General features: G+C 41.6%; 2 protein-coding genes and 1 pseudogene across 11 annotated transcripts; 1 reads left to right on the plus strand and 2 right to left on the minus strand.

The window, feature by feature from the left end:
* Positions 1-9,331: 9,331 nt before the first annotated feature.
* LOC111155120 lies at positions 9,332-10,160 on the minus strand (annotated as a pseudogene).
* A 12,697-nt stretch (positions 10,161-22,857) lies between these two features.
* Positions 22,858-30,468, minus strand: LOC111155019 (anaphase promoting complex subunit 13). 6 transcript variants are annotated; one of them, XM_022515027.1, is made up of 4 exons: positions 30,405-30,464; positions 28,625-28,760; positions 27,693-27,818; positions 22,858-23,489 (listed from the first exon to the last, which is right to left on the minus strand). In XM_022515027.1, exons 3-4 carry the CDS (start codon positions 27,789-27,791, stop codon positions 23,364-23,366), a joined length of 225 nt encoding a protein of 74 aa, XP_022370735.1. In that variant the 5' UTR covers positions 27,792-27,818; positions 28,625-28,760; positions 30,405-30,464; the 3' UTR covers positions 22,858-23,363. The 6 variants fall into 6 exon arrangements, with proteins under 6 accessions (XP_022370735.1, XP_022370733.1, XP_022370734.1 ...); XM_022515025.1 differs by lacking the exon at positions 30,405-30,464 and adding an exon at positions 30,326-30,383; XM_022515026.1 differs by lacking the exon at positions 30,405-30,464 and adding an exon at positions 29,736-29,895.
* LOC111155018 (centrosomal protein 63) lies at positions 30,410-88,861 on the plus strand. 5 transcript variants are annotated; one of them, XM_022515018.1, is made up of 15 exons: positions 30,410-30,566; positions 39,642-39,710; positions 40,848-41,025; positions 48,685-48,780; positions 49,838-49,960; positions 54,337-54,450; positions 71,656-71,889; positions 73,924-74,063; positions 74,898-75,035; positions 77,947-78,061; positions 78,937-79,134; positions 81,399-81,485; positions 85,166-85,371; positions 86,180-86,456; positions 88,466-88,861. In XM_022515018.1, the coding sequence occupies exons 1-15, from the start codon at positions 30,415-30,417 to the stop codon at positions 88,622-88,624; spliced, it is 2,286 nt and encodes a 761-aa protein (XP_022370726.1). In that variant the 5' UTR covers positions 30,410-30,414; the 3' UTR covers positions 88,625-88,861. The 5 variants fall into 5 exon arrangements, with proteins under 5 accessions (XP_022370726.1, XP_022370729.1, XP_022370728.1 ...); XM_022515021.1 differs by lacking the exon at positions 85,166-85,371 and having other exon boundaries at positions 88,466-88,486; XM_022515020.1 differs by lacking the exons at positions 85,166-85,371; positions 86,180-86,456.
* Positions 88,862-111,967: the final 23,106 nt, after the last annotated feature.

The raw sequence follows: 111,967 nt of genomic DNA on the forward strand, positions 1-111,967 counted from the left end.
TGTGTTCAATAGGGGCCACAGGGTCTGATAATTTCTGCCGAAGGCAGGACTCCTTTAATAGCTGATCTTTGTTCTAGAGCTCCCAGTTGGGTTGCCAAGTTTTTCTTGGTGCTGAACAGCTCCGAGGATCTTCCTGTTTAATTCTCCTTCTACCTTTCTTTCAGAACTGCACCAGGGTCTGAAGGGTCTCCCTACCAACTCCCACTCATTCCTCCCTGTCGTCCTTCGTAATCATCTCCCCATGTAATCTCTTGCACTGCTAACTCCATCTTGTCGTCTGCTTCCTGGAGGACCTGAACTGATGTAACCTGTAAGAAAGTCTGTGTTGGGGCACCTGGGTGGCTATGTGTGTTAAAGCTCTGCCTTCGGCTCAGGTCATGATCCCAGGGTCCTGGGATCGAGCCCTGCATCAGGTTCTCTGCTCAGCGGGGAGACTGCTTCCTCCCCTCTCTCTCTGCCTGCCTCTCTGCCTGCTTGTGATCTCTCTCTCTCTCTGTCAAAAAAAAAAAAAAAAAAAAGTCTGTGTTAAGAAAAATTATGTGTGGCTTTTTAGCTGTTGGCAGAGAGGGTAAAAAATTGGGTTAGGGTGAGCCAACGGTGGCCTTCTAGAGTCACTTGCCTAAAAGAGCATGGTTTGAGCCAAAAATGAAAGGGAAGAAAGGTATGGACCTCTTGGTTTCTGTGCTTTCTTGGATCTAGCCTCTTTTCTGTACAGAGTATAGGAAGTTTGGAATCCAGGTCTGGTGCTCACCTCCTTCCTTTGCCATCCTCCCCACCACTTGCAGGGGCTGTCAACAGGTAGGCTGGAACAGGAAAGAATCTGTTACTGAGGCCCTCTTTTCTTTTGGCCAACTTCCTTACATATAAATTTATATCTGTTTTTAATTACTTGTGCAAATATCTCTTAAACGCCTGTCTTCCTCTCTAGAATGTAAGTCTTACGAACAAAGGGACCCTGTCATTTTCAGTATTGATTTCCTAAAACCAAAAATAGTATCTGAAACATAATAACTATTCAATAATGCTGGTTGATGAATACATGAGTGAAGAGTAGAGGGTAGACCATATTGTTGTGCTTCCAGCAGCTAAAAGAACAAAAGCAAGAAATAAAAGGTTTCTCAACATTTAGTATTCTAGCCAAAAATTAGACCGACCATGGCCACCATTCTAATGGATACGGTCCCTGGGATGTATCTACTCACTCCCTCACTCCATCACTGAGCAATCCCTCTCTCCCAGATGGTGGCCCCAGTGCTGGAGATGCCACTTCTATATTCCAGATGCTTTTTAAAAAATTCCTTTTGGGAGGCCTATTTCCCCACCCCCTGTACCCAGAGTTGCCCAGTATGCTAAAGCCTCTATCTGTGTTGGCCAGTACATTTAGGGTGCCCTGCAATTGCTCCCAACTCAGGAAAGCCTGTGAGATGACATTCCAAAGGGTACTCCTCCCATCTTCTTTCATTTAAATAATTACAGGTCTCTTCCTCCTGAAAGAAGTTCCCCATGGGGCAAAGTCCTTCGGAAGGTGATCCAAGCCTGGCTCTGCTAAGGTGCACTCAGACTTTAAGAGCCATCCTCTATCAAGTATCTCAGGCACAGGACACACTAGCAAGTAATTATTTGTCTCTACCAAGGGGAAAAACAATAGCCACACTCAAGAGTTGAGTTTGACTCAAGATTTACTGGCTTTCACAGAGTGGAGCAGGGAGGGCTCTGTCTATGCTCATCTTCACCAAGGACCAAAAGAGAGGCAGTGGGTTGAAAAGACAGTAAGTCTCAATGGCTGGTTGCTGCTGAGCAGTGGCTCCTTTAAAAAATAAGGTCAGCTTACTCTTATAGAGTATATTAGATGTGCTCACTGAGGAGGTGGTGCTCTGGATAAAGTCCTGTGTTCCCTTCCTCCTTGGCACCTCAGGACACTAAGCCAATTAAAGAGCAAGTTGCCATACCAGAGACAAGTTCTTTCAACAAAAGAGTATCCTTCTACCTCAGTCACTCACTTGCTCTGTCTTCCAGAAAACATTATATAGAAGGAAATCTCTCCAAGATCAAATTGGCAAAGAGTAGGTTTACTCAACCATTTATTCATTCATCAAACTTTCATGACATATGAACCATGTGTTCGCAATTGTTTTAAGAGCTGAGGATATGTCAATGAACAAAACAGAGAAGGTCCCTGTTCTCATAGAGCTTATGCTTTAATGGAGAGGAAAGACTATAAACAAGAAAATCAATAAGAAAGACAATTTCCAATAGTATTGAGTTCCAGGAGGACAATGAAAGGGATGATGAGATATAGAGGATGGGTTCTCTTTGGGTAGGGCTATGTGCTGGGGATAGGTTCGCTCATTTGGATTAGTGGTCATGAAAGAACTCACCAAGGATTTGCCATTTTTGCTAATACTTGACCAACCCTGTGAAGTCAGCCCTAAATGTAGAGCTTTCTGGGTAGATGGAAGAACAAGAGCCAAGGTTCTAAGATGGGATGAACTAGGTGTGTTGGAGGAATCAAAAGAAAGTCCATGTGGCTGAAGTGTAATATACTGGAGGAAGAGGTAGAGGTCAGAGGGGTAGGCTAAGTGGTGAAAATAACCAACCTGCCCTACTAATGCTAACTTCAGCAGTCTGTGCCCATTTCAGTCTCTGGGCACCTGACACTAGGTATGTGTTGGTACAGGGATCATGGATTGGTCATAGGATGTGGGCCCTGAGCTGACTTCAGTCACTTCCACAGTCACACATACACCCAGGTGTATCCAGAATCCCTCATTCTCACCAAACTTCTAGATGACCTCTTCCATGTTTTGCTCTTATCTTAGCCAAATCAACAGAAGTGGCTTTGCAAACTCAGCATTCCCAACCAATGGCAGAATTCCTATTTAAAAAATTTTTGTTTTATGAGAGGGAAGTGTTCAGTTCTCAGTGCTTTCCAGTGCTTTCTCTGACTTCCGCATTAATTCTGTTGCTTTGCAGCATTGGGCTACAGACCAAATCCAATTCAGAGTATTAGCACCAGAGCTTCTCACTGATCAAGCCAGGGCTCTGCAGAGTTTTACAGCACCTCCTCTCATGTTCCCAAGTGATTGTTCTGACTCCTAATTTCTGTTGACTTTTAGAGTTACAAGAGTCCTTGAGATTCACACTTTCCTCCCAGTGAAGGAATCTCAACACCAATATTCTTGTTGGGCAGTCACCCTTCCTTGACTGGATTGTTCCTCTAATGGAGGGTTTACCTCCATCTCTAGCAGTTGGTTCCTTTGTTGGGCAACTTTAGTTATTTGAAAGTCCCTCTACCTATTGAGTGGAAATTTACCTTCTGGTAATATTTATGTAGGGGATATTGGAAGAGTTACCTTGTAGTCTTAGAGTCTTCTTTTTTCAGAATTACATAACCAATTCCTCATCTTTCTCTCTGATGAAGTCTCTAGATTGTTCTAAGCCCTCAGATCTACTCATATCAGGACTTCTTTCATAACAAATGGCTGCAAATTCACATCAAATTGATTTAAGCCAAAAAGATAATTTGTTGGCTCATGTAACTAAAAAATCCAAGAAAACCTCCAGGACCATCTTGGTCCAGCATCTGTTTTTCCCCTGTCTAGAACACAGGCTCAGCTTTCCTTTGTGCTGGGGTCATTCTAGCACTCCATGGAGTAGCCCTTGGAATTCCAGGTTCACAGCAGTTCACGAGTGATACCCTGGTTGGCTGGTCCTGGTTGCATTCCCACTGGTAAGGCAGGCAGGGGATGTGAGTCAGAGGCACAGAACAAATGTGCTGAGAATGAGGAGAGATGTTCCCCCAGAAGGGAAGTGCAGTGTAACTACCTAGGGAAAAAAAGAGAATAGATGCCTGGGGGCAGAACAATAGTATTCCCATTGAACCACGGATTTGTCCACTGGCGTGTTCTGCCCCCGTAGAGATCCAGAAGTGTATAATTCTAATCTCAGGATGATTTCATGGGTGATCAGAGTTCTTTGGTAGGTAATCAGCTCACTTTAGGGGACTGGTTGAAACAGCACCTCTTACTTCTTTGCCATCTTGTCTCCTCCCCCTGAACCATGGATTTGAAAGTAACCAATATGTCCCACTTTATCCGCTTGGGGTTCAATTAAGGTCACATCTCTTTTTGCAGTATTCAAGTTAAAGACCTTAAGCCTCCAATCTCAACTCATCTTTTCCCTCCTACCAAGGTCTTCCCTTCCAGGATAAACAGAGAAGGGTCCCAGTTGTTAATTTGTGTTTACTTGTAATGTTGTCCTGCCTCATGGTGGGAGTGGAACTCAGACCATCAGAAATCAGACATCACAGCTGATGTCTCTGAGGTTCCTAGAGACTTCTGCTCTGCTGCTGCTGTCCCCCTTACTGCACAGGGTGTCACCCTACTGGTCACAGGTGGAATCTGGGACCGCTGGGACTGAGTCTCCCATTCAAGTGTTGCTCCGGCAAAGGGCAGGGTGCCCTTAGGTTGGGAAGGAGGCCGACTTCCTACGCCACTCCCTTCCCGTGCTCTGGGCCATAGGCTCAGCCAACAGTGTCCTCAACAAGTATGGCCTGGGTTCCAAGCATGTACATAAACAATTTTTAATGTTTGAGGACTTTTGAAGATGGAAGAGAATCAGTACTCCTATGTTTCGTTTAATGGTTCATTTATCAAAGTTCCAAATTTCTCAAATGACTAACATTCCATCAACTTTAAATGTTCTGTATTTCTCTACATAGCCACACAACACTTACACAATTATACATCAAAACTAATTGACTCACAAATTAAATTTCTCCAGTCATTTTGCCCTTGATGACTTAAGTTTCTAAACATTTGTCATATTCTAAAACAAATCCATATATCAGACTTTCTTAAATGCTTCCAATACTTGAAGAAATAAAAATGGAATGTAGTCATTTTACAACTGGTTATTAGACTTTTATTAAAACAATTTATAAAAGTGCTAGTATCTGGATTTATTTATTATTTCTATTCTTATCCTCATTCTTACTTTTATCCTAATATTTCATGGAAGCTCTCTTCCTAAGAACATAAAAGCCACCAATGTTCCTAGCTTTCTCTTTGTAGACTGCTTGAAACAAAGGATGCTTCTAGAAAATTTAGCTTAAACACAGTGAAGTCTGATTTATTTCACAATGTTAATATAGGTTGCACCTAGGGAGTGGCAGCAGGAGGGAAAAAAAAAGAGGAGAAACTTTAATTTTTCGTGTATATACTTGTATATTGTTGGAGTATTTTGTTATCAAGCATCTAGGACCTTTGTGGTGATAAATACAGTTTTAAGAGCTCTGAGTAACAAAAACTAAATCACCCATGGCTAGCACTTTTAATATTTTTTCTACTCCCTTTGAGTTTCCCCACCCCCAAGGCACCTCTATTTCTTTTTACAAAATAAGAACCACAACCCACATTTGTTTTTCCTCCTGTCACAAGTACTTTCTCATGTTCTCAAATATTCTCTGGAACCATGGACCTCTAACAGCTGCATGACACTCTATCATGGGGACGCACCACAATTCACTGAGTCATCTTGCTTCAAATCTGGGAAGTCCACGAAAGATCATTTAGTTTGAGTTTCTTGTTTTCCAGCTGAGAAAGCCACATTCCCTGAAGCTAGCAATTTTTTCGAGTGTGGCCAGCTGGTCAAAGCCTCGGCTGGGACCAGGCACTCCCAGACCCTGGCCTCCACTCTTGCTGGCGTCACACTGCCTCCTGGGCTTCTGTAAGGCATTTTTTGGAAACTAACTGTAGGGCACTGCCTACATTCTTTCTAAATTACATTTTGCAATTTGGGGCCCATTATTCCTGCCTGTCGAGATCATTTTTTATCTTCTGTCATATAACCATTAGCTAATGGGGGACCCTGTAGCCAACATCAGAAATTGTGGCTTTCCTCTATCGTGATGGGCCTCCTAAGTCATCTTGGTGCCCATAAAGGGGAAATAATGTCATAGCTTTTATCAGATAATTCCAATAGTCACCAGCAATTATAGGGAAGGGTGTTAATTAGCATACTCTGGTCCATGTTTCTCAGGGATCCCTTGGGTTCTGACATTCTGGATCAGCATTCCAGCAGATGCCTGGGCTCTGCCCAAGTGCCAGTGCTCACAGGATGGAATAGGGATAATTATTGGGTGGGGAAAGCAAGGAGAGAAGAGAACTAACATTGATGACCAACTCCGGACCCAGCTCTGAGTCCTGGGGTGTGGATGACAGAAACATTATGGGAGGGGGAGCCTGGAGGATGAGATTCTACGGTTTTGGATGAAAAAAGGTGGATTAGGGTATTTCCCTTTTTACTCAGTATCTTATTCTGAGACTGTGTCATTAAACTCTACATGGAGGAAGTCACCATGGTAGAGGACGTCACTCTTGGAGGGCTGGGGCTTATTCTACTTTTTCCTTTACGTGTTATGAGGCCCATTCTATCCAATCTTTACAAATGCATCTTTGATATCAGGACCGGCCTTCCCAAGAATCACTTTTGGCTCATGTAATATGGATTCTTCCAGAATGCCATGTTCATTCTAACCTAAGTTATTTGAGATACAGCCCCTTCAAAATCTGTCTTTGGAAATGTTGTGGTGTGGGTTAACATTTTTCGTGTATTGCTTTCAGAAAATACTCAATTCGTACAAATGCGATTGGTAGGCCCCACAGGATGTGATGGTTTCTATTTATGGTTAATGTTAATCCATTGACCATATGGTAGTTTAAATTTCTGGTACAAATTCCTTTTGTATGGTGTTATAGCTCATTCCTGGACTGCTATAATTGTGTAATTTATTAATGTGAAAAAATGGACTTTGAAATGTAATAGTCCAGAGCTAATACGGAGAGCTGCAAGGGAATTTAGTGTGCTTAGGGAAGAGCTGTTTCCATGGAAACTAATTCCTTTGAGTGACATCCAGGGTCCCCAGGCTGCAGGGTGGTTGTGTGTCCAGATGATGCAACTGGAATCCCAGGCTCAGCCCTGACACGAATCTCCAGGTGCCAAGGGCAAGTCCCAATCTCTTTGTTACTTAACCTTCTCATTGGTGACTTGAAAAAGTCAACCTAGTTCAGTGTTTACTAGGCCTTGGAATGTTAGTGACCACTTCTATATTTATTTAAAGTTTTTATTTTGGAATGATTTTAGATCCACCCAGAAGTTGCAAAGAGAGTACAGAGAGTTGCCATATACCTTTTACCCAGCTCTGATGTTAACCCCTTACATAACCACAGCACATTGTCCAAATTATGAAATGGACATTGGTGTAATACTATGCACTAAGCTACAGACTTCCTTTGGATTTCCCTAGTTTTTCCACTGATCTCTTTTTTCTTTCCCAGATATCCAATCCAGGACACGACATTGCGTTTAGTTTTCATGTCTCCTTAGACTCCTCCAGTTTGTGACCATTTCAAAGTCTTTGTTGATCATGACCTTGTCACTTTAATTTCTTTTTATTTTTTTTAAGATTTTATGTATTTATTTGACAGACAGAGATCACAAGTAGGCAGAGAGAGAGGGGGGAAGCAGGCTCCCTGATGAGCAGAGAGTCCGATTCGGGGCTTGATCCCAGGACTCTGGGATCATGACCTGAGCCGAAGCCAGAGGCTTTAACCCACTAAGCCACCCAGGCGCCCCGATGATCTTGTCACTTTTAAACAATATTGGCCACATATATTGTAGACTGTCTCAACTAGTAATGTTTTTAAAAAGTAGAACACAATTAGAAGATTAGGATTAGAAAAATTAAACAAGTGAGGTGTATGAATGGAGTCTGTGTGTTGTGAGTGACAGAAAACTCACCCTGAATTGTCCTGTCAAACAGGGAATTTATTGGCTCATAAAACTAAAAAGGCCAAGGGCATTTGTAGCTTCAGAATGCCATTTTGTATCCAGTTCCACCTGTCTCTTGGCTTGGTTCTTCTCTCCTCTGAATATTCAGGTCGTTCTCAGATACACACTCACCACAGACTTAGTTACAAGATGGGTTCCAGCAGCAGCTCACACGGTTATTTCCACCCAGTGTGCGTGTGTGTCTGTGTCTGTGATACTCACCTCTCCTCCACGTTCACAGCTAAGCTCTCCGAAGCTGATTCTACCATCTCTGATTCTACCATCTGCCCATCCCAGAACCAGTGGGAAAAGATAATCACTTTCTGCTTCTGATGTGAGGACGTGTTGCCCAGAGTTGTGGCCACCATCTTGTTACCATGAAGGGAGCAAGCTGACAGCTGAGGAGGACACGAGAGCCTTAAGGATGGATAAGAACCTGGGTTCTGGATGATATCATTTACTTGTGGAATTAATCAGCCCTGGATTTGGGTTGGTTATATGGGGCAATCAATTTCCTGGTTGCTTAAGCTTCTGCTAGTTGAGTTCCACTTTTCTTGCCACCCAAAGCATCCTAAGTAATGCAATGAAATTGCATATTTCCTTGTTAGATACAGGATATTACCTGGATATAAGTTTGCTTGTTGGGCTTCGCTATTTGACAGCACAATACAAACTGGACTTCAGTGCTTTCTGGCTGATAGTTTTCATTAGAATTACTGTTGGAAAATCCAGCTTCACTGAGGCATTTTGGCAAAAACAGAAGTGATCCTTGTCAATTTCACACACTGTAAAGTATTCGAGTAATAGCTCCCATGTTTCTGGTTTAACTTCTTCCCATGAAGGCAAGAAGCAAGCCATGGGACAGGCCAGGGAGGGGGCAGGAAGGGTCCAGGGTGCTCCTCACTCAACACAGCTAGTACATGGGCTTCTACTCATCCAGTGGGCATAGTCTGCTATTGGTCAGAAAGGGATGTTTTGCCTGGAGAACACTTTCTCATGACAAACATTTGGGCACCTGGGCTGAGAAGATCTCCTCAAAGGCCTTTCAACTCAGGCTAGCAGTGTGTGATGTAGTGGTGCGGAGACTCCCATGCCAACAGCAAGGGGTCCTTTCTTTCAGTGTACTAATCCCTGAAAGAATGAACACTTCAATAAAAAAGGTTTTTAAATAAAGATTTTTATAAAAGTATAAAGGTTTTTTTTAAAATAAACGGATAAAAGTGATTTTTAAAAAGGTTTAAAATAGTTTTTCGAAGTCACTGAAATTAAAAAAAAAATGATGTAATTACTGAGAGAACAAACAGGAGCCCATCGTTTCCCATTAAAGAGTAATGTTTTAAAGAGCTAAAGGAATGGCAATTTGGAAATGCATTGGTTTCTCCCATCATTATGCCCTATACACACTCTCTTCTTCTTCTTCTCCTCCTCCTTCTCCTTCTCCTTCTTTTTTGAAAAACAACTTTCAATCACTTTTATGTACAGAAAACTCAACAGTGTACACTTAGCCCAGTTTTGTGGCCAGTTCTTTAGTCTTTGCCTTTTTCAGCTTGGTGAAGTGAACCACCCACTTTAGACCCAGATATTGCCTCCCCCCGTGATGGCGGATCTCATATCTGTCACTGTCATTGGTCCTGACAGCTTCCTGTAGTCAAGGAAGAAAACTTCCTTCCAGGAAGTGTTGATAGTTCCTGCTTAGCCAGAACTCCTTTGTTTTCCGAGTTAACCTGTGTGAAGGCGACAGTGGTGCAGGTCTTCCCAGGGACCAGATGCTCCAGCCTGGCCTTCCCCCGGATGATGCAGTAGGGAACCCCCATGTTACAATGCAGGGCAGTTGGGAGGACAACCAGCTCAGTGGGATCCACGTCGTGTGCAATCACCACCAGCTGAGGCTTCTTATTTTCTGCCAAGGTGGTGACAGTATTAACCCCTGCTTGAAGGACAGGAGGCCTTAGTGGGGACATCCCCTTTGCCAGCAGCTTTCTTCTCTGCCTGAAGAATCTCTGCTTCTTCTCTTGCTGTGTCTCTGGTCTGTATTTGTGGGCCATGTAAGCAGCTGAGTGGCTGGTGGCCCAAGGCCTGGGTGAATTGGTTAATGGAAGGAGACATTTTGAAACATTTATAGAGAATAGCCCTTTGCTGCCACAGCCCCATGTAACGGGGCCATTTGACAAAGCAGATGAGGTCCCTTTTGGTTGGATGTCCTGTCCGCTGCCAAAATTCTTGGGCTTTTCTCAAATGGGGGGGATCAATTGCCTTCTTGGCTTCCCGCTTCTTCACGACAGGGGACCCAGGGCCACCTTCTTCCCCTTTGCCTTCTTGCCTTTCTGCATGGTGGACGGCTGGAGGAAAGAACTACACTAATTTCTTTAATGATGCATATGAATAGTTGTTGCTTGTCCCTCTAGCTTTTTAAAATGAAAACAATTTCTACTCCTTCCTTCCCTCCCACACACACTTTCTCACGAGCAGATACATATTTAGCATGAGTACGCTCAGACGTCCTGTGGATCCGCATACTTTGGGCATGTACATAAAGCCATTTATAAGGGTTTAATCCATGAATCATAAACATAAGATTCTCATTAGGAATGAGCAGTGGCCTCTTGAAGCTTGCCTAGTGCTTATAGCATTTGAAGGTGGACGACGCTCAACATTTTCTAAGAGGCTCATAGATTCACAATGGACCTTGCATTTGAATAGTAAAAACTCACAAATGGCAGGAAGCCCAAGCAAGAGGCAGGAAGAATCCGATATGATGGCAGCGCTGTGCTCAGGGGCTGGCGTAGACCAGTTGTCAAAAACATTTGCTGAGAAAAAAGGACAGCTTCTCCCCCATTTTTAATGTCCGAATAAGAGAAATAGAGGTTTTTCCCAATAAAAAGTTACAAAGCAGAGCTTTAGGGAGAATCGGTGACTTCAGGACTCACAGGAGATATTCCTGGGTTAAGTGCTGAAACCGTTTGTAAATTACTAGGTAAACTTCAACAGGGCTGTGGACAGCCTGGAGCGGATTTGTTATTTTCCAGGGAATGACACTTCTTTTTTTAAAAAGTGTGAAACTGGCTCTGTTTCTTGAGCTCATTTTTTGGGGACTGCCGTTGTGCTCAGCAGCCCAGATCCAGCGCTGGGGCTTATACTTTCCCTCTTGCTCTCAAATTCCTTTTACTGAAATCCTATCTTTATGTGGGTCAGGGCTTCCTTTTTCCTTAAAACTTTTTTTTTTTTCACTTTAAAAACAAACAAACAAAAAAACACTTTCCTATTTCCAGAACTTCCTTGCACTGTTTATTTCCTGTTGGCTTATTCAGAGGCATTTTTTGCTCATGAAGTTTCAGGATGGTTTCTTGAAACCGTTAAAAAGTTATGTAATTCTGCTGATTTAAAACTATCTTCTTTGCTAAATTCTTAACTGTTGGGGGTCTCTTTCTCCTTTCAGAGCAGAGGCTCCTTCCTACCTAACGACGGTCTTAACAGCAACGCTAAAGTGGGCCGGACACCGCGTGGCTCTCAGTTTTGCAGAATGCCAATCCGTTATGCATATTCCTCCTCTCCACCCACCCCAGTCTGATCCCAGAAGTAACCATCCTCTGTCCTGTACCAATTCTTATTACCTCCTGTTTTAATCCTCCTGATTGTCACTGTTTTACCTAATCCCCCCACTGTTTCACCTAACTGCTGCTGGCTTGTCTGGGAGCTCCTGGGATGTGCTGTCAAGAAGAGAACCTTGTACTGGACATGGGGCTCAGTCCCCAAATCTGCCTTGGTTTCCCCCTCTGCAAAGCAAGAAGCCTGCATTGGATGTTTTATAGTTCCCTTACTCTCAGGCCCTGATATGTCCAGGCATGATGCCAGCCCCTCTATTTCTAAAGACCTCAGAGAAGAAAATTCTAGAGGTTGTGGTTCTTTAATTCTTCAGCCCAGTAACCGGAAAAACTTCTTCCTCCCATCGTATAAATCTTTGCCCACTCAGTCAAGGCCCACCTCTGCAGCTACATGGATGAATGGCTCTTATCTGCCCACCGAGAGGTCTAGGACTCGTTCCTTCTCTTCTTCATAAACGCTGACTACCACAGTTATTCATTTGTTTCCAGAATGAAGATTACAGGTACAATGGCATGGTGCAAGGACGATGGGCTTGGGCTGGGGCAGAAAATCCTTCTGTTTCTGGGTGATCTTGGCTCTCTGAATTTCGTTTCCCCATCTGGAAGGTAGGGGTCTGGCCACCCTGGCTGCAGGGCTGTTTTAGAGGCTGTGTTGAGAGGATGCACTGAAATGCCCGCAGAGAGTAGCTGTCCTCAAGGTATGTGATCACGCTGGTGTGAGGACAGGGATCTGGCTGGGCACTGAGACCCCTCAGAGAGGCTGTTACCTCACGGAATCTTCAGTGGAAGGGGCGGGGGTGATAAATGAAAGGAAGAAAGTGGAAATAGAGCCCCAGAGAGAGGCTGGCTCTCTTTGACTCCACTGGGGTCCTGTAGGGAGGATTTATTTGGAACACTGTGACTCCCTCCTGTGCCTTCCTCATCCTTGGGTTAAAAACAAAAAAACTTCCCCGAACTTTCCCATTCTTCCGTGGCCTGGCTGCGAATGCTGAAATTCCATCCCGTGTTTGTTGTCACCCGCGGGCCTGTTGTCATGGTTACCCAGATTCCAGGCCCTGGCCCAGGGCCCACCACAACCCATCTCTCAAAGTCTCCTTGGCAGAGTAGAAACATTCCTCCACACTGTGAACTCCGGAGCTGAGAAAGGCGCACTCCATCTCTCCACGGCCTGTCCCAGCCCCATTCCTGTGTGATGGGCATGTTCTAGGTGGTTCTGCTCAGCGTCAGTTTGGGGGGGGGCAAGCACAACATAATGATTTCCTCCATTTCTCTTTACCTCATTTAAGCTGAGGAATTACTTTCTTGTACCAAACATAATACCCTTGACAAACACTCCAGATGGTTCTCATTAAAATTCCAGTTCCTTTTTTTGCAATTCTTTTTTTTCTCCATTCTCCTTACACTGTTTGTCAAAAATAAATACCAGGATGAGGACTGAATGAAGGGTCTTGGGGATAGCAGCTCAAGTGAATGGAATCCTTGCAGAGCCCCCTGGCGTTGCTGTGAAGGAGCCCCCAGGTCTCCTTCTTACCAATGGCCACCTCACGTTCTTGGGGTTTCAGAGATATGAACTTGTGGGAGGGCATATTTGATAGTCAAGGTGCCCTTGGCCATGAACTTTCTATAGGAAGAGGGGCAGAGGGCCAGCTGGGTCCCCGGCCCTGACCGTGCCTGCAGAGTGCTGGGGCAGGAGCGTGCTGTCAATCCCAGTTAGTGCACAGAGGCCTCCAAACATTCCTGAGGACCCTGGCTTCCAGACTGGGGCGCACTTGCCCTAAGAAGTAAGTGGGAAGGACTGCCGATGTTGTTTTGCTTTTTTAGCAGCTTTGCAAGCCACAGGTTTTGCCCCCACCTCTGAAAATATCTGCATGCACAGGAAAAGCATGTGTCTCCGAGGATGTGTATTTGGTGTGTTTTTATTCGCAACTTTTTATTATGAAAAGAGTTTTAATATACGGAAAAGTCGAAAGCACAGTGCAATGAATACTCATATGTATCTTTCCACCTAGATTCAATATGCGTTAATTTTGTCATATTTGCTTTCCCCCTTTCTAGACAAATAGATAGACAGATAGACGACAGACAGATCAATCAATCTCTATATATCTTTTGCTGAGGCATTTGAAAATTGGAATCTTGCCCCTACAGTGTTTTATAACTTTTAATGTATGCATTAATATAATTACATAATATACGACATTCTAATATACATTCTCATTGAAAATGTTCAAACCTTCAGAGAATACAGATGAGAGGGTAGAAGCAACAGACCTGCCCAAGGTGCTACTCTGCCCACTGCCCCCCCACACTCCACAAAGGGTAGTTTGGCTTCTGTCCCTCCTGACCTTTGTCTTTGTTTACCCAGATACATGAGCATGTCAATAGAAATGTGTTTTGTTACGTGTGTTTTTAAGCACAAATGAGATCACACTATATATGCTATTTTGTCATTTATTTTTCACTTGGAAATACGTCTGAGATCTTTCCATATTAGTGCTGGGAGCTCTGCCTCATTCCTTAACGACTGCTGAGTATTCCAAAAAATGGTTGTACCATAATTTTCTTAACTATTCCCTCTTGATGGACAATTCAGCTATGTATTGTTATTTTTCCATTACTGACAATGATGCAGTTAGTATCTGTGGAAAATGTTTTTTTCAGGACCCGGAGCAGTATTTCTCTTTGACTGATGCCTGGAGGCAGAATGTTGGGTTTGATATGATGCACATTTTATATTTGGGTAGATTCTGTCAAAATGTTCTTCAAAATGGTTGCATTGGGGTGCCTGGGTGGCTCAGTGGGTTAAAGCCTCTGCCTTCAGCTCAGGTCATGATCCCAGGGTCCTGGGATCGAGCCCCACATCGGGCTCTCTGCTCAGCGGGGAGCCTGCTTCCTCCTCTCTCTCTGCCTGTCTCTCTACCTACTTGTGATCTCTGTCTGTCAAATGAATAAATAAAAAAATCTTAAAAAAAAAAAAAAATGGTTGCATTGACTTATACACCCTCCAAAAGGGGGCCCATTTTCCCTTACCCTCAGCAACACTGAATTTGAGCCATCTTTTTGTGTTCACATTCTGATGAAAGAAATCATTTCCTTGTTGGTTTAATTTGCCTTTCTTTAATTTTTAATAAGGCTGACCATGGTGTCAGAGTTCAGCTACAGATGACAAAAGCCACTCTGCTTAGTTTGCATAGAAAAATAGGTAGAAAGAGAGTAGCGGAATGGCTTGTTTAAAATAGGGAATTGGGTGCAGAAAATTTTGTTAGGTCAGGTGAAAAAGTAGGACTGACTCCCAGAACTCCAGCTCAGAACCAGCCTGCCAAAGGAACCGCAACTCCTTCCATGACAATGAAACTGGAGATTTGGGAGCCTGTGCCCAACTGCTGACTTGGGAATCGGGGAACCAGGAAGCCTCCGACACACCTAGCATCCACCTAGCACACCACCTCAACTGCATTCTAGACATCCTCCATCTTGTCTACAGCACCCGCGAAGCTGGAGAGACTGCATCTAGACTGCTGATTGCTGTTAACGTTGATGCAGGGAAAAAACAACAAAAAAATAAGGATTCCCCTACCCCTGCCCCCCCACCTTCTGCTACCAGAGTCAGTAGAGCTCTTGAGGGTACATCTGCCCAGGGGAAGCCAGGATACATGCCAAAGCTCAGCTCTAAGGAAGCCTGGGAATTGTTAGGCATTAGCTTTTTAGGCTCCAACATGCCACAAGACAAGCTACAATGTAGTAGGCATGGAGTTGAGTGAATCAATCTGAAATATCTGCCATAATCCCATTTTCATGTTTTATATCTTTTTTTCTATGAATTGCCTGATTAGAACTATTGCCCATTTTTCATTTTGGGCAGCTCTTTTTTCTTATTAATTTATAGAAGCTTTGTAGTTTATCTGGAAAACAATCTTTTGTCTCTTATATATGTTACAACCAGCATCTATTTTTTTTTTTAATTGACTTATTTGACAGAGAGAGAAAGAGAGAGCATGCACAACAGGGGAACAGCAGGCAGAGAGAGAAAGGGAGGAGCAGGCTCCCTGCTCCGCAGACTCGATCCCAGGACTGGGATCACTATCTGTGCTGAAGGTAGACACTTAACCCACTGAGCCACCCAAGTGCCCCCAGCTTCTATTCTTTTAACTTATTTTGTTATATAAAAAAATCTTACCTATTTTTGTACTTCATGGTTCTTCAGTTTTGTAGCTTACTTAGGAAGGCCTCCTAAAGTATTCAACTATGTTTTTCTCCTAACATCTTTAAAATTTTTTTAGGTTTAATTCTTTAAACCATCTTGACTATGTGGTTTGAGGTAGGTAGATGGATTGAATGTAATTTTTGTTTGTTTGTTTATCCAGAAAGAAAGCCAATTGTCTCCGCATAATTTGTTGAGTGAATTTATTTTTTTGAATCCTTTACATTTGGACGCTTTTAAAAATATAGAATGACTTACCTTTCTGTGGTGCAGGACAAGAGTAAAGCTTTAAACAAAATTAACTTATCACTTCACATTTTGGTTCTTTTTAAAATAGGGATTTGGCGTTTCCTAAAGCACAGATATGACAAGATCATTCCTCTAGTCAAAGACCCTGACTGTGTTCCCTTTTCCTTGAGACCAAGGTCTAACCTCTGTTGAGTAGTTCTCTGTTCAGCAACCCACATGGGCCGTTCTAATATGACTTCCCTGCTTCTTCCTTAGAAAGGAGATCACATGATTTGAATTGGGGGACAAAAGCAGAAAAGATGTGTAGATATCTTTGTCAGCACTTTCTTTGTAACATTGTAATAATCTATTCACAATACTTCTCTCACCTACTGGTATTTCTCAATGTGGTCTCTATGGGTAATTTGGACAGAACAATTCTTTTTTGCAATATAGTTAAGAGCCTGGCCAACAGACTACTAAAAGCTGCAGTGTTCTCTGATGCCCTCTTTTCCATCATCCTAGTAATTGTGACCACCAAAAAAAATTCCCACCTGTTTCCAAATGTACCGGTTCTACTCTTAGTTGGAAGGAAGGGAGAGAGGGAGGGAAACATTAGGATTAAATGGGAAATGACAGGATATCATCACCGAAAGTCCCTTTGCCAACACTGCTTCTCATCTCTAGATGTATAAATCTAGCCTTTCAAAGGCTGTCTTTTTCCATAAAGCTTTCCTAAATCCCCTCGGCTGTAGATTATTCCTCTTCTTTTTATTTATTTATTTATTTATTTATTTATTTATTTATTTATTTATTTATTGTTTACTTTTTTCGATGTAATGTCTGCTCCCAATGTGGGGCTCAAACTCATGACCCTGAGATCAAGAGTCACAGGTTCTACCAACTGAGCCAGCCAGGCGCCCAGATGACTCCTCTTCTGATTCCCCTCTTCCATGGCATTATTTCTCTCTCCATCTGTTTAGCCGTCCATCCACCTGTCCATCCATCCATTTGTCCATCTATCCAGTAAGTACTTAGTGAGCACTTATAGTGCACCAGGCACCCTGAGCACTTTCTTCTTAGATTATTGCCCTTGGCACAAGTGTTTTCTCTTCCTCAAGAAGTCCCGCAGGTAGACCATGTGCCAGAGTGAGCACTGGTCTCTGCCCAGGGTGGTGGGCTCAGGAACACTGAGATGCAGACGACACATGGGGAGGAAGCATGGGCAATGATGCCAGGAGAGTGGAGGCATGATCATGGCGTGGGTGGAGGAAAACCCCCTCTGCCCTTGGGTGGTGGCCCCACGATAAACGGGATCTGAGTCACCAGGGAAGGCAGGCAGTAACTAGGATGGGTTTATACATCAACCTCCCTCACTTCCTTTGGAGTCACTTGGTTGTTTTCAAATTCTCCACCCTTTGCCGGCCCCCGCCTCCCCTCATCACATCCAGCGTGTGTGTTGTGTGTGTGTATGCGTGGACATGAGCAGTTGGCTCTAGGTAAGAAGAAAATTAGCTAAAAACAGGAAATTGTGCCATTTTTGACCTATAAAAACAGCTTTTCATATGGTTCAGCACATTGAGTAAATGGAAATAAAAACCCAGGCTGCAACTCTTCATGAGCTAATGTGTTGACCATGGTTCTCAGCTCTGTAATTGTGCTCTCGTATCTTATTTCAATCAGAGGCTCTATTCTGAGACAGTCACGTTGCTGTAGTGTTAGCGCAAGAGAGCGTGAGTTCATATAGCACTTGCCTAAAAGACAGATGAAATTTAGGCACAGACCTGCCCTGGGATTGGGTGATAACCTTGTTTTAGTTCTCTCAACTGTCCACAAACCCTGTTTTGTTGCACTTCTAGTGTTTCTCTATCTACCCTCTCACTGTGGGTAGGATGGGCTAGCTTTCAGGTGGTGACAATGACAGAGGACTGGATCAAGCTCAGGAAACAATTTCAGCAATGGGTCTGTAGGATTTCATGAGGAACGGGAAGAGCTTTCAGGATGCCTGCTGGTCTGCCAGGCCTTTTTCCTGCCCCTTCTCCTGGATGTGCCTGCATTTTGGATATCCCAAAGCTAGACACTTGGTGGCTTGAATTCTCATTCCCAGTTGAAGGCATTTGCTGGATCCATGTGGTCACCATCCGACATGGAACTCCTACAGATGGTTGCCATAGTTTTAAGGACCAGCTATATAATTTATGGGGTCCCTTGTTCAAAGATTGTTAAGAATTTCAAGATAGCCTCAGCAGGTTCTTCTGACTCGGAGTCCTGTGTGGCTACACAGGCTGCATATCCATGGAATGGGTCCCAGTTGGCTCAAGGGCAGAGGCCAAGTCCACTATCAGGGCCCAGAAGGTCACAAGATGTGAAGTCTACTCAAGAGACCATCCAGGTGGGCCTGGGTGGCTCAGTGGGTTAAAGCTTCTGCCTTCGGCTCAGGTCATGATCTCAGGGTCCTGAGATTGAGCCCCGCATCAGGCTCTCCATTCAGTAGGGAGCCTGCCCCACCCCCAGCCTGCCTCTCTGCCTACTTGTAATCTCTGTCAAATAAATAAATAAAATCTTTAAAAAAAAGAGAGAGAGAGAGACCACCCAGATACCTTTCTATGGCAGCCCCTTCCCCTTGTCCACTACTTTCCATACGATCTCACAGACGGGGTGCAGCATGGCAAGGAAGTGGGGAACAAATATAACTGTGGGTAAAACAGGGCCAGATCAGGACAGGAGAAACTGTCTTTGTAGAGCCTAATAGATCGTTCCAGGATAATGCCAAAATTCTCCAAATAACTTAACACAGACAGCTGGGAAATAGCTTAATGAGAGAGTCCCCAGGCATGATCATGAATATTGGTTGGGGCCAGAGTCTGTCACAATTGCTGTTTCTGGCTGTCTTTCTCTGTAATCAAAGTTCTGAACTGCCTCACCTTCCATGTGCCCTCACTTGGGCCCCTCACAAAGCACAAGCGAGGAGCCCACTAAGTGAGCCCACGAAAGGCGGCCAGCCAGAATCCCAGGGATTCACACGAACCCCTACCCTGCACTTTGGGCAACGCAGATCTGCAGAATCACTTCCAAGCCAAACACCACATTTATTCAGCATCCTGTTTAGTTTATCAAAAGGGCTGCATGTGATTGAGACTTTCTCAAAGGAATAGAGCGCCCCCTGCTGGGTAAATGGCATCGCCGTTAAGCTGTCCGTTACCAATGCACCAAAATCTGAAAATACACCTTTAGTGAATTAACATCGTATAAGACCCAGAATCAACAGTATGACTCATAGTGATAAAGTTGTCAGTTATAGGAATTATATATGGATTTGGTGATAAGTTGATTTTTTACATGTTTCATGACTCCTGAGTTCCTAACAATATTTTTTAGATCTTTATCTCAATTATGGAAACAAGGAAAACATTTTGAAGTACTCAATGTTCCAGTAGGATTTCCCACTCTTCAGAGAAGAGTGGTCACAGAAGATCTCACAGGGGAGGAGGCTGCATGGTCCAAGGAGAGGACATGGGTTTGGAGATCAGCCAGACTAGGTGGCTAGAGTGGTTTCAGCTTGGAACAAATTGTCCGATTTTGAGTTACCATCTTGTGATCACGAGGACAATAATATCCACCTTCAAAAGTGTATGTGAGGGCTAGAGATACTGTGCCTGAAGCACTCAGAAGTGCTCAGTTAACTGTGGGTGTCATTGTTACTGTTACTCTATTATTATGAAGTGGGTCTAATTGGGCTTCAAGGGATCTGCCGCTTCCAGACACAGAGCCTACCTTCCCAGGGGGCAGGGGCTCCATCTGGCTCAGAGAATTTGCCCCTGGGTCACAAGGGCAGTACTCACAATGGGCACTCCACTTTCTTTTGAACCCCACAACCACACTTTGGGCGCTGGCTTTGTGATATACACCTCTCACTGGGCCCATCTGGACAATTCTCCTTGTAAGAGATCCCTCCAGTCCCTCTAATTCCACATCTGTCTTGTCAGCTCAAGCCACCTTCATCTCTCTCTTGAGCCAGTGCAAAAGCTCTTCTGTCATTCCATCTCTGCTCTTAGCTGCTCAAACTCAGAGTAACTTCTGTTTGATAAAATGAGATCCAGTTGGGGCCACTCCCCTAGCTCCCCCAGCTTACCTGCCTGCCTTGCTTGTAATGCCAGTCTCACCCCTGGGCTTTATGCAATTTGCTCTCCCTGCCATCAATCCTCAGCCCCCAGATTCCTCCCCTGGCTACTCCTTCCCATCCTCCAGGTTTTGGCTCAGACACTCAAGGTGGGTACGAGAAATAGCACACTTTCTTATTTTCTTCAAAGCAAATTGAAATTTTTTGGCCTCATTCTGCTGTGCTGCAGCAGAAATTAAATCTGTGGTGGCCACTAGGAGGTTTCTTCCTTTTAGGGTCTCACAGTTGTTTGGGATGTTCATGAGTGACCTCAAAAGTGGGCGAGGACTTCTATTCTTCAGCTCATCTGGGTCACGGCTGCTATCCTCAAGGCCAATTCTGAGGGGCTCCGGAAGGAGGGGGCTCCAATGCTTGGGAGTCCTTGCCTACGCTGGAAAACACCCCCAAAACACGAGCCTCTGAAGCTCATCTCACTGGGTACCACCAGCAACTGGGGCACAGCTTTCCACTAATTTGAAGCTCCTCTCTCCTTTCCTCCCCTGCTTCCCATGCAAGGGTTAGGGTTGTTTTTTAATTCATCTGTTCCCTATTGGGAACAAGAAGCTCAAAGGACCTAACCACTTACTTGGAGGAGGAAAAATTTCATAAACAAAATTACTATTTGAAGTTACGTGCTAGAAGTCTTGTTATAACATCTCACCATGATCATCCAGTCTAAGTCAGGTCTCCCAGACCCACTCTCTATACCCTGTGGTATAGGGCCGCACTGCTCGGGCCCAGTCTGGTCTGTCCATACACCCATCCTCTGACTACTGGCTCTGTGTTGGCTACCAAGAGTATGGTCACACTGTCCTCCAGGTAGCCTTGAACCCCGGCAATGCCTGCGGTATTTCTTCCCAGGGGACAGCGGGAGGGGAAGAACCAACGACTGGGCATTGCACACTGGATACAAAGGTCTAGCCACTTGCCTCCAGCTGGGGAAATGTGGTGACCTCACATTCCTAGCACCCATGGAACCTGGCTCTTGACTTCAGCTTGGTGCTCTTTGTTCAGCCTCCTCCTCTGCTCTAGCCTGTTTCCCTCACAGGCTCTTCCTGAGAGCGCAACCTCAATAAATCCCTTACACACGAGACTCTGCCTCAGGCTTTGCTTTCAGGTACCCAACCTAAGTGACAGCCTATTATTTCCCTTCCCCACACATGTCACAATTTAAAATCATAGATGTGAAGAACTATTGGCTTGATGTTTGTTTCCCCCACTAAACAAAGGCAGATGTACTTCTGTTCACTGCTATACTCCCAGCACCAGGGGAGATGGCTTTTACGAAAGGCAATGCATTGAACTGGACACTGCACGAACACAGCCTCTCAAACCTCGCTCTGCAGACTTCCCTCTTGGGTGCTGTGCGACATTTGCTTGAAAAGCCGCCTAGCATCTCTTGGGGCCATCATCCTCAAGCCAGTCCTAGATTCCCAAGCTGCAATGGACAGTGTGGCCCAGGTTTGGTCACCTCATTCCTGACACAGTGAGCTGTGGTTTGGGCACCACATCACAGGTCAAACTTGGCGTGGGGGAACTGTTCTTTGATGAGGGTGTAAGCCAAGCAGATACATCAACAGTTCTCTATCTTTACAGGCATCATACTGTGATTCAGTGAAAATCAAGACAGCTTTCACATTTTACTGGTCTACCTATATCCCTGGGAAAGGCTGGATTCATATGAACATGCCCTAGATTCCTTGATGTCAGCGTCTTAGCTGTTACATACAAGACTAGTTATAGTAAAACCCTTATTTAATTAGAATGTGTAGGAACCATGGCATTCTAGGTACTTTCAGTTTTTGAAAAACTGTTTTCTCTTAATATACATTTTTCCTGAACATTAGACCCCTCTTTTCTACTGGGTTGTCTGTCTTTTGTTATTGAGGGACTGGTGACTTGGGGTCTTTATTCTGAGATGACTGACTTGTAGCCAAGACATGATGCACAGGGAGATCAGCCTGCACGTGTCTGGATTACAGGAGTTGCTACAACCCCATTTCCGATCGAAAACCTAACATCAGCCCATTTGTGATATACTTCTTCCTAAAAGCTAGGTAAACAAAAAGACCCCTAAAAAAGAAGAGGGGTGCCTGGGTTCAGTCAGTTGGGCGTTTGCCTTTGACTCCTGTCATGATGCCAGGGTCCTGGGATGGAGCCCTGTGTTAGACTTCCTGCTCAGCAGGGAGCTCACTTCTCCCTCTTCCTCTGCCCAACCCCCTTCATGTGCACATGCTCTCTCAAATAAAATCCTAAAAAACAAAACAAAACAAAATGCAGAAGAGACACTTCAGCGATTCAGTCTTTCTAGTTTTTGAATGAGGGATACAGAAATATAAGTCAGGGCCTCTTCCCACAGTTCACAACCTAGGTAAGAAAACGTTGAGATGCCACTTAACAGAGGCAAATGATTCCAGGAGATAAATGTCCATGTTTTCAAAATAGGAGTTTTTTTTTTTTTTAAGATTTATTTTTGAGAGAGAGCGGGAGAGAGAGTGAGTGGGGGGAAGGGCAGAGGGCAAGAGAAATCTCAAGCAGGTTCCCTGCTGAGCATGGAGCCTGACCTGGGGCTCCATCCCAGGACCCTGAGATCATAACCTGAGCTGAAATCAAGAGTCAGATGCTGAACCGACTGAGCCACCCAGGTGCCCCTCAAAATACAAGTTCTTATATAAATGTATAACTGAACATGGGCTTCATGGTGTTTCCGTTGTATCTGAAAGGGCTGTGAAAACACAAAATCTTGTTACTGAATAAAACTAGTGGTCCAGATAGCTAAAGGTCCTTTCCAATGGCACCTAATTAACTTGTACAGAGCAGAAGTACCTGTCAGATAACCTTTAATCTATGAATTTATCCAAATTTTGAAAATGCCACAGGGGATCTGAGGAATCCCAACAATCCCAGATATCCATCCTACAGTGAGGGGCTCTACACTGCTGTTCAGAGGGAGGCATGTGAGAAGTTAACAGTCCCCTCACACCTGGCTCCTCTGTCTTTGCCCGGCCCTCTCATCTCTTCAGTCACCTATGTCACGGGACACAACTCTGACAGTAAAGCAAAATCAGAGTGAAAGGCAAATGTTGAACCAGTCATGTTCAAACACAAGCTAGTGAATGAAGAACTTTTGGTTCAAAGGGCCAAATATTCTGCATTCCTGAGAAATCTCAACCGGTTTCTCATTCTGGTGTTTTCACACTGCATTTTGTTGTCACAAAAACTAGTTGGGTGTATATTTTTTAGTGTAGATTTATCATGTTAAGATCTGAATGAGGAGACAGAAAGAAAACATTTTGTATCTATGTATTTTTCAAAAATCTGTCCATGAGAAAGGAGCCAGGTGTTAGTTTCCTACAGGGGGAACATTCTCATGGAGATACTGTAAGGCCAAGTCGGTCCACTTCATTTCTTGTTCTTTAACAGATTCTGTGGTGCCACCATTGTCCTGTTCAGGTTCAGGAAGCTCATTCTGCAAAGGTACAATAGACATTCAGAATGCTGGTACACTCTGCATTAAGAAACCCCTTAAAACTCAAGAGCACTTAGAAATCAAACCTCTGAGTTCTTAGAAACAGGCAGTATAACTGACAGAAATCTATCCTAAAGAAAGAACTAGGATGAACGGACCTTTTATCTCCTCTTGGGCAATCAGAGGAAAGAGTAGCCATCACCTCAGAGGACAGCTGTGAAACTAAATGGGGTAACTGAGATGGAGTGCTCACCCCTGCAGGCAGCCATCTGATGCTCAAGGAACGGCTGCTCTTATTACTAGAGGCTGGGCTCACCGACAAGACCCAATACTAAGTCCTTTTTTGGGAGGCTGCTTTCATTGAATACCACATTTGCTGGAATATTCCTTAAGTATAAGAAATGTATTTTAACAAACTATCCCGTGCCCATCATGCCTATGTTCTTACGGAGGTGGGTGGTGAGGGCTGAAAATGTTAACATACTAGGTGAGGTGTCGCCCTAGTGCTGGAGCACAGCAACACAAATCCTGGCAAATGACCGGTTCCTCCCCTGCTAGCATCTGTCTTAGAATGGTAAGCCATGGACCACACTTACTAGGGAATGTGACATATAGTGTTTTTTTCAGCTTGAGCTTTAATTTACATAGAACACTGTGTGAGTTTAAGGTGTACCACACGATGATTTGACACATACATACTATGAAGTGATTATCACGATAGGGCTAGTTAACACACCTGTCACCTCATATAGTTAACTATGTTTTTAATGTGTGTGGTAAGAACTTTTGGTAGTTTCCGTATATTTTAAATTTAAATTTCTTATTACCAGGAGTCTGCTTTATACTGGAGTTTACTGACACCAATATATCTCTTTTCAATTATTTCAATTTATACTTTTTTGGGGGGCAACAAACTGTTATTCAATATTGAGACTTTCAATTTCCCACTGATTCCAATTTGCAGCACATGAATGTTTTTCTCTTTCAAAAATATGCTCAATATATATAAAGTGACTTACAATATGTACAAATGTATCTGAACACATGTTGTTCTGAGCACATATGTTGTTTTATAAACATAATATTGAGACTCAAACATATTTGTATGAATTACAAAGAACTATCATTTACTGTAGAGCAATCATACATTCAAACCTAAAGAGTAAGTTTGGTTCCAATAATTATTTATAGCTCACAAAGCACAAACAAGTCCTTGGTTTGTGAATTATTTAACTGACAGACGAGTAACTTAATTTCATCTCATCTGTGGTATGTGTTCTTTTTTTTTTTTTTTTTTTTAAGATTTTATTTATTTTGAGAGAGAGTTAAGGCTAGGGTTAAGGTTAGAGAGAGAGAGAGAGAGAGAGAGAGCATGTGTGTGTGTGTGCGCCCAAGCAGACTCTGAGTGCACTAAGCCCAGAGCCCAATGCTGGACTCGATCCCAGGACCAAAAGATAACGACCTAAGCTAAAACCAAGGGTTAGATACTCAACCAACTGAGCCACCCAGGCGCCCCTCTGTGGTATAACTTCTAAAACAGTATCTTTCATTTGGTCACTACTGTCTCTTACACTGAATGCCAAGATGAAAAAATGCGTACGTGCTTTGAAACCAACACAAAGTATAATAAACTATCATAAACACAACTATCAATTATGGCTTATTGCAAATTGGCCTCAATTCTTGGCAGCTACTCCCATGAAAAGGCAGAGTCTTATTTCCCCAATTTCAGATTGGGACTGACTGAGTGACTTGCCTTGGCTAGCAGAGAGCAGCCACAGTGTCCTTGGGCCCATTCTTGGATAAGCTCCATGAAGCCTCACAGTCCTTCTCTTGCTGTTCTTGGAACCCTGAGATGGCCAGGTGCAGTCTAGGCTAGTCTGCTGGATAATGAGGCTTTGACCTCATCATCCCAGCTGACCTGCTACCTACCAGATGTGTGAAAAGTCTCCTCATCCCCCAGCCTCCAGCTGGCCTGCCGACTGACTGCAGAACACCAGCAAGTCCAGCAGGGATCAGCCGAGCTGGAAAGACTGGAAGACCCTCTCAGCTGAGTCACAAAATCATGAGATAAACAGCTATTGTTTGAAGTCACTCTGTTTGGGGGAGATCTGTTAGGCAGCAACAAAAGCTAACCAGTGCACATTCCCCGAGAGTCATGAAACAGGAAAAGACACAGAATAACAAGAAGGCCAGGCTACACCCTGGAAACTTCCTTCTCCCTCAACCCCTTCCACAGAAGTGGTCCCCAAATCCTGCCATATGCCTGCAAAATTCAGCAGTTCCCCTCCACCTACCTGCCTTTGTTCAGGTTCTCCTCCCCATACTACTGCGATCACTTCCTCACTGGTCCCTCTGCCCTATCACTCGCCCCTTTCTCCATGGCACACATTCCCTAACAATTCCCTTCTGAACTAACATTCTAAAACTCAAATTTGAGTGTGGCAGATTTCTAATTTGAAAACCACTCATTCCTGGTTATCCTCAGAATGAAGTCTAAGCATGGCGTCATATACTTGTCTCAAAATCTGGTCCAAGCCCATCTTTTCTGCCTACCTTAGATGACAAATATAGTCTCTGTCCACAATGAATGTCTCACCATCCCCCAAAGCCTTTCAAAACTCTGAGCCTCTGCATATCTGTCCCCTCTGTTGAGAGTGCCCTTGTCTACCCCCACTACATTTCTGGCCCTCCCTTATGGCCAGCTTAAATATTACATCTCTCTGAAGTCTTTCCTGATGCTCAACAGGCATCAGCCACTTCCTATCCTATGTCATTATTCACAACCTGGCTTATAACATTTATTACTGTAATTACTTATTTCTATGTGTTGTCTCTCTAGATCCCCAAGGGCAGGAATTGTGCCTGCCAAGTGAAAAAACAAAAGTTTGCAAGACAGGATCTAGAGGCTTCACACAGACCTAAGTGTGAAGTCTAACTTATCGGCTACCCAGCTTTGCACAAGTTCCTCTCTGATTCTATTCCCTTGCTGTAAAATAGAGATAACACCACTACCTTTGTAAGAGTATTTGTTTATTTATTTTTATTTTTATTTTAAATTTTAAGATTTTATTTATTTATTTGACAGATAGAGATCACAAGTAGGCAGAGAGGCAGGCAGAGAGAGAGAGAAAGGAGGAAGCAGGCTCCCTGCTGAGCAGAGAGTCCTATGTGGGGCTTGATCCCAAGACCCTGGGATCATGACCTGAGCCGAAGGCAGAGGCTTTAACCCACTGAGCCACCCAGGTGCCCCTGTAAGAGTATTTAAACAGTTAGAAATAACATATGTCAAATTTCAACCTTAGTCCATGGCATAAAACTGGTATTGAATAAGTGGCAGCTAGAATTCTCATTGTGCACTCCCTTTTCACTGTTTTTCTAAACTTGAACTAAGCTGTGACCTATTATCTGATATGTGTATTATTCACTGAGCATAGTATCATTTCTTAGTCTTAAATGAAAATGTTGGTGAGCGGAATTTTATTTCTCAGTAGTCAGCAGCAGTCTACTTGGAAGGTGCATTTTATTAATAGCTCTTCTCAGGGCACTTGGCATGATCTGAAGATAAACAATCCCTGGAGTCTGTACTCTGTGTTTTTTGTTAGGCCTCTATGACATAAATAGGATTGAAAATAAAAATTAATGAACAACTTTTAGATGATTTATTATGGGAGGGTCAAGAAACTCCCTGCAGGAGCGTTCTCTAGAGATTGGGAAAGAAGAGTGTGTCCCAAGACCCGTTTGGTCTAAATCCAAGAGAAAACCCAGCTGTCTTCCAAACATTTTCCAGGGAAACTAGGATAGTTGTGTGTTTCGAGAATGTCTCTAAAAATAGCAAATGATCAATCACAGGTAGACAAATAAGAAATATACTGTAAATGCCATTGCTTCTTGTTCCTCTCTATCTTTTGTACACTGAACTCTCATCTGGTTTACTAACTTTGGTGTGGCAGACAGAACATAGCTCAGAAGTCTTGAGTCTAGTCCTGGCATGACCCCTAACTGAGCTCCTCATATCAACTCTCTGAACTACAGTTCTCTTCAAATAAAAAGTCAAACTATTCAGTGTCTTCTAGAGTTATAGGAATCCACATCTTTGTGGATTTCTTTGCCCTACTAGTTGGTCCATTGACATCCTACTTCTAGTAGGGTTCACCAGATCATACCTTTAACCCACCATCCTTGGCACAAACTATAGCCTACCAGTGGTATTGCAACATCCTCATATGGCAGCTTGTCTTCTCGCCAAGCATCGTCAATCAAATCCAAGATCCTTCCATCTCTCTGTACCTCACTGTCCATTCTTCTGCAGCTTTGATCTTGTCAGATCTGTAAGTCAAAGAGATTATTTCTTAAGCATGAAGGCTGAGGAGGTGATGTAATCGAGCAATAGGCTTCCCCAGGCTTTTTAGCCTGCATGTATCCTTTGCTATAACACCACCCTGGGAAATGGGAAAGACTCATCTTCTCATTTGGGTCAGGTGACAATCTAGTTCTAAGATCCCAGTCTCTCCCTACTGCCCATTCCCTTCCCCCAACCCATGGGTGCTTTATAGCCCATACAGGACAGACAGCAGACATAGCCTAGTTGACAGACCAGTGTCACAGTGTGACAGAAGCCTTGTGTACAAGGCCACAGTATATCTAGAACATAGGTTTTCTCTCCTAATTTGCATATTCACCTTTCCCTGTTCAGAATGCCTTCAATGAATCCCTAATAACCAAGTCTCCTCTCTGTCCCTGTTAGCCTTTTTCTGCACTATGTTTTACAAAAAAGTCTCTACCTGCCTCAGCTTTAATATTAGCATTCCTAGGCATAGGAGCTAAATGAACGTATTGAGATAATGAACTGGGCTATGTGAAGTGACCAACTACAGAGCTGACAGAAATCCTCAGCTGAACTTTTAAAGGAAACTGTCTTTCTTAAAATAGTGCCCAATCCAAGTTCTGAAAGGAGCACCTGCAGCAGGTGAACAACAGCAGCAGGACCCCCTGCTGCTCATTTCTGCTTCCCTTTGGGGTTCTTTCCTCTTTTAATGCTGTACTCCCTTCAACGCCTGGACCAAGTGGTCAAGATGTTATTTAGCTCCTTGGCCATGACTGACTATTTTTTCTCCTAAACATCTGCAGCCTACCTCTGGATTCCGTTTCCTAGTGCGGGCTCTGCTGCTCCATCATAGGTTCACTTTACTGTGTTCCCTGTCACAAAGCAGTCATCCTGATGGCCTGGAAGCCAGTGGCACCAAAGGCACTCCCAGTCACTCCTAGTTTCTGAGGGTACAAACATTCGTAAAAGGAACAATCTTTAGGGGTAGACTCCAACTCCTTCATACAGACCTATGCTTGGCCCCAGTAGCATGACTGCATAAAAGCCCTAATGCCTGGGTAATAGTTATTACAGGTTGGGGTTGGATAAGAGTTTTTAACCCCATGGTAAAGAGTCAGGCAAAACTGAAGCAGAAGGTGCCCAGCAATTTTGGCTACCAGTGAAACAGCTGAAACCTTGATGTTTCACTCAAGAATTAATCCAGCACTACCCCATGGATAACTCAAAACAAGTATAAGGATATTGTCTTTAGAAAATGTACACACAGTTCCAGTTATATTTTTGGAATTCCTGTCCCACAAGAGCCCTTTTTCCTGCTGCCAGTCCTGTGTCCCTGCTGCTCTGTCCCCTGCAATACCCTCATTTTTCCAGTTGATCAGAACTAGCTAATTCTCCCAGTCATACACAGATTCCACCTTTCTGTCAAGTTTTTTCAAGCCTCAGTGAGCATTTGGCCCTTGAATGTCTCCTTCTTGTCTTTATGATCCACCTAACAAGTCAGGTAGTCTTTGTAACAGATTTCTCAGGTATCAGTGTCTACAATTATTATGTGTAAATATTGCAGACTCTTTCCCAAAGATGTGCTTTTGCAGCACATCTTTCCCAAATTTGGCCTCAAAATTTTCTCACCGTCCCTTTTCCAAACACCACTAACCCTGCCATACTTTCCAGCCTTTGCACTTAAAAGCCTTTTTCCTCCTCAGTAACGCTTATTTTCCTTTCAAACTCAACACTAGTGTCAGCTCATCTGGTTAACATCTCATTTCCAGAGTCAGGCCCTACGGTGCCTTCACTCTTCAGGGTCTGGCAGCGTGGAAAGCATCAAGACAGCCAATGTCCAGGACACAGCCACTGTCCAAAGCACCTGCCACACTCGACAGAATGAAACACTACCACCTTCCTGAGCAAACTTTTCTTACACATGTAACAGTTCCGATGCCTAGAACGCTCGTTACAATTCCTTTGTTTCCAGCTAAACTCCAGTCTAAAAAATTTGGCTCCCAGGTCGTCTCCTGCAGGAGGTCTGCTCCTAGACCCAGGGGGAGCACGGGACCCGTCCTTCCTGGAGTCCCTTAGCTCCCTTGGCGCAGCGAATGGTCCCAACTGGGAGCTTGTCACACTGTCCGTTACAAGGTTTTCCCAAACCCGCGGCACGTGTCACCCTACTCCTGTGCTCTGCAATTCTACAAACGCAGAATCACAGGAATTAAACGAGACGACCTTCTACCTAGCTAGAATTGACCCTCGCAGGCCACCACCATCCGTATACAAGTGTGGGCCCGCCCCCGTCCCGGCTTCCGGTTGAATCTACCAAATGTGGAAGCGGGGGAGGTCCAGAACTGCCCCACCAGTGCCCTTCCACTCTCCATGGCGTGCGGAAAGGAAAGTGATTGTGAAGATGAAGCGAGACATCGGCCTCAACTGACGAAAGGTTGGAAAGGGCGACGCTAAGGACCCCACGCATCCTCGTCCCTCCAAAACCAAGACTTGGGGCGCGGGAAAACCTTACCCGCGCGGGACCCAGCGCCGCACCCGCTTCCACACAGCCCTGCCCTCTCAGCCTCACGTGACCCGCGCGCCTTTCTCACCGATCCCCGGATGTGGGTGAGCCCATATTCTTGCACGGAGGGGAGGCCTGGGAGGACACTTCTTCAATTCAAAGTGAGGGGGCGGTGGGCGGAACGAACGTGGCGACGCCGGAGGCTGGACGTCGGGTCGGCGGTGACGCGCGTGCGCGCCCCCGGCCGGAGGTAACGGCGGGAAGTCTCGGGGGCGCGCTCGCGCGGTCCCAATAACCGCATGGGCTCCCGGTGGACTGGCGAGGGGCGGGCGTGTCCTGGTCCGGAGGCAGCTCTGGCTGCGGTGGCGCCGCGGACTGCGCGGCCGTATGGCCCGGGGCCGGCCTCCGCAGCAGCCCGCTGGCCACCAGGCCCGCCCTCGCCGGCCCGGGTCCGCTGCGGCGCTGGGCCCGTCGGCCTCCCCGCGTACGCCCTGCGGACCCGCGAAGGCGGATATGGCCTTGCCCGGCGCGCCGTCCCGGCCAGCCAGGTGGTCAGCCCCTCCCCAGAGGCGGGGCCGGCGGGAGGGCGGCGGGGGGTGCGAGCAGCTGCCGCCGAGTCCACGTCTACCGCGGCGGAGCCAGCTGCGGGCCGCTCTTCCTTTGCAGAGGAGGGACCCCCGGCACAACCCTCCCGCCTAGGCTGCCTTATCTGGTTAGCTTCCCAGCATTGTTGTGACGTAGGCCATTGACCGCACGTGATGCCGGTTCACTTAGGGGGAAATTTTAGCAAGTCTTAAAAAGTGAGTTAATGTTAGTACAAGAGGTACGGAAATGTGGCAGAAGTCTTGAAGGACTGAAGAAGTTCAGAAGGCCTGAGTTTGCGGATTGATCCATACAAATCAGGGGTGGGAGATGAATGATAGGCTGAGTGTTTAAAAGGGGACAGTTCCTTAGGGGCACTTTAATCGTGAAGATATTTGAGGACAGTAAATCTAGGCTCAGTGTTTTTCTTACATTCCTTACAACATCAGAGTAAAAATGAGTCTGCTGTCAATGACTGGTTTTCATTTACATTTAGGGTACCCTTATGTGCACGAAATAGTTTTCATTGAGCCTTACATGCAATTCCTTCAATTTCACTCCTTTAATAAAACAGTATTGTAGGATAGGTACACTGCTGTTACAGAGTTCCCCTCGTGCTTGCATTCCATTTTATAGATGTGAAGAGGAAGTCATAATAAGGATCATCAACTACATATTACTTTCAAATATTTACATATACTTAATCATAGCTGTAGCTTAATGGTATAACAAAATACATGTATTTTCTTACTTGAAATGCAGTGCCGCCTTTAGATTTGTGCAGCTTCTTGCCCTTTGGCTATGTCACTATCCATGATCAGTATAGTAAAAATGAAATTAAAATGGGTTAGATTCATAAACATTAGACATTCACACTGCCCGTAAAAATGTATGTAGATTCAGGTTTTTTAAAAACCATTTCTAATAATTGTATATGTTAGTTGTACTGTGCCATTTTCCTCCCATTAGAAGGTAGAAGACCTTTGCTTTGTCCTTCCCTTTCTCATTTATGTAGTAGTGGTAGCCCACTGGACAGCATCCGTAATCCACTCTGATATATCAGAGTTGCCTCCTTAACCTTTTCAGCCACCCAGGTGCCTCCAGAGTTACCTACTTTAAAAAAAAGTCAGCTTGATTTGAAATTCATCTGAAGCTAACATGAACAGAGGTTGCAGAGATTGAATTTATTTTTAGGTTGTTTCTTTTTTTTCCTCTGAAAGCTAAATTTGCTTTTTTGATTTTATAAAAGTGGATTAGTGTCATCACATCTATGAAAATTTGTAAGAATTCCATGTTAGTATTCAGTCTGGGTTCAGATTTCCCCATCTGTCCCTTTGAAATGACCTTTTACAGTTAGCTCCTTTAGATCAAAATCCCATAGAGGTCCACATGATGTATTTGGTTGATACATTGTTTAAATCTTTTTTAATAGGTCAGTTCCCTTGTGTCCCTTTTCCCCCTAGTATTCTAGATTTAGCTTAATGCTTCTGCATGACATCCTTTTAACAAGTACATCTTTCCCTTTAAACCAGTAGTTAGATCTAGAATTGCACTGTCCACTATGGTAACCACCAGCCAGCTCTGGCTATTTAAATTAACTAAAATGAAATAAAATTAAAAATTCAGTTTCCTAGTTTTGTTAGCCATGTTTCAAGTGCCCAATAGTCAAAGGTGCCTCGTGGCTACCCTCTAAATGGTGCAGACATAAAATATTCCAATAATTGCAGAAAGTTCTGTTGAATAGCTCTGCTCTGGAAGATCAGACTTAACCTTAAATTTATTTATTTTTTTGTGGGGGTGAAGACGATTCCTAGGTGATGCAGTAGATAATCTATTGCATTAATTATCAGAGCGGCATGAAGTGTCTGAGCTCTCTTGTGTTAAGATTGAGGAGTGTAATGCGTTCAGGTATTATTAACCCAATCCATCCATCCTGAAATTCCCCATGAGCTTTTCACTTAATGGTGAAATCTTTTTATGGATTTAGATTGCCTATATCCATTATTGCATTATGGATTGCAGAATGGTGATTTTCTAATCCTATCATTCCTTCAGTATTAGCTAAAAATCTTCTATGAAGAAGAACTCTACCCCACCAGCTATTTGACTGCCATCAGCTATATGAAATATAGCTTGTACAGGAAAGGCAAGAAGAATGCTTAATTCTTTCCCTGTTTTCAGACTACAGTAATGAGGTGGTGGCCTACCAATCTCCAAAGGCAACCATGAGGGGTTTTGCCTTTTTTTTTTTTTAGATCTTCATGGACTTGACTATATTTAAACTGTTTCAATTTGTTGCAGTCTTTTTTTTTTTTTTTAAATACTGAAATTGCTCTGCCTTTGGTCAGTGGCACCTCTTTATGTTGGCTCCTGTCCATCTTCACATGATCAGTAGTCTTTGATAATTCATTTCCCTATTTTCTGGTAAAACATGTTCTTTCATCATTTATACATTAATGGCTACCAAAAAAGCCCTGGTTCCTTTGGGTGGGAGATGGTATTTAGAGACCCTAGTCTGGGTGCTAGAGGTGCTCATGGTGCCAGGTTGGTCAATGGTTCTAGGATTTACAGTGGCCAGAGTTAGGAAATACATATATTTTTAAATATACAGAATTCACACTGATACTTATATTTTAATTTAATTTTTTATATTTGTTTTTATGTTTGGGTCTTTTTGTCTTGCTGAAAATCTTGGAACCTAATGTCGTTAATGTAATTACTTTTTTCCCCTCTCCTATATTACATATATTGATTTCAGATTATACCAATTTTATTATTAACAATATGATTCCTGAATAGTGTTTAGGATTTCTTTGCAGTTCTTTTTTATCTTTAGTTATATTCCACTTGGGATTACAAGTACCATAGAATTATTGCATTTTAAAGGTATGTGAAACATTTTTATTATATGGTTAGCTTTCCACCTTGATATCTAATTGATAGTTGATTTGTTTCATTTTGTTTCCAGTTTTTCCAAACTGCTTTTTTTCCCCCCATTTGGATTTGATTTATTATATGTAAAACATTAACATAAAACTAGTACTATAAAACACAGATATCCAGACAAGTTTAGTGTTCATTCCTCTTTTCTCTACCCTAGTTCTCTTTCTTTTTCTTTCTTCCTTTCTTCCTTCCTTCCTTTCTTTTTCTTTTTTTAAAGAAAATATTTATTTTGAGAGAGAGAGAGTGAGAAAGGACAAGCAGAGAAGCGGGGCAGAGGGTGAAGCCAACTCCCAACTGAGCAAGGAGCCCAGTGTAGGACTTGAACCCAGGACCCTGGGATCATGACCTGAGCAGAAGGCAGATGCTTAACTGACTGAGCCACTTAGGCACTCCCTAGTTCCCTTTCTTATAGGTATCATATTTAGTAGCTTGGGTTTATCCCTCCATAAAAACAAATGCATTATCTGCTTACTTTTCCCCCCTAGTAATATATGCCTTGTAGATCCTCCTAAGAAGTATGTTCTCTGTTTTTACAGCTTCATAATATTCCACTGGTAGATGAATATTCAATTAGTCCCTGTTGATAGGCATTTGTGTTGTGTGCAACTGTTGCATATAGTGCTGTACTCTGTGTCCTTGTACATATGTGATTTTGTATTTTTGCCATTGTGGCTTTGGGAAAACTTCCTAGAAGTGGCATTGTTGGATCAAAGGGTAAAGGCATATTTTTAAGGTGCTAAGTATTGCCAAAATCTCAATAGAAATTGTACCATTTTCCATTCCTGCCTACAATGTATGTGAGGGCCCTTTTTCCCATAAATATACTTTGTCATAAGAGTATATTGTCAAATTTTTGAGTTTTGGTTAATCTAAATACAGAAGAAAAGGTAACTTGGTGTATTTTAAATTTGTATTTCTCTTCTTGTGAACAAGATAGAGCATCTTTTCATGTGTTTTAGTTAATTAATTTTAAGGGTTTATTTTAATTTCCATTAATTAACATACAGTGTTTTATTAATTTCAGGTGTACAAAATAGTGATTCAACAATTCCATACATCACCCAGTGCTCATCAGGACAAGTACACTCCCTAATCCCCAAACCTATTTCACCCATCTCTCCACCTACCTCCCCTCTGGCAACCATCAGTTTGTTCTCTATAGTTAAGAGTATGTTTCTTGGTTTGTGTCTCTCTCTCTCTTTCTCTTTCTTCCCTTTGCTCATTTGTTTTGTTTCTTAAATATATGAGTAAAATCATATGGTATTTATCTTTTTCTGACTTATTTTACTTAGCATTATACTCATTATACTCTCTAACTCCATCCATGTCACTGCAAATAGAAAGATTTCATTTTTTATGGCTGAGTTATATTCTATCATATGTATATATCCATGGAAATATGTATATCAATCCATTATGTCTATGTATATTTATCTATATATCTGTCTCATCTCTTCTTTATCCATTTGTCAATTTTTGGACACTTGGGCTGCTTCCATATCTTGGCTCTTGTCAGTAATGCTGATCTTATATGTTTAAGGTCATTTGCATTTCTTTTTCTGTGAACTACTTGTTCATAATTTGTGTGCATTTTTTTATAGATTCCTTTTCTCCCCCCTCAATTTTTATTTTTATTTTATTATTATTTTTTAAGGATTTATTTATTTTAGAGAGAGAGAGTGAGCGAGCTTGGGGGAGGAGCAGAGAAAAAGGGAGAGAAAAACTCAAGCAAATTCCACATTGAGCACAGAGCCAGATAGGGCCTTGACCTCAATACCCATGAGATCATGACTTGAGCCGAAACCAGAGCTGGATGCTTAACTGACTATGCTACCCAGGCATCCCTTCTCCTCAATTTTTAGAAGGTTTTTATATATTTGGATAAATAATCCTCTCTGATGAAACTTTCAAATACTGTGGCCTTTAGACTTCGCTTATGGCAATTTTCCTACGTAAAACTATATTTTTACCTACTCTGATTTCTTAGCTTACTCTTTATTCTTTCTGGATTTTGTGCCATAGTTTGATCAGTATTTTAAAATTTCACTTTTATTTTGGAAAATGTCTTTGTTACTGTATCTGTGATTTTTTTTCCACCTTAAGTTTAAGTAGGAACCTTTCTGGGCAATGGTAAATTATTATTTATTGGAGCAGCCAGTTTATCAACCATAGTAATTCTGACAGAGCTATAGATCTTTGTAATCATGGTAATGCCAAGACAGGTAAGGGACAGAGCATTGTTACCCTCCTTTAAATGAGACTTGTTGAGTAGGCATATCCCTTTTGTTAGTACACATTAATTCATAATTCTATCCAGAGTTTTTATTTTCTTCCTGTGTCCCATTTTGTGAGTAATTTGATCATGGGTTTATACTTGGAATATTTTTCCTGATCTGTAAATGAAGAGTTTAAAGAGGAGTCCTTCAGATCCTTTCTAGCTCTTAAATTCCAGTATGCTAATGAATTTCAAAGCTTTGCCTTTTATTAGATATCCTATCTGGATTCTTTTTCCCCTAAGATTTAAAGTGTGTTTTCCCTGCTTCCTACCCTGTGTTCCCTTTAATTCTTGTATTCTAGATTTCACTGATTTAAAATAGCCTTCATTCCAAAGGAGAGTTACAATAAATAACTTACAAGAGTTATAATTAATAAGTTATATTTGTTGATGTCTTGGCTTAACTGCAGAAGTGACAATTGTAGAGCTACACAGTTTTTTGGTAACCATGTTAGCATTTTACATTAGTGGCAAGGAGTAGTAGATTATCAAATGGTGAGTAAATTTGCATTTATTATTGTGAACAAAGAGTATCTAACTTTACATCACTATTACATGGCACAGGCAAAAGAAGAAAGCAGAGTGACATAGCATATAGAGGTGAATGAGGCTCGGTGTGGTTAGGAAGGAATCAGTGATGTAGTTGTGAGACACTCAGATGAGAAAAGTCCACAGAAAATCCGAGCCCTTGCTATTTACCTGATCCTAAACAATGAGAACTGGTGGTGTTTGGCAGCTGCTCAAATAGATGGTGAAGGTATTGGTAAAGAAACGCATTACACATTAGATCATTTTCTAGAGAGAATGTTGCTGGTCCTCCACCCCCAATTTTTAAAAACAGAGATCTCTGTTTTAGTCTTGGAGCATTAGTTTTACTTCTGAAATGGCAATTTCCCAAGGTGTGGGTTATTTTCACTATTGTGTTACTGCCATCTGGTGTCCATGGTGGTGAGTTTGCATTTTTTCGTGTACCCAGACTTTTTTGTTTGGTTTCATTTATTGCCAAGAAGACACTATTAAACTGAAAGGAAAGATGAAGGTATTTTAAGATCTGAAATCCTGTAAAATTTATGAAGATTGCACATTGGTTGGGACTTAGAGGAGTTACTGCTTAAATTTGATCCTATGACTCTAATGTGTAGTTTACTGTAGTCAACCTATTTAACCCTCTAAGCCTCAGTTTCCTCAAAGTAATTGTGTCTTTTATGAGTGTTGTGAAGAATGAATTAAACAGTGTGTAGGAGGCAGAACAGTTGTGCACTCAGTGACTATTACCTTCTGTCGTAAACATTGCTAATTATTAATAATATCATCTAGAAAATTACTACTATATATTACTAAGTGTGTGTTACTAATTTATATTGCTAAATATATTAATATTTAAGAATGAAATGATCTAAAGAAGTATACTTTTACTGATGATAGTTTTTAAGTCTGTAGTAGCGCTGTCCTTAGGAATTCTTACAGATTTAATAAATATCCGTGTACAGTAGGCAAGAGCATCCTACTTACAGTGGACATTGGCTACTAGAATGCCATGACACCTTGGGGACTATAGTTCATACTGCTCATTTTACAAATGCAAAAACCGCAGTCCAAGGACACAAAGCTACTTAGTTGCAGAATAGGACTCTCTCCTGGGTTTTGTACCATTCACATTGGTACTATGTAGACTGGGCACTGCCTCGCAGCTCCCCAGAGTAGAATAAGACATGGAATCGGGATTGTGCTGTAATTGACCATATCAAGGTTTGAAAGAAGGTGGATTAGAACATGAAAACCTACATCTTTAGGTGTTTATTTTATTTAACATTGGTATAAGGTGAAGGATAAGCCAGCTGGAGAAAAAGCCTCTCTGCCATATTTGTGCACAAATAGTTAAATACTTTCGTTAGTAACTTTAGAAATGGATGCAAATAGCATGCAGTAGTTGTATTTTCCAATCTTCCATTCTCCTCTCTGTCTCCAGGACACTCTGTCCTCACCTTTGTCACTACATTTATCATACTGAGGGAACATTCTGGGTGAATTTTTTCTTTCACATACTGGACTATTAATTCCTTGAAAAGGAGCATGTCTTTCATCCTTGTGTATCTGGTGGTTAGTATGACACTGAATTCTCTGTTAAATGAAGAAATCCCCACATTGTAATTTTTGGATGAGGCATTAGGACGAAGGGGTAGAACCTCCCACCACAGCTTTTGAGAATTACCTAAAGACTAATTCAGGGCTGAACCTTTGAAGGATTAAGGAAAAAAGCAGTGTCACAGGAGTGAGAAGTAGTTTGACATTGGTTGATGTTTTGTAGAAGTGAGAAACCAGCAAAGGGTACTTTTTTTTTTTTTTTTTTTTTTTTTTTTTAACAAAGAAGGGTTTTTTTTTTTTTTTTTTTTTTTTTTTTTTTTTAGCAAAGGGTACTTCTATTGTCATTTCTGAATTGAAGAGTGATTTTTACCTCTCTTCCTCACCTTCCTTTCTTCATGGTGTGTCTTTCCCTTTCTATGGCAGCCTGTTCTGTCTCCTTCCTTTCTTTCTCTACTATACGCTTCTCTATGACCAGCTTGTATAAGGAGGTTGAGAAGAGGGAGGGGAATTGTGGTAAGTTCAGCCAAAAACATCGAACATGTGCCATACTGAAACACTAGGCTCTCGAGCTGGAATACAATTAGATTTCTGCCCTTGAGGGCTGAATAGTAAGGAAAATGTGTGTGTAAAAACCTCATTCCCAGATCGGTATAACTCCTGTGAAAGCACCTGTTAAGGACTAGCAGTAGGGAAGTAGAGAGGAGGGACGGCCTATAGAGTTGCCTTTGAAGGGAGGGAGAGTGTTCTAGGAAGCTTCACCGGCCTGTCATCTGAAGGGTGTAAGATCTCCCATGATGGACCAAGGAGTTCAAGCTCAGGGCATTTAATTCTTCTTATAATGTCTCTTTAAAAAAAAAAGGGGGGGGCACCTGGGTGGCTCAGTGGTTAAGCCTCTGCCTTCAGCTCAGGTCATGATCTCAGGGTCCTGGGATCGAGTCCCACATCGGGCTCTCTGCTCTGCGGGGAGCCTGCTTCCTCCTCTCTCTCTCTCTCTGCTTGCCTCTCCGCCCACTTGTGATCTCTCTCTGTCAAATAAATAAAATCTTAAAAAAAAAAAATCTACTTTTCCTCTGACGTGTGTGACCCCTAATTCCACTCATTTTGTGAGAGGCTTTGTATCACTGTCCCTCTGCTTCTAGCCCCCCTGGTTCACAGGGGTACAAGAATGAGGTATGATTGCTATCATGTGGAGAGAGTATCAGCACAATTCAGATCATTGTAAGTTACTTTCTTTCAGCCTAAAGTGTATTTGGTTTGAATATTTCTTGAAGTGGTGTTCGTTGACTGCTTCTACAGTCATCCTAAGAAGTGCTACATTTTCTCAATGTTATTTGTTATTGTGTGCTTTCACATTCTTAGGTTTTTAAGTTGGACTGTTAGAACTTAAAAAAGGTATTTTCTCCTGACATATTTTTTTTTTTTTTTTTTTTGCTTTCCCAGTTGCCAAACCAAAGGGGATTTGGTGATGGAGGCTTTGTTGGAAGGAATACAGAATCGGGGACATGAAGGGTAAGTTTGTTATTGACCTTAAGCTTCTTGCTAAGTTAGTTTGTTTATTTATTTATTATAGATTTTATTTATTTATTTGAAAGAGAGGGAATGAGAGAGACAGTATGAGATGGGGAGGGTCAGAGGGAGAAGCAGACTTCTCACTGAGCAGGGAGCCCCGATGCTGGACTGGATCCCAGGACTCCAGGATCATGACCTGAGCCAAAGGCAGTCACTTAAGCAACTGAGCCACCCAGGCACCCCTCTCACTAAGTTTAAAAAGCATATCCAAGTTATGCCTCTGATCATTTTGTGCTTTGGGTATAGAAGCAAAAATGCTGAGTGGAAGCTCAGCCGATCCACATCCTGTCTGTGGACAGCATCTCTTTCTGGGGTGTTTGCCTTATCTCAGCAATATGGAGCTAGCTGCTCGCTTTCAACCCACTCTCAATTTTCTCTTCAAAAGTCGAAGTTCAGAAGTTTTGTACATTAAGAACAAATGCTTTTATAAAAAAGTATTTAAGCCTTCCAAGCTATAGCTTTCTGTGGCTATTTCTGGAAACCTGTTTGAATCCAGTACTTCTTTGTCTACTTCTTTTTCTGCCTCTGAGATATCTGGCATCTCCTGTAACTGTGAAGGACAAAGGTCAGTTTACAATAAGGTCGGTTGCAATAAGTTTCTAGTAATAAGGTGGGAAGAAATAGTTGAAATACATCTGGCTCAAGGATGCGTTTCTTGAAACAGCTCTTAAAATTGTATTGTCATTTTCCCAATAGCTTCCTCACTTCAAAGGCTTTTTATTTTGGTTAGCTAAAAATGTGACAAGCTTGCCTGGATTCTTCCTGACAGTGTTTCTGAAACATTACAAAAGGGCTAGTTGTTGGTTATGGAAGCATTGCTCACAAGCCTGACTTACACATCAGTCTTGTGTTTGACCAAATGACTTAGGCTTCAGAGTTGGGTATTAGAGGAAAGCAAGGTACTTAGGGGAATAAGAAATCACCTTAATATGAACATGGAAGGGAAAAGCTCAGAAATCCTTTTCTTTGTCTCTAGTAAGTTCTTTATTGACATCATTCTACCTCAGCAGGGTTTACATCTGCTATATTTTTATACAGGAAAGAGAAAAAATCATGGGCATATGTTCTTATTTACAGGGGATTTTTGACATCCTGTGAAGCAGAACTACAAGAACTCATGAAACAGATTGACATAATGGTGGCTCATAAAAAATCTGAATGGGAAGGGCAGACACACGCTCTCGAAACTTGCCTGGACATCCGTGAACGAGAACTTAAGGCCCTTAGGGGTCAGTTGGATATGAAACACAAAGAGGTAAAGCTGTTGATTCACTCCTCTTTTTGGTATTTGACCTTGGCTTTTACATTAAATATGTTTCTTTTTTTAAAAATTCTTTAAGTTCAACTTAGTTAACATGTATAGTATTACTGGTTTCAGGAATAGAATTTAGTGATACATCAGTTGCACGTAACACCCAGTGCTCGTTACATCACGTGCCTGCCTTCAAGCCCATCACCCAGTTACATTATCCCTCACCCCCCCTCCCTCCAGCCCTTAGTTTGTTTCCTAGAGTTAAGAGGTGCTTATGGTTTGCCTCCCTCTCAATTTTCATCTTTTTTTCCCTATGTTTATCTGTTTTGTTTCTTAAATTCCACATATGAGTGAAATCATACGGTATTTGTCTTTCTCTGACTGACTTATTTTGCTCAGCATAATACCCTCTAGCTCCATCCACATTGTTGCAAATGGCAGGATTTTGTTCTTTTTGATGGCTGCATAATATTCCATTGTATATGTGTGTCTACACACACACACACACACACACACACACACACACACCACCTCTTCTTTATCCATTCATCTGTCAATGGACATCTGGGCTCTTTCCATAGTTTGGCTATTGTAGACATTGTTGCTCTAAATGGGGTGCATGTGCCCCTTTGAATCACTCTTTGTATCCTTTGGATAAATACCTAGTAGTGCAATTACTGGGTCATAGGGTAGCTCTATTTTGAACTCTTTGAGGAACCTCCATACTGTTTTCCAGAGTGGCTATACCAGTTTGCATTCCTAAGTATGTTTCTTAAATATTTGCTGAAAAAAGCATTTGTATGTCAAGTTAGTGTGAATTTTAATTTTCATGGTTTCTTTTAGGAGAAGAATTTTTTGTGAAAACACATAAGAATATTAATATTTATTTCAAGTTATATTTGTATATCAATATTTATTTCATATTACCTTGTACACATATAATACCTAACTTCTTTAAGAAAATGTAGAGGGTGTATCGCCGTTATCCTATTACATGCCTTTATTAACATTGACTTGAGTTTGGTGAACATTGCTTTTGGCTTCATTTTATGGCTAGGGTAAAAAAGTTAAGCCCAAAATTTAGTAACTTGCCTCTTTGGGTTCGATTTAAAACGAAATTCAGAAAACCCTTTAAAAATTTTTTATTTGCCCTTGTTGAAAATTGGGAGAAAAGAAAGAAAAGAGAAAAATAAAACTTACTTGCAATCCCACCACCACTAGTTATTGGTGATTTGGGGGAAAAATTTACTAATATGCTGATTGATTTCTCACAGTTTAGCTGGTACAGTAAAAAGAAGAACATGGAATATTGGAAGGAAAGCATAAAGCACTTCTAAGCCCAAGAATTGCTTCTAAATGCCTGGCATCAATGTCCATGTGAGGGTTGGAAAAGTTGTAGGGAGGCCCCGGTCCCAAGCCCCACTCTGCTGGACTTTGCTACCAGTAGAATCACCACACATGAGTACTGTTGACTCAGCTTACTTGGGGACACTTCTGTGAGTCTACACACTGACACTATGATTCTTTTGATGACACATAGCAAGAGTGTCATTTTAAAAACGTTTCATGTAACAAGGAAAGGATTAGCCTTCATAAAAAGTGTTTTATGCTTGTCAGGGGAATCTCTCAGTGCCTGGCCGTTTGCACTTTGGATCAAAGCAGTACAGAATACAATTGGCCACATCAAATTCAGTTTTCTGTGAATGTCATTTGCTAAACTGGAATTTATTTTAAAACTTGAGTAGACCTTAAAGAATGTATTTTAAAATTATACCTCATGCAAAGATGTAGAAGGTGGCAAAAAAATACATGGAATGATAATCGTACTTGATTTTTTAAACATTGTAATTTAGGTAGGGTCAATGCTCCTTGTCTGGTAAGCTACTTTAGCTACCACTTCTTTATTTTTCCTGGGGCGAAACAAAAGTAGTTTTATTTAGTAAGTTAAAGTGATTTGGTTTCCTAGCTAAGGAAAACACTGTATGTATATATAGATACCTAAGTTGTTTATTTTGTTAGAAACCCATTAAAGAAATTCCCATGTGTGTGATTATGAGAATATATAGTCACTCTGAGACTGTTTAAACTTATTCCTGTAGCTTGGTTTTAATCTCAGGGACATTACTACCATTACTTAATACCTTAAAAAGAAATTAAAGGGATTGAATGGATAGGTTCCATGGTAAGGATGTGAAGATTACAGTTTTGGCCTGGGGACATAAAAGAAATTTAGAATTGTAGCTGTCTGGTCAATTTACTGCTTTATTGATTGGGTTGCTGAAAGTTGATTAAGTTTCTAGAAGTAAAGTGCTTTTACCAAATGCTAGTAATGGGACTCTATCCCATAGAGTTCTTCTGTGAAATCGTGTTGGTTTTTAACACGTTCATAATCTACTTTGATTTAAGAGTTAGAAAATAGAGCTTTAAGTTTTTGTCATTCTTATTCGTTTGAAAGTTCCAGGCCTAGAAGCCGCGCTATGGAATGAACCAGTGTTACTCAAACGACACTAGATGGAAAGCTTTCACCAGATTGTGAATCAGTATATTGCATCCTCCACTTCATAGAAAGTTTTGCTGCATAAAAAAATGCCAGCTGCACTAAACAGTGTGTTTGGTGATGTCATTGCTTCACATTTGGCCTCAAGCTCCTTATCTTGCGCTGGATTGCTGTAGTGATCAGCTCCAGCCTATGTGCAGATCATGCTTGCAGGAGCACTAGCATAAACAGTTCATTTTGTAAGTGAATGCTTTAGCTGTTTTCTGATTACATTGTTGGGCTTGGCCATTTCTGCTGGTGATAACTCCTAATGCCATGCAGAGCAGGCTGACCTGATGAAATGAGTGAGGAACTTACTTGGGAGTCCTAACTCTCTCTCTTTTCTGCTGATTGGCCTTGGACAAATAGTCTAACCTCTCTGAGCCTGTTTCATCGTGTGTAAAATTGGGATATAATGTTTATGTCCCGGGGTGGTTGTGAAGAGTGAGTTACTATTTAAGAAAGCTCTCGGAAAACTCAGCTGTATCTCAAACGATCTGTTATTTCACCTCATTCTTCTCTCATCCATACTGGCAGTTTCAAACCTTAGCTCCTATTTCTCAGCCCAATGCCATTGCTTACTCTCACTCAGCATTCAACCTCTTTTTCTCCTTTTTTCTTTAAGAAATTTCAATATTGGTGAGTGCCCCTTATGAACTGGATCTTGGTACAGAAATAAAATTAAGCAATCTTATCTTCTCATTTAGTACTTATGCTTTCCACTTGTAGTAAATAAAAAGAAAAATGGTTCTGTAAGGCTGGTAAGAAAAACCAGTAATCATCTGCCCCCCTCAGAAAGTGGGATTCTGGCTTCTCTGGAGCAGTCATTTCAATGCCTTTAATTCTTTCTTTTGGTATTTTCCCCATGTTTCTAAGTGGCATTCAATACTGATTTTTCTGAATTTTCAGTTTTAGCTATTTATCTAATGACTTGCTGCTATAGGAGATGAGTTTTGCTCTTTTATATAAAATTCCCATCCCCTTATCCTGCCAGGATTATAGATCTTAATTTTTGGTTAGATTAGCATTTAGTATTTACATCATTAAGATGGTAAATATTATTCACATCTGAGTCAGTATAATGATAAACTTGTTTCTTAAACAATTTTTTGTCTTCCTGGGAATTTTCATTTGCTTTTTAAAAATGTACCTACAACTGATTCTTCCCAAACTCTCTGACACAAGTGTAAGTCTTCTATGTATCTTCAAATATATCAGGTAACCTATCTATGATTTCTTCTTCTTCTTCTTCTTCTTCTTCTTCTTCTTCTTCGGAGCTTGCCGTTCTCAAATAAGGATAAACTATTCTCTAGGTTAGCTGGATAGCTGTCATTTTGGCAACTCCCTTCACCATTATTCTGAAGTTTTTCCTGCTTTTCTCCTTTTTGTCTCTTTGGATTCTGTCATCTTTGTTTATTTCTCCATTTTTGGTAGAACATACTTTTGAGATCTTACATGTATAAAATATCATTATTCTCTTTTTATATCTGATTGAAAGTTTGATTGGATATAGAATTCTGCTTTCAAAGTAAATTTATTCAGGATGTTTTCAGTTAAATATGAATCTTCCAGACTTTAACATCTGGTAAGGACAGGCTAGTTATTTTGGGCCAGCCCACCCACTGAGGCCAACTACATAAACTAAATTAAAGCAAAAAAAAAAAGTCTGCTTGAAGTAGAGTGCTAAACAAGCTAGTGAAGACCCAGGCCAAGATCTCTGCTAGCTAGAGGTTGAGGGAGGAGCCTAGGGCTTGGGACAGTTGAAACTAGAGAAGGTAGCTCAGAGGATAGAGACTAAATGGGGTTTTTGATAACTTCAAGGTGCTAAGAGAATAAAAAATTTGGTGTCCAAGGCAGCTCTGACCCCTCCTCACTTTGGATTGGGACCCCAAAAGGCAGCACCCTAGGAGGGAGGATGGCTGGATATAAAACAAACCCTCTTGAAATCACCACTCAGTCACAGTCCTTTAAATTTCTGAAATTAGTTTAAGGTGATCTTAGAGTGCCACTGTCCCTAAGCATCTCCTAAGTGCTAAGGCTTCCGGGAACCTGGAAAAAGTAAGCTTAAATTTTCTCCAAAGGGGGGAAAAACACCATTCCGGGGTTTAAATTGTTTCCTCAAATAATTTTGCAAATACACACTTGGTACCCACTCAGCAAGTAACCCCTGACACAGAAAGACAAGCGACAAAAATGCAAAAAGGCAGAAGCAACAGAAGATAGAAACAGGCCCATGGCAAATCTAGATACTGGCATTACCATGCTCCGACTTTGCAATAGCTATGTTCACTGTGGTCTAGAAGATAAAAGATAAGATTGAGCACTTAAAGAAAGAGTGGAAAATAAAAAAAAAAAAAGTAAAATGAATGGAAATTATAATATTGAAAAATAAAGTAACTGAAATTAAGGCCTTAAGGATTAAAAGATAATTAGTGAACTTGAAGATAGGTCAGAAGAAAATGTTTAGTATAAAGCATGGACAAATGATGGAAAATATAGAGGAAAGATAAGAGAAAGAAATTTCAGTGAGAAGGTATAATATGAGTGTTTTTGGAATCCCTGAAGGAGAAAAAAATGCAACTGGACAGAAGCAATATTTGAAGATAAATTAACTAAGATTTTGCCAAAAGTGAAGAAGGCCATGTATTTAAGAAGTCCGAGAATCTCAAGCAAGATAAATACAAAGAAATATTTACCTAGGTTGAAAACTAAAAAACATAAAGGAAATCTGAAAAACAATCAAGGAAAAAAAAACATTATTTAAGAAGAAAAAAAGATTATCTACAAACAGCTCCAAACAGCTGACTTATCTACTAAAACAGTGAAAGCAAGAAGACAATAGAATGATCCTTACGAAGAAATGACTTTTCCCCCCTGCCAAACCAAAAATCTATACCCAGAGTAAAGATAAAACAATGACATTTTCAGATTAATAAAAATTGAGAATCTGTCATTGACAGACCCACACCAAGGAAATACTAAATATTCTTCAGGCAGAAGGAAAGTGATCTCAGATAGATGCTCCAGAGATAAAGGAAGAAATGAAAGGCAACAGTAAATATTTGGGTAAATCTGAGTGAATATTGACTGGATATAACAATAGTAGCATTTTTAGTTTAACATATATGTAGAATTATAATGGCATTTAAGTCTGGTTGGGGGATAAACGGAATAGAAGTATTTCTTTAGTCCTTGAGTTGCTTGGGAATTGGTAAAAATGACTAATTAATGTTAGATTTATTAAGTTGCAAACCCATGTTTTAATCTCAAGAGAACTGTTTAAAGTATATACTGATATGTTAGTAGAGTACATATTTTATAATCTAATAAAGGGAGAAAAATGAAATGATAAGTTGCCATTTCCAAAGAGGCCAGAAAGATGAGAAAACTGGATCATAGAGCTCAGTAGGTACACATTGCACTTAATAAGATGAGAGATTTAAATCCAGATGGGAGGTTCCCTGCTCTCTGAAAGTGCACCTGATACCACTTTGCTCTTACGAAAGACTTATATCAGTACCTGTTTTCGCTAGCTGACAGAAACCTGAAGAGAATTTCTACTTTCATGAAATGATCACTGCTTCTTTGCTGTAGCCATTTTGACTTGCAAAAGGTTTCACAGGAACACTCTATTTTCAGATAATGGGGGAAACCTTGTAGGTCCTTTAAATGTAATTGCATACAGTGGCCTCATTAAAAGATGAAAATTGTCCAACTGGGTAAAAATAAAGTCAACTACTTGGTGTTTATAAAGCTACAGCAAAATTGAATTGTTCTTGTAAGAATTTTGTTTCTGGTTTTTTAAACTAAGATAAAACATATAAGTTTCAGGTGTACAATGTAATGATTCAGCATTTGTATATATTGTGAAGTGATCACCACAGTAAGTCTAGTTACCCTCTGTCACCGTATGTACTTACAAAATTTTTGTGGGTGTGTTGAGAACTTTTATTGCTCCAAAGATTTAGATGCCTCTATTTTCTCCTTTATTGATATTGCTTATTAGAATATGAGTGCTAAGGCATTTGATGATTGATATTTGTATTTTATTTTAAATTAATACATACAATATTATATTAGTTTCAGGTATACAACATAGTGATTTGATATTTATATACTTGATGAAATGCTCACCAAAACTGTAGTTACCATCTGTCACCAAAGTTATTATAGTATTATATAATTAAGTAATATAATATATAATAAATAATATTAATTAAAGTTATTATAGTATTATTGACTATATTCTCTATGTAGTACTTTTTGTCCTTGAGAGTTATTTATTTTATAATTGAAAGTTAGTAGCTCTTAATTCCCTTCGTCTGTTTTGCCCATCCTCCTGCCTTCCTCACTTCTGGCAACTACTAGCTCTCTGTATTTATGAATCTGTTTCTGTTTTGTTTTGTTCGCTTGTTTTGTTTTTTAGATTCCACATATAGGTGAATGATGAGAAGTTTTAAGATCTGTTTCCTGTTTGTTTTGTTTTGAAATTGCCATTCTATATTGTGATTATTATCTAGTATTTCCCATTTTCCCTCTCCCTCCTCACTTATTAATAGATGAAATTCTAACCAGTTATGGAGAGACATGGAGAGAGACTGATGGGTATTGATGGAGGTGAGGGCTGGTCATGAACCAGCTGTGGCTGGTATTAAACTATTGAAGAATGGTTTAGGATAGCGTCCTTACTCTGGTTGGTGGAACTGATTTCTCTGAAGAGAGGTAAATGATAAAGTTTCTAGGCTCCTGGTATCTTTCCACCTGACATTACTATTCTGTTCTTTAATTTATATATTTTTTTCTTGAAGCCTCACTGATTTTTATTCAGTATTCTTAGTTTCCAATGTTATTATAACTTTGTATATCTAATTTTTTATGAGTTTTTTTTAAATAAAAATTGTTAGGGAGAATAAATCAAACAGCAAGTTTCCATTTAAACCTAGAGATTTTAGAAAGTTTATTAAATAATTAGATGTTTGACTTCCTAAGGAGTGGGGTATTACCATATACCATTGAAAACTTGTTTTTATGGATAAGTACAAGGGTTATTTCCATTTTTTGTGTTTCAGGGGTATTGTTTCAATAAATTTCAGTAATGAAAAATACTACTACCTTTTTGCTTCTAGGTTGGAATGTTGCGTCAACAGTTAGAGGAACATGAAAAAGTCAAACAAGAGATGGCCATGGACTATAAGCAGGAGTTAAAGAAACTACATGAAGAAGTGAGATTTTAATTCTATTATGTGTTGTATAATTCTTTCTCTTTAACCACTAGAATTTTGTCAATGTGCCCGTTTCTGCTTGATAAAGTAGGAAGTATATAATCCATGGGAGACACAGGGGTAGAAATCTATTTCTCTGTTCTGTGAATCCAGGCAAAAGAGTCTTATCAAATTATATGTTTGGTACTATCTAAACAGGGATTCTAAAATGTGTTTATCAGTTGAGTACCTGAAAGAAATAAAGCTGTTTTTATATAATACTATGAAATACTGATACCAATATTGATATCAGTATTGAAAGAATGATATTTTAGTTTTTTTTTAAGATTTTATTTATTTACTTGACAGAGATCACAAGTAGGCAGAGATGCAGGCGGGAGGTGGGGGGGAAGCAGGTTCCCTCCCAAGTAGAGAGCCCAATGCGGGGCTTGATCCCAGGACCCTGGGACCATGACCTGAGCTGGAGGCAGAGGCTTTAACCCACTGAGCCACCCAGGTGCCCCGATATTTTAATTTTTGAGTTAAATCAGTTACTAGATTTTAAGTGATGGAGAATCCAATGTATTCAGAAGTATTTTGGGATAAATAAGGAAAGTAAGAAAATTCTAGCAATTTAATATTATTCCTCAGATTGGGAAAAAACACTGCTTTTATTTTTATTTAATTCCAAAATACTCCTGTCCTGCTTATTGAATATCAGTGTTCCACAGGAGAATGGCTCAAGAACCACAGGGGAGGAATTTTTATTTGCTGCTTTTATCATGGGTGTGGTTTATGGGGTCCTTAAGTGCAAGGCTATTGTAATAAAAGCTAAAGTTTTGTTTAAAAGAGTATTTTTCCCTCAGTTTTTTTCTTCGATGCAGTATCTTTCTCTTCTAGTGTTTATTTTTTATATGCAGGTTTGAATTGTTTTGTATTTAATTTGCAAATCTAACACGCTCAGTCTATTTTCAGTAGTACTGTTTAGCACTGCTCTTGCTTTCATGATACCAATTTGTTCCACCACCACTGTTTACAAATTCTTAAATTTTAAGTCTAGAAATAACTGTGTCTACAGTTAGGCAGACTGAAGAGAAGCTATGAAAAACTACAGAAAAAGCATATAAGGGACTTCAGAGGAAATGCCAAAAATCACAGGGAAGATCGTTCTGAAATTGAGAGGTTAACTGGAAAAATAGAGGTATGTTCATAGTAATAATTTCTTCATAGTGGTTGTCAGCCTTCCTGTAGGAAGGTGCTTTTTCTAATAGTCCTAGTTCTGAAACCGATTTTCTACCATCTCCAGGACTGCCGTGGAGCTATTTCAGAGGTACATCCTGTCATAATCTGGTCCCCTGGGGCTGATGGGGTTACTAGCTATCTGTAGTTCTCACTAGGGCAGTACCACCCTTTGAGAGCATTTGGAAATGTATGGAGACGTTGCTTTGGTTGTTCAAATGACTGGGAGTGAAACTGGTGTTGAGGAGACAGGAACTAGGGGCACTAAACCAGGGAATGCCCAGGACCATTCCATACAGGAAGAGTTATCGTACCCAGAATACCAATATTGAGAAGTATTGACCACCATTTCCTAGCAGTCTTCCGTGGGCAGTGTCCTTGTCTTACTTATTGCCCAACAGAGTTGGGGCTGAGTAAATGTTGAAAGTACATGGCTTTTTGTACAGAGTACTGTGCATATCAGATTGTTTATCCTCAGTTCCCATTTAGATATAGTACGCCCTTTACCCCCTCTTTGCTGACTTTGTTTTTATTAAGACTAAGTAACTCTGCAGTTATTGTGTATGTCGATTCCCAAACAATGTAAGGGAGGTGGCAAGTTAACACTGCCAAAGGTAGATGAAGCAACAGTGCAGGGCTGTCACACTTTTCCCTTTCATCTGCCACTCCCCTCCTCTGTCCGTGCCATTGGTTCTCCAATGTCCCTAAGAATCCCCGCGGTCCTCTTTAGGCTGTCAGAGATTCTGCTCCAGTGTTATTACCTGAGATCTAGGAATCTGCATTTTATCCACCTCCCCTGGCTGATTGTAATTTGAGGAACATTGCTCAGCATCTCTCTGTGATTGCTTACAATTTGTCAGAATGACCTTTCACCCACAGAAATGCAATTATTACTACTTAGAATCATAATTTCTTTAATATTCTTTTACATCTTAATTTTTTTTTATTCTTTTTTTTTTAAGATTTTATTTATTTATTTGACAGAGATCATGAATAGACAGAGAGGCAAGCAGAGAGAGAGGGGGAAGCAGGCTCCCTGCTGAGCAGAGAGCCCGATGTGGGGCCAGATCCCAGGATCCTGAGATCATGACCTGAGCTGAAGACAGAGGCTTAACCCACTGAGCCACCCAGGTGCCCCTACATCTTAATGTTTTTATGCACTTGAAGAGCTTAGACTCAGAGGGCTGTGCAGATACTGCTTCCTTTCCAGCCATCTTTAGTGACACCTGGGTTTTTTTTCTCCCAAACGCCTTATCTTCCTCTTGCTGCTCATTACCATTCTCCTTTATTTCTACCTCAAAACCGCATCTTTGATTTTCATGTCACAGGCCGGTACCCCCAACCAGTATATGTACAACCAAAGTAGTCATCTTCTGATCCCTGAGTTACTTCCTGGCCCAGAGGTTTCCGTGCCCAGGGCGTTGTCACTCTCTTTAGTGTTACACTTGTCATAATTCTTGAGGATTTCAGTATCTATAGGGATGATGCTTATAATATTTGGCTCTTTGAATTTCTTGGTGTTCTTTCCTCCATCCACATCTTGATCTCCTTCTTGTCTCATCCATCCATTCCCACTGCCATTCCATGGGTGTCAGTCATTACCAAACTTACAAACTTCCTGGGATCACATTTTTAATCATCTCATTCTTTAAATGCCATCCTTCTCGTTTCAGTTCATGCCCTCTATTCTCAATAATCTCTTGGCTGTCAATAATCACTTGACCCCATGCCCAAGTGATTGAATTCTGCTACCTTTTCACTGCTCGATAGCTACCCCATGTCCTCACATGTCAGTCCTTACACGGCTTAAATTCTGTGGTTACATTCCTTACATTCCCCTTCAGCTCTTGTGTCCATTTCTTCCCTCATGATATTTGCTTGGCAAAACCATTAATCTACTTAAGTCCAGCTTTGTGCCTGCTCTCTACTTGCTATGTTTGGCAGAACATGGCTGGAGAAAAACATAATCATGCCGACTGGCCTCATTTTAAATTCATGTTCATCTACCTCAAAGAGTTCCTGATGCTTCCCAGAATCATACTACATTTCCCCTCACTCTGCTACTTTCCATAATGACTATTTTATACTTTCTCTTTTCTCAAACTTTTAGTACTTGTTCCCACATTCTCACCATTGGGTGATGATCTTGCTTTCCATTTACTTGAGAAAATGGAAGCAATAAGAAGAGAATTTTCACAAACTTCCAACACTGTCTACCCCCTGTTTGCATCTGTGTCCATATGCTCTGCCTTCCTGCTAGTGGAACTGACCATATTCTTCCTCGGCCCCTACCTGAGACATGGCTCCAACCATTCTTTTCTTTTGTGCTTCCTCCCTTCCTTTCTACTGAATGTTTTCCGCCACCATCCAGTTTTCTCCTCTGTTAAATATCTTCTCTTCACCTCTCTCTTCCTCTGGATGCTGCCCCATTTTTCCCTTTTGTTTTATAACTAAACTACTTTAGGCGCGTATACCTGTCTCCAGTTCGTTTTTGCCCATTTTTTTGCATCCACTCAGTAAGGCTTTTGCCCTGTCACTCTCTGGAAGCTATTTATGTGGAGGTCACCAATGAGTTCCACCTTAAAACACTTTCTTGATTTGACTTAGAGAACAGTCACGCTTTCCTGGGCTTTCTCCTACCTTGTTAGCTACTTCTTCTCAATCTCTTTTGCTACCCACCCTTTTAACATTGGAATACCCTAGGGGTTATATCATTGGACCTTTTCTTTTTTGTATCTGTGCTCACTCCCTTAGTGATATCATTCACTCTCGTATTTTTAGGACTGTATGTATGTTGATAATCCCCACATTTATGTATCCAGTCTTGACTTGTCCTTTTTGCTACAGAGTAATTTCCAACTGCCTGGTTCAGCTGTTCCACAGCTCTACCTTGATGTCTAAAGCTGTGTCAGATTTGACACATCCAAAATTAACTTCCTTGTTTCCTCTTCCCCATCCCCCAACACCATTCCTGTTTAATGGCAACTCCATTCCTCAGCTTCTCAAGCCGAAAGCCTTAGAGTGACCCTTGACTTCTCTTTTCTCCACACAGCAGCCACCATGATTCTGTTGTAAGTTAAAGCATGTCCTCTCCTTTACAAAAACCTTCCAGTACTATCTCTTAAAAGCCAAATTTATCCTGATGACCTATGTAGTCTCGATCCTTGTTAACTGACCTTTCTTTACCTGCTTTTCCCTTACTCCATTTGAACCACACCAGCCTCCTTGCTTACCCTTAAACATACCACGATGCTTCCACTTCAAGCCTTTGTACTTGCCTTTCCCTTCCCAGAATAGTGTAATCTTATCCCCATCTCCCTGGAAGTTTACTTAAATGCCATCCCCATTTAAAATTGCAACCTCCAACTCTGAGCACTCTGTGCTCCATTTTCTGCAAAACAGGTATGATCATCTAATGTCTTATACACTGAATGTGTTGTCTATTGTCAGTTGAGTTGGGCTTGACTTTTTGTGTGTTTTGTTAACTATTGTAGGCCTACCACTTATAATAGTTCCTGGCATATATAGGAGAATGGATGAGTGAATGGCTCTCAGAAAGCTGGTTAACAGTGATTATCCCAAACTCACTTCTGACTGCTGGAGTTGAGAATCCCGGAGAACAGTGATATAGAAATCCCTTTGATTTGTCCCATTTTCATAAATATTGGGCTCATTTTCTTATCAACAGGAAGTGATCTGTGATTAATTTTGACTGTTTGGCTTTGGGTTACAAATATCTTTATATCTTTTAGAATTCAGTACAGATATCCCCTTGTTATTGAAGTTTTTGCAGTTCTTCTGTTGAGATAGTAAAAATTTGGATATCAAAGGGTATTACATTATCTGAGTCTATTTTGTTCCTTAATTTCAGATACTAGAAGTAAGAATTGGGTTACCCATGTGAAAATTTATTTGATCTGTTCAGTTTCTGGGTTTGGATATCAAGAATTTGGGTAGTGGTATCTCCCCATAATCATATTTTGAGATTTTAGTTCTCTTAAGATCAGTTTTCTGTAAAATCACTAAAAATGATAACAACCTTTAGGTGGCAGCAAATCTATGAAAATCATCACAACCTAGGATTTAGCATCTATGTTTCATACCCTTCACCATTAGGGTGTTAAATTTAGAAAGACAGATAATCTAGAGGCACAGAATGTCAGGAATTCAGTATTGCTCCACAGTTCTATCAGTTAAGTGAGTAATGGGGCTCCTGCTGGGGAGAAAGGTGCATGTGTGCCCAGGGAGGAAGGGGAAAATTAAAGTAAAATTGAATCAGGGAAGCAGGGACAGCAAGGGGAAGCACTTACAAGTTAAGTACCTTAATTGCCTCTTCAGGAATTTCGTCAGAAATCACTGGACTGGGAGAAGCAACGCTTAATTTATCAGCAACAGGTGTCTTCTCTGGAGGCACAGAGGAAGGCTTTGGCTGAACAATCAGAGATAATTCAGGTAGGTTTAAGCCATTTTAAAATAATGAGAGGCCGAGAAGTCTTGACGGCATTGGCACTAGCTTAATGTGGTCCGTGTTTGCTCACTCATGTCCACACTCATGTCCATGCATGTCTTCATGCCACACACTCTTTTGTTTTCTCGCTCTTCCCTCATGCTTTCTCTTGCCCTCTCTGTCTTGCATTCTCCTGCTCACTCCACGCTCACACTCATGTCATTTTCTCCTGATCTTGGTCTTCCCTTTTTCTCCCTTTCTGTCCCTCCCCATCTCTCTCTTTCTACCTCGGTTCTTTCTCTCTCTTTCTACTTCTTTGGGTCTCTGAATTACTAGTCTGGGTGTTTCTGGCTTTTGCCTTGGCTCCATTTCCATATTGTGCTCCATCTCTGCTAACTGGGGGACCTTGGCCGAAATGCCTCAGTTGGGGAGCTTCAGCCCGGCTGCTTGGGCCTACAGGTACCAAGAGACTGACACCGCATTGATCTGCGTACTAACCAAAAGCAGTATCTTTGTGACAACAGAAACATGTTCTAGAACTCTAGTAAAAATCTTTTTTTAAATAAAGAACTAGTGACTTAAGCAGACCCAAAGAATAGCTATCTAATTTAGGGATATTTCTTCCTAGAACATACACTGTTTTTTTTTTTTTTTTCAATTAAAAACCAAGAACACAAAAGGAAATGAATATAGAGGGGAATAAATATTTGTGACCATCTGTTGTGTGCTAGACACAGTCTTAATGCCTCTTTTAGATTGCAGTTATCTAGAATATGTGGTTCTATGTTGTCTGTTTAATATCATGGTAATCTGTTAAGGTTATCTCAGTTTTATAGAATGAGGGAATTACTGGATAAGTTAAAAGAACTGAAGAGAAGCTTAAAAAAAAATTTTTTTTTTAAACAATCTGCATTATTTGCGCTTTAACTCTCAGTAATGTTTTGGCTTGTAATCATTCCCCTGAAATATCAGCTGGCCAATTAATTCCCGTGAATGGCTCTGTGACTCCACTCAGGATGGGAGGAGGGGCCCACAGCAACCTCAAGGAAGAAAATTATTTACTAGGCTGCCGCAAGCTAAGCAGTCAGAGTGGGCCAATAAAAATCCTGGCTGTCTAGACCACAGTTTTTTTTTACCTGAATGCTAAAGCACTGTGCAAACATAAATAGCTATAAGGCACTGTTATATTCTAAATGTAGCTTTCAGTTTGGAAAAAAAAGAAAATCAAGTCCTGCTTTTTAGTTCTCAATTACTCATCTGTGGAGTATGCTTATTATTGATTGCAAATCCTTTTTTCAAATTACTATTGTGATTACTCTGCATAATTAAACTTCATTGTTAGTAAAAGTGAGATTTTTATTTACCATAATTTAGGGAGACCAGAATAAGAAGCCTTTAAAAAGCCAACATTTGTTTTCCCTGCTCAGGGTATTTGAATCATTCTCCTGGTAGTTTGTTTAAAACTACTTTCCCTGCTTAACTCGAAAAATATTACTATAATATATTTCTCTCCCCCCCCTTAGCAAACTAAACAAAAATTAAATCTTTCTGTGATTCAGTATGTGGCAATGCTGTATGACCATGATTTAAAAAACAAAACAAAACAAAACAGAACTTTTAAATTTCTGGATAGTTGTTACCCAGCATTAATAGTTACTATCATTTTGCTAGTCTTTTTTTTTTTTAATTGTGGTAGAAAACATTAAAATTTACCATCTTGGGGTGTCTGGGTGGCTCAGTGGGTTGAAGCCTCTGCCTTCAGCTCGGGTCATGATCCCAGGGTCTTGGGATCGAGCCCCGCGTCAGCGGGCTCTCTGCTCAGCAGGGAGCCTGCTTCCTCCTCTCTCTGCCTGCTTCTCTGCCTACTTGTGATCTCTGTCTGTCAAATAAATAAATAAAATCTTTTTTAAAAAAATTTACCATCTTAACCATTTTATTTAAAAAAAATTTTTTTTTATGATTTTATTTATTTATTTGACAGAGACCACAAGTACGCAGGGAGGCAGTCAGAGAGAGAGGGGCAAACAGGTTCTCTGCTGAGCAGAGAGCCCTGTGTGGGGCTCGATCCCGGGACCCTGAGATCATGACCTGAACTGAAAGCAGAGGCTTAACCCACTGAGCCACCCAGGCACCCCCTCTTAACCATTTAGTATAGTAATGTTAACTCCATGCATGTTGTTGTGTAACAGAGCTCCAGGACTTGTTTTACTTGTAAAAGTAAGACTGTACCGATTGACAACAGCTCATTTTGCCAGTCTTGTTTCATCCTTCCACACTTTTTACCTTTGGATGGAATATTACAAAGCAAATCACAGAAATTGTCATGTTTCCCAGCAGATAAGGACCTTAAAAATTGTAATATACCTGTATTACATTAACAGAATAATTTATTAACATAATTTAATATTCAGTCTGTTCAGACTTCCCCAGTTGTCTGAAATTATATCTTTGTACAGTTGGATATTCAAATTGGAATCCAGTCAAGGTTGACATGTTACACTTTAGTGATATGTGAGTCACCGTTGAACAGTCAAGCGAGAAAATCTGGGAGGATGGATAAGTGGAGATCAGCATCCACACTTCCCCCAGTTTTTAAAAATTTTATATAAACTTTCTTCTTACATATTTTTTAACATCTGGAAGTGGAGTTCCCAATAACTTCTCAATCTTTGAGTCCGATGTTTGCTCAGGTTCTTTTCATCAGCTATTAAAATTATTGAATACATGTTCATTTTGGAAAAAATGAGAAAATGTCAGTGAGACAAGAATTAAATAAAATCACCCATAATTCCGTAATTTAGAGATCTCTCATGATTAACATTTTGGTGTAAATTTTGTCCAACTTTTTTTTATGTTTCTATGCAGTGCACGTTGCAGTCATGTACATTTACTAGAAAAACACAGTTGTGTGTTAGGGGGTTAATATGTATGTTCGGTTTTTAGATTCCATGATAGATGAAATCATACAGTGTTTGTCTTTCTCTGACCTGTTTCACTGAGTATAATGTCTTCTAGGTCCATCGGTGTTGTCACAAGTGGCAAGATTTCATTCTTTTTTAATGCCAGTAATATTCCATTCTAATAGAATACAAATACACACCAACACCCATTCCCCACATCTTCTTTAGCCATTTGTCTATTAATGGACACTTGGGTCGTTTCCATATCTTGGCTAGTTTAAGCAGTGAGGTAGTGAACATAGCGATGTGGTTATCTCTTTGAGTTGGTATTTTTGTGTTCTTCAGATAAATACCCAGAAGTGGGGTTACTGCATCATATGGTATTTCTAATTTTGATTTTTTTGAGGAGGTGCCAGACTGTTTTCTATAGTAGCTGCACCAATTCACAGTCCCACCAATACTGTATAAGATCTCCCTTTTCTCCACATCCTCACCAATACTCGCTATTTTGTCTTTTTGATACTGGCCATTCTGACAGGTCTGAATGGTGATATGTCACTGTGGTTCTGATTTGCATGTCCCTGATGATGAGTGATGCTGAGCATCTTCTCATGTGTCCGTTGGTCATCTGGATGTCTCTGGAAAAATGTCTGTTTATGTCTTCTGCCCAATTTTAAATCAGGTTTGGTTTTTTGATATTAAGTTGTGTAAGTTCTTTATATGTCTTGGATTTTAACCCCTTATCAGATGTATGACTTGAAAGTATCTTTTCCCATTCAGTAGATTGACTTTTTGTTTTGTTTACAGTTTCTTTTATCATACAAAACCTTTTTAGTCTGATGTAATTCCGTTTGTTTATTTTAGCTTTTGTTGCCCTTGCCACAGGATACTGGTCCCAAAAAATATTGCTGTGACTGTTGTCAGAGAACTTACTGCCTGTGTTTTTTTCTAGGAGTCTTAGGGTTTCAGTTCTTTTTTTTTTTTTTTTTTAATTTATTTGACAGAGAGAGATCACAAGCAGGCAGAGAGGCAGGGGGAAGCAGGCTCCCCACCGAGCAGAGAGCTCAATCCCAGGACCCCAGGATCCCGACCAGAGCCTGAAGGCAGAGGCCCCACCCCCTGAGCCACCCAGGCGCCCCAGGGTTACAGTTCTTATGTTCAACTCTTTAATCCATTTTGAATTTTGTATGTAGTATAAGATAGTGACCTGATATCATTCTTTTGCATGTAGCTGTCTAGTTTTCCCATCATTTATTGAAGAGACTCTTCCCGTTGTTTGTTCTTTCCTCCTTTGTTATGGGCTAATTGACGATATAAGTGTGGGCTTATTTCTGGTCTCTATTCTAGTCCATTAATATATGTGTCTGTTTTCATACCAGTACCATACTGTGTTAATTACTATAGCTTTGTGGGATAGTTTGAAATTAGGGGGCATGATACCTCCAGTTTTGTTCTTTCTCAGTATTGCTTTGGCTACTTAGGATCTTTTGTAGTTCCGCACAAACATTAGGGTTCTTTGTTACAGTTCTGTGGAAAATGCCATTGATATTTTGATGGGGATTGCACTGAATTTGTAGATTGCTTTGGGTAGTATAGGCATTTTAATTATTAATTCTTCCAGTTCATGAGCATGGAATATCTTTCTATTTATTTGTGTTGTCTTCAGTTTCTTTCGTCAGTGTCTTACGGTTTTCAGTGTACAGATATTTCACCTCCTTGGTTAAATTTATTCCTAGGTGTTTTATTCTTTTTGATTCACATGTAATGGCAATTATTTTGTAATTGCAATTTTCTGATAGCTCATTATTAGTGTACAGAAATACACTAATAGTATGTTAATTTTGTATTGTACAGCTTTACAGAATTCATTTATTCTAACAGCTTTTTCTGTAGTCTTTAAGGCTTTCTATATATAGTGTTATGCCATCTGCAAATTTTGATAGTTTTATTTTTTCTTTGCCAATATTGATGCCCTTTTATTTCTTTCCCTAGCCTAATTGCTGTGGCCAGGACTTCCAATACTATGTTGAATAAAAGTGGTGAGCGTGGGCATCCTTGCCTTATTTCTGATCTTGAGGAAAAGCTTTCAGCTTGTTGAGTATGAAGTTAGCTGTGGATTTGTCATTTATGGCCTCTATTGTGTTGAGTTGTGTTCCCTCTATATCCACTTTGTTAAGAGTTTTTAATCGTAATGGATGACGAATTGTCAGATGCTTTTTCTGCTAGTGTGGAGGTGATCAAATGATTTTCATCTTTCATTTTGTGGTGTATCACATTGATTTGCAGATGTTGAACCATCCTTATACTACTGGAATAAATCCTACTTGACAATGACCCTTTTAATGTATTGTTGAATTCAGTTTGCTCATATTCTGTTGAGGATTTTTTACACCTATGTTCAGGGATATTAGCTTACAATTTTCTCTTTTTGTGGTGTCTTTGGTTTTGATACTTGGATAATGCTGGCCTCATAAGTTTGGAAGCTTTCCTTACTCTTCAGTATTTTAGAATAATTTGAGAAGGATAGGTACTAATTTTTTTTTTTTTAAAGATTTTATTTATTTATTTGACAGAAAGGTGGAGAGCACAGGTAGGCAGAGCAGCAGGCAGAGAGAGAGGGAGAGGCAGGCTCTCTGCTGAACAGGGAGCCTGACGTGGGGTTCGATCCCAGGACCCTGGGATCATGACCTGAGCTGAAGGCAGAAGCTTAACTGACAATTACCCAGGTGCTCTGGTACTAACTCTTCTTTAAATGTTTTGTAGAATTCAACTGTAAAGCTGTCTGGTTCTATACTTTTGTATTTTGGGAGTTTGAAAATTACTGATTCAGTTCATTACTTGTAATTGGTTGATTCACATTTTCTATTTCTGTGTGATTTAATCTTGGAAGGTTGTGTGTTTCTAAGAATTTATCCATTCTGAAGGTTTTCCAGTTTGTTGGCATGTAATTGTTTGTGGTAGCCTTTTATGGTCCTTTGTATTTCTGTGGTGTCTTTTGTAACTTCTCTTTGTTTATTTATTTGTTTCTTCTCTCTTTTGTTCTTATCTATCTGGCTAGAGATTTATCAGTTTTGGTTATCTTTTCCAAGGACCAGTTTTTAGTTTCATTGATCTTTTTTATTTTTTAAGCCTCTATTTCATTTATTTCCTCTAACCTTTATTATTTCTTCCTTCTACTAACTTCAGGCTTTGTTCTTCCTTTCCTGTTTCTTTTATGTGTAAAGTTAGACTGTTCATTTGAGATTTTTCTTGTTTCTTGATGTAGGCCTCTATCTTTATGAACTTCCCTCTTAGAACTACTTTTGCTGCATAGTGTTTCCATTTTCATTTATCTAAAGGTATTTTTTCTTTTTGATTTTTTTGTTGACCACTTAGTTGTTTATAGCATGTTGTGTAGTCTCCATGTTTGTGTTTTTTCCAGTTTTCTATTTATAATCAATTTCTCTTTTCATATTGTTGTGGTCAGAAAAGATGCTTGATATGATTTCTGTCTTACTGAATTTACTGTGGTTGGTTTTGTGGCCTAACATGTGATCTGTCCTGGAGAATTCCATTTACACTTGAGAAGAGTGTGTGTTTTGCAGCTTTTGGATGACATGTTTTGTTTCTATCTGTTAAATCCATCTGGTCTAATGTGTCATTTAAGGCCAGTGTTTCCTTATTGATTTTCTCTCTGGATGATCTATCATTGATGTAAATAGCATGTTAAAGTCCCCTACTCTTTAATATATTACTGTCAATTTCTCGTTTTATCCCACTTAGTATTTTTTTTTTTATTATTTAGGTATACTAAACACGTAATAATACAGCATTTTATTCGATTATCATGCTTAAATTTTTCCTTTTTAAATATGACAGATCAACAGATGTGTAGTCATAATGATGCATAGAAGTCCAGTCTACCATTAAATATACCATAATTAACATACTGAATCCCTTATTGTGGTAGAACATTTAGTTTTTTACTTTTTTACTCTTGTAAATAGTGCTTGGGTGAATGTCTTTGTCTAAACATCTGGGAGTATATGTCCATTTATATTCTTAGGAAATGACCCTAGAAGTGAAATTGCTGCACCAGTGTACTTGTACATTCTTAAAGATTTTAATATATATTGGCAAAGTACTCTCCAAAATTATGTTGATCCAGACTTTCACCAGCAGTATTTGGAATTGTCCATTTTCTCACACTTTCCCAATATTGGGCACTAATATTTTTTTAAATTTCCCCTACTTTTAAGCTTGTCTTTGCCAGTCTGATAGGGGAAGAATATGATACATGATTATTTCTTTTAATGTGCATTTCTTTAATTATGAATAAGGTTGTGCATTTTTTCATCTACTTGCAGACATCTCCATTTTTTGTAAATTGTTTGTGTCTTTTGCTCATTTTTCTTTTAGGAGATTTATATTTTACTATTTTGAAATAGCTCCTTCCTACATTAACTATATTATTAACACTTTGTTGTTTTGTTGCAGTTCTGGGTGTTTCCTAGTTTACCTTAATTTTTGCCCAATAGTTTCAATGGAAATATGGTGGTTTTATAAAAAATTATTTAGAATTGCTTAATTCTCTTCTAACTTTTTCTGTAGAGTTTCTATCTTGATGTCGTAGTGTAAAGCTTTATCTAAGCCAAGATTTCTTCTGCTTTATAATTTCTTTTTTATATATTTGATCTGATCATTATTATTATATGGTATTTGATAAGCTAAATTTGTTTCTTTTCTACATGGTTATCCACATATTTTATTGACTATTAGATTTTGAGAACTTGACAGAGTGATTCTAAAATTTTTATGGAAGAATAAATGAATGGTACTAAGCAGCATTTTCTAAAAGAGCGAGGGTGATGTTCTATCAAATATTAAAATGTATTATATTAAAAAGAACAGTTCTTAAACAACGTGACATTATTAGATGCAATGATAGAATGATGGTTATATATGCATAGAGAAGGATCCGTTTAGTCACTAAAACATAAGGTTATTTCTGTTTAGAAGGCAAGAAGTCACGTGCTACTTTCCCTCTTGTCCATATAGAAATGTTGAAAGGAGATATTAAGGGAAATCTTTGAGAACATTAAAACATTTAAAAAATTAAAGTATTAAGCCAGCAGAGAGGATAAAATATTTAGCTGATAAATGTTATATGAGAAAAATAGAGGTTGCATTAAATATACATGTTTTCCTTTTTGAAATATTTAGATGAGCTGTGTATCATTCAAGTTAGTTTTAAATCCACTTCTCAATTTTATATGTATATATATACATATGTATGTATATATATAATATATATATATTATTTTTAAAGCATCCTTTTCATGTTACAACCTATGAGGAAAAGATGATCCTAACTCAAATGTTAATCTGTTGTCTTGGTAGAAATATTAGAGTTAATTGAATTGGGTCAGACCTACTGTTGAAGTTTATGGTGACATAGACACAACAGTGATAAGAGGGTGTTACTGCGAGCCAGTCTCTTAATGGGCTCTTCAAGCTGCTACCTGTCGGAAATGCTGCAAGGCTGTAGCCTGCACTGACACGTTTGGAGTCGACACTGATGGGGAGGTTGGTAAAGATGGATCCTGCCACGGTCATAGCTTCATTCTGGGATTCTTTGGAAGATAAAAAGCCCTTGTTTTTTCATATCACATTGTTCTCAGGAATCTCACTATCTGGGAAAGCCATTCCATTGAAGCACCAGGATTACAGTAAAGCCAGAGAAGGATTTGACCGCAGTCCCAGCCCCCAGCCCTTTCCCTACTCTCACACTTCCATTGCCCACCTTGGATTTTATTCCCATCTCCTTGACATAAATTGCCTCTTTAATTATTTCTTTACTTTTAATACCTCTTCTGTGAGTTGTATCGTTGAGATAATTCCACCCATTCCAACAGAGTAGTTAGAATGCCACATGTTAGATTAATAAGAGGAAGTTCTACAGAGGGGCAGAAGGAAGTATAGAGGGAGAGATGTATGGGGATGGGTTCATATTTACATTTTAATGATAACTGTTATTGTGTGTGCATCTCTTTGGCTGTACTATAGGAATACTTAAGCGTTTCAATGGAAGCATACCTCCCTGCTAATATTTGAATAGTATAAATTGGATAATGAATTCTTTTAGAAGCATTATACGTTGTGTACTCTGTTACTTTATGTCTCAGTTTTAATTGAACATTAAAGGAATGCAGTATTATAATTGTAACTAGAGGCCTGTTGCCATTTTTGTCTTTTATGAAATTTTTTTTCTCCAAGAAAGGCAGGATTACATTTTTTTTTCTTTCAGATGGAGTTGGTGTAGTATATTCTTGGTTATCCAAATACTCATAGTTTGAGGATTTTTCAACAATAAATATTCACAGTGTATAAAAAAGCATGATACATAACTGTATGATCTTAATTACATTAAAATGCTTACTTGTGTAGATACACACATGGGACCCAGAAGTCAAACTGTAAACTGCTTGTGATTATGGATGACTTTGTTCTTTGCTTCTTGTGTTTTTCAGTTTCCTCTTATGCATGTGTTAACTTTTAAAAAATAAATTTTTTAAAACCTATGAAAAAATAAGAAGTTCTGGTTTTGAGTTCAAAAAATTATCGGCAGTGGTTATTGCCAAAAAAGCTCAAAAATATATTAGCCTCAAGATTCCTCTAATGCCAGATATTTAAGAGAAATAATTGTTACTTTATAAGTAGTTTATATGGTTGTTTCTATTAGTCTTAGAAGAGGTATTTTGGAGATATTCTAGTGTAGTTCTGTTCAATAGAAATAAAATGAGAGTTATATGTAACTTAAAATTTTCTAGAAGTCACATTTAAAAAGTAAAAAAGAAAGAGGTAAAGATTTTGTTTATTTGAGAGAGAAAGAGAGAGATAGCAAGAGCAGAGTTAGGTGCAGAGGAAGAGAGAAAAGCAGATTCCCCAGTGGGGCTCAAACCCAGAATCCTGGGACCATGACTTGAGCTGAAGGCAGATGCCTAACCGACTGAGCCACCCAGGCGCCTGCTACTGCGGTATTAAACACATAATGCTAGTGTTTTGTAATTACGTGTTGTCTTTCATCTCGAGTGTCCATTTGGGCAGAGGCTTTCTAGCTCTGTTCTGCCAAGGCCCAGGGCGGCTGTGCAGTTTAAGGTAGGGTCGGGAAGGTTCAGCAAGTTGGACTCCAGCCTCTCCTCCACACCCTCATCTAATCTCTTCAGTTATTTTTTCTGTATAAGGTTCTTTATAAGAGTTTCCCTTGGGGCAGAAAATGTATATATTGCATTTTAAAAAGTTTGGACACAGTTGCATGCTTGGCAGTTATTCTTGTGGACCTAAACCTATTTGATTTCTTTTTTTCAGACTGTTACAGGAATCTGGTAAGAAGTTTTTGGTTCTTTACACCAGAATCTTGATCCGTAATTTCTACAAACATTATTTGCCTGTTTCTTCACCTTTCTCCTTCCAGCATTCCTCTGCCTTATGGGCACTATTGAGCATCTACTTTATGTGATCATAGTATAAGATTTGGGTCCTGTACAGTATACAGTAAAATCTTTAATCCATGGCAGATTGATTTCCTAGAGACATTTCCATTTAAATTGCTAAAAATAAAACTGGATACTTTTACATTTTAAAAGTATTTACAGTAAGACAGTTTTACTTACACAGACGGTTCATGTCTGTCTTCAGTATTTAGATGAAGTACCTATCTGGATGCAGGATTAAAATTTGTGAACGCTAGAAAGTTGGAAACTAAAAACTAGGATAGCTGGGATACACAGCCTAGGAACTATTGAAGTCTGCTGGAACTTTACACTATAGGTCTGTGAGATAGTCACTAACCAGTTTTAATCAATGTACCTCAGTAGACAAATCATTGAAAGAAACTAAATTTTTTTGTAAAGAAACTAATTTGAGATACACTGTATTTGGTTAAGTCTTTTACCTCAGGGATTGTCTAAATATTGATGATAGAACCAATCTTTCCTCTCCTCCATGCACCTTTTTTCTCAAGGAGCAAAATTCCTCAGTTCCCTCCACCCCAAATTTAAACATCTTGTGGTCATTTTGAATCGTCTGAATATGCATGTTTGTAATGTATCTGAAAATACAGAATAATTAACTACATGTAACATGTTCTGGGAAAGGAAAATTTGACCTGGAAAGTTAAGAAGTTTAGTGTTTAAGAAAAAAATAAACCCAATTTATGAGCTTCCATAAGAAATAAAATAATACACTATAGTTCCTATATTTCCTGTGATATAAAGAGGAGAGGAATCCAGTTTTCCTATGTGATAACTCAGATGCAGTTAGACTTCTGCACTAGTGGGAGAATAATGCATCTGTTCTTGTAGTAGGTGGGCAGCATCTCTTCTCCTGAGGAATCCCTTTTCTTTCTCAGTTCTTTCTTACCGCTTCTCAAGGTAGTTATTATATGATTTCTTAAGATTTCATTATTTGAGAGCAGTTTTCTGTTTGCAACAACATGGAGAAGGAGGTACAGAGATTTCCTGTGTGCTCCCATACATGCATGGCCTCCTCCATTCTCAACATCACTCACCAGAATGCTACCTTTGTTACTAGGGATGACCCTACACTGACACATGATAGTTTACGTTAGGGCTTCCTCTTGGTATTGTTTGCTCTGTATGAACCGTTGTGTTTTCATTATCATTTGTTTCCATGAATTTTTTCAACTCTTCTTTAATTTCCTGGTTGACCCATTCATTCTTTAGAAGGATGCTGTTTAGTCTCCATGTATTTGGGTTCTTTCCAAATTTCCTCTTGTGATTGAGTTCCAGCTTCAGAGCATTGTGGTCTGAAAATATGCAGGGAATGATCCCAATCTTTTGATACCGGTTGAGACCTGATTTAGGACCAAGAATGTGATCTATTCTGGAGAATGTTCCATGTGCACTAGAGAAGAATGTGTATTCTGTTGCTTTGGGATGAAATGTTCTGAATATATCTGTGATGTCCATCTGGTCTGGTGTGTCATTTAAGGCCTTGATTTCCTTGTTGATCTTTTGCTTGGATGATCTGTCCATTTCAGTGAGGGGAGTGTTAAAGTCCCCTAGGATTATTGTATTATTGTCGATGTGTTTCTTTGATTTTGTTATTAATTGGTTTATATAGTTGGCTGCTCCCATGTTAGGGGCATAGATATTTAAAATTGTTAGATCTTCTTGTTGGACAGTTCCTTTGAGTATGATATAGTGTCCTTCCTCATCTCTTATTATAGTCTTTGGCTTAAAATCTAATTGATCTGATATAAGGATTGCCACTCCTGCTTTTTTCTGATGTCCATTAGCATGGTAAATTCTTTTCCACCCCCTCACTTTAAATCTGGAGGTGTCTTCAGGTTTAAGATGAGTTTCTTGTAGGCAACATATAGATGGGTTTTGTTTTTTTATCCATTCTGATACCCTGTGTCTTTTGATTGGGGCATTTAGCCCATTAACATTCAGGGTAAGTATTGAGAGATATGAATTTAGTGCCATTGTATTGCCTGTAAGGTGACTGTTATTGTATATTGTCTCTGTTCCTTTCTGATCTACTACTTTTAGGGTCTCCCTTTGCTTAGAGGACCCCTTTCAATATTTCCTGTAGAGCTGGTTTGGTATTTGCAAATTCTTTCAGTTTTTGTTTGTCCTGGAACCTTTTAATCTCTCCTTCTATTTTCAATGATAGCCTAGCTGGATATAGTATTCTTGGCTGCATGTTTTTCTCGTTTAGTACTCTGAATATATCATGCCAGCTCTTTCTGGCCTGCCAGGTCTCTGTGGATAAGTCTGCTGCCAATCTAATATTTTTACCATTGTACGTTACAGACTTCTTTTCCCGGGCTGCTTTCAGGATCTTCTCTTTGTCACTAAGACTTGTAAATTTTACTATTAGGTGACGGGGTGTGGACCTATTCTTATTGATTTTGAGGGGGGTTCTCTGAATCTCCTGGATTTTGATGCTTGTTCCCTTTGCCATATTGGGGAAATTCTCTCCAATAATTCTCTCCAGTATACCTTCTGCTCCCCTCTCTGTTTCCTCTTCTTCTGGAATCCCAATTATTCTAATGTTGTTTCGTCTTATGGTGTCACTTATCTCTCAAATTCTCCCCTCGTGGTCCAGTAGCTGTTTGTCCCTCTTATGCTCAGCTTCTTTATTCTCTGTCATTTGGTCTTCTATATCGCTAATTCTTTCTTCTGCCTCATTTATCCTAGCAGTGAGAGCCTCCATTTTTGATTGCACCTCATTAATAGCTTTTTTGATTTCAACTTGGTTAGATTTTAGTTCTTTTATTTCTCCAGAAAGGGCTTTTATATCTCCCGAGAGGGTTKCTYTAATATCTTCCATGCCTTTTTYRAGCCCGGCTAGAACCTTGAGAATCGTCATTCTGAACTCTAGATCTGACATATTACCAATGTCTGTATTGATTAGGTCCCTAGCCTTTGGTACTGCCTCTTGTTCTTTTTTTTGTGGTGAATTTTTCCGCCTTGTCATTTTGTCCAGATAAAAGTAGATGAAGGAGCAAGTAAAATACTAAAAGGGTGGCAACAACCCCAGGAAAATATGCTTTAGCCAAATCAGAAGAGATCCCAAATCGTGAGGGGGAGAAAGGGGATAAAAAGAGGTTCAGAAAGAAAAAAAAGAAAGAAAGAAAGAAAGAAAGAAAGAAAAAAAAAAGAAACAATTAAAAAAAGAAAACCAATAAAGAAAAAAATATAAAAAGAAAAAAAATATATATATATATTAGATAAACTAGTTAAAAAATGTTAAAAAAGAAAAGGGTAAAAGTTAAAAAAAATTTAGCAGAAGAAGAAAAATAAATTGAAAAAGAAAAACAATTAAATTAACTGCAAGGCTAAAGAATCATGGGGAGAAAGCCATGAGTTCCGTGCTTTGCTTTCTCCTCCTTTGGAATTACGCTGCTCTCCTTGGTATTGAAACCGTACTCCTTGGTAGGTGAACTTGGTCCTGGCTGGGCTTCTTGTTGATCTTCTCGGGGAGGGGCCTGTTGTAGTGATTCTCAAGTGTCTTTGCCCCGGGCGGAGTTGCACTGCCCTTACCAGGGGCCGGGCTGAGTAATCCGCTCGGGTTTGCTTTCGGGAGCTTTTGTTCCCTGAGCGCTTTCCGTAGAGTCCGGAGGGCGGGAATGAAGATGGCGGCCTCCCGGTCTCCGGCCCGGAGGAGCCGAGAGCCCGGGGCCCCACTCCTCAGTGCGCCCTCAGAGAACAGCGCCGATTTACTCCCGTCACCCTGCCTCCGGCCGCGCTCCGAGCTGACCGAGCCTGCGACCGGTTCAAGGTAACCCCGAGCTTAGAGCTTACTCCTCGGCTCTGTCTCTGTAGCCGGCTTCCCTGTTCTAATACCTGTAAGCTCTGCGACACTCAGACACCCCTGATCCTTCTGTGACCCTGCGGGACCTGAGGCCACGCTGACCCTGCGTGGGCTTCACCCCGGTTAAGCCTCTGGAGCGATGTCCCTCAGCGGAACAGACTTTTAAAAGTCCCGATTTTGTGCTCCGTTGCTCTGCCGCTTGCCGGGAGCCGGCCCCTCCCCCCGCGGTCTATCTTCCCATCGCTTTGGATTCACTTCTCCGCCCGTCCTACCTTTCAGAAAGTGGTTGATTTTCTGTTTCTAGAGTTGCTGTTCTTCTTCTCTTCGATCTCCCGTTGGATTTGTAGGTGTTTGCAATCTTTAGATAAGCTATCTAGCTGATCTCCCGCTACCTGAAGTAGTCTCAGCCTGCTACTTCTCCGCCATCTTGACTCCCCAGCCCTTTGGCCCATTTTTTAATGGAGTTGTTTGTTTCCTTATTCTTAGGTTTTAATCTTGTTATATTTTGTATAATGGTCCTTTATCAGGTATGTCTTTTGCAAATATTTTCTCCCAGCCCCTGGCTTGTCTTGTTGTTCTCGATACTGTCTTTCAGGGAGTGGAAGTTTTTAATTTTAATCAAGTTCAGCTTATCAGTTATTTATTTCAGGGCTCATGTCTTTTGTGTTGTATCTAAGAAAGCATTCCTGGATGCCTGGGTGGCTCAGTGGGTTAAAGCCTCTGCCTTCAGCTCAGGTCATGATCCCAGGGTCCTGGGATCAAGCCCCACATCAGGCTCTCTGCTCAGCAGGGAGCCTGCTTCCTCCTCTATCTCTGCCTGCCTCTCTGCCTACTTGTGATCTTTGTCTGTCAAATAAATAAATAAATAAAATCTTAAATAAAAAAGCATTCCTAAACCCAAAGTTATCTAGGTTTTCTTCTATGCTATCTCCTAGGAGTTTATAGTTTTGCATTTTACATTTAGGTCTATGATCCATTTTGAGTTAATTTTTATGAAGGGTAGAAGGTCTTTGTCTTGATTTATTTTTTTGCTTATGGTTGTCCAGTTGTTCCATGACCATTTGTTGAAGAGACTGTCTTTGTTCCATTGTATTGCCTTTGCTCCTTTGTCAAAGATCAGTTGACTCTGTTTATAGGGGTCCATTGCTGGGCTCTCTATTCTGTTCTATTAAACTGTTTCTCTTTTCTTTCACCAATTATTTTGAGGTCTTAATAATCATTGCTTTATAGTAAATCATGAAGTCAGGTAGCATCAGTCCTCCAATTTCTTCTTCTTTTTTTTTTTTAAGATTTTATTTATTTATTTGACAGAGAGAGAGAGAGATCCCAAGTAGGCAGAGAGGCAGGCAGAGAGGGGTGGGGGAAGCAAGCTCCCTGCTGAACAGAGAGCCCTATGCGGGGCTCGATCCCAGGACTCTGGGATCATGACCAGAGCCGAAGGCAGAGGCTTAACCCACTGAGCCACCCAGGCACTCCTCCTCCAACTTCTTTCTTCTTCTTCAATATTGTGTTGGCTAATCTGAGTCTTTTGCCTTTCCGTGTAAACTTTAGAATCAGTTGGCCAATATCCATAAAATAATTTGCTGGGATTTTGATGGGGATTGTGTTCAATCCATAGATCACAGTGGGGGGAACTGACATCTTGACAGTATTGAGTTCTCCTATCCATGAACATGGAATTTCTCCTCATTTTCTTAGTTCTTTGATCTAATTCATCAGAGTTTTATAGTTTCCTTTAAATGGATCTTGTACTTATTTAGTTATATTCATACTTAGATGTTAATATAGATGATACCATGTTTTTAATTTAAATTCCACATGTTCATTATTGGTATATAGAAAAGTGATTGAGTTTTGTATATTAACCTTATATCCTGCAACTTTGCTGTAATTGCTTATTAATTCCAGGAGGGTTTTTTTTTCTTTTTAAGTTTTTATTTTAATTCCAGTTAGTTAACATATAGTGTAATACTGGTTTCAGGTGTACAACATAGTGATTCAGCAATTCCATATATCAGCTGGTGTTCATCACAATATGTGTACTCCTTAATCCCTATCACCTATTTAACCCATCTCCCTACCCACCTCTCCTCTGGTAACTATCAGTTTGTTCTCTGTCATTAAGAGTCTGTTTCTTTCTCTCTCTTTTCCCCTTTGCTTCTTTATTGTGTTTCTTAAATTCTACTCACGAGTGAAATCATATGGTATTAATCTTTCTCTGACTTACTTCTTGTAGCATTACACTCTTTAGCTCCATCCATGTCATTGTAAATGACATGATTTCATTCCTTTTCATAGGTAATATTCCATTGTGTATATATACTACCTCTTCTTTATCCATTCATCAGTTGATGGACACTTGGACTGCTTCCATAGCATGGCTATTGTAAATAATGCTGCTATAAACATAGGGGTGCATTTGTCTCTTTGAATTAGTGTTTTTTATTTGTTGGGTAGATACCCAGTAGTGGGATTGCTAGATGGTAGGGTTCTATTTTTAATTTTTGAGGAATCTTCCAGGAGAGTTATTTGTTGTTGATTCTTTCAGATTTTCTACATGGACTATCATGTTATCCTTGAGCAAAGGCAGCTTGTGTCTTCCTTTCCAATCTGTATACCTTTTATTTCCTTTTCTTGCCTTATAGCATTAGCAAGGTCATCCAGTTGATATTAAAAAGGAGTAGTGAGAAGTGTATCCTTGACTTGTACCTGATCTTAGTGGGAAAGCTTTGAGTTTCTCATTATTAAGTATGATGTTAGCTGTACAGTTGTTTTTTTTTTTTTAGATCATCTTTAGCAAATTGAGAAAGTTCCCTTCTAGTCCCAGGTTTTATCATGAATGGGTTTTTTGGGTCATGAGTAGGTTATTATAAATAAGCTAATGCTTTACATTTTTTGGCAGTAAAACTCACTTTATTTTAGTCTTCCTTATTCATCAATTCTTCTTTTATTATTTCACTTCTGTCTATTGGTAATCTGTGTTTCTAGGCTCAGCTTGTCAATCGGAAACAAAAATTAGAATCTGTGGAGCTGTCCAGCCAGTCGGAAATTCAACACCTGAGCAGTAAGCTGGAGCGGGCCAATGATACTATCTGTGCCAATGAGTTGGAAATAGAGCGCCTCACCATGAGGGTCAATGACTTAGTTGGAACCAATATGACTGTTATGCAAGAGCAGCGGCAAAAAGAAGAAAAATTGAGGGAATCTGAAAAACTATTAGAGGTTTGTTTTAAAATTACTATAGTTAGTGAAATGTGTGTATGCATGTTTTTAAGAGAAAATAACCCAAAAGTTCATTAATTGAATGGATAAAGAAGATGTGGAGTGTGTACACACACACACACACACACACACACACACACACACACAGGAATATTACTCAGCCATCAAAAAGAATGAAATCTTGCCATTTGCAATGACACAGATGGAACTAGAGTGTATTATGCTAAGTGAAAGAAGTCCGAGAAAGACAAATACCATGATTTCACTCATATGTGGAATTTAAGAAACAAAACAGATGAGCATAGGCAAAGGGGAAAAAAAAGAGAGGGAGGCAAACCATAAGAAACTCTTAAAGATAGAGAACAACTAAGGGTTGCTGGAGTGGAAGTGGGTTGGGGCGAGGGGATAATTGGGTGATGGGCACTTTTGATGAGCCCTGGGTGTTATATGTAAGTGATGAATCACTGAATTCTCCTCCTGAAACCAATATTACATTATATGTTAACTAGAATTTTTTTAAATTTATCTTTTTATTAGTTTCAGAGGTAGAATTTAGTGATTCATCAGTTGCATATAACACCCAGTGCTCATTACATCACATGCTTTTCTTAATGCCCATCACCCAACTATCCCTTCCCCCCCAACCGTTCTCCCCTCCAGCTAACCCTGAGTTTGCTTCCTAGAGTTCAAAGTCTCTTATGGTTTGCCTCCCTCTCAATTTTCATCACATTTATTTTTCCTTCCTTTCCCCTATGTTCATCTGTTTTATTTCTTAAATTGCACATATGGCTGAAATCATATGGTATTTGTCTTTCTCTGACTGATTTATTTTGCTTAGCATAATACCCTCTAGCTCTATCCACATTGTTGCAAATTGCAAGATTTCATTCTTTTTGATGGCTGAGTAATATTCCGGGGTGTGTGGGTATGTGTGTGTGTGTGCGCACGTGCTCGCACACCACATCTTCTTTATCCGTTCATCTGTTGATGAACATCTGGGCTTTCTTATTTTGGCTATTGTGGACATTGCTGCTATAAACATTGGAGTTCATGTGCCCCTTCAAATCACTATGTTTGTATCCTTTGGATAAATACCTAGTACTCTAATTACTGGGTCATAGGATAGCTCTATTTTTAACTTTTTGAGGAACCGCCATACTGTTTTCCAGAGTGACTGCACCAGCTTGCATTCCCACCAGCAGTGTAGGAGGGTTCCCCTTTCTCTGCATCCTTGCCAACATCTGTTCTTTCCTGAGTTGTTAATTTTAGTTATTCTTACCAGTGTGCAGTAGTATCTTGTTGTGGTTTTGATTTGTATTTCTCTGATGCTGAGTGATGTTGAACATTTTTTCATGTGTCTGTTGGCCATTTGTATGTCTTCTTTGGAGAAAATGTCTCTTCATGTCTTCTGCCCATTTCTTGGCTAGATTTTTTGTTTTTTGGGTGTTAAGTTTGATGAGTTCTTTATGGATTTGGGTTAGTAGCCCCTTATTTGGTAAGGCATTTGCAAATATCTTCTCCCATTCCGTGGGTTGCCTTTTAGTTTTGCTGACTGTTTCCTTTGCTGGGCAAGAGCTTTTTATCTTGATGAAGTCCCAGTAGTTCATTTTTGCCCTTTTTCCCCTTGCTTTTGGCAGTGTGTCTAGTGAGAAGTTGCTGCAGCCAAGGTCAAAGAGGTTGCTGCCTGTGTTCTCTAGGATTTTGGTGGATGCCTGTCTCACATTTAGGGCTTTCATTAATTTCTTGTTTATTTTTTTATATGGTGTAAGAAAGTAGTCCAGTTCATGCTTCTGCATGTGGCTGTCCAATTTTCCCAACACCATTTGTTGACTAATTAGAATTTAAATAAGAACTTAAAGAAAATTAACCTCGAACTAGGTTCGAGAATCTGTGGTTTCTTCCATATTCCCTAGCTAATGGATCAGACATTGATAGCCTTATTAATATTGTATCTGTTATAGTCTGACTCCCTGGCTTTCTTTTCTCATGAAATAGAAAAATTGTAATAACATCTGACTTTTTTCTATTTTTCAGATTCTCCAGGAAGAAAAGAGAGAATTGAAAGCAACACTTCAGTCTCAAGAAAATTGCACGCATGAGGAAAGAATGCAAAAGGAGAAGCTACAGGCAAAGTTAAAGCCAGCTGACACTCAACACACACTAGAGACCGTAAGGTATAATTAATCTTCAATATTAATTACATCCACTTGGAGTTTTGGCATTGAGCACCAGTTTTAATATTATTATATATTCATAATTTTGTGTTTGATCACATTATGGGTTTTCTTATTCACCTTTAATTTCTGAGTTAGATTTTTATAGCGTTATACAATTTTGTGTGGTTAATTTTTTTCTGCCTCCAGTTTGGGTCCCTAACGAAAAGACCGTAATGTTAGAAAGTAGAAACCACTTGGTCAATCTGTACTCTTGGTAAAACTCCAAATGTGGAAGGAACTGTAGTCCATGTCTCTTGGAATGCCTCCCTTTCTTGGTGGACTAGGTCATGACAAGTGGCTGCTTGTCATCAACATCATCAATAAGGCAACTACTGAGATAGCTCATTTAAAAATATCCTTCACCTCATTGTATTTCTATATAGGAATTATTTCCGTGAGGCTTGTAGTGGAGAGTAATAGAAGGAACTCTGCTCCTTTCGCTTGATTTAAGTCTGGTATACATTTCTGTCCTTGCCAGAACTTTCCTGTAACTTTTTCAGCTTTTTTGGCTCAAGGTGTATCAAGTGGAAACAAAAAGTTTTGTCATTTTGCCTTTTTCCTTGAAAAACAGGCCAAATCTCAGTTGAAAAAGGAGTTAACTGCTGCTAACTTTTTTGGGAAGCATCATCTGACGCCTCTTTATTCTCCCAAATGTTCTTTTCCTGAAGTAGGAGACAAGCCGAAGAGTTCCGAAGAGTTTCATTACCAAAAACAAGTGGGAAACACGAACTGATTGTGCATTGTTTTATTTGCGAAGATCAGAGGTCTTTAACAGCCCTCCTCTGTCTTTAGGTCACTGGAGGAGTCACAGGCCGAAAGGAGGTACACCTTGCAAGAGCAGGGGGACTTAGGCAACATGCTGTCCCATCTGGATTTCACCCACAGTAGTGAAGAACTTCTGCAGGCAGAGGTGACTCGTTTGGAAGGCAGGTAGATAATTACATACACATTTCAAGAATGTTCAAGTAGCTAAAAATGATTCTTGATCATCATATTGATAAAGTAAACTAATGGAATAGTCTTAGTGAAGGGACACCTGCATGGTTCAGTTGCTTAAGCAACCGACTCCTGATTTTGGCTCAGGTCATGATAGCAGGTTGTGAGATGGAGTCCCATGCCAGGCTCTATGCTTGGTGGCAGTTTCCTGTCCCTCTGCTCCTCTCCCTGCTTGTGCTCGCTCTCTCTGTCTCAAAGAAATAAATAAAATCTTTAAATAAATAGTCTTAGTGAAAAAATAAGTGTTTTTTTCTCTAGCATCCACAGATAGCCTAACTTTTTATTTCATCACGAAAACAGAAGCAGTGAGAGTTTCCTAATTTTTCTACCACCAAATCTACCAATCTGCCTGCATATGTGCCTGTAGTCTGTTAGAACACATGAGCTGATAGATGACATGTCTGTTCCCCTAAGATTTCACTATCGTCCTGTTTGCACAGTTTTTAATTTTCTTTTTACATCATCAAGTTCTTCCTTTCTGCTGAATCATTCTCACTGGTATAAAGTAGGTTTTAATCTTTTCCCATATTGGGAAAAGATTAAAACCCTCCTTGAATCCTATATCCCTGGCATTTCCCACATTTCTCTGCTCTCCTTCAAAAAATCAGATTCTTCAAAAGAGCTTTCTATACTGACTATACCAATTTTAATTTTGCATTTTACCTGTGTAGAACGTTTCCAGTTAGACTCTGCCCTGTACCAGCCATCTCCCTGGAGCCGCTCTCAGCGAGGGCACACTAGGCACATGGTGCTTCTTCCTTCTGTCCCGAAGTGCTGCTGATCGTTTCCTTGGTGCTGGTTGAATCCCGAGCTATGCTAGAGCATACCCAGCTCACCTGTTCCATCATCATACTTGTGAACTTCTGTTTGTCATACCTCTAAACTCTGTGACTGGGGAGAGTTTGATAATTTATTTTAAACAGGAAATGTCATTATTTGTAAACTAATGTTTTCTGTATGTAAAAGATTTAAAAATATATGAACTGTTAGCCTTTAGGCAAACAAACAACAAGCATTTTGCCCTTTTCCCTTTCAAGTTTAAGTTTTACATTTTTTACTTATTATTTCTGTTTTTGGAAACCACCAGGTATTTTCTTTATATATTAAATACCATGCAGACACCGTTTTTGCTTTATTTGTTTTGCACTTTGAAAGACTTAAGATATTCTTGGTTATCATTATTGAGGTGGATGTGTATGCTTTATTTTTTTAAAAAAGATTTTATTTATTTGAGAGAGAGAGAAAGAGTGAGTTAGAGATAGCACCAGCTGGGGAGAGAGGCAGAGGGAGAGGGAGAAGCAGATTCCCCACTGAGCAGGGAGCCTGATGCCAGGCTTAGTCTCAGGACCCTGAAATCATGACCTGAGCCAAGGTAGATGCTTAACCAACGGAACCACCTAGGTGCCCCAGGTGTGTACACTTTAGAGTAAATAAAATAAAGCCCTTGCTTTATTTTGTTTATTTTTTAAATTTATTTTCTTTATCTTTATTTTATTTTGCCATCAAGAGCAAGAGTCTGTGAGTGGCTGCGGGGAGGAGCAGAGGGAGAGGGAGAGAGAGAATCTTAAGCAGGGTGCACGCTCAGTGCAGAGCCTGACATGGGGCTTGATCTCACAACCCTGAGATCATGATTGGAGCCGAAATCAAGAGTCTTGATTAACTGACGGAGCCACCTAACTGCCCCAAACTTTATTATTCTTTTTGACATTGGAACTGAAATTTACATTTTCTAGCATAGATTTTCCATTGATTGACTTTTTAATATCTTACATGCGGGTATGTTTTACTGTGCTCCCATCAGACTCTAAGGACCTACTTCTTATTTCTTTTTTTTTTTTTTTTAAGATTTTATTTATTTGACAGAGAGAGAGAGAGAGAGATCATAAGTAGGCAGAGAGGCAGGCAGAGAGAGGGGGAAGCAAGCTCCCTGCTGAGCAGAGAGCCCGATGTGGGGCTCGATCCCAGGACTCTGAGATCATGACCCGAGTTGAAGGCAGAGGCTTTAACCCACTGAGCCGCCCAGGCGCCCCTACTTCTTATTTCTGACTTGCAGTGTGACCTTACACCCTTAGCCTCTTTAAGCCCCAGTTTTCCCATCAGTATCTAGGACAAGACTATCTGTGATTTTTTTCTCTCTCTACCTCAGTGTTTGACACACTGTACTAATGTACTTAGTACCAAATAAGCGAGCATTCTAGGATATTGGGAAATAGGTAAAATTGAGATAAATGGAAATAAACACCAGTGTTCAGTAATAACCAGTGTTCAGTAATAAAAAATGTCTTTAAAAAAATTTTTTTTATCAAAAGAAAAATGAACCCATTTTAAATAGTTTATTTGTACTGTTTAGTTTAAACAAAATATTCCCTGAGAAAGGAGCAAAAGGATTTTATTAGCAGAAATGAGTGGTGAGATCTGAGAGTTATGGTGCCCCTGAGGTTCTCATATCTGGTGAGGGATTGATTCCTAAGTAAGGGTGACAAGTTGGAAGCTATGTGTAGGCTGGAATTGTAATTAAGTATGGTAGAGATTAGAATTAGGATGGTAACTCCTGTCCAGTTTAAGAGAAAAGTGGTAAAGTTGCTGTAATCTTCAGAATTTTATAACCAGTTAAATTTTAAGCAGAGGCAAAGGGTGTAGATAAACACAGAAATGAAAAATATCCCCAAAAGTTTGAATTGGATTTAGTTGCCTCTGTTGATGAGGAAATTGGAAATGAGTTTTAAATTGGGGTGGGAGGTGCTATTTAAGATAATTCTTGGACACCAAAAGGTAAGTTAGATAATTGAACCTGTGGGCTTCAGGGTGTTTGAAGTATGTGATCATATTTTTGTCTCATACACAGCTTGGAGTCTGTGAGTGCAACATGTAAACAACTGAGCCAAGAACTGATGGAAAAATATGAAGAATTGAAGAAGATGGAAGTACATAACAATGAGTACAGGGCAGAGATTAAGAAGGTAAAAATCTGCCTGTCTGCAGTCGCCAAGTTGTATATATTAGTGGACTGAGCTGTGGGTTGGAAGGTCACAGGAGTTATATTTAATGAGAGAAAAATGTGGTCTAAGGAGCCACTTGATATTCGGGAGTAGACACGCACCCACAGCGTGCTTAGGGAAAGTCTTTGTCATCCTCCGGGATGCCATAGAAGCGTTTTCGAGGTAGTTGAAGCCTCTCCTCTCTGAACTCTAAGCTTTATTTTAAACATGTTTTGATGAAAAACTTTCTAAAAGATTTACACTCTTTTGCTTTCAAAAAGGTTTCATATGAATGAGCACTTAATATTTTCATAGACCGAAGGTGGTTGTGGGTATGTATTCTGTGCCGTGGTGTCCTCAGTATCCTCGTTGGCTGCTGAGGTGTGCAGCGCTCTCTGTCTGCATTCATGGGCCCCGGCTGGTGTTTGTTGACTCGTAATTTTTATCACTTATTTGAGATTACTTGTAGTTTCCTTCTTCCTCTTGCCTTTCTGTTGTCTTTTATGGACAAGGAAGCCTTATAAACAAAATTTTTAGCTTTGCCACTGGAAAAAAAAAACAATGAAGGGCACAGGTGCTGTCTTCTAAATAATGTGCGCATGGACTTAGGTTCTCAGCATTCGAATAAACCATCTCTCCCCATTTTCAGATTAATAAATTATTGTGGGTGTAGCCATCTGACCTTCAGTGTAGACATACAGCTTGGTAAATTGCTAATTTTCTGCGGACTGAATTAAGGAAAAAATTCATGTCTTGGGGTAAGGTAAAAATTGCCCTATTATTTTAACTGTTGACATATTTATCTGTCTGTGTGCTTTCTTTTTATTCTTTATGCTTTCCTTTCTGTTTCTTTGTAGTTGAAAGAACAGATTTTACAGGCTGAACAAAGTTACAGTTCGGCATTAGAAGGAATGAAGATGGAAATCTCACAGCTAACTCGAGAGTTACACCAGCGAGACATCACTATTGCTTCCACCAAAAGCTCGTCCTCTGACATGGAAAAGCGACTCAAAGCAGAGATACAAAAGGCAGAAGCAAAAGCCGTAGAACACAAGGTGAAGCTTGAATAAAAACTCTTCAAGTATTTTTGAAGATTGAATTCAATATAAATATAATTTCCACAGTATTTCATTCAGCAAATTTTTATTAGACTCCTGCAGTGGGCTGAGGTGTGCTGGTTCACAAGCATTCTGTGAGGATTGGTGGGGAGGGGAGAGGGAGTACAGAGTAAGAGGCTGTGTCTTGTCATGCATGGCAAGAGTGTGATGTGTTCACTGGAACAGACTGGAATACACATGGGTGAGTGCCCCAAGGAAGGGAACTGAGAAGCAGGGACTGGCTTCCGACGGGCCCTGCTGGCATGGGAAGGGCTTAGTGTTCTCTTGAAGCCAGTAGGGAATGGCTGTAAGGAGGCATCAAGGTTCTCTTGGTTGTGATACGGAGAGTGAGCAAGGAGGCAGAGAGACCACTCAGATACTCTTAAAGCAGTAAGGTGGTGGCTCTAGCAGTGGGCAGGGGAAGTCGAGGGGAATGCAGGAATTCTGAGATATGTGGCTGGTAAAATTGACTGGGCTTTGCATTTGATTGGACCGGGAGGGTGAGTTAGACAGAATTAGGGGAAGATGTCACTCAGGATTGCAATGTGGGCAACTGAGTAGAAAGTGATGCCTTTTAGTGCAGGAGAGAAAAGATAGGGAGCAGGTGAGGGAAGATACTGAGTTTGTTTGAAAGTATCACAAAATAGGGAAGCTGGTGGAACAGACACTGTTTTGAGATTAAGGCTGGATGTTTGTAGGAAATACCTAATAGTCAATTCCACAGAAGACCTGGAGTTCAAGGTTAGAATCAGGGTGAGGCATTTGAAACACCCTGAGAGACTTAAAAAATGTGGTGAGAAAGCATAGAGATGAAGACAGAGATTGAACCACATTTGGGGAACTACTCATTTAGGGTAAAAAGGCATTAGAATAGAGCTAAAAAAAAAAAAGTAGCAATGAGGAAGAAAACTAGATAGTTTTCACAAAGGAAGCAGTAAACCAAAGAAGGCCGGAGACTGTTTCAAGTGGAAATGGTGGAGCAGACCAGCCGAGGAGAGTAAGGAGGGAGAGTAAGTCACAGGCACACCTGCTCTTACTGCACTTTGCTTTATTACGCATTGCGGATGTTACATTTTTCACAGACTGAAGGTTTGTGGCAACCCTGTGATGAGCAAGTTAGTCAGCACCATTTTTCCAACAGCATTTGCTCACTTCATGTCTCTGTATCACATTTTGGTAATTCTCGCAGATTTCAAACATTTTGATTATTACTATATTTGTATGGTAGTCTGTGATCAGTAATTACAACCTGCTGAAAGCTCAGGTGGGGGTTAGCATTTTTTAGCCAAAAAGTATTTTAAAATTAAAGTGCATACATTTTTTTTAGACATAATGCTATTGGACACTTAATAGACTATAGTGTGTAAACACAACTTTCATATGCACGGGGAAACCAAAGTATTCATTTGACTCATTTTTTGGTGATACTTGCTATATTGCGGCGCTCTGGGATTGAACCTGCAACATCTCCAAGGTATGTCTGTAGTCTCTTGTGAAAGGAGTGCAGTCCCTATGATGTCGGAGGTGGAAGCTGCATGAGAGGAGGCTAACACTGGAGAGTGGGAGGGATTGACCAGGGAACTTGGTCATCTTTTTTTTTTTTTTTTTAAAAGATTGATTGGTTGATTGATTGGTTTGAAAGAGCGAGCACAAGCAGGGAGAGGGGCAAAAGAGAGGGAGAGGGAGATAATCTCAAGCAGACAGCCCACTGAACACAGAGCCCCGATGTGGGGCTCGATCTCAGGACCCTAAGTTTGTGACCTTAGCCAAATCGAGAGTCAGCCGCTTAACCGGCTGAGCCACCTACGTGCCCCGAACTCATTCATCTTATATTTTAAATACATGTGTGTTAATACATCTTGACACATCTTTTTAAAAAATCTTTTTATTTTTTAATTTTTTTGGTGATTTTATTTCTTTGAGAGAGAGACCATGCATGCATGAGTGGCAGGGAGGGAGAGAGGGAGAAGCAGACTCCCTGCCAGGCAGGGAGCTTGATTCAGGGCTCTATCCCAGGAACTTAACCAACTGAGCCACTCAGGTGCCCTTAAAAAATCTTTTTAGAAAGATATTTATATATATAAATATGTTATATGTTTATTAACATATTAATATATTTCTATAAATGAATAATGCATCTTTGCCTAAGGAAAATTATATATGGAAACATTTTGTAGATGCATTTGATATATTTGTTTGTTTTTGTGCTTTTCCCTTCTCAGGAGATTTTAGGACAGATGGAGTCACTCAAGTTAGAAAATCATCATCTCTCTGAAATGGTGATGAAATTGGAATTGGGTTTACACGAGGTACGTAATAGAAACTTAAGTTTATCTATTATCCAAGCCTTTTAAAAAAATCACTTTGTAAATACTGACATTTTAAAGAGAGAGTGAAGATCAAACTGTGGAATGATCCTTCTGCAGAAACTTGCTCAAATAAAAAGAAGTCAAGACAGTGATGGCAGTGAGCAAAATACCACTCCCCACTTCAGCAACTGGAAGATCTTTATATATTATATATATGACAAAATACATGTACAGTCTGTGATCTTAGTAGGGAGCATGTACATAAAGTGCTTAACATTGTGCCTGGCATTTAGTAAGTGCACAATTCACGTTAGGTGCTATTATTATTATTGTTACAATGATTATGTTCATAATATCTTTTTCTTATAAAGTATATCATCTTTTATATAATTTGCCTTTAATTATATTTCTATAAGATATAATTCATTTAGTCAAATATTCTTTTTTTTTTTTTAAAGATTTTATTTATTTGACAGACAAGTAGGCAGAGAAGCAGGCAGAGAGAGAGAGAGGAGGAGGAGGCAGGCTCCCCACTGAGGAGAGAGCTTGATGTGGGGCTCGATCCCAGGACCCTGGGATCATGACCTGAGCCGAAGGCAGAGGCTTAACCCACTGAGCCACCCAGGTGCCCCATTTAGTCAAATATTCTGAAATCTTTTGTGTTCAAAGTATTTTCATAGGCAATGAGATGGATGCAGTGATGAGTCAGATAGAATTCTTGGCTGTAAGAGATTGAGAGTGAACTAGTAGGGGAGCATGAGTAGTGTGTACCAGCTCCTGTGAAACGGGGAGACTGTGCTTAGTTAACAGTGAGCTCATAAACGGTATGGCTGTCCTTTCAGCTATTTTGTTATAAAATCTTTATAATTTGCAAAATGACCCATCTATTCTGACCCATTTCTTCTTAATGTAGGTCAAATGCTCAGAGATTGTAGAAATTTTTTCTCTCTGCATTTCCAGAGACTCTGTGCCCCAGAGACGTATGACCATATAACACCCCTATTCACTACTAAGTAGTTTTAATTTCACAATCATGGTTTTGGAGGCTGCAGTGGAAAAAAGTGCAAAATGTTAAATGAACACTTTATTTCAAGTAAAAGAAAATATCAGGGACTGTTTTTATAATCTTTTGGGACAATAAGATTCTCTTAGCATCATAAAACCGTAAAGAATTTTACAACATAAACAATTTTGCAACATTAAAATGTAAAATTTGTGGATGGCAAAAGACCCCATAAAAAAAGACTAATAGACTGGGGGAAACAATCTATAAATAGACAAAAGTTAATATATTAATATAAGGATTTCCTGGAAAGATAATAAAAAGATTAGAATCCAGTAGAAAAATGGACAAAGATCAGGGATAATTCATAGAAGTAATGCAAAAATCCAGTAGACAAGAAAAGCTGTTCAGCATCCCTAATAATCAAAACTAAATAGGTAAGTACTTTTTTGCTAACTGGCTTGACAATGATTTTTAGAAATGAATATAGCCAGTATTGGCGAGGATACAGGGCAACAGGCTCTTGTGCTCTGTTAATGGGAAAGTGAATTGGTATAGCCTTTCTAGGGGACAATTTAGCAATATCCATTAAACTTGTAAGTATATATAGCCTATAAACTTCTGGGTCATGTGCATTTCTGATTTTGATAATTATTGCAGAGTAGTTTTCCAGAAAGGTCATATCAGTTTGCATTCCCAAAGAATCCATCCTACAGGAGCAAATGTGCTGAAATAGCCATTTTGGTGTTATTTGCAATGTACAAAATTTTGAAGTAAACTAAATGTTAACCTGCAGAGGGATGATTGTTCTGTGGCTGTCTATACTATGAAATATTATGTCATTTAAGGTGGCAGATGAAAATACGCATCTAATCTTGCTCCTTCCCAAATCCCTCTAACACTGTAATGAAAGGATTTTTTTTAAGTGCAAACCAACAAGGGAAGGGAAAAAGAGGAGAGGAGAGAGCAGCTAAGCCCTTTGTAAGGGGGACGTTGGAGGGAGAGAGGAAGGAAGGAAGAAAGGAAGGAAAGAAGGAGATTTTATTTGCCCCTGTAAAGCCTATATGAAGCTAGTATGGAGAAAGCCAAGGAACAACCTGATTTATACCACAGAAACTTCAAAAGGCTCAGGATTTGTCTGGCAATACCTGATTGAGAGAATCTTATCTTATGCAGTGATTACCTGTTCATATTTAAGAGTTGGGAACCCTCAGGGGTTCTTAAACCAGACTATGACCAGAGATTCTGTTGAGCTTAATTTCTCCTGAAATCCCCATTTAACAGTGATAATCCTGTCCTTTCTTCACACAGCCCAGCATGTGCTTGGCACACAATTTTTATATTACCTCTCACATTAATTTTTTAAAATTGTTAATAAAATAATTAATTTGAGAAAACTTTAAAAGATGCCTGCCAAAAGCAAAGCACTGTTTTTTTTTTTTTCTTTTATAAAAAATGTATATTCAGTGACATCAAACATCAGACCCTAACTGGTCAAAATCCCATCAAGCAGTTTAAACTTCCTCTGGTTTTGAAATTACACACAGTAGGAACATGTTGTATGTATGAAGAATAATTTTTAGAAAGTTCCTTTTTTCATTTACCACCTAGGAAGGTAGAATTACTTTTACAAATGGATGTTTGGATTAAATAACTATTTTAATGAAATAATCTAATTATTTTAATAATGAAAACAGTAGCTCTGGTAAAATTATTTGCCACCTTTAAAAAATTCACAGTAGTTTTTCATTTACTCTTATGTCCTGCCCTTTTTTTTTTTTTTTTTTGAGATTTTAACTGTCATTGACAACTTACTAAAAAACTCTGTGACTTATTCTCACTACTGGTATACAGATAGTCGAAGGCTACATTTTAAAGTTTATGTTTTAATTCTGTTAAACTACTTCGACCAACTTATCAGAAAATTCTTTATAGAAAAGATCAAGTTAAACATCATATTAAATTCCAAAGAAAATTATCATAATTTTTCAGAATGCTAACAAAATATTTTGTCATTAGAGAAAACACAAATGGTCTAGACTACTGTGTTTTCAGGTAGTATTACCAGGAAACACCTAGAAAAGCAAAATTCAGGATCACAGAACCCAGACCAGATCAGAATAGTATCACCTACCTTACACCTGAATGCTGTCTCGCTGTGTACTTCAAATTGATTTCTCGTACCACAACAGGTGCTGATGTTAAGTAAAAGTCCTTAAGACCAGAGAGTACTTATTTAAAAGTTGTCCCTGCCAGCTGGAATTCCTTTTCTGAACCATCTGTTCAGATGTCTTTCTTTGAACTAGGTCTCTCAGTTTTCTTCCATAGATGCTCTGGAAGAACCCATGCTGCTATTTTCTTTCTTTTTTCTGTTTCTGATTCTCTCTTGTAGCTCTCCGCCCTCTGAGTTCCAGCCTTCCTCTAGCTCCTTAGATCTTCCTTGGCACACCAGGGAAGCCCATCGTGCTCCTCATTTTCTACCCCCACTCACTGTAAGAAACACTTGTTTTCTCATAAGGGAGGGGCCCAATCACAAATAGTCACTTTAACCAAAGCAAAGCCATAGATGAACTAGTTACAACTAAAAAAAAAAAAAAAAAGTAATTTCCCACCAGCGGTATCACAGATCACAAGTATTCTTTACAAATTAAGTAACTCTAGTATTCTTTTTTATTAGGCAAAAGAGATTTCACTAGCAGACCTCCAGGAGCATTATATTGAGGCATTAAATAAATTAGTGTCTGAAAATCAACAACTACAGAAAGATTTGATGGATACTAAGTCTAAGCTGGAAATTTCTACTCAGATGTGCAAAAAAAACCATGACAGGATCTTTAAACCGATACACGGCAGAGCACCTGAGTTCAAGAACACAGAGTTCAAGTAAAATTTCTTCACAGTTTGCTTAAGATGTGTACCATTATAATTCTCATTTCTTTGAGAGTAATTTTAGACTCACAGAAATTAAATCTTCCTCAAACAGCTCTATGTTTGACTCTTAAGTACCGTGTAGACAAGTAAAGCTACTATGAAGTCACAAAGTGGCGGAGGAGGGTTATAAAGCACTTTTATTCAGATTTGAGTCTCACACACTCTGGACGTATATATAAACAGTGTCCTCCCTCCCCTGAACCTTTCCATGCTGCCTCCCACCCGCTCGAACCCCCACTGGTACCATAAGAAGTCAGAATTGGCTTTTTTATATTAAGAAAGCTTCCTTTGTATTTTTGGTCAATTAATTATAAGCTGTTACCATAAGAAGTCAGCATTCCAGGACAACCCACCTGGCTTCAGCTCTTACTATATGGCTCGAGTGTTTTCCTACCGACCTACCAAAGCCTGTGCTGATGCCTCACCTCCACTGCCAGCTTGACACCAGGTCCCCTGTGCACAGTAGTTCCCTCTGCCCTAGCACCAAACACACTAGATGACTCTGGCAGCTTGTCTTTCTCACTGTATTGTCCATGTGTGAGGGCCGGGGCCTGGCAGCGGGGATTGGATGTGGGCCTGAATGGATGGGAGGAACAGGGGGTCTGAGTGGGCTGCTCATTTTATAAATTACAGCCTTAAACTGGTTAGCTTGTTCCTTTATTTTTAAGTTCCTTTATTTTAACTTCCTGTGACAGTTCTGTATTAAAAGGGAAAAGTCATTACAATTTATATTTGTTCTGTTTTCGAATCTGCTATCCAGGCCAACCCATGGCCCGTACAGACATGATGGAATGAAGACTGAGCACTACAAAACAGGTCTTCATTCTCCGAGACGACAAGCCTTGGATAGTATAGAGCCCATGTCTGGGGTCCTCAGCCCCCTGAGTTCTCAGATCACCCCATGCAGTTCCGTCTCTCTGCCTTCTCACTTTCTCTACAAAATTAACTCTCTGCCTTCAGTGCTAGATACAAACGAAGCCAATTATTCTGACACTGTCTCTGAGAGTATAAATGACCAAGAGGAGTTTATGTCTTCGGTATGGAAACTTTCTCATCTTATTATTTATTAAGTCTGTTTAGTTTGGTTTTAGTTTTTATTTGAAGGATAAAGGAGGGTGAGGGGGGTGTGTTGGTTCCTTTCTTACTAGTTCTCTATCTCAAGTACTCTGTATTTTTCTCATGTATTTCTGTCTTAGGATTTTGCTTGCGAAGACACATTCAGCTGTGATTACTTTTTGAAGTACATCTTAGTTCTGAAAGTTAATAGCCATGCCTTTGTTTGTAACCCCAATTGGAAATTCTTTTCCTGCCTTTTTCAAAAAGAGAAGATCAATTTTGTAATTGGAGTGATTAGTTCAAGGAGTGTCTCTGGATGCCAGGATAGTCGTGAGGTCTGGACAGTGAAGAAGGAAGGGAGGAGCTGTGGGAAAGGGAGAAGGGTGGGTGGAGGCAGAGGAAGGATGTGGTCTGACGCGTCCAGAGCACGGATTCAGTACCACGTAAGGCGACGCTGTGCTGACCTCATGTTCCTGCAGCTGCCATGCAGACTGGAAACTCGCCTCCGGCCAGTCATTGCCCTCCCCAGTTAGTGGTCCCACACCTGTGGAGGTTCAGTATTTGTGACTTTTCAGTGTACCAACAAGTCCATGGAGAGGTTCTCTTTTCCTTTTTAAAATAAATCTCTGCTTCACTTACATGTAATTCTGAAATCCAAAAACATCCTACATTTGGCACAAAACTTAGTTGGCGCTAAAACCTGACCTAAACCTGACCAAAAACCTGACCTGACCTAAACAGATGTGGTAATATGTGTAGGCTTTATTTTTCTACTTAACATTTCTACTAGCATTTCTACTTAGCATTTTACTTCAGAAATATCAATATGTTTGATTATGGGACGTTACCTCAGACTCCGATAAGGTAATACAGTAGATCCTTGTTAATCATGGATTCTGTGTTTGTGAATTGCCTACTTACTAAACTATTTGTAACCCCCTGTCAATACTTGAGGGACTCCTATGGTCATTTGTGGTCGTGCGCAGAGCTGTGAGAAATCTGAATCCCCAGACCTGTGCATTCCCAGCTGAGATTGGCCAAGGTGGCACTCTGCCCTTCTGTCCAGCTGTCTCACAGAGGTGACCAGACTGGGGAGGAAGTGGGGACAGCACAGTGTAGCATCAGGAGCGTGGGCTCTGGGGCCTGGTGAACAGGGTTGGAATCCCAGCTCTGGCACCCACTAGTGGAACGGCCTCAGGCAAGTCACTTCACACTTCTGAACCTCGTTTTCTTTTTGTAAAATAAAGAAAATTGACTCTACCAGGATGAATTGTTTTAGGATGATTGTGTGTGTGTGTGTGTGTGTTTCCGTGTTTCCCCAAGGAGCAGTGATGCTTTATTCAGTAACTCATTGTTTGAGGTGACTCTAGAAATAATGACTGTGTGCGAGGAAGGACTGTGTGCTGTACGTGTCCTATATTCCCTTTATGAGCTCTGGATTCTGAAACACCATGGCCTAGGAGTTTCAGATGAGGGATTATGGGCTGAGGTTTTGGAGGTGGGAAAGTACTGATTTCACTTGGTATCTAATATGTTATCAGTAGTTTGTTGTACTTTAAAATCGAAGTAACATATTCAGATTTTAAAAGTGAATTTGCAGTAACAGACAGTAAGTATACTCTCTTCTGGGGTATTAAAGGCTATTAAAGGCTATATGTGTACTTTTTACAAAGCCTAAGCAGATATTCTTCAGATCCATAACTAATTTATTTATTTAACACTTTACATTTATACAATTTGGGTCAGAAAGGAAGAGGTCTATATTAATTTTTCCAGGACATCTCCCTCTCTCCCTCCCTCCATCTCTCTCTCCCTCTCTTCCTTCCTCTTTACTAGTTTTATCATTAGGATAAAAAGAAATATCTCTTCAGAAGAAAAAGTAGTTTTCTAAAAGTCACCTCTTAACATTTCTGGTTAGAAAATAGCATGAAAATATATGTGAGAAGCATACTGTTCAACTTATGTATGTCAAAATTGGTTTCTCCTGCAGTGTCCCTTGCCTCTATCACCTCTTGGTTCAATAGCTACCAGATTTTTGGAAGAGGAGGAGCTGAGGTCACATCATATTCTAGAGCGCCTGGATGCCCATATTGAAGAACTTAAAAGAGAGAGTGAAAAGACAGTGAAACAATTCACGACCCTAAAGTAGCCTCTAAAAAAAATCGCAAACTTGGAAATAAAAATAGACCCTGAAGAGTTACTGTCACCCGGAAGTAGCAGCTCTTCACAGCACGAACATACAAAAAATCTGAAGACGAGACATCCTAACACTGTTGTGAAGAAACCTGAAAAACCAACTCTTCTCTGAGGCATTTTCACTGCACTGGTTTGTAGGAAGAACTTTTTTCAGCAATAACTTATAAGAATAAACCACTTTGCTAGCCTTTTTTTTTTTCTCACATTAATATTTCTTATAAAGTGATATTTTCTCTTGATGACTTAAATGTGACTAGCTATAGACTAATTAAAATAAAGATTTTATGATACAAGTTGAAGATAAAGTAAGAAGTATGTAGTAGAAGCCTGGATTTCAGAGGCAGACTGATCCAAATCCAGGGCAATGGCCTGGCCTTGCTGCTTACTAGCCAGCCGGGCTGCTAGCGTGCACAGGGGCAAAAGAATTTTGCCAGGAAGTCCCCTCTTGCTCCGAACATAAGTATAAGAGAGAGGCAGGGGGAGGGGACGGGCTGGTTTTAGGTATAGGGTGCCTGTGGAACGTCAGATGAAAATATCGGCCTCTGCCTTTCTGAGATCTTTAAAGGGGAGACGAAGGTCTCAGTGTGCAGAAGGTGTTCGAAACCAGGGAGAGTTGATGAGGTCCACCTGATGAGGTCCCCAGGGAGAGTGTGTAGGGAGAGAAGAGCAGAAGGCAGGGCCGGGGGTGCTGAAGGACACCCGCATCTGAGGGGCACAGGCAGTGCATCCCTGTGCAAGCCATCAGGAGGTCCTGTTAGTTTTGCTTCCAGAACCTCTCTCAGATGCAGCCATTTCTCTCCTCCAGTGCCTCCACCCTGTCCAGACTAACCCAGTCTCTCACTTAGATGCTGGCAGGAGCCTCCTACCTAGCATCCCTTCCTCTCCTGACCCCAGTAAGTGGAATGGTGTCGCCGCTGCCTCCCTTGAGACCCTTCAGAAGCTTCTTGCTGCACTCAGAAGGACTCTGAATTACCTCCCAGAGCCTACAGAGCCTTCGGTTACGGGGCCTGCCTGCCTCGTGCAGTGCATCGTCTTTCGTCCACGGTGCTCCAGCCATGCTGCCCTCCTTTATGTTTCCAGTGCAGCCAGCTTCAGCCTGTTAGGGTCCTTGTCCTTGCCGTGTGCCTGGAATCCCTCTCTCACCTGACCCATGGTTCGGGTTTCTTGCCATCGGGTGTGCACTCTAAGGTCTCACCTTGAGGAGACCTCTGACCAGCTTCTCCCAGTTTCTCTAGCTCGCTGCCTTGAGTTATTCCCTCTATGGTACTCCCCACTCTGAAATCATTCTGTTACTTGATTTTGGTTTTCTGTTCGTTTTGTTTTGTTTTGTTTTAAGTAGGCTTTATGACCACCATGGAACCCAGCACGGGCCTTGAACTCACAGCGCTGAGATTGAGACCTAAACTGAGATCAAGAGTTAGATGCTTCACTGAGCATACAGGGGCCCTTTGATTTATGTTTTTATCATCTGTTTTTACCCATAAGCTCCTTGAGGGCAAGAACGTTACCTGTCTGGTTTGTGGTTGGGACCTCATGACCCAGCACAAGCCTGGCCCTGTGCAAGTGCTCTGATGGATAAATGTCCTTCCCCAGATGCACCACGCTGTCCCTTCGTGCCTATGTATGTGTTGCCCCCGGGGTCAGCCTGCTCTTCCCATACTTTCACATGGCCCTGCTGTCTTGTCGGCAAGGCTTTCCCCCAGCCCGACCAGAGACTGCCCCTGACCATTAAGAAAGCTTCTCATTCCTTGGCATGCCCTGTGTGCGCCCTTCTCAAAGCACTGACCACACCATGCTAATTTCTGTCTCTCCCAGAGACTTCTTAAAAGCAGGGGCAAGGTCCTGCCTACATCCAGGGTGCTGCCTCACACATAGTAGATACTGAGTGACTTCTCAGTAGATAACAATCGCTACCGTTCTTGGCTTCATTGCACTTACCTGCAAAATGGGGATGATACCTCACAGGGTGGAGAGGATTTATTGAAAAAACATTTCTGAAAGGGCTTTGCAGACTCTAAAAGTATTGTACCCATCTGGATCGGTATGCAGGGATTTCTGAGTTTCAGACTGTCCCAAGCTTCCATCTATAATACGTAGGGTACAGCCTCAAATTTCCATGGCTCATGCTGACTAGGAGGAACAAGGACAGACTCGAGTCGCTGGAGATACTTAAGGAATCCTGAGGTACTATGTACTTCTTAAACTTCCACCGTGTTGTTAAAGTTGAGGGAAACAATCTAGATTTGTCAGAATGTTTGATTGTAATTTAATCTCCCAACTTCATTTTTCATAAAGATATACCAAATACTAAAATGTGTCAGACTAAATTTGAGCTAGTTTCTTAATACACGTTTTACAGAATCTCTGTAATCAGGATACTCCCATGAGATGGAACGGTAAGGGGGCTCTCATCTACTTTGGTGTTTACAGATGATGTTGTGTTGGGTCAGTTGCCTCGTTCCTCTTGGTCAGCATTCTCTGTGAAGTTTGGTCTGGATTTCTATGCAGATTTTAGCTGAAGAGGACAAAGTTGAGTTCTTACCGTGAGTGGGATGCTGCCTTTCCATGGAGCCTCCTTTGATCTCAATAAGTCTAGGAGGCAGTGGATGTCACTGTTCCAAAACAATGGTGAGGATTTAAGTGGCTTGCCCAGGACCTGAGAGCCCCGGCTCTCTCTGGCTGAGCCTAGGTAGAGGTAGAGAGTGTGGACTCTGCAAGCAGGCAGCCCCGTTCCTAATCCTAGCTCTACCGCTTACTAGTTGTGTGACCTTGGGCAAGTTAATTAGCCCCCCCATACCTCAACTTTCTCACCTGTAAAACAGGGGAAATGAAAATCCTACCTCCCTTTTAGGGTTTTTGTGAAGATCAGTATTTGTAAAGTACATAGCACAGTATTTGGCCCAATAAGCACTATGAAAATATTTTGTTGAATAGACAAAGAAATATACTGTTTCTTTTAAGATTTTGGGATCGAGCACAAGTTGGGGCTGGCACAGGGAGAGGGAGAAGTGGGTGTCCCACTGAGCAAGGACCCCAGTGCGGGGCTTGATCCCAGGACTCCAGGATCATGACCTGAGCCGAAGGCAGATGCTTAGTTGACTGAGTCACTTAGGCATCCCCAAAATACAGTTTCTATTATGTCTATTCAACTTAAAAAAATTCTACCTTCCCTCTCATACACAGACACATGACATCTAGTAAACTATGGGTGATGGTAATCTGTTTGCACAACACCCCTGAGTCTGGAAACTAAAAGTAACATGTGAGAAAAATAACTGTGAAATAAGTTCAGTCATTAAGAAACACATAAGCAATCAGTTGTCATGAATGGCAGTCAAGTACAGAAAGGCAAGGTTAGGAAGAGATTCGTTGACTTGTTCTAGAAACCGTTTGAGATAGGATACGAAATGTACTAAAAAGAAATGAAGAGTGGAATCAAGGCAAAGGGAAAACGAGAGCCGTAAACGTCCATTTGCAAACTAACCTCTAGTTCAGCTGCTAGGGCAGGCGGCAGATTCACCTCTGAGCTGCTTAAGGACAAAAGCAGAAAAGGAGACATTACTTAAAAGCTTGATGGTGCCCACAAGATCAAAACAGACCATGGGTTCAGGAGAGGCACAACTTCTCTGAGAGTGTATATGAACACTTGGCTGCTTGTCTGAGCGTTAGGAGAGCTCCTACAACTGACAAGAATGAGAGCATCTGTACGGCTTCCTTGCAGCGGGCCTCAGTAAGGGCTGATGGCAAAGGCTGGAGAGCAATCAGACCAGTTCTACAGCGGTCCCAGATGGGATGGTGTAAAGCTCTCGCGGTCCAGCCTGACCCAGGGGAAAATTTAGAGAAACGATGGGCTGAGGGCTGTCAAAGCAATCTTCTATAAAAGCTATTTCTCCACAGTGTGATTTCGATAATCTGACAACCAGTTCACTCTTCTTCTGTGGGAACCGAGAGTTTGGGCATTTTGTGTTGCCCATTAAGGCTAGGTTCAAATGATTGGACAGTACAATCAGAAGTAAGTAGATACTCTTCTTACAAAAAGAAATAGCCTTATCAAGGCAGTGCTTGAATGGTGGAAGGCCCAGGAACTCCCTGATAGTAAATGTAACAGAGATAAATTTGCATTATGTCCGGTTTTTTGTCAGAGAGTATCCACCAGTTTAGAAGAACCACCACTTTAGGGACTGGAATTTTCCCAGAACTGTGTTCTGTTTTCTGGGGAGAGATGCAAAATTGTAGGAGTCCAACTAATTCGTATTAGGGCTAAGTTTTAAAGTGTAGTTGAATAGTCACTGGAACCTCAAGCTGTTCAATAATAAAAAGGCAAATAACCCAATTTTAAAGTGGGTTAAGGATCTGAATAGACATTTCTCTAAAGAAGATCTATAAATGGCCAAAAATCACATGACAAGATGCTCTGCCTCACTAGTCTCCAGGAAAATGCAGCTCAAAACCACGTGCACTCCTACTTTGCAGTCACCATAATACAAACAATGGACAATAACAAGTGTTGATGAGGATGTGGAAATGTCACAGGCTTGTGGGGTTCTCTTCTCACTGAGTTGAAGAGTGAAACTTGCAGACACAAAAGGGTGAAGTGGAAGTTTATGAAGTGAAGGTGAGAACAGAAAGGAGAGAGCGAGCTCTCTAGAGCGAGAGTGGTTCTGAATGGGTTGCCACTGAGGGTTTTTAGGCCGGTCTTTTATTGAAGACTAGACCAGCGAGCTTGTGGCCTTGAGATTCTTGCTCCCTTTTGGTCTGAGCAAGGACAATTGATAACACCCTTAATGGCTGACTTCTTTGAGGTTTGGTCATTTTCTGTGATTACACTGTCGCTGCTAAAGAAAAATGCTCCCTAACATCCGAGGCCTGGTGGTCTAGTCTATTCCCTGGTCGCTTGTTCACTGTTTCAGAGCCTAGTCAAGGGCCCCCATCTCTCCCGGAACCCTTTCCTTACTCAGAGAAATGGGAACCCTTATACGTTGCTGATGGCAAAGTAAAATGGTGCAGCCACTCTGGAAAACAACTGGACAGTTCCTCCAAAAGTTAGAGTTACCGTTACGCAGCCGTACCAACCCTAGGTGTATGTCCAGGCTCACAAAAACACATGTCCACGCAAAGAGGAGCACATGAATGTTCATAGTGTTACTCCTGGTAGCCACGAGTAGAAACAGTGTAAATGTCCATCAATCCGTGAGCCCATATACAAAACGTGGCATATCCAGACAGTGGAATATGTTTTGGGAATAAACAGGGATGAAGTACTGCTGCCCCAACACTGAACCACTTTGAGAATTTTCTACTATGTGACAGAAGCCAGTCACGAAAGACCACATATGTATGATTCCATTTATATGAAGTGGCTATGATGGGCAAATCTGCAGAGACAGATAGTAGACTGGTGGTTGCTAGGGGCAGGGAGAGGGAGGGTTTGGGGGGTGCTGAAGACTAAAGGGTAAGGGGTTTCTTCTGGGGGGATTCTGAAATGTTCTACAATAGGTTTATGACAGTTGCCCAACCCCGAATATAATACCTCCCGAATCTATTGAATTACACACTTTAAATGGGTGAAGTACATGGTATCTGAATTGTATCTTCCTAAAGCTGTTACCCAAAAAAGCCTCCCTGATGCGTAACAATGCCTAGAAAATTCAAGTTTATATTCAAACTACATCACAGCACGTACAGCACACACATGCCAAAGTCTTGTTGTTTCCACTCCGTGCTCACACTCAGGAGTAACCGTGGTGGTCCTCTGTAGAGAAGGGGTGACCAGGCTCCGTGAGCGGAATTGTCTGTGAGAGGAGCAGTTCCTCACTGCAAGATAACGTGGGCAAGGGCTTTGCCAGGAGCTGGGCGCACTGCGAGGCTCCTGCCCTTCCTCCTGCAGAGTGTGCTCCTGTGCTGCCTGCAAGGGGAGCACTTTCCAGCATTCCTGAGGGTCCTGGCAGCGAAGTTCAAGTCCGTAATAACCAGCCAGGCAGAGTTTCTTGGCTCAGTATCTCGTATGGAGGGGCTGCAGGAATGCTTGGCACTAACCTTAGTGGTGAGGAGGGCTGCGTACAGAACATTTCGGAGAGCGTTACAGACCAATGATGGGGGAGTGTGTGAATATGGGACTTGTGCCCTAACACTGCTTGGCAAATCCTCCAATATCTCTCCAAGCATGACTGGGAAAAACAGAGAAAGAAAAGCCAGATCCATTACATAAACCGGCTCATTTCTTCAGCTATGGAACCCAGATGAGCTAAGACCATTTGACACTAGTTTGCCCAATGCTTTCATGGAACAGCTACTCCTTTGGGAGGCATCTAGTGTGGCTGAGCTAGTTGTTGGTTCCCAGAGCTGTTCTAATTCCCACGACATTGGCTTCGGGAAGCAATGAGGGCCTCTCGGTAGGCCACCTCTTGGATCTGCCTTGCCCCTGATGGATACCATGAACTAAAACAACTCATCAGTCCCTGAATCTTTCTGGAAACTAGAATGCATGTTTTAGGTCCTCAGCTCCAAATTCAATCCCATAAACAAGACAAGAAGTGTTTTCTACCAGTTAGTTTCTTTTCTTTTTTTTTCAATTAATGAATTTATTTTTAAAAAATATTTATTTGAGAGTGAGAGAGAGAGAATGAGAGGGAGGGGCAGAGAGAGAGGGAGAGAGAAACCCAAACATACCCCAACTGAGCATAGAACCTGACACAGGGCTTGATACCATGACCCTGAGTTCGTCACCTGAGAGTCCGATGCTTAACCAACTGAGCCACCCAGGCGCCGCCCAGTTAGTTTCTTCAACCATGGTGGAATATATAGCCTGATCCCAGCAGGAGCATATACTCTGTGTGCACAGTTCCCCCTATAACCCAACAGATCTGTGGCTGGGCAGGAGTCCAGTGGTTTCCCCAGTGATCTCCCTCCTGGCTGACAGGCCCTCCGCCCAACATGGAATCCTAACCTATTCATATTAACAAGTCCTGGACCATGAGCAAAGGATGGGAAGGTTTCTAGGTGGCTTGTACATTCAGCCTGTGACCTCCTAAGTGAGCTCTCATTTGTAGACTAAGAAGGCATCACCTGATCTTTTTATTTTGTTCCAAAAAGTCTTAATATGAAAACATTTTTAAACAACACCAGGCAATTACAATCTTCTCAGGTAAAGTCATTCCCTAAATCCATATTTTTCAAAAACCACTTTCCAGAGATCTGAAATTTTTCAGTGTTAATATGTATTCCTTAGAAATATGCCAAAGCAGAATGGGAAATGCTGCATATCTTATCTCCTAGGGCCAGAACAGAAGTGGCAGAACTGCATCTCCTCCTTTCACTGGCCAAGATCCCTCCACTCCTCCACCCTGCCCCAGCCTCCCATATTGTTTTCCAAATCACTGGGAGCGCATGGCCTTAGACACTTAGCCTTCTTAACCTTTTGTGTGCCAGGGACTTCTGTGCAGAGTGGGGAAACCTATGGACCCCTCAAAATCATGACTACTTGCATAAAATACATAGTGCTAAAAGGAAAACCAGTTATTTTAACGTTCTGTTATCAAAACCTAAGAGAAAACAAATTTGTGATATGGTATTATATATGTTTATTTATTAACTCATTAAATAACAAGACCAAGTGGCAGGTCTGTTGCAGACTATGCTTTCAAAGCAGGAGTGCATGAAAATAATATTTTGAGATGTCTACAACAAGTGTAATGAGATATGAAAACATCTGTGATTTCTTTTTGAATAAAGCCCCGGGTACTGGTAGTTGCTGTGGTTTATGGCTTATATTCCTAATGAAATAAAAACCAAATTTCAGTTAGAGCTTGTTGGGAATTAGGGTGTCGGTTTTCCCCATCCAAGTTCATGGAGCCCTACATTCTCTCCTTGGCCCCATTTGTAGGAGGTCTGTGAACTCCAGTTTAACAAATCCAGAACCTTGGGGCACCTGGGTGGCTCAGTGGGTTAAGCCTCTGCCTTCGGCTTGTGTCAAGGTCTTGGGGTCCTGGGATTGAGCCCCGAGCCCCGCACTGCATCTGGCTCTCTGCTCGGTGGGGAGCCTGCTTCCTCCTCTCTCTCTGCCTGCCTCTCTACCTACTTGTGATCTCTGTCTGTCAAGTAAATGAATAAAATCTTTGAAAAAAAATTTTAAATAAAAAATAAAAAAATCTGGAGTCTTAGAGCTTTCTTATGGTTTATTTATACCTGGTCAGTCTGGTTCTCTGCGAACATTCATTATTATAGAGGGGGTAGTATTTCTTTTTTGTTTTATTTTGTTTTATATTTTATTTATTTATTTGAGAGAGAGGGAGAGATAGCGAGAGAGAGAGTGTGAGAGCGCGCACACAAGGAGGAGAGGGAGAAGCAGGCTCCCTGCTGAGCAGGGAGCCCTACTTGGGGCTTGATCCCAGGACCTTGGATCATGACCTGAAGGCAGACACTTAACCGACTGAGCCACCCAGGTGCCCCGAGGGGGTAGTATTTGTGCCTAGTGTCACCAACTTACACAACGGAACATTTTTTTTTTTTTTTTATTCATGGCATACCTTTGGGCATCTTGGAGAACTAGTGTTGTGCATTGGTGGGCCAGAGCATCCCACCTGGGTCATTGGGGTCCTAGAAGCTCTCAGCATTTGGGACAGCCAGGTCAAGCCAGGGATGGGTGTGTGACCAGGGAGAAGCTGGACCACTCGGACATCTTTGACAGAGCTGCAGAAGGTGCTGCTGTCCACAGCAAACAAGGGCCCCATGGCCCACTGGAGGAGCTGGTGCTCTGTGCACCCAAGGAGAATTTGCAGCCCAAGTGCAGCCGTTTGGAGACTGGGGCAAGGGACAGGTTGGGGGTGGTTGATGTAGGGGGTGACCAGGTGATATTCTTCTGGGTGCAACTCTAGAGGGCAGACCCAAATCTGTCTTCGCAAAAACAATCCAACAGTCTCAATCTTTCTGGAATCTCAAGACATAAATGTTTAAATACTGCAAACAAGGCAAAAATTATTGTCCTGCCGAGGTCAGATAGTCTTAGCTGTCTGCTGATGTACCCTGCCACCCCTTACTGCAAGCTAGCTACAGGTTGACTGCTCCAAGATTCAGAAGTTGTTCAAATTAGTGTTTCACATTAATACTAGATCTAAAAGTGTTCGATTGGATTAAAAGTCTATCCATAATATTACTAGAAACGTCAACAATAGATTTGTCAATGAAAGAAGAGAAATTACAATTAGTCTTTAAATACAATCTGGATTATAATTTCCAAATTAATGTTGTAAAGAACATTATCACTACTTTGCAAAGTTTCTCATCAAGGTGGACTATGAAGAATTTAAAGACACTTAATTAAAAACACCTTGATCAGGAATTGTGTGTAACAATTTTAAGTATAAATCCTTATATAAAAAGTTCAAGTCACAAAAGAAAGCTCAGGTTTTCATTACTTTTTTTTTTTTAAAAAAAGATCATATTGTAAGTTTTATATAAAGTCAATGTCTCTTCTGATACTAGCATTTGTTTTATCATTATAGTTACATATTGCAGAGAAAATGTAATGAATTTTGTCCCATATAGACACCTTAAAATCCTCTCCTTTTACCCCAGAGGGTTGCACAAATATCACTGTCTGTGCTTCTCATGCGAAGTCCTCTGTGAAATGTTCTGCTATGAGATGAGACCTCGTGGCGGGGCCTGGCATGGGTTCTGGCACGTCTTAGGCCCACCCTTCCTCCTCTTCCTTTATATGCCTCAGCTCAAATCTTTCTGCAGTTGAAATCTATTTTGATTAATGGTTAAACATATGTGGGCTACTCCAATGACAGCTCATCCATTTATTAGTTCATTCATCAAACATTTGATCAAGCAAACCCTTCATCTTAGAGGCCTGAGCTCCGGCTACTCCCTGCAGATGCCAGTGCAGGTGACACGGACCCGAGCTCCCTTCCTGCTCCCAGAACCTCTGACAGGTGCGCAAGGCAGCCTAGTAACACACCTGAGCCCTTAGCAATTTGCATCACCAATGCTTCAAGACAGCCCCCACTAGTGCCCACAGCTATGGGGCCCTGTGGAGGGACACTGAGAGCAGAGGGGGAGGGCCTCAAAGCCAGAGGGCCACTTAGCAGCTGTACACCCTTGGGCAGTTTCCTCCTATGCAGAGTGTGGACTCTGATCCTGGATCAGCGGGGCTGTCAGGAGGCCAGGTGAGCTACTGAAAAGGAGGGGATGGAAAAGCTGGAGGTGAAACCTTGCAGGTAGCATCAAAGAGGGCAGCTGTAGGAAAGCAGGCACTCAGGCAGCTGACCCTGGCCTCAGGGTCTGGGGGACAGTCAGAGGAGCAGGTGTGGGGTGACCTGGACAGCCAGCTTGTCCAAAGGGGGTGCTGCAACTCAATCCCCTGGATGGTCACAGGCTTCTTGAGAAAAGTTGGCCAGATTTTAATGTGACTTTCTTGATTTTTAAATGTTGGCACTGATAAACGCTTTTTTTTTTTTTTTTTAAACACTGTGCATGCTGAACAGAAAAGTTTGCAACCTCTGCCAATACCAGTGTTAGGGTGATAAGGATGACCGGGGAGGCAGGGTCCCTACCACAGGCAAGGCCCCTTGGAAAGGGGGTAGGGAAAGCACAGTAGGAGAAAGGGTCATCTTCCTTGTTGGTGGGGCTCCAGGGGAAACTGATGCCACAGAGCTTGATCAACCACCATGTGTTCGTTCCAACCTCCTTGGAGAATGGGGCTCATTTTGCAACAGCAACTTCTGTTAAGAGCTAAAACCATAAAACTTCTAGAAGAAAACAGGAGAAAATCTTTGAGACCCTGAGTTAGGCAAAGATTTTTTTTTTTTTAAAGATTTATTTTTTAATTTGAGAGAGAGAACACGAGCAGGAGGGAGAGAGAGAGAATCTCAAGCAGACTCTGCACTGAGCGCAGAACCCAATGTGGGGCTCCATCTCACGACCCTGAGATCACGACCTGAGCCGAAACCAAGAGTTGGACGCTCAGCTGACTATGCCCCACAGGCACACCACCCTTTTAAAAAAATAGTGACATGAATGGTTTCTTTCCCCTAGAATTTAACAAACGCCAACATTTCAACGTATATTCTTCAAAACTTACATAGAATAAAGGATTACTGAAAATGTCTTTGTTTTGGTCTAATTCCATGCCTTTCTTCTGTTTCCAGAAGCAAATGCTATCCTGGTGATGGTGCTAACACCTCACAACTATATTTTTGGATTTTAAACATGTCCACAAAGAACACACAGCATGATTTCACGTAGTATACACCTATGTCTATGTCTATGTGCTAGAAACAATTAGAAATTGCACTTTAAAATTGGTACCATGAGCACATCATGAAAATACACCTGTAAATACCTAGAAATGTACCTAATAAAAGATATGCAAGACTCCACAAAACTCTACTAAACATTACTGAGAGAAAGGAAGAATTTGCTACCTCATCCTTAAAACTGGGAGACAGGAAAGGGGGCTGGGGATGGAATGGCACGAGATGTCTGAATGCACCATCTAATGCACCATCAGTATTTCACATTTATGTTGTTAAGACCCTGCAAATACTGCATTTAGTATACTGGGATTAATATGATATTTGGGGTATAATCTTTCTTCATGAAATTAGCATTTACTTTGTTTCAACATAGCTTTCACCAAATAGTCCTGCAAACTCCTCAGTGTCATTAAAATAGCCAAGTGAAGTCACCTGTAGCAGGTAACTGAGTCATTGGTCTCATTTTATGTTTTCCTATGACATGCCTCCTTTCAACGCTGGGTCCTTCCTCCTTGCTGGGCAGCTGTTCTCCAAATTTGTCCTATTACCATCCTCCTGGGTATCCCCTTGTCCCCCCTTTCTGTAGGAGCTTCCTGGTCCTAGTGCACCCCATTCCCTGTTTATAGGAGGAAGAGTTTTAATCTTGAACATCACACACTGTGATTTCTGTCATGTTCTATTTGTTAAAAGAGAGTCACAAAGTACAGCTCCCACTTCAGGCGATGGGAACTAGGCTCCACCTTAGGAAGGGAGGAGTACCAAAGAATCTGGAGATTTTTTTTAAAGCACCAAGATGCACTCGCAAACTTTCTGTGTGTGAGTGTGTGTGTGTGTGGCGAGGGATTCCTAGAGGTGGTCCAATTGGGTTCTGGTCCTGTCACTGCAGTGCTGCCTATAGATTGTACCTATGGGTCATTTTTCTTGGGTTGGTCAGTTTCCTCAGAGAAGAAATGCTTGGAGCATATAAGTTAGGAAGGCCAGGTTCAGGGCATTATATGGGATGAGGACTTGGGGTGGGCTCACCAGATAGTATGCAGATTGTGTAACTTTTCTAACCGTTACTTTAGTTCATGTAGTCTCGGATGCTGATTTGCAGGCTCTCTTGAATGGGAGATTTTCCTTTTCTTTCCTTCTCTTTGGGCTCTCCTTCTTTACCTAGGTAGCTGACAGCTGTTCGAGCCAGCTCCCAGAAGCCCCAGATGAGCTGGGTTTTGTACTGGTGGCTCAGGCTGCCAGCGCTGTGGTCACCTTGGACCTATTACAGCTATGTTTGTGGACCATTGGGTGGATTGACTCAATTGCTTGAATATACGGCAGTCATATATAGGGAGGGTCTTTTAACAGAGGTGTCCAGTAATGGGATAGCTGTTTCACAGAGCAATGAGCTCCTGGTTTCTGGAAGATTCTAGAAAAGGCAGGTGGCCAAGTGTTGGAGACAGGATGTCTTCTTTTAGAGGCTGGCATCAGTGATGGCTGTGATTTCAGGAGGGGCCTGTGACCTCTGGATTCAACCCATAGCACAACACATGGCACTTGAGTCTCATCCTCGTAACGCCGAGGACACCCGTGCTGTGGGGTGATGACAGCTGACATTCATGGAGCAGGTACTATGTGCCAGGAGCTATCCTGCTCCCTGCATTCATGTTCACTCATTCAATCCCCACAGGAAACTTGCATGGGGGCTGTGACGATTATCCCCAGCTCACGGCTGAGGAAACGGGGACAGGGAGGGTCAGCACTTTGCCAAAGGCAGCAGGAGGTGGCAGAGCTGGGACAGGAGCCAGGGGGCTGATGGAGGCTTTGTGCCCAGCCTCATGTTGGCAGACAGGGTCAGAGGTCTGGGGGCCGGCCGGAGCCCAGTGAGGAGGGGTCTCCAGCTAGCTACGAGGCGTCCCCAAGTCAAACCAATGTTCACAGAAAGAAACCGAGGCTTCAATCATACATTAATGGCTCCTGATGGCACGAGACAGCTTTCAAACAGGGGACCAGCAGCTAAGAGACCATCTTTCCAGAAAGATGCCCATTGTCTTCTTTTTCAAATGGACTCTTAACAGTCTTCCTGAGCTTTAAAAACGTCAAGTGAAGCTTTGACTGACAGAATGCATTTCCTCCTGCAACCAGGTTAACGTGTTCTCTTTGCTGTGTTTCTCCTGGGAGGTGGGGAAGGAGGTCTGATGCTAAAGAAATGGATGCCAAGGGGTTCACAGTGCTCATGCTCGCCGCAGTTCCTGAGGGCGGAGCTATCATGAAAGATATGGCAGGGGAGGGGACAACCTCCAAATGCCTCAGGCATCTTTGGCCACATTTAATTGTTTACTGTATAATAAAATGTTAATTTTCTTATCCCCTTGGTGTTCACACACATGCAAATACATCAGCCAAGTATTCAGGGTGTACTTTGTAATCCTGCAGTGATTTTGTCTTAAATAAACATCTCCTCCCCACCCCACAGCAGCCCTCCCCATCACTCTGCTTTGTCTATGTGGGAGCCACCAGGGGCCCTCACCCCCAACACCTGCACTTCATTCATCAGGCAGCCCAATTGTTCTTGGCCATTCGCTGTGGTGGCTGCTCGCGTGTCTTCCTGCCGCAGGCTTCTCCACGGTCGTCCCTGCCACCCTGGAGCAGGGCGCCACCGCCTCTGTCCCCGCACAGCCGGGGTGAGGTGATGGCTGATTCCTTGTGTCAGAGAAGCAGTCAGCCGTCCCTCCTGATGGAAACAAAGCAATCTGGGTGCAGGCCAAGGGTGGTGGGCTCCTGCCGAAGAAGGGTACTCCTCTGATCGATCGGGAGCCCTGATGGCTTCCTGGTGGCAAACTGCGCAAGCACTCCCAGCTGGTGGCAGTTTCTGTCTTCCTGTAAACAGACATTTCCCACGGGGGGCAGAGCCACTCACTCATGGGCCTGTGCTTTTGTAGTTAGTTGAGCAAAAGAGGGAAATGACTTAAAGATGTTGTAACTCAACAGCCATGTAAATAAATCCAATGATCTATGAATTCACTCTTGAAATGACAGATGGATGTTCACTTCAAAAATGTATTATCATTTATCCTAAATGCAGGTGTCCTGTAAGCATGGTGATGAAACGGCGAGCAAATCCAACCGGCTGCCTTCTTCCTGGAGCCCAATGCTGGCGTGCAACTCCATGCTCCGAGTGGGTATGGTGGGTGGCGCCCTCCTGGAGCCCAGAGGTGTCAGGAGGTCTCCAGACCATCCTTGGACCGATGGATGGATGGCTGACTGGTTGTCAGTGGGCTGGCTTGCTCTGTTTGCATGGCTGAAGGTAGGACCGGCAGACGCCGTTAGCTACGTTTGTGTGCTGCTAAACAGAGGCACCCAAAGCTTAGGTTATAGAAGCTCCTTCAAACAGGGTCCTGGAGGGGAAGTCTGGGGCAGGAACTGCAATTAGGTAGAGGAAAGGCAGTTTCATAAAGTTATCCGTGGCCAGAGGGTCCTGACCACTGCCTGCCACCGGCAGTCACAGACAGGGTGGTCGTTCTTCTCTTGTCAAGCTCAAGTCATGTGTTTGAGTTCTGATCTGTGGTGTAAGCGCGTGTTCTCCTTCAGAGCCTTATAAATAAGTGTGGGCTGCTGGTCTTGGTAATAAGGCCACCAACTTCCTTGAAGACCCCCATGAAGTACGTCCTCAACCATCCCCAGGGTTCTCATTCCAGTATCGCCCCCCATCCCAGTTTCCCAGCCCTTTCTGGGGGTGGCCCTCCCTGAGAACATCTTGGGTTCTCCTCGCAGTTCAGGCTCTGGTGTCCAGAGCTGGGCAAAAGGCACAGGGGCCAGTCTTTGTGAACTGGAAACATGTTTCGACAAATGTCAGTGAATGGTTATTGGACTGCTGAGTTATGTTACTTCGCTGGTCCTGTCTTCATCTTTCCTCTCTGTTGTCCCAATGAAACGCTTACCAGGCATTTACCAAACCCCGATTTTGTGCCATGGAGAAAAATCAAAGTAACTATGTTCAAACAATTCATCACCAATGCACGAGCCTCCAAGTACCCCCCAATTTCATGCATGATGCAGCAAGTACCTGGTTGACAGATGAGCTGACAAAAGGCTAAGTGAGCATGGAGGGTGGGCAGATAGGGGCTGGTCCAGATCCCTGAAGACCAGGCAGGGCTTCTCCAGACAGAGATGGAGGGAAGGGCTTCCCAGTGAGAAGGAACAGCATGTGTGAAAAGCACGGTGGTGAGAGGGTCCATGGCCTGTTTGGTGTCATGTGGTTGATTTTTGCAAAAGTGATCTCATGGAGAGTCGTGAGAGACAAAGCAGAGAAAACAGTGTGAAGCCACAGTGGGGATTATAGATTAAATGTTTGTATGCCCCCCAGAATTCATGGTTTGAGACTGAATCCTCCATGTGATGGTGTTTGGAGGTGGGGCCTTTGGAAGGTGATTAGGTCGTGAGGGTGGAGCTCTCATGGATGGGAGTAGCTACCTTATAAAGAGACTCCAGAGAGTAAGCTTGTCCCCTCCACCAGGTGAGGATGCAAGAAGAAAGCAGCCATCTACAAATCAGGAAGTGGGTTTTCATCAAACACCGAATCTGCAAATGACTTGTTCTCAGATTTCCAGCCTCCAGAATGGTAAGCAACGAATTTCTGCTGTTTCTTAGCCACTCCCATCTCTGGTATTCTCTTACAGCAGCCAGAACAGACTAAGACAGTGGGGGACTGAGTCTTACCCCTTGGACAATGGGGAGTTTTCGGCCAGTTTTAAGTGAGCGTGTAACATGAGCAGATCCTTCTGGCTTTAGTGTTAGGGCTGCCGTGGGTGACATGAAGCAGGAGGCCAAGGAGGAGAGGGAAGGAAGAAGCTGCCTTCTGTCAGTCGAGTCTCCAGCACATCGAAGGCAGCCCTTGGAGGATGTGTTCCTCCTGCCAGACATGGATCCCACCCCTGTCCCTTCGACAAACCATTTGGTGGCTTCTCACCAGTGATCACTGGATCCCAGATGACTTTGAGATGAAGCTGCACCCAATCTTTTCTGAATCCTTTGTGGCAGACACAGAGGTGTGCTGCTCAGCTTTCCTGTCAAGAGAGAACTTGCTGGTTATCTGCAAGGGGTATGTCAGATAGCTGAGAGCTCTCGGCCAGCAGTCCCTTCAGGGTCTGCCTTAGCTTTTATACTGTGTTGGATTCAGTTTGCTAATGTTTTTGGAGGATTTTTATATCTGTTTTCATGAGAGATATTCATCTGTTTTTTTCTTTTCTTATAATGTATTTTGTTTTGGTATTAGGATAATGCTGGCCTCAGATGAGTTAGGAAGTAAGCCCTCTGCTTCTATCTTCTGGAAGAGGTTGTAGAAAATTGGTATAATTTCTTCTTTAAGTGTTTGGTGGACTTCACCAGTGAACCTCTCTGAGCCTGGTGCTTTTTTGTAGAAGGTTATTGATTATTGACTCAATTTCTTTAAAAGATTATAGGCCTATTCAGATCACCTATTTCTTCTTGTGTGAATTTTGGCAGATTGTGTCTTTCAAGGAATGGGACCATTTGATAATGGTAGGTTATCAAATTTGGGGCATAGAGTTATCTATAGTATTCCTTTATTATCCTTTTAATGTGCATGGGATCTATAGTGATACCTCCTCTTTCACTTCTGGTATTGGTAATTGTGTCCTTTCTTTTTTTCTTAACTAGCTTGGCTAGAGGCTTATAAATGTTATTGATCTTTTCAAAGAACCAAGCTTTTGATTTTGCTGATTTTCTCTATTGATTTCTTATTTTCAATTTATTGATTTCTGTTCTTTTTGAATTATTTCTTTTCTTTTGCTTACTTTGCTCTTCTTTTCCAAGTTTCCTATAGTGGAAGCTTAGATTATTGATCTCAGAGTTTTCTACTTTTCTAATATATGCCTTCAATGCTCTTAATTTCCTTCTAAAGAGAGCTTTTGCTGCATCTTTCCAAGTTTGATAAGTTGTGTTTTCATTTTCCTGTAGTTCAAAATGTTTCAAAATTTCTCTTGAGATTTCTTCTTTGACCCATTAGCTATTTGGAAGTGTGTTGTTTAATCTGCAAATATTTTGGGATTTTCCAGTTATCTTTCTGTTACTGATGTCTAGTTTAATTCCACTCTGGTCTGAGAGCAGACATTGTGCAATTTCCATTCTTTTCAGTCCATTAGGGTGTGCTTTATGGCCCAGAATGTGGTCTTTCTTGGTGACTATTCCGTGTGCAATTGGAAAGAATATGTAATCTGCTATTGTTGGATGAAGTAGTCTATAGATGTCAACTGTATCTAGTATTTGGGGGTGGTGTTGAGTTCAACTGTTTCCTTACTAATTTTCTGCTTGTAGATGGATCCATTCCCCCCACCACAGAAGCATGAGGGGATTTTTCTCTGATATTCACTGTGATACCTGGTAGAGATCCAGGAGATAAAACTCACAAAAATGTGGGGGTTCTGATGACTGGGTCACCCTGGAGAGTTTTCAACTCTCAAGATTGTCCACATTGAGCCCCAGCAATTTGTCAATTACAATTCAGGTTTTCCCACCCAGGCTATAATTCCCTGAGAGGCTCCTGCTCTGGTGGGCTGTGATTCTTGGTATCAGCTGTCAGTCTCTCCAGTTTGGGAAGGGGACAATGGTTTACCTTGTGACTTCACTTCTCCTACAGACATAAGTTTGATTTTTCCATTTGTCAGCTTTTTACCTGTTGGAGGGAATGATGGCATCTAGGCTTCTTACATGCTGGATCAGAAACCAAACATGCGTCTTAGCTTTTGAACTGGGGCCAAGCTCTTCCTGGTCAGCCCATAGCCAATGACTGAGCAGACTGGGGTCTATAGGGCTTGGCTGTTTAGACTTGGACCACTGTCCAAAGTTCTCTCTGCCTGATCCTGCTTCCTCCCCCTTTATCTTTCATGGGCATTACCCTCTAGTACCTTGTTTGCATTCCTAACTCTGTCTCGGCATCTGCTTGCCAGGGAGCCCACCTGGCACATTTGAACATATGATCAACACTGTTTTGGTTCCAGGAGGAAAGCAGGGAAACCTGTGAACCACGGGTGTGGATAATCTGATTTACAAGGTGTAGCTTGCTAACCTTCGAGCTAGTCTCCACCACTCACCCTGTCACAGGTCCCTCTTTAGGTGTGGTTCTATGAGCTACCCCACATAGTGCTGCCCTGAGTGAAGACCTTAGTTAGCACCTGGTCTCTTCAGAATCCAGGTAAAGGAGGAGTTTCTGCTTCTGTGTCAAAACCAATTTTTGTTTGAAGACCTACCTTTTCCATCAGCACCTGACACAAATTATCCTTTCTCCAAAGACAGCAGACTTCTTCTGGAAGGCTTTCATGGAAACCTTGTCTTAACACAACCAATAGTTCTATGTTCTTATAAGAAGATAAACGGGGAGTCATGGGGCAGCTGGTGGTGGTGGGGCTCATATCATCGTGGAAAGCAATCACCACAGCGGAGCTGCGAGATGATGAAGGCTTGAATTATGGCAAAGGCTGTGGGAGTGGGGTTGGATGTGGGGCTGGGAGAGTGGGTCAGAATGGCCCAGATTTCATCACTGAGGGGAATGAAGGAGTCACTAGTGACCATCATGGCTCTGACTCAAGTACCTGGGGGATGGGGATGCATTTACTGTGCTGGGGGCCCAGGAGGAGTTGGAGGGAATGTGGGGGAAAAAAGTGACTTCAGTATCTTTTGATTTGGGGATGCCTGTGGGATATCTAAGGGAAGACATCCCAATCCCTGACTTTTTATTTTCTTTTGTCCTGCTTGCAAAATCAGAGAGAAGCAGCATCCTGCCAGGGGCTGTTGCTTTCCCTTTGGTCCCTCTGCTGGGTTTGCTCCAGCCCCTTGCCCTCAGGCAAGAGAGGAGCAGGCAGCTCAATCTGCCGGAGGCTGCAGGGCAGGCTCTTAACACAGCAGGACCCTTCAGACGTTCCCAAACACAATCCCAGGTCTACCACCTGCCAGCATATGTTCACAGAGACGCAGCATCACAAACTCTCCGGACTGGAAGGGACGTTAGAGGTCATCCGTTCCAGCCTCCTGGTTGGCATTCTCAGACCATCCGAATCATTTAAGAGTTCCTTTTCTGAATGCGAGAGACTCTCTTCTGACTTCTCCTTAAATATGCTGTTAAAGACACGGTCCACCAATGCATTTCCTTCCTTGGGAGATGTGCGCGGGGGGCTCACGTTGGTGGGTCCAGCGGGGAGAGGTGCTACAAGGCCAGATTTGAGAACACAGTTCTTTCTGTCCTTCACACTACAGCTATGACGATGGTCTCCATGGTTACGGCAGCTTCTCAGGGGTACCTGGCTGTTCATGTTCTCTATTTCCCTAAATGTCTAATTTATGAATAACCTGTTTAGGTAACCTGCTGGGAAGTTTCTGTATGTATCTGAGAATCAAGACATAGATATATACTCAAAACAACAAAAAAAGAAGGCTGATAGGCATTTTGGGTACATTTTTTTTCTTTTACTAATAACAGAAATTAGGATTGACTTGAAAAATTTCAAGTTAAACAAGATTCAATGAAAGAAACACTGCCTTCATGTTCTTCAAAGGCATGTGAGCCAGAGAGGGGCTGAGCTAACCTAATTATGTTTTCTTTAATGTGAAATAGCTATTTGCCTGACATTCCATTTGCATCTTCCCATCACATTCAAATGGCTGGGACATTGATTTTTTTTTTTCCCCCTAGGGCTCCCTTTGAACATGAAAGTGTTTTTTCCTATTTCCCCCCCCCTGGTGAGAGTAGTGATAAGAACGGATCGATAATTACATTGTTGGATAAAAATGAATATAAATTTTATTGAAAAACAACACCAGCAACAATGTGGGGAAAGCCTACTCAACAGCCACTGGCCCACACAACTCAACACACATGTTATGAAAAGTAATCAGCTCTTAAGATTTCTGGCTACTTCTTTCCAATGAAAAGAAATGATAGACCCCATAGAAACTGATGTGGGACACAGACGCACACACCCCACCCCTGAACACACTACTAACAGCGAACGATGTGGCAATCAATACTGTTCACTTTGTGTTTGTTGGGGACCATCTAGTGTACTTGAAGGATTAACTGGTTTAGAGAGAATTTAGTCCTTCCAGTTAGCCTAGCATCTAAAACCCAGCCTACTGGGAAAACTTCCAGTTTTCAGAGTCCTTTGAGAAGAGGATTTTTCACAAACTTTCTTGGCACCTTGCCGCTCCTGCTTGAAAACAGGAAATAGTTCTTTATGTCTAGCCTAAATCCTTCATGCTTCAGTTAATCTATTTATTTCCTTTTAATCTCCGCAGGCCAGGAGGAGTCTGTCTGGGTGGGGCAGTGCAGCATATGGGGAACTCACAATGACCATAATCAGATTGAAACGGCGTCCAGCTGTGCTGCTGGCACACTGAAAGGAGTTAATTGCCGTTGTGGTTGTAGCCCATTTGCCCCCCACTCCCACACCCTCCCCGACCTTCTGCACCCTTCTGCCTGTGGCCAAAGCCCTGAGTGTGATCAGTCTCGGTCCTTCACCAGCGTAGTAACGAGTGCGGTCAGAGCGGTCATTTCCGGTCCCATATCCAGCGTTTCCATTTCAACACGTGATTTCTCCGGAAAACACCCCCCAGTATTACATGCCGTGTCTTCTCACCCTGCCAGGCAGGCCCCGAGCTCGCCTCACGGCTTGCGCGTGGCAAAGATGTGCTCCGTGTGTACATGAGGAAACACCCAGTGAACTGAACAAAACCTCTCAGTAGCGAATTTCAGATTTTGCCTAAAAACCCGGGCGATCCGCTCGGCCTCGCAGTTTCGCTCGCCGGCAGCTCCACGCTATGGGCACCAGGGGGCGCCCGTGCCATTCCACCAGACGCCGGGACTCGGGTACCAGGAAACAAAGATGGGGATTTGAATAAAAGGCTTCAAAATGCAACCCTGAATTCTATCCTGAGCAGCATGCGTGTAAAAATTCATGAAGATTGGATTTCATTCCATGTATTTTTACTTCGGTGGAAAGAAATTCAGGTGATTTCTGACAGTGCCTACAGCTGTCTTTACAAGGTGGGGGGGCGGGGAGGTTAACACAGAGGGAGGGGTTCCCGGTTGCTCTGCAGACCTTTGGAGAGGTTGGGCCTGGTCTTTCTGGGGCAGCTCCCGTTGTGCCGGGTGGCATCCTCTGCCCGCTCCAGAATGTACTGATTAGTTATATTATTTTTAAAAAGGTACATGTTGTCCTCATCAGGACTAGCCACGGTTCTGGGTCCAGGGAGTCACATGAGTCATAGAAGGCACTTGTTATTTGGATAAAACACAGCACATTTCTTTCAGCCCATAAAATCAAAGGTGTGAAAAAAGGCTGTTTTCAGGGTGTTAGAACTCCCCTTGTTTTCCCGTCGTGGTTACTGCACAGTGGTTCTGCCTTGGGGGCCTTTGTTCGTTTTCCAGGCGTGAGTGACAACAGTGCCAAAGGCTTGGGTGGCAGAGCCTGCCAGGGGGCACCAGACACAGGGCAGGGGAGAGCGCAGACCCCCATGGTGTGCTGCCCTTGTGTTCTAGGGCCTCCCACCTGGTGAGGGCTGGGCATCCCTGTCACATGGCTCAAGGTCAGGTCCAAGTTGGGTGGCAGCGGGGACCTTTGGGGAGGTGATGAAGTTTTGGGAGCCTGGAAATTTAGGCAGGCCTCTTTGGGGGAGGCTGCTGCCACCCACCCTGAGCTCTGAGATGGCAGGGGCAGGACCCCCTTGGTTCCCTCCATTACCACAGCATCTCACATGGAGCCTGGTGCTTATGAAGTGCCCCGTGAACCTCTGCTGAATACACAAATGTGAGGATGATGGCAGGGAGGGAGGCATGGGCGTCTGGCTGGCTTGGCTGTCACTGATCCTGAGGACATGCAGAAGAGTAGTTGAGGGGGAGGGGCACTGGGCAGGGCCAGTTCTCAGGGTGAGGGCACTGAGACTGGAGGGGGGCCGCCACGCTGACAAGCCAAGAGGCAGGGAGACCCGGCAGGGGCTCCTCGTGCTGGGAGGGTGCTGCCATGGCCACACAGGGCCTCTCCCTCCTTCCTTCTCCCCTGCCCTTGCAGGAAGGAGCCAGCCTTGCCGCCGTTGCCACGGCAACATGGGCCTGAGGTGCTGCTGAGGGCCGCTGGGCAGCTGAGGCTCCTAGGGATAGAGAAGGTGGCGTAGAAGGCAGGACCCCAGGGTCATTCATGGCAGAAAAAGGCCGGAAGGGAGATGGGATGCAGACAAGCCCCAAAACAGCTCCCAGAGCAGGTGGAGGTCCCTGTGTGGGCTTTGCTGGTGGGGACCCTTGGGGGTCGGCAGAGCCCTGTTAGCTCATGAGTCTCCTTGGCACTGTGTTATTTGCTCTACTCCCTGCCTGGCCTCCCTGCCCAGGTCTTGATTTAGGGTTATCAACAAGACCCTCCTCCCCCCAAGGGCCTAGCAGCCTCTTGAAGCAACCTGTGCAAGTGCAGGCCAGGGCCTGAAGGAAGCCCAGCCTCTGAGAGGTCCTGGAGGGCCACCGACTCACTAGACTGAGCCGGACTGCGGGCGCTTCTGAGAGCACGGAGTCAGAGGCCTCGCACTCTCACACTCAGGGGATGGGGCTGCTGGGGTGTCCCCCGCCCTCTGGCCCTCCACCCAGGGCACCCAAGAGTGGGCCCTGGGAGCCCCCTCCTGACTCTTCTATCGCCACATTCTCAGTGTTTCTGGGACTGTGGAGCCTCCAGCCAGATGCGGGCTGGCGAGCTTCCTCTTCCTACCTTCCTTCCTCTAGGGCTCTTAAAGAGCAAGAGGCAGCGGGAATGCAGAAGATGGTCAGGCCTGGGGAAAAAAAATGGTAGTCCGACACTCCCTGGGGTCCAGGAATCCGTGAGAGACGCTGAGGCTACCTGAAAGGGGCTCTGTGATTCATTCAGGGTGACTCAGCCTTGTAGACCGGTCTCTCTTGGGCATGGAGGACAATTCTCTCACTGTCGCGTGAAAAGCTTTCTGCCTGGGCAACCTCCCTGCTTTCCCACATCAACCCTATAAAAACAACAAGAGCATTAACACGAGAAGGG

The sequence above is a fragment of the Enhydra lutris genome, unplaced genomic scaffold (assembly GCF_002288905.1).
Source record: "Enhydra lutris kenyoni isolate GAN:26980312 unplaced genomic scaffold, ASM228890v2 scaffoldscaffold39, whole genome shotgun sequence".
Classification (NCBI taxonomy): domain Eukaryota; kingdom Metazoa; phylum Chordata; class Mammalia; order Carnivora; family Mustelidae; genus Enhydra; species Enhydra lutris.

Coding starts and splice junctions, on each gene's coding strand:
- LOC111155019 (XM_022515028.1), bottom strand. CDS start 27,791: ATGGACAGTGAGGTACAGAGAGATGGAAGGATCTTGGATTTGATTGAC. Junction 23,490..27,692: donor AGGATGTTGCAATACCACTG/GTAGGCTATAGT, acceptor GTACCTTTGCAG/AATGAGCTTCCTGAACCTGA.
- LOC111155018 (XM_022515018.1), top strand. CDS start 30,415: ATGTGGGTGAGCCCATATTCTTGCACGGAGGGGAGGCCTGGGAGGACA. Junction 30,567..39,641: donor GTGCGCGCCCCCGGCCGGAG/GTAACGGCGGGA, acceptor TTGCTTTCCCAG/TTGCCAAACCAAAGGGGATT. Junction 48,781..49,837: donor TAAAGAAACTACATGAAGAA/GTGAGATTTTAA, acceptor CTGTGTCTACAG/TTAGGCAGACTGAAGAGAAG.